Here is a 144,179-nt window from a genome sequence, read left to right as displayed (position 1 = left end):
GCAGTAGCCCATGCAAGTGTTCGCAAACAGTTGGAATGGTTGTATGCCAGATTCCGCCATGTATTAAAGGAATTGTTTCAAAAGGCATGTAAGAACCGAAACCTAGCTAGATATGTGTTTCGAGACATATAAGTGTAGGTATAGTTTACCCGACAGTATATAGTTTCTCAAAGACTCTAAATTAGTGCCATCTTAGTGTTGAATGGAAACATGTTTTGTTGGGATTCTTTGTCCGCCTGATTTATAGTGGCGCCTTAATAACAAGCTATGTGTCGTTTTAACAGTATTCAACTACAGCAAATTAAACTACGTGCAAACATTTGTGTCAACTCTGCGGATCATCGAAATTAAAACAAACCCACTAGATTTGGCCAAGGAATAGTAATCTTCATGTTTGATTGCGAGTTTGGTAAGTGACATTTTTCAGAAGAACCTGAAACATTTAATTGGACATGTTAGTTGGGGAACACGGGATGTCTCAGTTACTACTTGGTTTTTGTTTTTTCATAAGATAGTGCTTCTCCTCAACTTCAAATAATGGACCAGGGGCTTCATGGCGTTTATTACCAAGAAAGGAATTGATACAAAAAGACAAGGAGGGAACCACAGTCTTCAAGGTGATGAGCAAAGTCTTAAACAGCCTCCCACAACGGAAGCAGTGATATATACCATTCAGAAAGGTAGGGGATATTCCATTTTGCGACCATACCACTAGTAATGCCAAAGCATATGAGAACAAACTTATATATATGTACAAATGAAATATTTCCAAAGAAATGAAATAAATGAGCACAATTCCCTTAATTTCTCTTCATAATATGTATCCTCCTTGGCGTCACCATTTGCATTGTATCAAAATTGTAAATACAATATCCTCAATGTTTAATGGTATATATATCCACATACCCTGCTGTCTGTCACATTTCCTAATGCTACCCTATTCAATGACATCGATGGTGGAAGACACGTGGCGAAAGGCTTCAACCCATCTTTGTGACTGGCTGGGCAAGTTCATCTTCATAAAACAAACATTTGGTACAGTGACTGTTTAGCATGTAGACATCTTTGATACAGTTGGAATTGCAGAATGAGTTCTCATTCTTATGGATATTGTGATTTTATTTTGATTTAAACATATTTTATTCACAAATATGAACGGGATTGGGACAAGTTACCCAACTCAAAATACCCGCTCCCTAATATTTACATATGTACATTTTTAATTGCATACATCTTAGAAAACAATAGAGAGAAGAGATAGGAAAATGGAAGAGAGGAAGGAACGCAATTCATGTAATATGGTATTGTGGCATTTTCTTCGCAAATGAAATACAGGTTGGTGTTCAGCGGCTGTCGCTGTATTTGCACAGGACATACTGGACATGTGTTGTCCAAGCAATTATTTCAATTGGAAGACTGGTGTTGTTATCTAACGTGGGCCAGATTGTGGCTTGAGAGAAATCAATAAAGTCAGTTAAAAACTTCATTAACGGCATAGGCGTCTATAACGTATAAACCTTCTATACAAGATGTCACGTAGATAGTTAATAGAAATAACAAACACTTGTGGATTTCAGCTCTCTTAACTTGAACATGTGTAGCATAACGTTTGAAAAAAGAAAATATTATTAAGACGGTGTTCACCCACAAACTTTCGCAAAAATATCCCCCAAAATATCCACCCCAACATCTGGTATATTTTCTACGTGCTGCGAATGAGGACATACGTCCAGACGACAACGAAGCGGGGATCGTAGGGGACAAAGAACCCAGTGAGCAGTTCTCAGAGTTAATGATGGCTTGACTGATATGTTCCTGTCGCTGTTGAATACAGCCAGGTGACAACTGAACGTGTAATATGATACAATCTGTTCTGAAGATGGATACTTTGACACATATGTATACGTATATGTGTTGTAAATATATTCTTGCGAGACTGCAAATATTTTAAACTGCCGGCCCGATGCAATAACAACCGGCGTTGGGCCTCGGGTCGGCGATTATTTCTAACGCTGATGTGAACAAGGATGTGTTTAATATTAACACAAATTCAAACAAACAAAAAAATAGTCAGCATTCACTTCAGAGAGTCTAGTTTTTCTAATATAGTTCCGTCAGCATATTGCATGCATCTACGTCGTAAATTGATTATCTGTTAACTTAGTGTATTGCTTGAAACAGCTGTTCCGAGAATCGATTAAACGGTACGGCTGGAAAAGTTCAAATCTTCTGTTGGTAAATACAAAATGGGCATGCATGATACCATCTGATTCGAAAAAAGTATTTGTTAGCAATTTATTCAAAATATTTAAAGGAACCTTGACAGATGCGTTTGTGTATATACTGCAAAGCCAAACAGTGTTCATAATTGATCTGGTATGGTATGCCCTTGAAATCGTGACGTTAATAATCACAATGATTGATTGTTCCATCGAACATATACCTATACGCACTGCGTATCGAACTATATGCCTTGTGACGCACATGGTTAGCGGAAGCACCTGCTTTAAACATATTTGTATTTCTAAAGAAATCTGGATCAATATACAAGCAAAAACTTGCTTATGTAAATACCTCTTCAGGTAATGACTAAACAGCTGATTAAAACTTTATGTTTTTCATGTGGGTGTTTTGGTCTTTGATGCCAGTACTGTCAACTATTGTCTGTGGGTGATAAAAAGCTGCACCCGTGAGGATCCGGGTGAGAATGGAACTTCGGTAGCCCACGTTTGCCGTAAGAGGCCACTATCGGACTCGGATGGTCAGGCTTGCTGACTTCTTTGACATGAGGCATCGAAAACCAGCTGCGTAGAGCGATGCTCAGCACATGCTGTTGATCACTAGTTTGTCTGGACCACAGTCGATTACCGCCATATAGCTGGAATATAGCTGGAATATTGCTGAGTGTAAAACAAAAGTCCCTCACTCACTCTTCAATGCAGTATGATGCGTCAATTACACCTCGTTTACACAAAAACTTGTTACTGTGTAAGTCGCTGAGGTCGTTCTAGTCGAGCCAGAGACGGCAGTGAACAGAATCTAAACAATATTATTCCTTCAAAGAGTTGAGGATATGTGTTAACCTGAAGATGGAGAGTAACAAAGATTGTTAGTTCCACAGTTGTTTCAAATATGACAACAGTAGTCGAAGTTGATCAAATGTGATACATTCGAACTTACTCATTGTTCGTCAGTACTTGAATTCCCTTGTGTAGTGTCATTCGAATATTCGACATAGTTCATGACTAATTAAGTAGGTGATATTTAGCTCTCCACGCTGATATCCTTGGATAGATTCTCACATAGTTACAAGGTGAAGCCCATTTTGTGAGTGCCCAGCTGTGATATTATCTTGGAATATTGTTACATACGGCGTAAAATCTATCTCACTAACCATTCATCAACCTCATATTCTTCGACGTGTGTCTGTGACGAAGTTTTATTATCCAAATGACATTGATCAATTTCATAATGAATAATTTGCACTGACAATGGAGCCTTTGAATGGCTTCTAACTATGCATCTGTTTACTGTATGAGCTCATATAAACTCCAATTTGTACTAAGGTTTGTCCAACGTATTACAACACAGATAAGTTGGGAGATAGTGGAATAATCCTAATGAAATTTCATCACCATTGGAAACATGAAAGTAGATAATCCTATAGCTTGGATCTCAGATCCCAAGGAGACACACCAGGCATGTGGTACCTTTTATGTCGATTAATTTCAAACTGATTTAAGACTGATCACATAGAAGTAACCTATTCTGTTTTCTATAACCATTGGGAGATGATTCATTTTATGATCATCCACTGAAAACATCTGGCATATAAGAACGTCTTTGCATATGCCTATATCTTTTCTCACAGGTGATGTCGCCAATGGACTCAGAGTGCAACAATTCAAAACTTTATTTTAAGCAGCAGGTCACAAGTGTAATGACACTGTTAAATTTTATGACGTTGCAATTCAAACCATTGTGTAGGTATACGATTTCTCTTTGCACACAATACAATGGAAGATATGTTGTTTCGGAAGGTGTTAATATCTACACGCATTTTTCATAACGCGTGTTACGGACACGTTAACCGAAGGGTCTACAGTGGCGATCTTAAATAGTATCAAACCAAAGACAAGGGGACAGTATTGCCGTGGTCAATACCGATCCTTGAAACGCTGTTGTTGTAAGTTCACGCAAGGGTTACTCTTGTTCGTAGTTCCACAAAATAGACGGAAGTCTAGTTTCAGCGAATGCTGTCATGTAACGAAGGCAGTGTGTTCACACAGGGTACCTAACAGCGCTGCATCGCAGACTTAAGGTAGTGCCAGTATAAAAGAGATGACCCTCTGTAATGAACCAGTAGAGACAATAGCGTGTGTTCGGGTGAGGTTCATCAGATTTCTGGACATGACAGCCTCTGTCTTCCACGTCCTGAAGACTTCTGGCAATCATCCTAGACCCACTTCAGCAATGAGACGCCTCTAACGCCATCTCTGCTGGCACAAAGCCACAGTCAACGTCTGTGACTATGCACGCGTGGTCAGTGATGTACCAGAAACTATGCTTATCACGATAATGAGGTTTGACAAAGTGGCATCGTCGACCTCTTGGGAGAGCGGTTAATTTAGGGCTTGAATGATAACACGGTCAAAATGCTTCTAATGGTTGACGATGGTCTGTCATGAAATTACAGAATTCTGCTTCCTCTTTGGACCGGATGTTTTAATTCGTTACCGAGTCATCAACAAAGACATCAGTTATTAATTAGAACACATCTTGTGATCTTCCAAACCGTTTAGTTTCAGATACAAGTGTGCAGGTGGAAGTCATTGGACGATCTCCAAAATAACTCACATCCTGAACATGTGGCACTAGGACGTCTGAACAAAGTGTGACGAATTAGCTGCCAAGTCATGCTACCGTAACGTTTGCTGCTGCAGCATGAACGACAACACCGACTGCAGAAATGACGACGCCATATTATGGTTGCATGAATGTCTTAAAATTAGGGACATTGAGAAGCCTAGTGATTAAAGCTTTCGCTCGGCATGGGTACAATGTGTGAAGCCCATTTCCGGTCTCCACCGCCATCATATTGCTGGAATATTGCTAAAAGAGGCGTATTCAGTCAGTCATTCACTCACTGTTTATTGAGTTATGGGAATTATGTTGAGGACACTAGTGAAAGTATCACATCTACTTCATATTTAGATATATGCATAAATAAGAAGCTGGCCACAGCTTGCGACGTAAGAACTCAGATAAATCGAAGATCACTTCAACTAACGTATCTGTATGAACTAGAAAGTAAAGAAAGCATTAAACCTGCTTGTCCCTTCATATTAAGATGCGGACAAACAGCGCCAGAGTGACTCAAATACCCCAAAGACGGATGAGTTCAACCTTTCAGGTGCATCTGATAATACAAGAGCTCCGATCGTACTTGTAATATTGTGATCATGACATCGTATATTGGTTTCTTTCACTGTTGATGCCTGCTTCAGAGAACGCCGTTGGACTTATCGGTGGTAACAGCTACAGCTTTTTCAGCTTGGCCTAATCAAGTGAGTACTTATGCATTGCGAGACAGCGACGCAAGTGTTTGGAGCTGTTATTGTGAAGGGGTGCACCTATGTCCAGAGATCCTCAACAATGTCCTATCTCTCTTTTGAAAGAATCTACAGATGGTTTACTATTTCCGATTCATGCTTTTAGACACGGAGCAGCAGCAGCAGCAACTGGTGTTTTCAGTGACAATTAAACAAAATGTAGTGAGTCCTAGCGAGAGTGAATCGGATTGTGAAAGTAAGTGACGTCAGTACGTTGTAAAACTAGTAAACCAGAATAGGTGGCATGTGAATGTATAAACAACACAGTTAAAACAAGCTTCACACGAAAACAACATTAATAATATTCTCTGCTACCCTATCTAATGAAATTACTCGACCTGCCGTTTGTGTCATTTGACCTCCCAGGTCATGCACATGAAGAGTAGCTCAGGCACGCACCCTACATAAAATACTAGATAAATATAATGTATATTTATAACGAGAAACAGGTGTGCCGACAATGGACAGTTTTAAACTGTGTTTCAAAGTGAGTGACCAAGTGAGTGATGTTAGCCACTTTCTACAACATTATAATCTCGGCGTGGAAAATGCCTTCAAACATAGTACCCATGTTCGGAATAGAACACGGGAACGCTTCAACATAAAGAAAGGTTCCGTACATATCCCATCCACCGATGCGAATGAAATATATGTAATGTGAAGTTTCCTTTTGAGCGTGAATAGTAACTTGTCCTGGACGGCAGAACAAGACGTTGTTAGTAGTTACTTATAACTTCGTACACTTTCTAGACTGGAACTACAACTCTACTTAGGATTATGAAAAACTGCGATAATGCAGAGAACTGGAAACACGATTGTGATTAGTAAAAGCACGAAACGACCTTGTCTCTCAAGCAGTTACACGTTGGGAAATGAACCCTAGGCGGAAACCGCTCAGTCGGTAAGAACAGGCTGAAGTATAGCCTGCTGAATGCAATTTGTAATCCAGGACGAGACATGAAGCGATTACATTCACAGATGCAGAGTTAGAGTGAGTTCAGTATGCTTTGATTTAGCAATATCCACGCAACATCACGGGGTGCACCAGAAATGGGCTTCACTCCATGTACCTATGTGGGAAACGAACCCGAGTGTTGGGAACAGTGTTCGGCTAACACTTTAACCACGAGGCTCCCCCTCCGCTCCTTCCGGGTCAGAGATGAAAGTATTTAGCTTCACCGCCAACAAATGAATAGTGGTCGCAGTGAGGTGCATAATAAAGTGTCGGCGTTGTGAAACTGTAAAGTGGGTGGTGACTTGATTTACATTTTTGAGCCCTGACAAAAACATTATTTTCAAAAAGACAAATTAAACAGTGATTAAAAATATTTTCAGAAAGAAAATTAGAACAAAATATATTTCACTGGTTTGTCCGAATAGCCTGATGCATAATTATTTTGTTCAGGTTTTGCCTGGGACAATATTTTGTCGATAATATCCAAGCCACACAACATCACACATGGTCCAGATGCTACTTCATTAGTCAAACTAGGAAACGATTCTCCTCCGTTTTCTTTTCAGATCTTCTTCAGTTTCCAAGAAGCATATCACCTCCCAATCAATAATCTTCAAAGACATGATGTTTTGGGTTTGTACATAGACTTGTTATTGTCACTCAAGCAACGAAGAACACTGAAACATTCATGAGACCAAATGTCACAGTGTACACACTATTCCTTTGAGCAAGGGAAATGTATACGCAGGTTGCTGTGAGAAAAAAACAGCAAATCTATTGAGTAAGAATGTAAAAATGTTATTAAGTATCTAAAGCAAAGACGTAACACAATCATCATATGTGCAATGATTTCTCAAGGGGCGGTTTTAACAGAAAATGGACACAGGATATGTTAAAAGTGAAAGATATCTCCGTGAAAAGCACTATAAAGAACGTTATCTGGCGATAGTTTCCTCCGGGAAAGCGGTCTTTCAGCATGCAAATCAATTTAACCCAAATTCCGTCGCTTGCATGATCCCTGTTTTTGTCAATCACATGTCCCCAAACGGATGCCACCAATTCATGTCTGCATGGTTTCATCCAAAAATATCTGAAAGACTGATGAAAGAGGACACGACAGGCAAGAAAGCCACATTGTCGCTATTGTATGTTTGCATATCTCAAGGCAAGAACACAGGTTATTATGCACAGCAGGTGTACAAGAAGGACTGATACCGTTTTCTAGAAGCGTTCGGACAGTCATCGATTTCCTTACGCAAGCGCGTCGACTCTCTGGGAAAAGACAAGGCGCACTCTCGTGTATTATCCCGATGATTAAGATGATGTCACACACACACGCACAGTCAATACCAGAGGTTTGCGCCCTGAACCACAGAGCGTTCATAACTTACGATCTGTCGTAACGCTGTAGTGGTTGGTTTGTCGTGGACACTGTAGTCAGCAATAACATTCCAACTGTGTGGCGGTGGTCTCCCAATAATCGAATCTGCACCAGTGATCAACAGCATGTCCATCGATCTACGCAATCGGGCCTGTAAGTAGGTCACGGCACTTCGCGAGACCTTGGTACTTCCCGTGACAAACAATGTTTTACACCTTTTCCAAAGGTATCATGGTCATCAATAATCCCTGCATTAATAACAAATACAAATTTCCGATCTAATGAGTCAACTTTTCCGACTGTCAACAGCTGTGACAGTCAAGCGTGGTTTGTACATTTGGTCAGGTCCTGTAAAGTCATACTTGGCCGAACCAGAACTAGAAGTTGACTATACGTTAGTCACCGGAAATCTGGTAGTGGAAGTAAACTGGGCCCCGTCTCGTATACCTCAAAATTGCCGCGTACAGTGTGAGCCGGGAACCTGCTTGGTACGGGAAGTAGCGCCTTATTGGGATACGATGTCATGTGAGAACAATATCAGAGAGGCTAACAACCCGATGCCGTTGGTCGCCTCTACCGACAAACATGAGGTACTGACTCTGATCTTAAGGGACTGCTGATGCTGACTGTGTAGAACGGTAAGACGTAAGTCGTGTGGAAATATTCATGCTCTATCTTATTTAAATCACATCCTTAAATAGGGAAGACCATTTAGCAGGAAACAGCTACTGCGATAGTGAAAGTCTGTTGCAACATACTATTGCGATTGACTATTGCGATTGACTATTGCAATGTTATTGAACTATCCTATCTGAAGTTATTTCCCAAATAAATGTATGGTTCGTGTGAAATATAAACAAGCTGAAGTAGTGTCAGTGTCTTTCAATAACAGTCAAGAAACTTGAGGTAAAAGATGAGAATAAACGACGAAAGGGAATAAGTCTGGTACTTCCATCGATGCATCAATAGTTTTTCGTTTCTACCATACATTAATTGTTATACAGTAAGAGTATGCTATACCAGAGATAATGAAATAGTGTCGGTCGCCATTCTTTAATGTCCTATTCTGACACCACCATGGGTAAATAGCATTCTGTTAAGTCGTCAAATCAGAAGGTTCCGAGTACGCAAATTTCTTTGTGGGTGTATGGATCTCAATTTGTGAATGGTTTGGGAGTCGATCGAGTTGAATAAAATGCTTGGCTATTACACACTATGTCTTGAACTACCATGTTGCCTTCTCCCACCCCGACACTTGCTCCAAGGCTGTACTGAATGCCCCAAAACTGTGCTAAAGTCCATAGATGGGTAGTAGTTCTATCGTTTAAAGATGCATATCTAGATAAGACTGGAGTGAGTGAGTGAGTAGTTTTACGCCGCATTCAGCAATATTACAACCATATGGCGGCGGTCTGTAAATAATTGAGTCTGGACCAGACAGTCCAGTGATCAACAACATGAGCATCGATCTGCGTAATTGGGAACCGATGACATGTGTAAACCAAGTCAGAGAACCTGACCACCCGATCCCGTTAGTCGCCTCTTACGACAAGCATAGTCGCCTTTTATGGCAAGCATGGGTTGCTGAAGGCCTGTTCTACCCCGGGACCGTAAGGGCTCCAGTCGGTTACGATATTTTTAGAAATTATGATAATAATTTTTAACTCAGATACTTGTGCAGTTCTATAACACTCCCAGCTCGTCAACGTGATCATATATTTCAGTATATTAATGTATTCAGTTTGGGGGGAGAGGGGAGTTGACACTAATTGGCATATATTGGAAAAGACTGCAGATGATTATGAATTTGAAAATTTTAGATTATCAGTCTGCATATATCCCTGACAGGAAATTCGAATGCTTTCGAGTAACAGTTGTATAATATTCGTGTATTCGAATATTGGGATGAAGAGAAATAACATATCAAGGAAACACACCAATTTTAACGCATGGGGCGGAGAGGTAGCCCAGAGGTTAAAGCGTTCGCTCGTCACGCTGAAAACCTAGGTTCCATTGCCCACATTAGTGCAATGTGTATAGCCCAGTGGTATTGATGGAATATTGCTAAAGCGGCGCGAAACTAAACGCACTCACTCCCTGTAAACACTTGTGCGGACATACAAAGCGTCTTGTGCCAATCGAGTATTGGTCATATTATCACTTGACGGTAGACAATGTTGTTGCCATCGGGATTATGAATGGCTACTGACATTTGACATTTTATGTATATTTTCAACTGACTGTTTAATCTTCAATCCCAATTGCTTCGTTTCACCAGGAAATTGAAACCACTCTTTACTTATGCAAGATTGTTATTTTCTTACTGTGGCACGCGGTACAAGCCAGTGGCACCGTGAAACGTTTACCAAGACAAGTAACGAATCTAAATAGTTTTGCTGGTTTAAAATATTTATGAATTTTATTCACATTAGTAATATCATAATGTTTTCAGCACAAACACCTGAAACTTCTATTCATTTGGATACAAGGTAACAAGAACGTTGCAAAATATAGTTTTGTCGCCATAAAACGTACCATATAATTTGCTGCCTGTGAATATGCTTAATACGTCACTTCCTGTTATATTTTTATGCAAATGGCCATATAGGTGTCGCCGGATTACTCTTGATGAAGTAAGTTTTGATTCATTCCACCATTCGTAACTACACGTGTCATCCCGACAAGCCGGATAGCGAATCGTACCCTCTCGTGGCCATGTTAAAGGCTGGACCTTGCCTAAGCACAAACGGGCACGGAGATGAAAATAGTCTAGTACTATTGCCAAGGAAAGATAAGTCTGAATTTCTAAACACGGCTCCTAGAATATGCCACATCCCGTGGGCAAAACGGAATGCGGTCACATGCCCCATGCAGATGTGTTTCACTGTTAAAAGTTGTAGATCCTTGTGCTCAAAGTCTATGTTTAAATTGTGCTTTGCATAGTTTAGCGAAATTTCAAAGGCCAACGGCTCCGCCATTTTTGTTTCGAAATGCATTTTACTACGCGCGATCTGATTGGTTTGCCACGATTCTTGGCAATAATGGCGTAAAAGAGGGGTGCGAGTCTTCTCGTAGGTCACGGAAAGAGAGGTGTAGTTACGAATGTCATTCTACATGTAATGGCAGTAGGGGTCATACTAGTTTCAAAATATTCCTTGATTTACTTTAAAGATGAATTCCTAAATATTGCTACAATTAGGCATGACAATCCAATCAAACAAATGACTTTTTCAAGAGTGCCGATCTTATTTCACGTACTTTCCACATATAAATAGTCATTGCGGGACGTGGTGTTTCTGCTTTCCTGATGTTTTCACATGCCGCGATAATAGAGAATTTCAGTATACCCGCGTTCCTTCTGGTTTTGTGTTAGATAACAAATGGTTCATGACTCGAGTCGGGACATTATTCAGTGTTTTCTTTCCATTAATCATCGTGCTCGGCATGTATCTAACTACTGGCGCGTTCACTATTGGACGGTTGAAATATGCATGGTTGGTCTGTCAAATAATTATTTTTAAAAGGAAAATGAATTATCAAATTGGATACACAGTAGTTCAGTGTTTCTGAAAACATTGCATTCAACAACACTCACAACACATTGTGTGTGAGCGAACTTTTCATTAACAGACACTGTCATGTGTTCGACTTTGTAGTTTTCATGGTTTGACTATCATCCCAGAAGTGGAGACTCTATAACGAAACGTACAACTTTGTGGATGACAACTTCACTGGCCACGAGGGGGCTATGGGCTCGAGGAACATTAAGGAACCTCGAAGGTACATGAGCCCATGGACCCCGAGGGACCAGCGAACAACGTATTTACCTTACCGAACACCTATGTTTTGATTTTGAACTGTTTGAAGCACTTCTGTTGAATGCGAGGCGAATTGCCATTTTGCAGACGACAGAGGGTAAACAGATTTAGAGCTACCTCCCCTCCATCGATTTTCAATCGCAAAACATCGGTAATTTCCGTGTTTCATGCGTAATTCAATGTTATTCGAGGCATAGAATTATTGCCATGAAGCACCAGAATAGTTCGGAATTCAATGCAGTGTACATTGAAAATAATATACATATGGAAATTAATTAAGCAACACCAAATTCAAAGACACATAAAAACTTAACAAAGTTTAACGAAGTAATTTTGATGATTGATTATTCAATTTTGATGTATTGACATACAGCATGAGCTTTTCATGGGTTGATATGACGCGCGTGAAGCTTGCACAGCGCACGTGCATTGCTTTAACCTCAACTTTCGAAAAATGCACTTTTTCCCTGGGGTGTTTACAAGCGCAGGTTGTCGATTGCATTCGGTTTTTCATTCATTTCAATGTCATGGCACGTAGGAAATTATCAGAGGCCACTCGTTGGCAAATAATCGGCATGAGGAATGCTGGTATGTCTCTAAGACAAATCGGGACTCAAATCGGACGACATCATTCCATAATTTCAAAACTTTTGAAAAAATACCGGGCCACTAATGAAGTTAAAGACCTGCCTAGACCAGGAAGACCCAGGAAGACCACAGTCCGGGAGGACAGAGCTTTACTGAGACTTGTACGGCGCAGGTCCTTCGACTCGAGCTCTCGGTTGAGACAGGAGTGGCTTCCAGGGAGACCCATCTCGAACAGGACTGTTCGGAATCGTCTGAAAGCTGCAGGATACCGGGCAAGGAGGCCAATCAAGCGACCCAGACTGTCTCCAGGCCATAAGGCAGCCCGACTGGCCTGGTGTAATGACCGTTTGCACTGGAACATTGCCTCTTGGAGGAAGGTCCATTTCTCAGATGAGAGCCGGTTCTTGCTGCACATGGTGGACGGTCGTACTCGGGTCTGGAGGCAGAGGAACACAGCAATGGCTCCACGGAACATCCAGGAGACTGTGGCCTTTGGGGGAGGTTCCGTTATGGTATGGGGGTGCATTTCCATGAACTGCAAGTTGGATATCATTACCATCCGTGGCAACCTTAACGGTGTTCGTTACCAACAGGAGGTTCTTGACAGGGCTGTGGTACCTCATTTTGAGAACCATCCTCTGGCAACGAGACCCATATTTATGGACGACAATGCTAGACCTCACAGGGCGCATGCTGTAATGCAATTGACAGAATTCCATGGCCTGCCATGAGCCCTGACCTCAACCCCATTGAACATTTGTGGGACTTTATTGGCCGTCGTGTGAGGCAGAGAGACCCACCAGTCCATAATCTCAACGAATTGACGGCTGCCCTGCATGAGGAGTGGAACAGGATCCCCCAGAATCAGATCCGGAGACTCATCCAAGGAATGAGGAGGCGTCTGGAATCGGTGGTGCGTGCGCAGGGAGGACACACTAGATATTGATGAAAGTCGGTGTGCAGACTCTCAGATGACTGTTCTTTCTTTCCATGTGACATTTGTGTTAATACACCTGACAACAACGTCTGTGGATGAATAGTAAATTGTGTCCATTTTTTCATGAATTTAAGACAGTTTTAAGAATTTGGATTTCGTTGCAATAAAGCAAAGTCTTGATACTTTTTCCCTTTAAGTTGTTTGTCAGAGATCGTCTGTTGAATAAAAAAGTGTCAAACTATATCAACCCGGCATATTTTGATTGTCAGAACACTTCAAAGTTGCTCCAATAGAAAAAATTGGGGTGTTGCTTGATTAATTTCCAGGTGTATATATTACCTGTAAGCGGGGTACATTGAAAATAATAGAATAGCGCTTAGCCAATCAGAAAGCGACATTCATGTGTGAGGTAAGCTAATATTTATTGCATATTGATCAACAGAGACCAGGGATACTGCATACCATTAGCCTTTGAAGAATTACTCAAACAATAGACACTGCAAAGCACCCAATCAGCTTATTATTACAAATTAATCCCCTTGTTTACTGGTTTCATCGCCAGTCTCATTTGTTGCTCCTAGTCTCCCACTGGCCTCTCTCTGTAACGTATGAGACCGGTAGTTCTTGTAAATGTTAATCAGCTGTTTGTCGAAACAGCAATGTATATATGCCTCTCATCAACTGGTTGCATTCATGTTTCGGTTGATAACATCTCTCTATGCAATAAATAAGAAGCTGCCATCCATATGAAGTTATATGTTTCATTTTATGTAGTTCTCAGTTCTGCAAATATAATGCGATATTGGCCTTTCCAATACCAGGGTCTCATTTTTCTCTTTTGTCTCCGCTAATATCGTGAGCATGTGTTTATGATTACCTGTCAAACAGTGCTGATAGCGGGTGCTTACGAAATGAATGAATGAGTTTAGTTTGACGCCGCACTCAATATCACAGCTATTTAGCGGAGGTAAATATTCCAGTCTGGACCAGACCGTGAACAATTAGCATGAATATACATCTACGCGGTTGCAATGCGAGAACGTGTGTGCGAGTCTGACACCCGATCCCGTTAGTCGTCTCTTTCGACACGCATGGGCTACTGAAGATCAATTCTAACCCGGATCCTCACGGCTGTACAAAATGACCGTATCAGAATTTACCTTGGTATATTTCCTGGCCACGAGCTTACCTGAACCCAACATCTAAACAGCTCTTAAGTATCGATTGTCAGTGTAACATAAAGCACATTTCTCGTGGTTAAAGCATTCGCTCGACACACCGAAGGCCCGGGTTCGATTTCCCACACGGTTGCAAGGTGTGAAGTCCATTTCTGGTTCCCCTGTCGTGATCTTGGTGGAATATTGCTAAAAGCGGCGTACAACACAGTCACTCACTCACTCACTCACTCACTCGCCCCTTGCCGCACAGTCTGCATTCGACTCTCCATACATATCACAGCCGAACGGGAATGCAAACAACAATCTGATCACTTCATGAAGGCAGTTACTGGTTCCCCTCGTCCCTGGAAACTTCGAAAAGCAAAGCTGACCAACTCCCAAACTGATTTAAGAGAAAGAGTCTAAATAGACACGTTCGCCCATATCATACCTGGTGACTTGCAATAACCAGTGCATCAGTCACCATTCACTGAACGCTTGGGTGAACTCCAAATCAGTTTAGTTATCATCCAAGACTTTAAACATACGTGTAATACAATCACACTCCATAAACCCCGATCCATATCACATTTACCAAGACATTCTCAATATAAATGCATCGGTCAACACCTCGAGCTGTCTGAAGACAGGAACAAGGTCTCTACAAAAGGAGATGCGAGTTACAATTGATTTTCTCAACCCCTCGTGTTACGAAGGCTTACGATTCCTACTTTAGAGTCAAGGCATCGCTAATTTGAGAAGAAACGATACAGAATTCAGTCACAACTGAAACAATAACATGATGGTTCTGTTTCTACGCGACCAGGAGGTGAGAAGAAATCATTTCATTTTGTTGGAAGACATTGGATTGTTATGTGACAAGTGCATGCTATCAAGGGTTGTATATAACACTGCGTTTTTCACCAATATGACGTAATTTACTGATGTTTCGTATATCTAAATCGAAAGCAAATGTTCACGTCTGTTAATATTATGTAGGTTTGCGAAGGGTGTATACGCTGAGGCTGAGGCTGAGGCTGAGGCTGAGGCTGAGCCTTCTCGCCTTTTCGAGAACACCTGGGATTATCACAATTTGAGTGAATGAGTTCAGTTTTTCCGCTGCTTTTAGCAGTACTCCAGCAATATCACGGCCGGAGGAACCAGAAATAGGATTTGCACATTATACCCATGCGTGAAATCGAACCCAGGTCTTCGGCGTGACGAGCGAACGAACGCTTTAACCACTGGGCTACCTCAACGCCCCACAACTTACATACATCTCTCCACAGTAATACATGCAAACATCTATGAGCACACACTCAAGGCAGAAAAGACTATAGATATTACCAGATGGTTTGAGGTAAGTGTGCTTGGTTAGGGGGAAGTGTGCTTGGTTTGAGTAGCATGCTATGTACACGTTATAACAATCAATTTCAAATCATTTCGTCTTTGCTAGAACAATGAACGGACTCAAAAAATGTTTGACTAACATTTGCGGTTTCCAAGCAATTTCCAAAACGTACAGAAGTGTGTTATTTCCAGAGAATTAATTTCAATGTTACTTCAGCCGTGTGAAATATGTATTTCGACCTACTCTCAGTGTGCCCACATGACATTTTCCAGCACGGCACCTACTCAGCATTGCTACACTAGAAGAACTCATTTGAATATCATGTGACTGACAATTTATCAAGAGTTTAAAATCATGGCAAATCGTCCTAATGGAAGCCTTTTAGTGTGATTTACAGATTGTTTTGTTACATCATCACAATATGTCACGAAAACTGCAGTGTATCAGTTAGAAATCAAAGTGCATGGCTTAGCCTACATATGTACATTTATTACTCACCCGTTTAAGATATCACTGTTTAATATATCGGCAATGTTATTACACATTGTATTATGACATATCGCGTGCCGTCACATGACCGAGTGTAAGCGTAATACAGCTGCGCGGGCATAATACACTGAGTTTCTCTGAATTCTTAGGAAAGGAGTCAGCTGGTTTTCGCTAGGTTGCGTGTCATTTGATCCCTTTTCATATCCGTTGTTTATTTTCTTAAAAATGAAATCAAACAGACAAATGTTCGCAATCTAAATGAAATGTATTCATAAACGTACATGTGACCCTATCACAACGGAGTAGTGTAATTCTGACGTATTATTTTGCTAATGTTGTGTGAGTAATAAATATAAATTAAATGCTAGATCTATATCCTGTAGAATATCAATACCATATTGATGAAACTCGTGAATATAACTGTTATCTAACAAGCGAAACCAAACCATTCACTCGTTCCATAAATGTTGTCTTACACGACACATCGTTTCGTATCCTGTACTTGGCGCTCTTGTGTCTGTGCATGGAACTCAACCAGCATTGTATACACCGGATACATACATAAGAACATATGAGTTACATTCATCTAAACAGTATTCAAAATTGAAATTAATTTAAAAGCATCTGTAATTCGTTAAATTGACTGTGAAAAGGGAAGAGACTGACATGAAAATGTCTATTGGCTTTTACTATATCAAAACACTTTGAAGGTAAATACCTTTCGGTGAAACGCATGAATAAAGAATACATACTGTTATCATTCTGCCTCAGAGATGACTTTAATACTATCACTGTGAAAAATTGTAATATGTACCTGTGTAAAGAGTGATACATTAACCCCACACTGGGAATCGAACCCGAAGCTTTGGCTTGACGAGCAAACACTGTGACCACCGGTTTATATACTACAGTCCATATCGTAAATGAAACAGTATAGATGTATGTAGATGCGGTCGAAACAAATCTAATTCTCACAAAAGGATCCCGAAAACGAGCCAACAAAACCCTCAAGGGACGACGACGAGTACCTTCAGTAATAGATATATATATTTCTGACACTTTTATACTTTCCATATGCAGACGGAAAGTCTGGTGAAGCTCACTAAACTTGAACATTTTCACGCAGCAATACATGGTCTGACAGCATTGCAGATATCAAACTCCACTCAATTATTTACCTCATAATTCGACGTCAGTTTTGGCGTATGGCAATATTGAGGAGCAATATTTGTAGTAACACGAGGCAACAGTCCTCATGCATCGTGTCTTCTTGTTCTAGTTGACCATATGACAGGGTGTTTTGCATGGAATCTCTGGGACGTGCACGGTATCTATGGGGCGTGCGTGATGTCTTACGGGCTCGGCACTGGGTTTGCATGTTATCTCGAGGCGTGTATGATATTTGTGAAGCTCGCATGGTTTCTGCGGACCGCACATGGTATCTGTGGGCTTGTGTGGTATCTCATGGGCTCAAGTGGTATTTCAGATGCCTGCATGGTATCATAGGGACTCGCATGGTATCTCAAAGGTTCGCTTGGTATATTTGGGACTCGCATGATATCTGTGTGATTCGCATGGTATCCCTGGGGTTCGCATGGTATTTCAGAGGATTGCATATTTGCGTGTGTTTGCATGGTATCTCTTGGACTCGCATGGTATCTCAGAGCATTTTATAGTATCTATGGGGTTTGCATGGTATGTCTGGGATTTGCATGATATCGCTGAGGATTCCATAGTGTCTATGGAGTTTGCATGGTATCTCTGAGATTTGCATGGTATCTCTGAGGATTCCATAGTGTCCATGGGGTTTGCATGGTATCTCTGGTACTCGCATGGTATCTCTTGGTCTTGCCTGGTATCTATTCGGCTCTCAAGATATCTCAGAGGCTCACATGGTATCTCAGGGTTCGCATGGTACCTATTGGTCTCGAAAGGAAGGTGCCTCCGGTCTCACATGGCGTCTGTTGGGCTCGCATGATATCACCTGGGCTCATATGGTATCTCAGAGGCTATGTGGGGCACACATGGCCATTTTTCTTCTAGGTGAACTGTGGCAATTTAAATAAATTCATTCATGTGTGAGACCACATCGTTGTGGGGCAAGACAGAAGTCACAGTCAAGCTGCCATACGGTCAGCCATCCAAGACTCTCCGTGCCCATTGTTGCTAAACTACACTTGATCAGTGACCAGAGTACTGTGAACAGAAGCATGCACCACCAGTGATCTAACATAACTTAGAACATGAAACGACCAGGCTATTGTCAAAACAATATACATAAAAATTACATCGCACTCGAGACCCACTACCTGCCGATGACGTGAAAAGGTTACTGTATCAAGACGGTTCAGTTGTATGTGTGAATGGGGACACGGCGAGATTAACTGAAGTTATTACATCACATCTACATACGTCGTCCTGTACGCCTCGGCAGCAATATCGTTTTCATTGTAGCCCGTCATTCATAAATGAATGTTTCTTTTACGAGAACACAAACTGAAGTGCGCATGTGCAATATTAATGAACTGTACACACCTCCATGACTCAGCAATAGACCAGCCAAAACATGTCGATCGGTATTTATTTTTTTTCATGATTTATGGATAGAACTAAATGTATTTGTCAGCAAGTTTGGCATATTTATACCCATTACCAATTAGGTCATGTGATACTCGTGCATTACATTTTTCATCATTAAAACTGATTTTCAGTTAAAATACTCAAAATATTGGAATTCGAAATTTGGTATAGTTTCCTTTGCTCGTCAGTTTATTTCCGAATACATGCATGTATAACCCACAGTCAGTATTCCAAGACCATAAACAAGAACATTACTTCAACTGACATGCCGGGATTAACCGCAGAACAGCGCGAGAGGGCGATTGGTATGCTCGAACTTGTGGCTAGGCATGCTCATGAGACAAGCATCTCTGTTTGCACTCGAACAACAATAACAAAGCTGCAGACAAGACTGAGGCAAACAGGTAGCGTTGCTGACACGCCAAGGAGCGGCAGATCTGGAGTTACCACCGATAATGAAGACAGGTGCCTGCGTTTATTGCATCTTCGTACTTACTTCACCACTGTGACGTCATCATCAGCAACATCGATCGTTCAATCATGTAGCCAGAACAGCACCCTGCTGCATTCAAGAGACAATTCCTTTTGGCGGTGGGAGCGTTATGGTCTGGGGCGGCATATGCAGAGATATGACGACACAGCCGGTAGTTTTCGATGCAAACTAAACAGCCCAGCGTTACAAGTTTTGCGACCTGATGTGCTGTCATTCTTACAGCAACCTTGGTGTGTCATATTTCAGCAAGATAACGCCAGGTCATATACTGCAAGGATTGTACAGGACTTTCTCCAGCATAATATCGTGAGTGTTCTGCTATGGTATGGTCAGTTCCATCCCCAGACCTATCGCCGATTGAATACTTGTGGGATCAACTAGAAAAACAAATTCGTTCACGTAACCCACTACCTGCAAATTGTCAAGACTTGGTAAATGCATTGATAGTGGAGTGGCAGGCTATTGGAAACAACGTTATTCGACGATCGATTAACACTGATAGACGTGGTCAAGCATGGATCGATGCATATGGAGGACATACCCGCTACTGACACTGAATTGTGTCTGATAATGACTCCTCTGATCTGATCTGATCATTTCAACAAGCTGCAGTAAGTCTCTAAACAAACTGCAAAGTTACAAAGTTACACCTTCTTCATTTAAACTTCAGTACATTTCTAATGTCAGTCCCAAATGCTGTAAATTTTATGAATATCCATTGACAAATGAGTGGTTGAAGAATGAATTACATAACTTTTGACATTATTTCTTGCAATATTTTCCCTGAGAAAAAAATGTATTGGTATGGTTTCTTTTGCGCGTCAGTTTAGTATAGATGTAGTTTTCACCAACTGAAAACTGAGATGGGAAGATATTCAATTGTCCTGAGATAAAAAGATTTTGTGATGTTTGTACAAAAACTATGTCGAAGTTGAGTACTACTTCTTTTTAGTAGGGTATCATGATACAGGTGCCACACCATACGACATGTATTTCAATACGGAGGTTACACTACGATACGTGTCGCGATACGGCATTTCGACATGTAGTACATAACAAGCAGCCATTACTTTGATGGGAGATTGTCTAATGTTGAGACCATAGTTCACTGAATACCTCTTAACAGATAATCCGTGTCATTTCTGTTCGACATTTGGGTTAGACTCCCAATGACGCTTTACCCCGCCCAGCCCCCACCCCCAACCCCCGGAAGCATGACGACGCGCCCCCCAGAAGACCTTGTGACATGTTCCAGCATTTCAATCAACGTCAGCGTATAGGTACTTTGGGATCTTAGGATCTAGGGATCTTTTCTGTTCCAGATTCCCAACGGGGAAGCAGTCAAGACGTCTGTGGGCTTTACATGCACCTGAATCTAATCCAAAAAGTTTCTTGGCCAGGCAAACAGACGTGGAAGTTACTGTTAAGGAAATCTGCCAATCAAGCCTTCCCAATCGGTCAATATTGGCTTGAAACGGAGATCATACTTCTTTTTTAAACCGGCTCATAATTTCTCCCGTTCCCTCAATTTAATTTCGTGTCGTTTATTGGGTGTCGTGCGACAACATCAAAGGTCAATTATCCTTTGAGAACGATCACTTTTCCTGCTTGCATCTATCAACTGTGCGACAGCTTTCTCACTTAATAAAATGAACATTACAGGGAGAAACGTAATAGAAAAGTAAGACATCTGATTTGAAAAAAGAAAACATTAATTTTGTTTTATCTTGAAGCCTTCTTGAATCGGCGACATTCCTTGATTACGAGATGGCAGATGTACAGCGATCGCATCCTTGGTACAGTGACTGACTGAGGAGTGAAAGGCAGACTTCAATACAGTTCCCCCGTCGTACCTAAACTTGGTACTTGTTGTCAAACGTGCCTGCACTCGCGAGTAACAGGATAAAATAATAGCTGGGGTCGGATTCGGTAATGCTGTGAAACATCCCTTTTGAAATACATTTTGTATCAATAAGCTAGCACTATAACCAGCAATAGTTGGACACACACGCACACAAGCACGCACAACACGCAGGCACTCAACCACACACACACATGTACGCACACGCATAAGCACACGCACGGACGCAAAGCCGTTTTAGCAATATTATAGCAACATCGTTTCGGATGACTCAAAAATATGCATCAGCCATTGCACTTCTGAGTGGAACAGAACGCATGCAGTCGAAGTGACAAGCGATCGCATCAGCTGCTCTACTACTATACTGTCAGCCTTCAGCCTTATCCAACTGAACATAAACAGCAGGTGTTGCAATGATGCAATTCCTGAAAAGAATGAAAGTTCTCATGTATAAATAATTTCATAAATATTATAGGCATTACATTACTAAGTATGCACAGCATGACATGATTTAAGCGACAACCAGTACCAATACTATTTTAAATTACAGGAATTTGACGGCAAGCGAACTTCCGAGCAGTACCAAGTATGGGTGTCATGATACAGGAGCCTCACCATACGATACTTATCTCGACACTAACGTCACGAAACGATTATGTATCGCGATACGGCACTTTCGACATTTTTTGCATTACAAGAAAGCCATTACCTTAATCAGACGTTGTCTGATGTTGAAACCATAGCTCACTGAAGACCTCTTAACAAATAACCCATGTCATATCTGTTGTAGGTAGGGACTAAAAGTAACCACCACTCGCTCAGCAAGTCATATTTGCTGTTTTGTATAAAAAATACAAGAGACAAAATTAATGTGTTAGGGCTCGAAATGTTTAGCGAATTCTGTAAAACATGCAGTGTGATACATTACTTGTGTGTGCTTTCGACCGGAGTCTAACCGATGTCAAAAGATTACTCTAAAGACTACCATTCAAAACCTTCATTACATGTCATTTCCCATCACACTGGTAGAAATAACGTCTGTGTGATCCCATCACAGTGGTAGAAATAACATCCGTGTGATCCCATCGCACTGGTAGAAATAATATTTGTGTGATCCCATGACATTTGTGTGATCTCATCACACTGGTAGAAATAATATTTGTGTGATCCCATCACACTGGTAGAAATAATATCTGAATGACCCCATCACACTGGTAGAAATAACATCTGTGTGATTCCATCACACACCAGCATTCTTGTTTCAGGTTTCAGGTTCAGAATCAGACATGCTTACCATAGTATGTATTGTTAAAAAAACTACACATTTCAGTTGTTTACAGTGACCAGTTAACCACAAGCATGGCGAGTAATATCTAGAATACTAGGTTATGATACACTAAGACAGAAATACGTAAACATAACATTGCCATTACATATGTGAAGCCAGTTGGTTTATCTGCATCATCCTCAGGGCTTGCAGGTCCGATTGGTAAGCTTGAGTTCAAATTATGATCCTTCACCTGTAAATAACGTACACAAATATAGACATCTGATTTGAAAATAATGAGAAACCCTGTTGGACTGCTGAAACATTTGTGAGGCTAAAGTTTAACACAGTGTCCTTGCCTTGATATTATCAACGTGATTATCATATTGCAAAAATCACATGGCTGATTTGATTCAGTGACACAACTTGCACGTATCTAAGGTGCAATTACTCTGATAGGTGATATGTCATTTGGTGCAGGCAATAGTCGAACACACACGCAAACACGCATGCACAACACGTAAGCACGCACACGCAGGCATTCAATCACACACAAACGTGTATGCACACGCATAGGCACACACGCACACGAAGTCGTTTTAGCAGTATTACAGCAACATCGTTTCGGATGACACAAACATATGCATCAACCACTGCATTTATGAGTGGAATAGAACGCAGGTAGTTGAAGTGACGAGCGGCCGCACTATACTGTCAGCCTTCAGCTGATTCATTCTGTGCATTAACCGTGCAGACATAGACACTTATCACTGGTGCCATAGACATGTGATTTGAAATGAGAAACATTGTTTAAATATTATGTTTCAATTTATCAAAGCATGACCGGCAGTAATTAATGCATGTACTTCAGTGCATGCACATTTATATTTAATATGTTTATAATTACTGGCCACTCTGTGACAGTCGTTACTTTTTCTACAACCAAGCGATTGATATTGATTACTTCGTTGGATCATACTTGAAAGAGAATTGGAAAGTACGTGTACATATATATCAATGGCATCAAGTCAAACATCAAACAATATCATCTCATTACTAGGTTGAATAGTGGTTTAGGGTCGTTTTGAATATTTTAATATTTCTGTAAATGGGAGAGCAAACACGTGGCGATACAAGATTTAGCTGATTTCACGCTACGGTAATAGTTGATATCATATATTGGCAGTCTACCGTAATAGTTGATATCATATACTGGCAGCGTGTAAAATAGTTTCTAAATGTCGAGCTATCTATGTCTGAAAGTTATTACCCCCCAAAATAATGCACTTGCCGAAATTTGAAATCAGACACGTGTTTCACCGTTAAGCTGCTAATATTGTGTCATGACGTAGCAAATCTGATGCAGTGATATCTTCACAAAATGGCAACCACTGAAATCCACTAGCCAGACGGATCAGTGACTGTGGAGATTTATCGAAGTTGGGAAGGAGAGGAGAGTAGAGGAGAGGAGAGAGCGCGATCACAAACTACAAGTCACCCACACCACGTGAGAGAGAGGGGGAGACTTAATTAACATTGTAATTTTTCTCCCGTTTTTTCCGACACTTATAAACGTATTGTTCAGCACAAATTGTCCGTACCATAATTGTCCATTATTTCTGACTGTGTGAACATGCACGATTTGTGCTTTGCTTATGTTCCAGTCTGATGCTCAGTTGATATTGATTCAGAAAAAAATACAATTGCACGCTCCAAATACGGTTGTTGTCAGGAATTGTGTTCAACATGAACCAAATGATCAATTTATACATGGAGTGATTATATACTGAACAGCAAAAGAAACGCAAGTTTCGAAAATTAGATTTTCATAAAAATAAGCGTTCATGTTTATGTCTTCTATGTAAAATCTAGACTTGCTTTTCCTTTACTGTTCAGCATCTATTAAAACGTTTTCTTCACAGGACTGGTCTGTTTATGAATCATTCCTTAAATTGCTTTTCTAATAATTACACATTTAAGGTAGCTTTTTATGATGAATAGAGAATCTGAATCAGATTGTGAGTGAGTGGACATTGTTTAGACATGCTTTCAACAGTATTCAAGCAAATGCGCGCTAGTTTCATGTTGGAAAGTTGGTTGTAACTAATAACAGGTTTGGTTTGTGCAACTATAACATATTTTGCACGGCCACAGAGAATAATGTGTTGACCATTACAGCATCAGTAAATTTCGCAACAGGCGACGATCTAAAATGAGGGATGCCGAGTAAACGACTATGAAGCACGAGTAAGTGAGTTTAGTTTTACGCCGTTTGTGGGTGAGGCAGCCGTTTACCACTCTATTCTAAGGGGATAAGATGAAAGAGCTGAAATGGTCACTGTGCCGTCCCCGATGGTAAGTGGGCAAGTTCGGTTGTAAATACGAAAATACGTTTGATTATATATATTTTTATCACGCCTCATCATATATATGATATACATGTTGTTTCTATGTATGATTTGTTATTTTTTATACTGCTTAAAATAGTCATTTGTGCTTCAGTTGATGAATTTGTTAGATATTCGCCTCTTGTTCATTCAAATCGAACAAAACCCATGCTAATCTTGTCTTCTCAATAATCCTTGCTCGACAATCACTCTGTACAATAACTGGGTTGATTAATCAGGCAATGTAAACAATGCCTGGACATTTTAGCCAATGTACACAATGACCGAGTGAATCAGGCAATGTATACACTGATTGGTTATTTCAGTCATTGTACACATTGCGTGATTGTTGACATAATATATATATTAGAGACAGACAGACAGACAGATAGATAGATAGAATTAAAGGCACCTACTCACTACTTTTGTTAATACACAACGCTTCGTACACATGGGCGTCTCGTATTGGTGTCGAACATGTAGGTGATACGGTTTTCATACCACGTGTGTGTATGGATTTGCTATATAGTGGATGTTGGTCAACTTGCCTCTAGTAATATCGGAAGGAACAATATGGCATTTGACATGACCGTGCATGTACATGTATCCAATCATGCGTGTTTCAGTCATCAAGCTTGCTACCTACAGATGTTTGAGAGTGAGTGAGTGAGTGAGTAGGTATGGTTCCACGCAGCTCTAAGCGACAATACCTCCAGGTCTCCACTTCAGAAATGGGTTTCACACATTGTACCCAGGTGGAGAATCGAACCCGGGTTTTTGGTGTGACGAACAAACGCTTTACCACTATTCCATTTGCTAACTCGGTGGTAAGCTAGTATACATCTGAAATAAAGCTAGCTTACTCAGCCACGTAATTCTATATGTGTATACGAGGTACAGTTTCTTTCTGAGGACACTCATTCACTCGGCTGAACTCTGAATAAATGTTTCACTTCTTAATAATGAGCTTGTAATTTACATTTATTTTGGTGACAGCTGTTTGACGAACAGTATTTTATCAAGTTATCCGTTTAACGTTACATCATGCATACAAACACACACACACACATTGCTATCTAGCAATGTTGACAAACTGTTATTTAACATTGCTTATTTAAATATTTTTAGCATGTCAAGCATTAAAATATTTAAAATGATATCTAGCAACACATGAATGCTTCAATAATTATCTCATTAGAGCTTCTACCGCCATTGTAAAAGAACCGATGTTGTAACTTCCTATTTCAGTTACTACGTGCATTTTCAAACAATCTCTACTGGTACCAGGAAAGAAGCGACAATATTTAGTTCAATTGCTCTGGGACGTGCACGTTCATTTTTTGTGCTATCTTGTTGTTCTGATGGTAGAGTAGACTCGTGAAGACCCGGGGTAGAATATGTCTTTAGCTACCCATGCGTGCCACAAAAAGCAACTATACTTGTCGTAGGAGGCGACTAACGGGATCGGGTGGTCCGGCTCGCTTCCTTGGTTGACACATGTCATCGGTTTCCATCTGCGCAGATAGATGCTCATGCTCTTTGTCACTGGATTGTCTGGTCTGTATTATTTACAGACTGGAGACAGTCAGGGGTTGCTGACCGCAGTTGTAATATGGTTGTAATATTGCTGAGTGCGCCGTATTGCTGAACTCTGATCACTCCATGCAGTGAGCCTCCTCTTACAACTAGCATGATCATGAGTTGCTGGTATCTAGTAACGAGAACGAGATGGAGACTTCATCAGTGGTACGTACTGGTACATTACTTATCTGCTTAAAAATGCACACATATGCATGCGTTTTCAATTGATGATGCCATACCTGAGAGTTCATTAACATCTTCAAGCCATAAAATCAAGACATCTCCCATGGGGTCCAAAATAATCATTTTTTATCAGCGCCAAGTAATTTACCTTCACGTTATACCCAAATATTTATGAAACAGCTGCTCTGTTGGGGTTGATATCTTCTGTTTTTTATCGATATTAATGGCGTAAGATATTTTCAGATTTTTATCGTAAAGTTCAAAGGGAGACTTTGTACGAACTCCTGTTATCACGGTTCCACAGCTGATAGGTGATCCTTGAAATGAGATTTTAATTAAGCTGATAGCTACATGTAAACATTAATTGCAACCCATTGCAACAATTGCCTGGCAATACATACCGTTCTGTCTCAATGGACGGAATATACCGAAGGAGACTGTTTTACATTTTTGACTCTACCCACTCCAAGTACTGCAAGTGGTCGTACAGCAGGACGATTCCACTTTCTAGATAAATGGTAAATGGTGATCTAAATAAGCATTTACCAGCAGCAAGAATAAGTGCATCTAAATGTGCATTTATCAACCCTGCATTTAAACGTGCATTTACTATGCTTAATATGTCCACATCCCCTATAACGCACCAGTACACAGTACACATTTCATTATTGTCTTATCTCCATGATCTTATCTCCTAGGTTACACGTTTGAAGATCTGAGATAAGGTATCTACATTTCCATTTTACCCTAATCCGGCTTGACAAATGCACATCCAAAGTACCCTGCCAGTTACACATGCCTGTACTGTTTTATGTTGTTGTTGTTTGTTTCTAGTGTGTATAATAACATAGAGTCTTTCAGGAAGTGTTCATTCATCCATTCAACTACTCTTAACAGTATGGTACTTTAGGCGAAGCTAGAATCATTCATGAGATGAACATTCACCAAACCAACTTCTCTCAGCCCCACCTGATTTTTTCCTTTAAGCAAAACTAGAATCATTCATGAGATGGACATTCACCTATCCAACGTCTCTCAGGCCAACCTGACTTTTTACCCTGGGCGAAACTAGAATAGTTCATGAGATGGACATTCACCCATCTAACGTCTCTCAGCCCAACCTGATGTTGTTCTTAAAGCAAAACTAGAACCATTCATGAGATTGACATTCGCAAGTCAAACTTCTATCGGCCTCGCCTGATTTTGAACTCTGGGCGAAGCTAGAACTATTCATAAGATCCGTCCACTTTTTCTTGACCCCATCTAACAGGATCGGGTGGACCTAACGGGACTAACGGGATCGTGTAGTTAGGCTCACTGACGTTGTTGACACGTCACCTTATCCCATTTGCGTAGATCAATGTTCATGTTGTTTATCACTGGATTGTCTGGTCGATCATTTAGAGACCGTCGCCATATAGTTGGAATAGTGACGAGCGCGGCGTAAAACTAAACTCCTCACTCATGCGTCATACTCATGGACTCCTCATCCTTCTAGTTAGACTTGACCGTCGCTTGTGACGAAAGGTGATGAGGCTGTAATGGTCGACAAATTATTCTCTGTAACTGGACACAGTGTATATAGTAGTGTGTGAACAGAATGGCAGTTAGAATGGACAGAACAATCACGTGTCAAAATCAACTACTACAATGATAGCGTCTATTGAAGGGGATGGTACTATCTGACTGCATGCACGTTTCCCATGTCCCCATTAAACTTCCGTACGTTCGACATAAGTCCAGCTCAGACAATTGCTAATGACACACACAGCTGGAATCATATCAAAACAACCACACTGTCCTCATCAGCAACAGTGTAGTTTTTTCAGTTAATTACAATAATATCTTTGTTAAAAAAATCTAAAGTGACTCTCCTAACGATTTTAACACCTCTCTTGAACGACTGCAATGGCATGAACTGACAGGTCTCACACCATATTTGGGAAAACCATGAAACTAAACAGGAATGGTATCCAAGACTTAGAGATCCTGTCAAAGGGTAGAGACTGGCGAATTGGGAGCGTCACCGATCGCGACTGCTGGGCTGCCGGATTCAGAAATCATTCCTGATCTGTTGAAGTTTTATTCCATATATATATATCTGTTAGTCATTTTGGTGAAACGCGGGTCAGCCATTTCGCGTCATTTTGTGTAAAAACATGCTTACCCGTGAAGTAAGTGTGGACCACTCCGCACTGTTATTCACCATAGTACTCATCATTGCTAAATGCATGCTAGAAACAGTTCCATAAACTGTCAGTCCAGCGTTAAGACGGTGAATATATTTAGCATAGCGCACTTGAACCTGACCAAGCATCTGTCAGTGCCACTAGCAAGGTATCACATCATAAACGATATGCCAAATTTCAGATCTTTATCTTGCTTATTGTTCTGTTTTGTAATTCTGGACAAAACAAAATATAAAATCGTTCTGAAGTGGTTTTTTATGAAAATTACACAATACCACAATGGCCAAATGTAATACAAATACGAACCTTAGTGTGACTCCCGGGAAGACTGTCGATACAACGTCTTAACTTAATATTCAGTGGTAAGGAATCAATCTAGTCGGCGCTTATTACAGAGCGAAACCTTACAATCAAGTGACACATTAGCTTGTAACACTTGTGGCTTAACTGTAACACTCTGCCACTTGTAGTCACCAGTCCCTTATAACTGGGCCCTTTAAGTAACTGACGGCTATGATACTCAAACGGTTGGTGTATGTTACCATATCGGCTTTTATAAGACAGTTTCCTGCTTCACTGACGCTGTTCAATGTTCCACTCACACCGACTCTAAATACCCTACCATTTACCACTGTGAGCGAGTGAACACGATGATGTCTTTCCCCGCGCACTGTAACTGGTGAACCTGTCTGTCTGGAGAACATAATTGATTGTGGACACTATGCGCGCATACTTTACACGTTATTTCCGCCATGTGTTGTTCACTGCGTTGTACATGGAGTAAGCTCCCCAGGTGACACAACAACCTCCAACGACTGTTATTTACACACAAGGACAGCGAGCGACTCGCGCATACCTTAGTGCAGACCACTGGCGCATCGGCAGAGCGATACTTGTTTCTGTTGGACATCGGCAAAGCTGGCAGTTGCTCCGAGTGATGCTCTGAAATCCGCCTATAGACCACCGGCTGTCATTCAATAAACCAGCTCGGTATCCCAACGTTATCTGGCTGGAAGCTTCTGATCTAGTTGTTCTATTCAATAAAAGAACACTGCCTCACATTGCGATGCTAGAGAAGCATCAGAGAAGCTGCCGTGTATGACACTTACGGTGTGAGTGTTGTCGTTGCGGGAAAAAAAACTATACCGGAGGATACAGAAGACTGTTTCGAAAGTTGCGCCAGCTGGACTTTGGAGTACTTAAAATATTTTCTTCGTGACATTCTCATGTCCCCGAAAGACATAATGTGTAATTCTCGAAGGATAAGGTGGGAGTTTGCACATTGACGAAGCCCGAAAGCAACTGTCTCAGCAATTTGAAGACATTCGTGATAATTTCAGTGGATACATGTAAACGACACCAGACAGACTGCATTTGAGTTTGAAGATTATATGCCCCTTTTATGAAAGGCAAGCGCTGAGAGCAGACTGATAGATCTCACTTCTTCGTCCATCTATGGTTCACACCTATCAGGCTCAGACAGTTGTGAAAGGAAGACCTTTTATATCTCCCTTCTTAAACATTGTGGCCAGCGCAAGTTTGAAGGTAAGAGAAATGCCTTTGGAGGTTTCTGTCAAAATGCTGTTATTTCATTTCAGAATGATCCTTATTGCATATCACATATTGCCTCTTTATTTCACAGATAGCTCAGGTTCCGCTGAATTTAGATCAAATGCAAACCAGGACCCATCGTTTTCTTCAGATCCTTTCACAAGCTTTGTGAAAACAATATTTCATGGATGAAGAAACATCCCATTCTTGAAACCCAAGCAGGTGGTATTTCATTGGAAATTAGATAATGAGTCGCTTTCAAGCCTCTAGCTATCTGTCGTGCAGAGGTATGGGCTAGTTTGATGTCCAATGAATAATACAACATTGCTTGTCGGAATTCCTGCTCGGTAGAATTGTTCTTTAAACTACGATGCTTAAGAATTCAGCCTCTAAAGTAAGTAGGCTTGTTTCACGTAGCTTTCTGTAGTAATGCCTCAATCCTTTAAGAGAGAAAACCCCATGGCGATCACATGCAAGATTACATCATTGATGGGCTGTTTTCGTCTCTTCTGCATTTGTTAAAGAACTTACGAGAAACAACAAATGTTCTGAATATATTATTGCCCCAGCTGCAAGAAGCTAAGCAAAGGAGTGATGAACTTGCCAAGAAAGTTTGACAAAATGTTTTATAAGAACTTCAAGCCTTAAGATACGAAAATGTTTTACCACAGCATTCGAGGATGCAATAGCTCGGGTCTATCTATACTTCACAATCAGGCAATACGTCTGATGAGATTGAGCAAGGCAGTCTAATGCCCTGTCTGTCTTCTGTAAATGGAAATTTAAAAGTATCGACTGAAAACAAATTCAATTAAATAATGCTCTTTGGTTGTGTGAAGGTGATTACAAACTCCGCAAGGAGCGAACAGAAACGCCCCATTGCAGTGTTAAAGATTAGCAGGGTTATTTCATATCTTTTTATAGCATTTTATGTTCTTGATACAGTCATGCCCTGGTAGCCTTAGACTGACTTACTCGTCAAGATAACTTGAGGAAAGAAGTGAATCAAATATTCATACTGACAAAGGGTATGAATTATTGATTGAATTTCAGCAATACTTATTGCACCTTATCAAACTTGCATTACAGTTATCATATTATTATTTGGCAGCGATGCTTCCCTTGAGCTGGAGGATCGCCGTAGTGTTATTAATATCTCTGTGATCGATGTCAATGATTATTGTACTGCTGAATGGAAGTTGTTTGGATCGAAGTATTAAGCAGGTAATTCACACAGACACTATAAAGGATAATTACAGAAGGTTCGATTGTAGATGGAATGTATTGACCCGGACAAAACATTATAAGGGATAGCGTATAGAAATGTATACTGTATGTCCATGTCGTTGTACAATACATGTGCAAGCAAAGAGGTCACACAAAAGTATTCGGATAACTTGTGTTTACTTCGGTGTGAAAAGACTTTTCCAGAAAGTTTCCAACCATAACGTTTATGGCAGCAACATCTTTCTTACCCTTCACAGAACTACATATAAGCCAGTTTGGAAAGGGCTTCTGCAAACCGCAAACACTTTGAATAAGATCTTTATTCCATTGTGGCAATGAAACCTGATGGTTACATTGTGTATTATGATATAAGTTTTTTTTATGTAACAAAGTTAGAAGTGCAGTAAAGTAATAAATCCATAATTTTTACACTTGGCATATACCTTGCAATTCATATGCATAAAAGTTTCTTACTATTGGACAAATGGTGGATCGTTCTTTCAATATTATGTAATAGCACAAATAGTAGATGCTAAAAGAGTATAGCAATATCAAATATTTATCGAAGTGCACTAAATGGAACTGAATTTACAGTCAAAACGGATACGGCTCTAAGTGATGCTTCCTCAAACACCTTTCTTTCCTTGGGGAGGCATACGTTTGAGAACTGGCTTTGGAAATAGGTTGAGACTGGTTTATGTCTTCACACATAGTGATTAGAAATATATTTATCGAAAATAAACCGACAGCGTTCTCTTCGTTTACGCGATAAAGGTAGAAACTCTAGCTAGGTTCTTGTCAGAAGGACACATTGATTTTCAAAGGCGTCACATGTATGGTTCCTTTGAAAATTGCATTAATTTCAAAATAAACGGACTAAAACAATATGAAGTATTTATGAGCTAAAGAGACGTTTTCTGCACAGCATGCAGTTGACCTTTTCTAGAATAGTATCACGAACGGGTTATCAGATTATCTCGCCAGTTATAGGGTTTCCAAAGATTCAGCATGTGACAGTGCTAAACATAGACCAGAATGCGGGGAAAATATGTATTATTGTTGAAAATGTGACCTATAAAGAAATTGGCTGTCGACATTATCCTTTTCATCATGAAGAAATTCAAAGAGTTTCCGGGGGTTCTACTGTTTCCAATACTTAACGTGCAAACCATTTTGAAACTATTCAGTGTGATCTGGATATGTTGTTAGTTTGGTTCAGCAAGATTGTGGTCACATTATGGGTAAATTCCGTGGATCTTGTTGAAAATTTTGGAATTCTTTGTTTTATTGGTGTATATGGTGAAGCATCATATATAGTATTACCCGTGGAGATCCGAGATGGAATTGGAATTCATCAGCCCATGCTTTTCTTAAGATATCTAATGTGATCGGGTGGTCAGGCTCGTTGGCTGGTGTCGTCGTATCAAAACTGCGTAGGTACTCGTGCTGTTGATCATTGGATTATCTGGTCCAGACTCGGATTATCTACATACCACACCATAGAACAGGAATATTTCTGAACAACAGACCAACGATATATATAAATAATATTCGAATTCGTCAAGTCCTTGACCTAAGCTATATTACCAATCAGGATATAGAGCTGTTCGCATTATACTATCATTTTCTGCTCCTTAGGGATAATACAATTTAAGCAGTCCGTCCGGGTGAAACGTTATATTAACCCTATTCTACCGGGTACCCATTTACTGCTATTTGATCAAAATCAGTGATATTCATATTCCTCATGAAACGCCACGGGCTGGACGTGCCCTTAAGTAATAGACGACATCAACCGGTTGTTAGCCTCCACGGTACATCGGCAGGGAATACAGAGAGTGAATGTGGTTTTACGCCGCTTTTAGCAATAGTCCAACAATATAACACCAGGATTGGGCGTCACATATTCTGCCCATGATGGGAATCGAACTTGGGCATTCGGCGTGTCGACCGAACGCTTTAACCACTAGGCTGCCCCACCGGCCTTACATTTTTAAGCATCTCTGTCACGGTAGGTACATATTCAAGCATTCATATGTTAAACTCAAAACACTGTTACATCATCTCGCGTAGATGCTCCGTGGGGACACCGCAACTGTTCTATAATGTATATATTACAGCATCGCTATGCCCTATTCTCAACCGTCTGGCGATCCCCGATGTGGAAAAATTTAATGGATCCCCGTTATCGATTTGTTACATGACAAAAGGCTTCTATACGCTTCTTTAGTCTTTCCAACATATCTATGATTCGTGGTATGTAAACCTTCATAAGAAATAATCACTAAAAGCAGACTATGTGAAAAGAATATTTTTGTGATTTTCAATTAGTTATGAAATTATTTGTTTGAGAACAGATGCATGTAACCTGCCCCACCAGTTTGGCTGAGGTCGTAGCATACATTTTGAAAGGCACGTACAATTAGAGTAAGAGAGTTGGATTTTAAGCCGCTTTCAGCGATATTTCAACAATATATCAGCGATATGACTACGGCGGACACCAGAAATCAGCTTCTCACTTTGTATACACGGGGAGAATCCAGCCCAGGCCTTCGTTGTGACAAACGAGTACATCAGTGAGTGTGTTGTGTTTTACGCCACTTTTAGCAATATTCCAGCAATATCACGACGGGTACATCAAGCATTACCTTCCTACATTGTGTGGGGAATCGCACACGGATCTTCGACGTGACGGGCGGACGCTTCAATCACTAGGTCACCCTGCCGTCCCCGCTTATGTAGATATTTACTAATAATATGAATGCATTCACATTTACACATGTATATTAGTAGTGTTAAAATGAATCATTAAAATAAGTAGGTCCGAAATTCAAGCCCAACTTCAGGGGACGACACCAGGTGTTTATTTAACTGGTACATATGGAAGTGACGGTCGAGTTTACATTAGCTCTTAAGTTCGTCTCACTGTTTTGGTATACCTATCCCATCAGCGTTTTTGCCGAAATGAAAAGAAAGGTTGAATTATTGTAATTTCGCGCTCCTTTTAAAAAAATCAATTTAGATCACGGACACAAAGAATATACTTCAGAAAATGCTCAGGAGAGGAATCAAAAACAAAATGGTTGACGTGTCTCTTGCCAGTTGCACCACAGTTGCATTCTGAATTCGTTTAATTCAGAGTGTGGACGTGATTTCTTGTTTCATAACCTCTTTACAGCACTAATTTACTCTACTACTTTGTCAAACTTTAATAGTCTTATAGAGAAATGTGCGTTCGGGAAATCAAATGATAATATTGAAAAGTTGGCAAAGGTAATATGTTCGAGAAAAATGTTTCACAGCAGCAAAATGGTGCCTTATCCATTTTCATTCGTCATTCGTAGCAGATAAATTCAAAATTAACTTTTTTTAATTCCCCATCGCCGGTATAAACACACGTTGAGCTTGTTTGGATTATGTTCAGAAAAACGTTTGAAACGGCTGCTGCTTTGAAAGGCTGAATTAGTTGGTCTTTGATGTAAACAATAAAGTCTTCAATCTTCTTTGTCCCATGAGAAATGTTATCGATAACCAGTGCAATGTACAACATGACCTTTTTGTTATCGCTGATTGTGATCTTTATTATATTAGTTAAAATGGCACAGCACAGCAACAACCTTCTTCAGCAGTTTTCGAGACTACTACAAATATCGCCGTCAAAATATGGATTATTGACTTTCTTGTGGCGCCGATGCTGTTGCCTGTATTGTTAAGCGCCTTTAAACCTTCATGCTGTACAATGATTGTGAATAGACGACAGAGGAGTTTCAGGAACAGGTTCAGTCTGTTTAGGATATATTGGGGCGGTGGCGGTAGCCTAGTGGTTAAAGCGTTCGTCCCTCGCGCCGAAGATCCGGGTTCGACTCCTTACAGGAGTACAATGCATGAAGCTCGTCATATTGCTGGAATATTGCTAAATAAAACTCATCCACTCTCTTTTTAGGATATGTCAGAGTGAGTGAAAGAGTTTTGGGTCTGAATTTCACCTCTCTGGGTAGTAGGGAAAGGACTTTGGGTTCAAAGCTGCTTTAGACAAATTTTGAATATTTACACAGCGACACAGCCATGCAACTAGTACAAACTAGGACATTCCCTCGGTCATTGGATTTGAATCTCAACGGCACATCGGATTATCAATCTCATGTCACCGGGGATCATACATCTCTTTCAACCATCCTTACGAGTTACCCATTCACGGTTTGGTGGATTGGGACACATTGTAACACTAATTTTTCTGTACGTTGCTGTACCCGCAACCAAGTGCTTCCAGGTAGTCTGGACACCATCGGGTCATATACCGACGGATTTGTGGGTTCTTTGGTGCATATGGTTGTGTAATGTACAATATGGTTGTGTAATGTACAATATGGTTGTGTAATGTACACTATGGTTGTGTAATGTACACTATGGTTGTGTAATGTACACTATGGTTGTGTAATGTACAATATGGGTTGTGACAACAATAAAAGAGACTGCACATAAAGTTTAGCACCCGGTCACAGGTGGGCTAGATCCGTACACCTCCAGCTCGCTGAATCACTAGCCCGGTGCCTTAGGCAGCTCGCTCACCATGATTCTGGTGTATGTGCGACGTCTCATTATGTTGATCATCATGATTGTTGTTGACTCAGTTACGAGATGGTATGTCCTCTGTTAGGTTATCCATCACGAATACACAGTGCAGCAGACCCTAACGTATAACGTATTGTGGTGGTGTGTGATCCTGTGCATAGACCTCCGATAAGTAATCGGTTACGTTGGACGAGGAGATTCCTTGGATGGGTGACGCTGTGTGACAGATTGCATTGACTCATGACAGCTTGTCGGACTTCTCTCCTGCCCCAGAACGAAGCACATATGATACAACTTATATCAGTATAGCATACCATGGCATATAACGTATACCAATATGAATATTATGAATATTGTGTATGAAATGTGTACTCAAGATGGTTATTATATGTTTTCGTCCTTATTGATATTGTAACATTTTCAAAACAAGAACTCGCATACACAAAAAATTTGTTATTCTAATGTTATAATAAACAGACCTCAAGACATTCATTTCAGACATTTATGCATAAATTCTTTCTTTTTAGTGATTGAGACGTCTCAGCTTCAGTCAAATCTTCGAACAAATTTAATGGCTGTGAAATAGATCACGGAAGCGTAGACTACAAACTGTTATATGAATATAAACGCATCGTGCACAGAGCACTATTCTTTCAACATACTGGCAAAACACCACAAAGACGCATTTCTGGGCCTTTATTAGGATTGTGGCTCCGATGAAAAGGTCAGTCATTGATTTTTATGGTAGCCGAGTCAATTATGAAATTAGAATTCACCACAGTTGCCTATTTTTGTGTCATCTGGATCAAGAATAATATGCAGGTGACAAAAAGATAGCCCTGACGAACATAAATTAGGAGTTATTGTATAGACGTATTGCTAATCTGATTACTTGCTGGCACATATCACTTGTGACCGTTACAGCGGACACACAAAAGACACTAGAAGGGTACATTGACATATATATATATATAGATGACGGATGTACAGGGATTGAGACCTGGCCTAGATATATTGCTTTGTGAGGGATTATTTTCGCGTTGTTTTTGTAAATCCCATTTTGTTCAATCCAACCAACATGGAGGATTGTTTTGTCAATTTTATGTACAGTGGAATCAACTAAGGGACGCAACTCAACCCATCCAGTTCTGATGACTTCTTTTAATGTAACAGTTGCATTTTGAAGCTGGTATGATGAAGAGGAATCCTTTTTTTATGGATAGACAACTTCTTTATTGCAGTGAATGCGGTGCAGATCCTAACATGACGATTTGCTTGATAACGGTGTTAGGATCTACACCGAACCGTCGCATCCACTGCACCGAAGGAGTCCTCTACACATAAAAGCGGTTCCTCTTCAGTTCGGATTTGATGAGTTATACAACATGTCACCAATGCAAGACACATACATGTTACAAGTAATCCTTGACGATTAAGTGGAAACGCGTAGGAGAAAAATTGTGTTGTGTCATTAAAATGTGTATTTCCTTAAATTACATTAATGTATGTGTGTGTGTGTGTGTGTGTGTGCGAGCGCCTGTGTGTAGATGGGTAGGGAGGTGTGCGTGCGTGCGTGCGTGCGTGCGTGCGTGCGTGCATTTCCGCTCTGTACCATTCAACTGACGTTGGTCTAAAAAGTATCTCCGAAACGTTGTATAACCAAAAAAAATGAAGTCCATGTCCCCTAAAAACGTTACCTCATGTCCGTCACTTGTACATGGCCTACTAAGGCCCCAGCAACACCAACAACGACAACTACAGCAATAACAGTTGATGCCAGACGATTATTCATTATGCTACGTACATGTACATACATTTGTACACAGGTGCATATGTAACAGACTAACACGGCGCCCTCTCGTGTACGGTGAAGGATGTGTTGTTCGGCATGAACTCACAAAAACAAGTTCCGACAGCAGAATGAAGTTCATTATGTGCAGATTAGTCGGTTTCCAGTTTTGACTTAGAGCTGCTTAGTGTTGAAGATTACTTGATGGCGAGCGATAGACTGTTCCAGAAAACATATGGGAAGGAAAACATGTGTTGTTAAACGTAGTTAAATACAGTTAAGGCTATGATTAGCATTTAGCTGTTGGCTAACCTGAAGCATCTAGATAGTACATTCTCGCTAAACTTGAATATCTTAAACACATTGCTAGATGATTTTCAAGTTCATCTCTTTGACCCTCGCCAAGAACGGTAATCAGTGGAGGCGAATGAAAGAGAACATAACGTGGAAGGGTTGATCATTTTGCTGATTATTGGGCAGCTGTATTGGGTACTGACCTTGATCTGCTATCAAATCATATGGCATACAAATGTATTTCCGAGTACACAATACAGAAGTCAAGTCGGGACAGCACAATTGATCTAATTGCTTTTGTAACCTCCGATGTCAACAGGTGGCGTTGCTCCTCGCATAAAAGGAGCCTGTTCTGCATCTTTATTTGGTTTTAAATGAAAGGCTGAAAACTACAGTACTCATACTATAGCACTGAGAGATATGATGACAGAGCTTACATTAAGATTAATTCTATCTACAAATGAATTCTTCACTTGGTTATTCGTTTTTAATTTGTTTATTATGATCCAGTGGAATGTTGAGGACTGACTGGTATAACGATTACTGAAAAAGGATATCATCAGGATCGCTGTGGTAATTTGCTGCATAATGGCTGATTGACCCAGCCAACACAGACCTATTGTCTTTACGGTAAACAACATTGGACCAAGAACAGATCTTTGGGGAAATCACATACAACTTTCTTTAAACCTGATATTACATCATTTATAAGAAGCAATTGAGTTCCTGTTGCTCAAGCCTGTACCAAGTTAATACTTTGTCGTCCTGACCAAATCCTATTTCGAAGCTGCTCGCGATAATAGCCCTATGGATATCGAAAGACGGGGACAAAATAAAGAGAATAGTTGTAGCCGAGAAAAGTTGCCCTCGGAGCTCGAGTTAAATCGGTGACAGTTATAGCAGCCTGCCGTCTGTGAGTTTCTGGGGTGTCGGCCCAGTCCCACACTGAAGCTTGTGACGCACACGTGAAACACACGGTACTGTCGCGACAGTCAAACCTAGCAGCGAAAGGGAACCCGGTGCGATGGGATGGTAACTTAGGATGACATTAATCGTTTTTACAGTCTACAATCAGCTTAGGTTGCACAATTAATATGCTTCTGTGTGTTCTTTTTACAAGCTGTGTCTCGTCAAGTGAAGTGACCTTGTTCGAAATCTACATCTGTTAACGTTACAGAAAAGGGTACCAGGTACGATAGTAAATTAATTAAATTGTGTGTACAAGCAGCTCCGGTTTTATGTTCTTTTATGTCCTATTTAAAGGCAGCACATATGGTGCCACCTTGTTCGAGTGTATTTGTTCAATCTATTCCTCTGTTAAGATAAAATGGCAGCGAAAGGGTACCCGGTACGGCGAGGTAGTAAATTAATCTAACGATTTACAAGCAGCTCAAGTTAACTACTCCCCACGCAGCGCGGAGAATAAAAATCGAATTTGCACTGATTCATTGAACGAGATGACAAATTTAGCCATCACTGGTGATTGGAATTAAGCACACAATAAATGGATTTGATAAATGAATGGCGCTTATTATTTAAGGGTAATCATGTAACAAACAAAGCTGTGAATGTTGTTCATTTACACGCGGCGCACTTCATACAGAGTATTACATAGGGCAGGTTAACAGGGTGTTTCAAAGGAAAACATGGTTCTGTTTTCTCTCTGTAGTGAAAGAAACCAGATCTTTAGAATAATTGGTGTGTTCCCTTAATCTTGGCAATGAAAGAAAATCTCCAAAGTCATTATACAGTATTGCGTCCGGTATGGTTGAATTGCAGTTCCCAGTATATTTGTTTCTATTTTTTAATCAGCAACATATTCGTGTATGGAGGAGTTATCAATGTCGAAGACCACTTCTGGCTTCCCTCTGAGGCTGTGATGAAGTCGAAATGCGGTTCCAAGAAGAGTTTCACAAATCCTGACCTGTCTTTTCAGTCACATTTCCAACACACATTGGAGATAAAAAAAAGCATTATGGATGCATATTTTGTTCTTTACAGTGCTGGGATTATTCCCTTTTATTATGGCGTCATTAGACAAAAATCACCTTTAAGTGAGTGAGTTCGTTTTATCCCGCATTTGGCAGTATTCCGGCAATATCACGACAGGGGGACACCAGAAATGGACTTCATGAATTACACTCATGTAGGGAAACGAACCCGGGTCTTCAGTCGAACGAACGAACGTTTTAGCCACAAGGCCACCTCACCACCCTTCATCTTTAAGAGTCGTGTACATTTAATTTGGTTTTGAAATTCTGTGCAGACAGTCGCCTGTCAGAAAAGTATGTTCACTCTGTAATTATGATGTGAGTCATTGTTATATATGCCCCCAACTCCCTACCCCACCCCTTTCCATGACTGTACCAATACATAGGGATTAGACGCACAACAGAATGTAGTTAATGATGGTCAGGCATTACTAAATCACGCCCGTGCGTTAGCATCTGTCAGCTAAGCAGGTCAACGTGTCCGCGCGGTTCGTCTTTGTGTCGTGAATACAAATCAATGAGAAAAATTGACGTTTCTCTTGTGAATGTTTTCTTGTGCCACCTGTGCCAGGTGTAACATGACTGATTATTGTTTCGTGAATATTCATCGAAATATATCCAGAGTCACATTTCCACAGATTTGCGATACAAGTATCAGTGCAGTCATCGTCAACAGACCCTATATTTCTTACATCTCAGAGTATTGTCACTGTTGACTGTCACTGTTAACGGTCATAAAATAGCCAAAATAGATGGGATGGGATTAGGTAGAAATTGAATAGATACAACCATCTTTCAAGTATCTGCAGAAACGTCTCAACGATCTAGGCTGCCTTGTTCATGTAAACAACAGCGCAAAAAATCAATGTTCCTACAGAAAAACATCTGGAAATCTCTTCACAGTACGTCGTCTGCTGTTCAAATCTTGCGCTGAAAGCCGTTGATATTTTGGCAGCTGTTTAATTATTTGCTGTCATTAAGAATGTATTCTGTACAAACTTATCTACAGTTTCTGCAACGAATATTACTGACGCATTTACCAAAAATGTGCTTCATTAATGCTACGGATTTGGGGAAGCGTCCGTCCTAAAGATGAACGGCACGTCTCGTACCGATTCTACTTACCGTAATATATCATGTGCATTTCACCTTTTACCAACTTTGGAACTGAGAGTGTTTTCAGCACAAGTAATAAGCCAATACAATGTACAGTGTTACGATTTGTCGTGCGGATGAAGCGTTCACGCGAATAATTTAATCTGAATACATCCTGAACGCCCTTAAACAATGCAAGATAATAGAAAGCAAACCTTTTAACCACTGGGTTACTCATCGTCCTATGGGTAAAGGGTTCGCTCGTCAGGCCGAAGACGGGGGTTCGATCCCCATACCGGTACAAGGTATGGTGTCCATCTGTGGTTTTGATCGCTGTTTGTTGCAGCAATATTGCTGAAAACGGCCCAAAAGCACTCTAACACAAGTACTGGACCGTACATTACCCATGCAGTTCCACGTAAGATTACTTTTTCAATGCTAAAAATGAAATGAGAAGAATACACTCTTCAAAAAAGAAACGCAAAACCCAAATATCAATGAAAATTTGGTGTTATTCAAGGACATGTAGATCAGCGGAAAACAAAGATACATGAATGAGATTTTGTAGGGCAATGCATTGCTATCTTGTCCATCTTGTCCATATGAGAATATGGACAAGTCATCACAGTCATTACGGCTGTTCACCGGGTGGTGTTGAAGTCAGTACCCCGTGTGACCACCCCAGCTGCTTCCACTGCCTGACACCTCCTGGGTACAGATCGAATCAGTCGTTGGATGTTTTGTTGTGGAATCCTTCTCCATTCCTCCTGCAGCATGTGGGGCAGCTGTTGAAGATTCTGTGGTGGATTATGACGTCGACGTACCAGACTATCGATCTGATCCCAAAGGTGTTCGATTGGGTTTAGATCCTGGAATCTGGAGGACCAGGGGAGGGTATTAATGTTGTTATTGGCCAGGTAGTCCACGGTGGTACGTGCTATGTGGGGCCTGGCGTTGTACTGTTGGCAGAGCTGCCTTTGAGCGTCAACAAGATGACGGAAGTTCGGGGTGTGTGTGTTGGGGGGAGGGGGGGGGCAGAATCTGGTCGATGTATCGATTGGCCGTCAGACTGCCTTGGACATGCACAAGTCCCTATCTGCGAGTGTTTGAGATATCACCCCACACCATAACACTCTCTTCACTAAATCTGTCCACCTATCTGATGCTGTTCGGAGCAAAACGTTCATGACGTCGTCTGTAGACACGGTCTCTACCATCACGTCACCGAAGCAGATAACGACATTCATCGCTAAACCATATGCTCCTCCAGTTTGCCATGTTCGACGTTGATGTCCTCGTGTCAAGGAGGCTGAAACTTTTGGACGTTTGGCACATATTCCTACTTTTTGGAGACGGTTCCTGATTGTCTGATGGGACACCCTTCGGGCTCCAAACTGTCCTTGTGCTGTGTCCCGGGTGGTACGATGGCGGTCGCGTAGGTGGGTCACCCGGATGTACCGATCTTGGGCAGGTGTGGTGACTCTAGGTCTTCCTGATCTTCGACGGCCATTTGTTTGGTTGACGAAATCGATCCCACAATAGTTATTGTGCTGGGATGAACATTGAAGATCCTTGCCACCTCACTCTTTGATTCGCCAGCTTGCTGTCGTCCAATTGCCTGATTTCGGTCAGCAGCCTTGAGACGTCCCTTTTTAGTACAGTACTTGCAAAGATCGTGGATGAAATTGTGAGATTAATTTGAGTCTTATATGGTCACATACTGTACTCATGCTTTGCACGTGAGAAACAGTCATTGTGCCTGATATTCGTGCCGCATGACATCCACGCATATCCTGACAATCCTGTTTGATAAAATCGTTCAAAATCATTTTTGGTTGCGTTTGGTCAAGCATGATCTTCTAAAACATTCCAAAAACAACGTGCAGCCGTGAAAAATGTTTGAGTTTACATATGTGTACAAAATTGTAAGTATCATTTTTTAATTTCATTTTGCTCTTCTTTTTTTTTTGGAGAGTGTATTTTGCTGCGCCATACATTGTTTCCCGATAAAGAAAAGATGGAATTAACGATACAATATATTTGTTCGCATGACTAATAGAGTCGAACTGACACACGAGGATGCTCTTGCGTGATGTTGGCTGGTTTTAACGGTAACACCTGTTTCAAGAATATTAATAACACATGAAACATTTGTATTTCTAATACACATGATTAAAGAAAATATAAACCTACTGTATATCCCTTCCAACCGCAATGATAGCGTACTATATCATTTAGTACTTGTACTTTTTTAAATGTACGGCTTTTAACCTATAGTGTTATCAATTCAACACTGGTTTGTGTGCACTAACATCACTGTTGTTTAAAATGAAGCCCTATTTTACCGAAAATGGGGGCTAATTTCAAGTTTGAGTTGGAATAAGCATCTTGCTAGTGCTTCACTACAGGCCATAAAAAGTTTTATTCTGTGTAATGTTAAATCAATACATCATCAAGTATTTTTAAAGATATTTGACCCAAAGGTTGTGCCCATCCTTTATAGGAAGTATGGGAATTAAATAATATTAAGGAAACAGAATCTGTTCATTTATTGGTTTTGTTATATCCGTGAAGTCCAAAGTGTAGCTTTCCCTGCATCCTTCTGGCAGAATTTGAATCTAGATTAAATTGAATGTGATTATATTCTGAGTTCAAGACAGCTTTTATTGTAGAAACTTATTTAATATCACTAAACCTTGACAAGTTTAAAAGGGCTTTGGCACGTTCGCGTTGTATTTCTCATTCTTTAAGCATCGAATCGGAAGGTATTATAATATTCCAAGAAATCAAATGGTCTGTAAACTCTGTAACAATGCTAATATCGAAAATATATTTCATTTTCTACTTGTATGTAACGCTTACAGTACTGTTAGAAAACAGTTTATACCACATAGCTATTTCGTAAAACAGTTCATAAGTTTAACCTCCTTTTGCCCAATGCTAATGCTGAAATGATGAAACGCGCTGCAAGGTTTTACTAGGTGCGAGCAAATATTAAGCTCTGTCGTCTATGATGGCCTATACTAATACTGTACCATGGCCTATACTAATGTTGAAATTATGAAAAGTACTGCAATGTTTGTGCTATTTTCGGGCAAATACTGAAACTCTGTTGATCAGTGTTGTATGTTTACTAATGTTGTTTACTAATTATGAATTGTGTTGCGACTAAACTGTGGACACACGATCAATGTACCTTGGGCCGATGGCCTCCATGTGCCCTTTACCGATAAAATAGGACGGATGTGCAGATTTGTCGACTAAAGATTCATGCACACAACCGTTGTACTTTATGCTAACTTATATCATCAACGACAACTTCACGTTAGACGAGGCGTTTGTTCTATATGTTACTCATATCTTTTAGCTGATGTGCTATTATCTCAAATAATGTCCACCATGGGACTGCGGGGTAGCCTAGTGGTTAAAGCGTCCGCTCGTTACGCCCGAGACCTTGGTCCCATTTCCCACATGGGTTAAGGTGTGGAGCTCATTTCCGGTGTGCCCAACAGTGATATTTGCTGGAATAGAGGCCATACCGATACTAGGTATTGCTGGTCCAGTTACATTATCTGACAACTAAAGCCACAGGTGGGGCGAGATACGACCACCTTGTCGTGAGTAGTTGCTACACTCATTATTGGACAATGGTGATTCATCAGCACATCCTCACAGAATTATAGAATCATGAGTGATGCTTTCAGGAGATATTTCTTTAAGTTGTGTTTGCAGAAAGAAATAGAAAGTGTTAAGTGAACGGAACGAAAGGGACAAAGTAACACAGGTGTATAATCGTGTATGTAAACGACATTACAGAGTCACATGGACTCAACAATGGTAAGAACGGTGGCTGAGAGGGTTAGAGCGCTGACGTAACGTTCTGGCGATTAGACTTCCAAGGATTATATAGCCTAACGGACTAAACTCTGTATTTTAGGAGGAAATGTAATTTCAGATATTGCATGTGTTTCTACTTCAGCATCAATGTTCCAATCATACTGAGGATCTTTATATACCTAAAGTCACTCATAGTGTCTAGCCACGTTATTTCTGTTACATTGTAAGATTGTTTAGCTTTTGTCTCAAGTCTTGTGTAACTAACAACTCAACACAGATACACTTCCGAGGAATAGGAACTATGGAATACTGTTCATGCCCTTCGTGCGTGTGTGCGTGCGTGCGTTTGTCAATTTGGTGCTTCTTTCAATTTATTGATAGTACGGCCGTCGACCCAAGTGAGTTTAGTTTTTTGGCCGGACTCAGCAATATTCCAGCTATATGGCGCTGGTCTGTAAGTAATTGAGCCTGGACAAACCGGCCAATGATCAACACCATGAGCATCGACCTATGCAATTGGGATAAAATGACATTTGTCAACCAAGTCAACAAGCCTGACCACCAGACCCCGTCAGTCGCCTCTAACAACAACCAGTTTGCTGGAGATAAATTCTATTGAGTCCAGAGATAAATGTATCTTACTTACATTTATGGTACAGACAAACCAAGGCACAAAAGGAGGGCCGGGACTCTAACCAACTATGATAGATTCTTGCGTGCCCAAGGGGCATAATTCTCATTTGCAAATTGTATCGCAGTTCATTGTGTCTTATTTTGCACTGTTGAAAGCCCTTTGAATGTCTGACACAACATTAAAGCAAATCCCAGTATGTATCATTTCTTGACATTTTCAACATTCCAAACCTGTCACCAAGTGATGATACACAAAATAATTCACACGGATTCCGGGGTTCGAACCCAAGGTCAGCAAATCACGGCATCGTCTAGGCACGCACATCTACATAAGACAGCGAGTTCTTGCTCTTTGGACTCGGGGGCCAAGATTCATCAGTGGAAATAGTCTGCTAAAGTCAAACATGAAAATGTCATCTTCTGAAAACATCTTATAATAGTTCTCCGACTGACGTATTCAACGTCTCCGATCGAAAATACACTGGAAGCGCAATGATCTTCCCCAGAGATGAATGAACATCATCTCCATGGACAGGTCCGACTGACAACACGTTTCATCAGTGTCTCCAACTCATGCTGTGCGTAAATATTGACACAGTAATGACATTTTCCCTCTTCTCAGGGGAGCACATCTCAAACAAATGCCAGCGATGATCAGCGGGAAAATAACCTGTAAAACGTTTAGCATGAAATGTCCAGACACCATCCATGGATTTACATCTTCCTACTCGATGACTCGTCAGGCTTAACAACCAAGGCTCACGCTTGTCCAAGAGGTTTAAATGATGTTTTATGCAAGTGTGGACGTCTAACGCAAACGCATTTAAGTATGGTTTTAGTTGGAACCCTTTTGGTGTGATGCCCAACAACCAGCACCAGACAGTCATCTAGTGCAAGGCTTGTCATGGACAGTGACATTTCCCTAACGTGAATATTTGTGAAAAAATCTAGTTTGTATTCCAAATAGACACGATGCTGAGATCAACTCATTGAAATCGATAGATACAAATGATTGTCTTGAAAGACGATTCAGGGAACCCCCTGAAAATGAAAACGCAACACAGGGGGAGTATTCAGCAAGTATCGGCAGAGAGAGTCTGTGACCGGAGTCTGTAAGGTGAGTGTATACAGGCCATGCACTCCCTTGCTGTCTGTATTAACAGTACTGGTTACATCTGGAAAACCTCTTAGTTTACAGACGCTGTACCTGTTCTGACGGTAACATACTGACTGTAACATACTGACTGTAACATCCCAGCGTTCTATCCAAAAACAAATAGACTTGGAATGTTGATCTGTGCGATCAACAAAAACATTGTTCCTGACACGACGATTGAGTTCGATGTTGAACAGATCGGACAGCCTTTCCCTAAAAAAAAAACATTTCACAAGGTTACCTCAATAAATATCAATCTTTTTTTACGTTTCAACGATACTATTATCAGAAACGAGTGAAGTGTAATTATGCGTGTGTATGTTTTATAATAGTTTTAAATCACAGTTACAATCATATACAAGAAGAAAACTCTCTGTTATCAGTAAACGCATTCTTAGTGTAAATATACAGAGCGTCCACCCAGAAAGGGTCATTCCATAACATGGCAGTTGTTGGACCCTGTCTGGCGCTCAGCATTGAATGGACTGGTCATACTGAAATGAGAGAGAGAGAAAGAGAGAGAGAGAGAGAAAGAGAGAGAGAGAGAGAGAAAGTGGGAAAGAGAGAGAGAGAAAGTGGGAAAGAGAGAAAGAGGGAGAGATGAGGACGGTTACGTTCTCAGACTTCATTCCCACAATGCAATAGTGGAATGTCGCTTGACTAGTCAGCTTCATCTAGACGTTCTGATCAAAAGTTACGTTAGTACAAGAAATGCGACGTACATATTGCCCCATGTCGTTTACGTTAACACTGATTAACTACAATAACGTAAACTACTCGGGCGCAAGCATCCTCGTGTTTTTACGATAAGAGTTCAGGGCGAAAGTGTGATTTATCACACTATACTATATCACACTATACACTATACTGTCTTTCTTAAGTACGACGTTAAACCACAGTTCACCTCACCACCTATGTTATGAGCAATCGTCCAAAAGTGTTTACTGTGTGCGTAATTAGAATGTCTCTTAAATCACCAACTAACAGTCCATAGTTATTGTCCACATAATTGTCCACCTCATTGTCCGCGCCAATGTCCTTGAAATTGCCGCCGTTAATGTAAACATCATTGCCAAACATCCTTCTGCAATTCAGCACATTTAGTTGCGGTGGATGAAACCACTGAACCCTCTGCCCAACTGTATAGGTTTAGTAGAGGTCACGAGAGGTTGCACAATTAATTAATTAACAGGTCAGCGAAGGCGTCTTTCTACAGACGCATTGAACAGGAACTGAACCTTTGGCGAAGAATCATCCTGAATGCATCTGTCTAAATGTCCCCGTATCATTGTAACTGTCACGCACAACACGCCTCTGATGTAAGTCACCACGCTGTGGTGGTACATGAAACACGCCTCAATATTGTTAACCATGTCTGTCAGAGTATATTTATCCGCATTACTGAGATTTGCCATGGCTGTTGAACCCCATGTCAGGGACACAGGCCTTATTGCGGATCTGTTCTGTGTAGTGAGGTGGGCTGTTTTCGGTAACTACATTCCATGGAATCTCATCAATTTAGGAACAATCGTCAGCATCCCCAGCGACCCAACCGTGACCTGATGAATCAGCATCTTAACTCGATGTGTAACTATCTCGTACAATGCCAAGGTTGCTGGCGAAAAAGATGGCATTGTTTTTCTGGCATCGATTATTAGAGCCTTTGATCTTTGCAAATCCTGAACGCATGCGTCGTACATGACACATCTTGGTTAATATGATCACTACATTCGCAAGGTTGGTTAGTTTATCTGTTTACATGGTCCGCTACGTGACAGCAGGTTCTAATGTGAGTGAAAACCCGCAGCTGTCGAGTTATGACGGCATGCAATCAACTATGTTACTAATCCTGGCCATCTAATCCATCTAATCCATCTAATCGCCATTATCGACCAGTCTCTGTTACTGGGAACCTATTTACTGAAACCAAGAATCCTTACTAGGATCCCGTCTTACACCAATATTTGTTGCTGGGGAACAGGAGTTACTCGGGACCTATCCTAGTACGGAATGCTCAATGAGGTCGCTTCTTACGACAGCTTCTGTTACCTATCCTAATCTGGAATCCTTATGGAGAACGCCTCTTAAAACCAGCATCTGTGGCTTATCCTTATCCGGAATCCTAAAGAAGGTCGCTTCTTTCCACCGGCATCTGTTGTTGGGGGCCAGTCTTAATTAACCCGCAGTCCCCAAGGGGGTCTCCTCTTAGGACCAGCATCTGTAACTAATCTCACCCTGGAACCCTCAAGGGTGGTCGCCTCTGCTGCACCCACTGCTGGAACCTGGCCTTTCCGGAATCCTCTTACAACCGACAACTTTCGCCCAGAATCCTCAAGGAGGTCGCCTCTTCCGACCAGCATCTGTTGCCTATCAATATGCGGAATCCTAAAGGATGTCGTCCCTTATAACACCATCTGTTACCTGCCCTAATCCGGAATCCTCAAGCAGGTGGCCTCTTATCACCAGTACCTGTTACTGGGGACCACTCTTAATTAACCCGCAGCACCCAAGGGGGGTGTCCTTTTAGGATCAGCATCTGTTACTAATCTCAACCTGGAACCCTCAAGTGGGTTGCCTTTGCTACACCTGCTGCTGGAGATCTGCTGCTGCTAATTTTTCCAGAATCTTCCTACGACCGACATATATTACTTGAGACCTATTCTAACCCAGAATCCTCATGTAATTGCCTCTTACAGCCAGCATCTGTTATTAGGGATTCATCCTAACCCTTAATCACCAAGAAGATCGAATCTTGCCAATAATGGACGTTGCTGAGAGCCCATCCTACCCATTAATCCTAACGAAGATAGCAGTGAACGACCAATACGTGTTACTGGTTACCCATCCTAACCCTAAGCCTTACGAAGATCGCATTTAACGACCAAGACACGTTGCTGAGGACTCGTATTAACCAGGAGGATCCTCTCGTGTCATACTCGGGGAAAATAGAGTGGATTCTTTTCAAAGTTATTTCATATCAGTATCGAAAGTGGTTTATGTCTTTTATGCAGTAGTAGATGAACTGCAATTGGTTTCATGGATCAGGATCGGTTATGCCATGAAACACGTCTCAAGAGTTTAAATCCCAGATTGGCAACGACAATGGCCAGAGAGACCAGTACTTCTGCTCGTTGCTTCCACTAAAATAGTGGTCATGTACGATCTGTTCGGGTCTTCATGGTGAGCTGAATTGCCGCGATATGAAATAAATGCTGTTCGGGTATATTGATTAAAATCTTTTAGACAGAAACTGGAGTATGAACCTTTGAACTGCATGTCGCTATTAATCAAAGCCAGAAATACCTCTGTGGTGCGGTGGAAAAAGTGGAAGGTCGGCGGTTCGATGCCCTGACGCGTCATCACAAAAGACTCTCGGCATTAAGTGTGCGGAAACTACTCCTCTTTGAAATCAGCATTATGAATATGAGTAGGGTGCCATTGTTGTTTGGTATCTCAGTGGGCTAGCACAACGAACCCGCCAAGAAACAGAACCGATACAAATACATACACATGGATGGTAGCTAATTTTTAATTGCTATAATCTTGATCGCGCTGTTAAACCCAATTTAATATCAACTGCAACGGTACGACTGGTGGGCGTTCGATGTCGGTGTACAATCCGATTATAAATTTCCTTTTATGTCTTGGTGGAAGTTCAGTCAATTCAAATGATCGTTTTTACGACTATTACATGCATGTTTGACCTTCCGAGCACATTAAGCGCATATCTGTCGCAACTCTAGCATTTATGAATATTTATCTTATTAAATGTCCAATATTATTTCACGGTACTGACATTCATTGAATTAGAATTACATTGATTTCGCTTTCTTGATTTGCGACAGTGAGTTATTTCATGATTAGCTTCACTCGTGGACATCTGTATGGACACAACGGGGTGTCAGTAAATAACCTTCTTGTCACTTCCTTGTTTTTTAAAATCTACCCGTGAAGACCCGAGTTAAGACCCGAGTTGGCAGCAACCCATGCTTGTCGTAAGATGCGACTATCAGGTGATCAGGCTCGCTGACATGGTTGACACATGTCATCGGTTCCAAGTTGCGTAGTTTGATGCTCGTGCTGTTCATCACTTGATGATCTGGTCCATACTCCAGATCATATATATACACACCATCGCCATATAGTTAGAATAATGTAGATCGCGGCGTTAAACAACAAGCCGACCAACCAATCGTTTAAAATGATATTAAGTATATCCGAGATTTCATAGAAATTCCTGTTCATATATTATATTTTAGGTAATTTTCAACCATCACACGTGGTTGATCTAAACCAGCCAATTCAGTTTATGAATGTGAATAATAAATATGTGTATAAAGTCGGCCACATAAAATTGTTTATTGTTCAAGATCGCAGCCTTCAATAAACTAGAGGAAGTAAATAATCTTCCTTGCTCAGACAATCCTGTATTTGACACCAGTGAGCAGCAATGCAATTGAGATGCGGTGACATGCATGGACCAGCTTTGCGAGTGAGACAAGATGATAATCTACAGCCAATAATAAGCATGATTGGTGAAGACTATTTCCAACCCGGATTTCCAAGGGTCTGCCTCGCGGTGTAAACTGTCTAATAGACGCTCAGACCTGATCAGTGTTGGATGTTTGAGTTTTGGCTAAATTATATATATATAGCCATCACCAGACAGAGATAATAGTTTGCTGTATCTCTGCATTATATAAATCGTTATATATATAACATATAACATATATGCATTATGTGTTTTTTCAACAATCTGAACAAATTCAAATTCTTTTCCAAGTGTTTTTTTTTCAGGATAATGTATTATCAGTCTCATTCACCCTTGCTTTTATTATCACACTCAAACCTTCATTCATTCTTACACTATCGCACATTCACGTATGCTTCTTCAAGCAGAGAAAACACACAACATGACGCCCGTTTCACCGTCGATTCCAACGAGTACAGTTTATAACACTGGTAAAATGTCATGTTAATCGGGTATTACTCAAGAATTCTAGATCGTAAAAGGTCACAGGAGGAGTTTTATCTTAGTGACTAGACCATACAACACCCACAATTAAGTGTCTCTGAAGGATTATAATCATGTCCTACTCAAGAAATCGACATAGTCAAACGTCACAGGATTAACTTTGTTTCATTGACTAGACTACCCAGCACCACGAGATAACTGTCCGTGTAATGATGATAGTAAGGTATTATTTTTTAAAAAATCTACATCGTAAAACGTAACAAGATGGGATCTATTTGAACGTCTAGACTATTTTTTGTTCCACCGAATGGCGATTTCAACCAGGTAATAATCATCTGGTACACTCAAACACTGTGTTTGTAAGCAGTTAGTCGGGTCCTCACGGAACCAGTATACCAATCCCATGCGGCCGTTTTTCATTTAATATGTTTCATCTGTCAGAACAATTTCAGTCTCCGATAATGCTTTGAGATAATACCGTGACAAGTAGCCATTTCTACAAGACTTCAATAATTGTCCCTGTGTTTACACTGCTGGTGATTCCATGGCAAGACGACATCGGCTTCCTGTTCCGACAAGCTAAGTATCTGAATCACTGGCAGCTAATATATCTCATGTGAGGAGGCAGTAGCTGATTAGTTGTGTGTGTATATCGCCTCATCACTGTCTCCTGCTTGAATTATTAAGGGTTTGAAAACACCTTATTATACACGATGTGTCATGGTGTAAGTGTCGGGTCAAGAAGTTGTGTATCAAAGGTTGTTTCTGATCATGGTGCTGGTATTCATCCATACGTCCTGTCTTATTCAAATGCTATTAAGGATCTGTTGAATAAACAAATGCTTTAACATTGCGTTAGTTTGACAATGTGGTTCACACTTGCTGAAAGGTGAAGATATAGAACTTGACCAGACACAGCGTTACAGTTTGATACTGTATCGGAACAGAGTTTTGCAACTGATACTGAAGATACAAGTATCGGATGAAGCAGTGACTGGTTTCTCCTGATATTGGTTTCTAGTCGCAGATTTAATATACGTATTTTCCGAACCTGTCAGTACAAGAATTTTCAGTGATCTATCACGCTATTAAAAAATTATGTCACGTGGTTCCGTAATGTCGTCATGACGACTTAATCGGATTTTTTTGCGTGTTTGTTGTTCAATGCCGTACTCGACAGTATTCCAGCGATTTGAAAGTAATCGAGCTTTGACAAGAAACTCCAGAGATCAACATCATGAGCATCGATTTATGCAATTGGTATGACATCATGTGTCAACCAAGTCACCGAACCTGATCATCCGATCCCGTTAGGCGCCTCCAAGGACAAGCATTGACTGTTGGAGACCAGTTCTAAACCGGATCTTAAAGAGTCTTGACTTGGTACTTTTGGATCTCGAAAGTGAACCACGTACATTTTGACACTGCTTTATGTTATGTAATATCAGAGACAACTGATAAATGGGAACTCTCAAACACTTAACAGCATGGGCATTTAAAAAAGACAGGCGTTCTTATTTAAGTTGTGGTGAAAAACAGATCGAAACAATGACGGAATTTCTATTTAATTGACATTTTTTAATCAGACTGGTATTTTATACCGGAACATCTTCCTCAATTTCGCAAATACATTGCAATGGAAATAATCTTTTTATCGAACGTATTCATACTTTGAGCAAACGGAGACAGCGTGTTCCGGATAAATAGTTTTGTAGCGTGACTGTGAAATAGCACTCAATCCATTACGAGATCTGTTATTGGATGGTTCAACGTTCCTGGTGATAAAAAAAATCTTCAAAAACTAAAACTAACTACAGATCGCCTGTAGTCTACTACAGATGCTGTTACGTTACTACAGATGCTGTTACGTGTTTAAATGGAATTGGAAACAAACGAATAGCGTAATGGTTCAGATGTTTACTGCAACGAGTTAAATGCACGGATAAGCCTACCTCTCCAGAGTATGTTTATCTTCGTTTTTCCACGATGAGGTAAAGCACGACTGAATTCAAAAGGGTCTGCGAAGTTATTGAATTAAACTATTTGGAAATAGTTCCAAGTTGTCAATATAAATTAAGGACATATTATCCTTAAGACAGAGAGACGCTTTACATCTGTATCTTCAAACATTACGTTTTACATTATTTCACTTTAGAATGAGGGAGTGAAGATTTTAGATAACTCCGGGCTAGAGCTGATCTCCCGTAACCCATGTCAGTGGCGACTAAACGGATTATGTATCCAGGCAGTTCATTGTGTATTCAGACATGATATGTTTAAAACATGTCACCGTATTCGAACTATCCGACTGAATGCTTCGAATGTATTTATGATTCACTATCAAATAGGGTTGAAGTCAGGTATTGACGAAAGCGTAAGCGTGTCGTGACCACCCGGTGTCAGCTGTATTGTCCTGTATACAGAACGTTTTACACAGCGAATACATGTACACATATGTTGTCTAGGTTGTTACTTTGTTTTATGCGAAGTGCCGACTTAGATCGAATCTTTAAAGCATCACTTTTCCGTATTTTGTGAGATTATCAGGGCCTGTTGATTATTGGTTTTAATTCGAGATTCGTTCTGATTATCATCAGTTTGCAACCATGTTCGAGTTCAGCCACAGATAAGTGTCTACAACTAACGTCATGTTCATCTAACACCTACGTTGATTTGGCACGATGAGATTAGCTGCTCCAGTCTCCACATTTGAAATACTTTTCAAGTCACCCAATTAGTTTTTTAATAACCCCTAACTGTTTGAAAAATAATCTTCCGGTGACAGCTCTTATAAAATTGACGCAACACACTTTGCTGACTTCCGTTTACCAGTTGCTGCATGGGCCTGTCAATATTTACTCTCTGCCACGGAACCCATCAGTATCAAAGATAATCTAATTCGTAAAAACTAGTTCCGCGTATAGCCTTACACGCTTTTATGCATCATCACCATGCCGGTGATTAATCATGTCACGGTACCAACATTGTAGTGATAAAGGAAAATCTGCATTGATGGATTTTGAAATCATCGATATATTATCGTTTGAATATTCTAATAGTTCTTTGAAATCCTAGCTACGTAATTAAATAACGAACAACTGAACTGGACATTCCTTCATCAAGGAATTTTAGGTTCAGATGTTTGAACGTCAGCAGACGTCCGTTAACGTCATATGATCGTTATGAAAAGTCGTAATCGTTATAAAAATGAATGTCGTCGGACCTCAGTCCTCTGATTACATTTGAATGGCTTATGTAATCGGAGAAACAATTATTAACAAGCACACGGGATCTGGACAGATATGGCATTGTTTTAAAGATGACATTATTTACTTGTTAGGTGATCTCTTTGTTTGACAGATGACGTTATTGTTTGTCTGATGACGTCATTGTTTGACTGATAACGGCATTACTTGTCAGATGACGGCATTATTTGTCACACAACGTCATTGTTTGTGACATCACGTTATTTAGATTATGTCATTGTTTGTTAGATAAAGTCACTGTTACCACATGAGGTTATTGCTTGTGAGATGACGTTATAGTTTATCAGGTAATGTCATTGTTTGTCAGGTAACGTTATAGTTGGTCAGCTGACGTTATTGATTATCAGATAATGTCAATGTTTCTCAGATAGCGTCGTTTATGTCAAATGATGTCATTATTTGTCAAATGACGTCATTGTTTGGGTATATCAGATTGCTCCTGAATGTATGTTAATAATCACGTCATGAATGGTCAAAATGAGCTCGGAGATGTTGTCCTCAAATGGTTTATGTTCCTTTTGTGCATGATAGTCATAACCGAATCGTTACTCTCTGGCATTGGATGTGTAGACTTGTTCATATGGTATGTTTACAGGTCCACATCGTATGGCACGGGAAATGTTTGCATATTTTAGGCAAGTTGTGTGAGAGATATTGTGAGTGAGTTTAGTTTTACACCGCCTTTAGCGATATTGAAGCAGTATCACGTGGTCTTCACGTATTATACCCATGTGGGGAATCGAACCCGGTTCTTTAGCGTGACGAGCAAACGCTTAAACCACCAGGCTTCTATAGACCTTAGAGTATTACGTTTGCGATACTTATCACACGCGTCTAAACCAATATATTCTATCTGTTGGAATCTGCATGAGAAATGAAACACATGATGCAGTCAGCGTCAGCAGATTACCTGCTGAGGACAGCCTGATGCATCTCAGTAGTATGCATGACAATGAGATATTAGCTGGATTGTGTGTCATGTGCCAACGTGTAGAGTATTCTCGCCATTATATTTTCATAAAACATTCATTTCTATCAATAGCTGTTTATAGTTTATTATTAACTCATTAACACTCCAATAAAAACAGTCATTACAAACGTGTTGAAATATTGATACATTTTGAGTAATTCAATGAAGCCAGCGATATGTGTCTAAACCAAACGACATGATAATAAATGAACCATTGTTACAAAGCACAATTAGGATGGCGAACAGATGGAAACTCAGTGAGGCGATGTGATATATGTTCGTCACGATATATTTGTTCGTCACATCGTTTTTTGTCTTCATATGTCTCATTCTACCCCCATTCATCATTTCAAACATTCAATATATTTTCATACCCTCTTTTTATACATTTCATTATGCATTTATTGTGTACTTCCATAACGTCATATCATACATTTATTATATCCTTTAAAAAACATATGCACATACTCATGTAAACGAACACGAAAACACATGAAAGTACTTTTCCAGGTTTCTCCACAAGGTATATATTGCACTGTGGGTGAAATTTTGGAAATAAATAGGAACTCTTGTACTTTCATGAGTTCCCTTGTTCGTTTCGAAGAGCAAAACCTTCATTTACTCATTAATTACACCTTTTCATGTCTTTATGACTGTTCTTTATTGATACACTTCATCGGTTAAACCATTTCTGAACTTCGTTATGCTAATTACTGATACATACCTACCTTAGGTCATGTAACTACCTTCATCATACAATGCAAGGAATCACATTCCAAGCTTTTAAGTTATTTTACTATTTTTCGAATATTATTCGGATCTATTCACATATATGTAACTTTCTTTTTTCCATCAACCTTGGACCCATGAAAATCCGGGAGAAAGTAGCCCTTCAGCAACCAATGCATGCCGTAAAGGCGATTATGCTTGTCGTAAGAGATGACTAACGTGGTCGAGTGGTCAGGCTCGCTGACTTGGTTGATACATGTCATCGGTTCCCAGTTGCGCAGATTGATGTTCATGCTGTTGATCATCGGATTGTCTGGTCCAAACTCGATTATTTACAGACAGCCGCACGAAAGTTAAAATATTGTTGAGTCTGGTGTACAACTAAACTCACCCACCCTCTCACTCATCAAACATACCTGCAAGATGAACCATCACATCTTTTTGATGTTTTTACATGTTCATGACATCCTTTAGTGAAGTTGAGTTATTTTGTTATTTTGTATGTAATCCTCAAACGTCTAGGACTGAAACTTCTCTGTGTAATTTATGAGTGAACGAGTGTGGTTTTACGTCGCTTTCAGCAATATTGCAGCAATATCACGATATCAGAAATGGGCTTCACACATTGCGCCCATGTGAGGAATCGAACCCGTGTCTTCGGCGCGTCGAGCAAATGCTTTAACCACTAGGCTAACCCCAACGCCACAGACCCATGAAGGTCCCGGGGTAGAATAGGCCTTCTGCAACCCGTGCTTGCCATAAAAGGCGATTGTGTTTGTCGTAATAGGCGATTAACGGGATCGGGTTGTCAGGCTCGCTCACTCGGTTGACACATGTCATCGGTTCCCAATTGCGCAGATCGATGCTCATGTTGTTGATCACCGGATTGTCTGGTCCAGACACGATTATTTACAGACCGTCTCCATATAGCTTGAATATTGCTGAGTGTGGCGTAAAACTAAACTCAATCACTCATCACTCACCCTCCGCCCCACTTCTCTTTGTAAGATCATCAGCTGCTTGAGGATGTAGCTGTACCGTCGTCGTGTGTGGTCCGTTAACCGTTAAAGATATCTCCGAAACCACTCAACCCGTGGGTAACACTTCACAGTCGCTTTCAAATTATGTTTTCACCCTTAAAATTGCGTTTCCTCCAGAAAAATCACATTCCAGATAATATTGCAATCCGTCCTTATGTCCCACCAAAGACAATAGCTTGTCCAAGTGGTACGAATTCCGTTTGAGAATACTGTTAGCTGGCGCATCTATACCTTAACTTACTCTGACAGAAGGTTATTGTTTCATGCAGAATCAAAGAGCCCATCCCATACAACGTAAGCCCTAAAGTACCACATAGTCCGCCCGGAGAGCTGAAGGTCACGGGTTCAATTCCCGGCCAAAAGAAGTTAAAATACGGTACTTGTTTGTTCCAATCTGGAACTCGGCACTAATGGATACAACAAAGACTGGTCAGCTGGGAGTACAATGTGTGTGAGTGAGGTATTCATGCTTAACTCTCTGAGCTGGCACTAGTGAGCTGGCACTGTAAAATGGGATGGCACAAGCGGCCATACATACGCACGCATGCACGTGGTCACATGCGCGAAATATTCTTAAATATGACGTTAAAACACAATTTCATCTCACCTTTCTCTTCCAAACACCCAGTCCTACTTTTTGTTTTACCTTTAGTTTCATAATAACCCTTTACAACAGGAACAGATGTAGGTTCCACAAAACTCTTCCTCTGTAATGGCCAGCATCCTTAATCAGTACATACCAAACTATGAGTTATTTTAAGCAAGCGTTGCCAACGGTAATGGCAGCTTGTGAAACTGATGATAACGAGATTTTGTCACGGTCCAGTTCGCAAGCAAAATAAATCATCACGTGCTCACTGTAACCGATTACTCTATGACGGGCAAGTATCGCACTGAGTGCTTAGAGATACAATGTTCTAGTTTCACACTGCTGTGATCTATCCTGCTGTACCTCAGTATAAAACTTGGATCTGTGCACAATCGTTGGCAGATCCAGATGCATTTTTTCTGTGAGTTCCCGGTAGTGAAATGACTTTCATGCCGCTCTTAGCAATATTCCTGCAATATCGCGGCGGGGAAACGGACTTCACAATCAGTCAATCAATCAATCAATCAATCATTTAATTTAATGTAAAGTCCACTGGTCTACGCATAATACATTTTTAACATATTTCCTTCTGATATTTTGATACATTTAAATGAATTTATTTTTCAAGCTTAATTTTCTTCACACATTGTACCCATGTGGGAAGCGAACCCGGGTCTTCGGTACACGAGCCAACACTTTGAACACTGAGCTACCCCACCCACTAAAATCTCGGCGGATGGGCGAGGGCTATGTACTAACGGTCCTAACGTTCGCTCATCACGCAGAAAATCCGATTCTGTCGGTCGGGGAATCTAATACATGACATTGATGTATCACGCCACATCGGCGAGGGATACCAGAAATGGCCTTCACGTGTTGCATGTGGGCAATGGAAGCCGGGTCTTGTTAACGACGAGCGAACGCTTCCAGTGGGAAACCACCCTACAACCCACAAGGTCCTCGAGGGGTGACATGTCAAAGAGTCAGACATTGGTTCGTTTTCCACAAGCGTGGGCAGCTGAGAAATATTTCTTTGACGAAATTCCCTTTGGGCTCTGGTCATCTACATCGAGTTGTGCTTTATGTTTCATTGAATATTTCAGCAATAATACGGCGTGTTAGCTTCATGTTGAAATAAAACCCCAAATGGCGGGGTCACAAACGTAGATACTTGTTTAGCGATGTGTGCGTGTGCGTACGTGCGAGCGTGCGAGCGTGCGAGCGTGCGTGTGTGAGTGCCTGTGAATACTCGTACTCATCACAGTTTAACAGTATCTCAGTATACTGACTCCGAGCCCACCAGTCTGGTCTCATTCACTCTAGCCAATGACCAGGCAGGGTAACATCATGCATCATGTTTTTCACGTGTTTAACATAGTCCGAACTCAAACCACCTATTACGATCGCTTTGTGAAACGGGACCCTGGTCAAAGATTTTCGAAGCTCTCTTAGCGCTTAGATAGTCGTAAGTGCCATATATTAACATAAAGTTACGACTAGCTTAGCGCTAAGCGAACTTAGAAAATCTAGCCTCTGGTTCGCAGAGTAATCTTGTAAAATACGAGATAGCCAAAGGAATTACTCAATTCCACAGCGTGGCTCCATGTGGTTTATAAATGTAGCCAGAGCCCAAAGTGTTACATGGGTTTCATTGTACCAGACAGGGAATCAAACCTTAGGAACAGGATATATTTCGCTGAACTGACTGAAATGGCATGACTGAACTGAACCTGACACTACATTTGAAACATCTACTCGTAATTACTCACACTCATCGGATGTACGAAGATATATTTTTTCCAGCTGATCCGATGGTCGAACCCAGTACCCCTTCTCCAAAGCACCACCCTTGAAGTTTAGGAAAACAACAAATCTTCCGAAAGAGATCAAGATATGAAGAATGATGGGTAACAGTGCACACATCAATTCTCACCTCAACGCAATCCTTAACTGAGGCAACACACGCAATACAACATCGTCTAGCAACATTTTTCATCGTTACACCAGAACCAAAAGAAACAAATTTGTTTCTGTGAGTTATACGTAATTCCGCACATGGCCACCTACGGAAAAGACAAAACCACAAAATATATTGCAGGCTGCAGGAGAGGGGATCCTTGGTTCAGATATTTCTTTGATCAAGTGTTACCCGCCGTTCAATAAATGCCAATATATCACTATTAAACCTCAGTAAGTAACTTCTCATTAACCTTTTCGGTGTTAGCTGTCGATCATTTGGGACTGCGGATGGCCTAAACATGCTTCGATGCTTTTGATGTCGTGGTAATAGCTAATGGATTTGTAGTTTTATTATCACACCTTACTCCATGTCAGACCTTTACAAATACAGATTCTGGAACAGTTGACTCCAGATTCAAGCATAAAAGTGAGTGAGTGAGTGAGTTACGTTTTACGCCGCTTTTAGCAATATTCCAGAAATATCAGGGCGGGGGACACCAGAAAATGGGCTTCACACGTTGTACCCATGTGGGGAATCGAACCCGGGTCTTCGGCGTGACGAGCGAACGCCTTAACCACTACACTACCCCACCGCCCCTCAAGCATAAAAGACGAGGACTGGTCACTTGATATGGTCGTCGGAGTTGGTATGAAGTCTTTTCTGATCATGGAAGTTGAAAATGAATAAGGTGAAAAGTGCTTCAGCTTTATTTCAGTGATAGTCTTCGCTCTTTACGTTAAAGATCCGAGTTCGATTCCCCACATGAGTAAATACGTGAAGTTCATTTCAGGTTCATTTCAGAAAGGCAGATGTAACATATGTTACACATCCCATCTGGGTTTCGAACCCTCACCCTCAGAGTCAGGCACCTAATCGCCAGCACAGGTGGGTGACTGTGTGTCTCAGATGGGACTAAACTCAAAATGTACTAGAATTTGTGCTTTACAAACAAAGTGTCATCCCAAATGTCCTACATTTGATATGTTACATATCTTTGTCAGACACAGCCTCGATTATTTACAGACATTCTTATTTCGGGGATAAGACGAATAACTTTTAACTGCTGTACTGGACAAAATTGTTAGGGATATTTATAAATTTTGAAATTATGAATAATGATGTATTTATTCATTGACACAGTGATAAGTTCAGTGACTCACAGACGGCTTGGTAATAATACACGCTGTTGAACAGCTTCGAGTAGGACACCAGGCGTCATATGACATGATAACTTTGGTATTCCACAACAGGAGATATAGATGGGATTCTACAACAAGAGATAACATGTGCACTCTATAACCAGCTAGGAGAAGGGATTCAGCAAGAATAGATTAGATACTGACGTCAGTCTACAATATGAGATAGTGGCGGTATTCTGCAACAGGAGATAATGTTGGATTTCTACAACAGGAGATATTGATGGGATTCTACAACAAGAGTTAATGGTATGATTCTACAAACATGCCATGAAGCTGAGCCATTGCAACAAGACATAATGTTGGGATTCTGCAATAGGAAATAATTAGAGGAGTCTGCAACAGGCGATACAGTTGAGATTCTGCAACGTAAGTTAATGGTATGGTTCTACAACAGGAGGTAACGGTGGGATTGTAGAACATAAGATAATGTTGGGATTCTACAACGGACCATATTGCAACACAAGATATTGATGGGGTTCTACAACAGACCATATTGCAACAAAAGATAATGATGGGATTATGCAACACGACAAACTGATGAGGTGAGACAGACAAGGTGTAATATAAGATAATTCTGGGATTCCATTTCATGAACCATTCCTGGGTTTCTACTGCAATAAATAATCTGAGCTACTGCAATAGAAGACATTGGCGATAAGCAGTACGATTCCACAATGGAATTCTTCAAACATGTTTTCGACATAAACTACATTGTAAGTGAAAAGCGTTAAGTATTCATCCACATTCAGTCACGTCCGTGATGCCAACTTACACAGTTCACGCCAGAACATATTAACCTCTAGATCTTCTGACATCTGTTTATCAATGACCTTATACTTGGCGAAGACTGGCCATTCTATATATCAAATTGATCGGAAATGCGTTTTATGTAGCAGAATGCCAAGACTGTTCAACCTTTAGGTTCTTGGTTGCCTGACACAGCGCATTCTAGGCGAAATTACATTACCGATATATCATTGGATATGACTTAGAAAACGACAACATGTCTTTGTATATATGACACACAAAGATGTCTGTGTGCCATTGGTCAAGGTGATCGGGCAATAGGATGGGCAGCGTGCGATAGATGTAAAGAATCCGTTAATGGCAAATGTATTAAAATAATTCCAGTACATGTGTACGGTAAACCGTGCTTGTGCCGAATTCAAGCTGGATGGTACTGAGATTGCACGGTTGTACCGAGTTCGTTTTAAGTGCGGTTCATTATATGCATTTTGACTGAAATACACAATGTATTTAGAGCAAGTGGCTGCGGAAAAATATTTGGTTCCATATATAAGTTCGTTTTAAATGTGTTTGTTATACGCGTTGCTTACTGAAGTGTAATTCTAATTGTTGGTAATTGAAGTTAATGTCAGTGTCACAGCTGGGGCTTATCATTTCATTAATGGTGTCGTCCTCCTGAGCTGCTGATATCTATCTTTTCTGCTCTTATCATGAATAATTGATTTGTTATATAACCTGAAACAAACTGAATTACCAACACGGACGTTCCGAACGTTACGGGCGTTATTAGCCGATTCGCTTGCTTCACTCAATATGTTGAAGACAGTTGTGGAATTCTGAACGTATATTAGTAGATTATATTGAATAAGGGTTTTATAAACGAAGTTATCAATGTAGCCTTGGATTTATGTTGCGATACAGCAAACAAGTATCTATCACGCATTGTTGCTTGAAGTGAGTGAGTTTAGTTTGACGCCGCTCTTAGCAATACTCCAGAAGTATAATTGTATCCATGTGGGGAATCGATCCTGGGTCCTCGGACTGATCAGCGACCGCTTGAATCATAAGGCTACCCCCATTACATTTCGAGTCGGGGATGATCTCAAAGATATTATTATGTTTTGATCTGTAATCCTCGCAAAGACATGAGGGCTGTGGATCCATCACAAAACATCCTGAACAAAACAGACTAAATAATCGTGGATCGTCGAATAGTTCCACAAACGTCAACATCAGAGACTGGTCGGTCTCAACCGCCTGAAAAACTGGGGATCAAGTAATTCTGTGTTAAGATGGTGTTGATGTTTCTTCGTAAACATCATGGAGGGGTAGCCAAGTAGTTAAAGTTCTCACGATTCCCCAAATAGGTACAATGTGTGAAGCCCATTTCTGGTATCCTCCGCCGTGATATTCCTGGAATATTGCTAAGTACCATACTCACTCAGTCTCCCACCCCTCTTCGTAAAATCAGCAGGTTATGTCTGGCCGTGGTGCTTACAACTGCAAAGGACCTCGCTTTAACGTTTGGGGAACTGAGCGCCGTCTTGGAGTGTTAAGTATTTCACCTATGTCTCTCCTCAAACGAGTCGATTGGGCCAGAATCAAGTTCAAAATGCTATTCCACACTTCCCAATGCCTCAAGACAGACTCTGTACCTTCTTATCGCAAAACCTTTGTTCAGCCTCACACACCTAAGCGGACACACATAACGGCGTTCCCAAGACAATGACCTTTTCCAAAAGCCTCATTGAGAAACAACTTTGGAAGAACGGAGTTTCGGATATCCAGCATCATCGATATGGAGGTCACATGACGTTACCAGAAACGCCATCAACATTTACTTACAAACCCGTTCTTGTATGTGCTGTGTTCTATAAATGGAAGCGACAGCCAACCCTGAACCTTCTGCAAAATGACACAAGAGATGTAGGTTTTAGAGCATTTCTACTTTAGTGAAAGCCGTAGGTATTAGTGCTGACAAATTTGGAAATTATCAGAGCGACTATCAGAGGGAATTGGGGATCGGTATCCACGGCAACATGGCTAGGTTAGATCTTTCTCATGGGGGGAACGACCACGAGCATTTTCCTTTTGTGTAAGCCGTAGGTATTTGTGCTGACAAACTTATGAGAGCGAGTATCAGAGCGGTATTGGTCTCTACGGCCACAAGTCTCCGGAACACTCAACAAATGCGGGGGCGGAGGGGTAGCCTAGTGATTTAGGCTCTCTCTCATCATCTTGAGCTGGGTTCGACTATTCACTTGGATATAATGTGTGAAGCCCATTTCTGGCGACCCCTCCCCTCCTATTGCTGCAATACGGCTAAACCGCAAATCACTCACTCATGTTAAGGATGCAAATATGCTTAGTGAGTTAGACAAGATCTAACGCGGCAAGGTCATTCTCGGCATCCAGAAACTGCATGAACGATAGGCAATGTTATCAACAACGATGGAAACTTGCGGCAATATCATGTCAGCAGTGCAAAATGAGATCTGAATGTACTAATGCTCTCTGCTACAGCTGAGCATGACAGGTTCAAAAGGTCCATGTTTTCAAATTCTTTGACCTAATTACAAACGACGGCAAATTAGTACTGTGCGATTTTACTTCGATTTCTGTGACGAAGTTCTATCAGTCACTACCTCGAAACACATTCGGCAGCTTATAGGTCAAGGTTCGAAAACAAATGTTCCCATTTTCAACGTGTGACTCTAATGCCTCGTATCTGAGGGATTCGACGTGTCATTAATCGTATTGTCATCCCGGGAGACACATTATCGGTGTCTACATATCGATCAAGTATACGTGATTTAATGTACATTTAAATACATCTTAACATGTTTCGAAAGTTGTGAATAAATGTTTTCTTTTGCAACAGGTTACATTACACAACTGCAATAGCTGATTGGGATGATGGTTTCTTGTCGAGAATGTTAACCACAAGAGTAATATAATATCGCTGAAAATTTGAATGATTTAACGGGCTAGTTATTTTGTAGTGGTGAAATAGTCGTGCTGAATTAGTCCATTGTTACCATCACAAGGCGTTATGTTAGGGTAGTCTAGTAGTTAAATCATTCGCTTGCCCAAGACCCGGGTTTGATTTCCCACATGGGCACAGTGCATGAAGCCCATTTCTGGTGTCCACGGCGATGTTGCAGGAACATTGCTTGACCTTGCATGAAACCATAGTCATTCACTCACTCACTTACTCGTGATCCTAGTATCTGATACGGATATGCTGAGGCACGTGATCTTTCGGTAAAAAGGTACTGACCTCATTTTTAAATTAACACACCCAGTATCCACACTCAAGTTAAATATCAAACGGAAGACTCACAAAAGGAACGATTAGATGAAACCGTTGGACAAAGGAATATTTGGTGATTTCAAATTGAGTGTTCGTGCACACGCATTATATATTGCTCAAGAAGCCTTAACCAATATGGTCGGATATTGTTGATCTGTCCAACGTCAATAAATATGTAACTTGGTTTGTTTCCATTCCATTTCAACTAGCATCATCTAGAGGGGTTCTGTTGTCGACCACAATACCGTATCACAATTCGATCCAGAACAACGCATTCGGGCAATAGGTGGCAGGAAGGCAATACCATTATTAAATACCATACGATGAATAATGCACATAACAAAAGGGTCAGTGAGTCAAAAGGAACCTGGGTATCTTCTGCAGTGTCATTTTAAAACATATTGCATTGACACACTAGGAAGCGTCGCGGCGTAAACGTTGATTACATCGACACTAAGTCGCATAACATTTGTTCCCACGAGTTGATAAAAATGTCAAACTTCGACGTATATTAACTTACCATTCCCAAATCAATTTAAACATTAATCTGCGTCTCCACCATCTCAGACGTTTCGTACATTATTCATTGCCCATCGGAGGGATTCCGTCAGGGATTTGAAGGATTTCGCAGCTCCGATAGGGAAATTGTTCTACGGTTTGAAAACACCAAGTAAAGGATTTGTGACGCATACCAGGGTATTTATAGGAATTTGTTCCTACATGTTCTAAAAGTGCCAGTAGGAACCATACAGAAGGGAGGAGATGGCCTTTTCAGCGTGGTTCCCAATTACTCTTTTGCAATTACCTTGAACATTTCACAAAGATGTATCAAGTAGGTCGTCTCGTCCAATGATTTTGAACAACTTCTGTTGAAATATGTGTGTGATCTGAGTCCCTGGGTATTTATCCTTAGCCGTCAATAGGCAATCTCTGGAGGTATCCTTACTAAAACCTAGTGCCTTCTATTCAGTGGCATATCAGGCGTGTTTATGTTCGCTAATTTTTTTAACGCGAAAGTGTTAACCGTTTACGTCGCTTACCACATAGGCCAGGTTATGACTGCAAGAAATGTCGACCTGTTTTGGTAATGCCAATGTAGCGTGAAATGAAACGAATTGGTTTAAACCACCCACTGGAATAATTGATGAGTTTAAGCATTAGTCTCAAATTACTCACTATATTCTCACTTAATGTTGGCCAGTTGGCCATCCTCTCGGTGATTACTTTTCATCGTGTGACGAAATTACTGCTTGGTTAATAAGAACCAAGAACTTCTTTTATTTGCTGTCAATTTGTCGAGACACACTAACAGCGCCAGACGTTTACACATCGACTTCTGCTGTCTAAAGATGAGTATATTCTTATCCGTGACAGCCTGTCAAATACTGGCGACGTAGAAATAAGTGAAATAGTTATATGCCCTTGACTGATAACAGGAAGATATGGATGAATCTTCTTAATTCCCGCTTCTTTTTGCCACCAGACGACAACGTTGTCGGACCGGAAGGACAGCTGCAGACGCGAGGATGTCAGCTCTCCTGAAGCAAATGATCCGTTGATTCGAACAGTTTCGCTTCTTCGGTGAGTAATGTTTGAAACTTTCTTTTGAGGCGTGTTATCCCAATGCGATCCAATGAAGACCTACGGCATTGCAATCGATTGTTTGAGGTGATAAACAAATTCAATTTATTTTAGTTTTTCTCACTGACTGTTCCACGAATAAGCAAGTAACGAAACGTAATTACCCGAAGATAATATTCACTTGTCCGGGGACGGGATAAGGATGCCAAAACAATTGCAACTGTGAACTAATAATTCCAAATGTTTGTTGGAGGAAAACAGCAAAAAAAGGAAATATGACTTGCTCATTTCAATAGAAAACAGTCAATCCTTGAACATAGTGGCTGCAATGTCAACTAGATTCATTTTCGTCTATTGTCGTATCAATTCAAAAGTTGTCCCCATGAAATCGATATGCACGAGCCAGACCGTTTTCTCGTGGACAGAGGACTGGACTTTCAAATGAGTGATAAGGCCATCTCAGTGGCATTCAGCATCGTCTGGGACAGTATGTCTTTGTCAGAAGACCCTCTTATGAATCACAATTAGAGATATTATAATTGCAAACTTACCTCTGGCATAAGGCACATGACAACTGGCGGTTTGTTGGGATTCTCTGTGTGTACTGTGTGCTGGACAGTTACGACCACCCCCATCATCATTATCAGTAGCAGCAATAGCACCACCACCACCACCAGCATCAGCATCAACACCACCACCACCACCATCATCACCAGCAGCAGCACCACCACCATCATCATCGACAGTACCACCACCACTACCACCACTACCACCACCACCACCACATCGTCATCGTCATCGTCGTCGTCGTCGTCGTCGTTCTCGTGTCGTCATCATCATCGTCACCACCACGTCATCATCATCATCGTCGTCGTCGTCGTCGTCGTTCTCGTGTCGTCATCATCATCGTCACCACCACGTCATCATCTTCATTAACATGATCACCATCATCTCATTAGCAAAATATGAAACCTATCGTTTCCAGCCCCGATGTGTCAAGTTAATACAACTTGTATCATGATGGCAAATAAGCTCAACTTGTAACATGTTCATTGTGCACTGATGTTCACATCAAATTTGAATAAATACCGGAGCTAATTATACAGGTTACAGGCAGTGAACCATGCATTTAGCTAAATTAGATTTACTTGACATCCTCGAAATAATGTTGGTATTGTTTATTTTACAAATAACGGCATTCATGAACGTCCATGACACAGTGATATTGTTACGTAATCTACTCAGACTACTCGTTCATACGATTTGTGAAGATGTCGAAACGTGGCTGCTTTGCATTGGAAAGCATGTCCGTGAAATAAGTTTCGTTCTTTTTGCTGTTAATGTACATTCCCAAACGCTAGTAGAGGAACGCACCAAAGGTATTGTATCAAACTTAAAAGTCGGATGTATGTTTTTAAGTGAAGACACTTAAACATACTGTTGGGTTCTTTTCATTTTCCAAACATCCTCAAAAGAAGATCTCTTTTAAGTCCAGCAGTTAAGCTAAATGCTTCCATTAAAGGTTTCCAAGATGGGTATTTGAGTGTAAAGACCGTTTTACTGTCGTCCATGAAAACCTCTGTTGTTAAGAAAGTATGCTTCGATCAATATACACTTTTTATCGGATCGTGACCGAAGTACTTGTAAACACGACAGTAAACACACGGTAGTTCCACATCCAGCTACCAACCTCTGTCGAATGTCCAACGTCATGTAACATTAGCTGAAGAAGGAGTCCTTACCGAAGCCTCCGTACGCTGAAAACATAACCTGGCTTTCTTAGCTGTTCTCTATCGTGATACACCAATCTCACGTGAAAATCGATAAGAACAAGCTCAAGGACCTCTTTATCATCACGAAAGTGTTGTGTTTGTGTACTGGGTGAAGTTAGTATATCAGATACAATACACCGTATTGTCATCAACGGATACCAGACTTCCTGAGGGAGAAGTCTTTAGTCACAGTATGCATTGAACGTGAATTCAAAACGCATTTTACATTGAACGTGAATTCAGTAAATCGACGCCAGAGAACAATTAGCCTGAAACAGATTCAGTAGGGCGTAAAACAAAAAGCGATGAAAATAATACGAATGGATTACTTGTAAAGAGAGTTCGAAAATACATAAAGTTCATTGTCCGAAGCATATTCATGCATGAGCACAATTGTTACATGATCATAGCATTATATTAGCATAGGATTATATTAACTCACTGTGGCCGCAAAAATGTTAAGGTACTTATACTGTGTGACGATAAATAGAAAACGTCAATGACTCAGAATAACCAGTCTCGATTATCCGTAGAAACAGATACTACTGCGGTGAAAACCATAACGAAAAGCCACTGACAGTCAGTGAGTGAGGTTTACGCCGCGGTATTCCAGCTAATGGCGGTGGTCTATCAATAGTCATGTATGGACCAGACAATCCAGTGATCAAAGTCATGAACATCGTTATACGCAATTGGAATACGATGACATGTGTCAACCATGTCAACGAGTATTACCACTCGATCCCGTTGGTCGCCTTCTACGACAAGCATGGGTTACTAAAGACCAACTCTAACCCGGATCTTCACGGGTCCTGAAAATCAGTGATGACACCAGGTGTTCATAAATATGATAAGCATGTGTAACCGTCCCATACATATGCTTGGGCTTTGGTATTTTAAACAGATTTTACTTTTTTGTGTACTTTGTTTCCTCTTCTGTAGAATCGTGGAAAACAGGAACTCCAATCTTGGAATCATCTTTCCTTTCTTCAAAAGATTATAAGTACTAAGGCTAGCAAGATGTTTTATGGATGACACCTTCTCTACTGCATGTGATGTTTCTGTATATACTGAGTGAAAATAGTAAGGGATCACATGAAAGGACAATTTTTCCTATATTTGTTCCAGGTCTCCTCACAAGCCTGGGAATAAACCTTGGAAAAAATAAATGATCACTTGTGCTTTCACGTCATCTCTGATTTTTTTCCCAGTTTATAATCACATACTGTTGACTCATACTTTGACACTCATATGTGAAAACTCAGTGAGAATCTAAGAGAAACCTCTCGTCATAATTATGTTATAAAGAACGTTGACTTAATTCACAACACACTGATATTAAACGCGAACACAAGAACATAGTTTTATTGGTAACGCAGATTTCAAAACACAGCTGAAACTCAAAACGTACGTCGTTGTCATGAAGAACTGCATGGTATTGGATGAATAATTTCGGTTTCCGTCCCGGTTTTCAGTATGAGTTTCTACATCTGCCGAAATAAAACCAAACCAATTGTGTCCATCACAATTTTCAGGATAAAATATATGTCTTGAGAAAAAGCTGTTTTATATGGAAATCCAAATTCCTGGTGTTCAATTTTCCAAAGACCACATTCACAAGTAGCCTGACATTACAGTAGCAGACAAACAACTCTTGTTTCGAATATCCCTCTAAAGAAAATGACTGTTCCAATGACTTTTCTTGATAATGCATTCCATTAAAGGTTATTCAGCTGTACATGTCGCTAGATAGTGGTGGTGTGTATTCCTCTGCATAGAGCTCAGATCACAAGAAGATGAAGTTGAACGTTGAGGGCGGAGAGTCCTTGGGTGGATGACCGTGTGTGACAGCTCGACTCCTGAGAGTTTCTAGTCCTGCCCCACAATTAAACGCACCTTGTGCAGATGAGTATGTTCAAAATTGCCTAATTTCACCCAGCACAAAATGGGTACCCGGTCGTGAGAGTATTAATCTTCTGGCGCATAAGAGGCAGCTTCGGATATCCGGACTAATAATGATCAGATCGTGTGCTTTGTGTTATCTGGGTACGGCGCGGCATTGATATTCTTATTATTATAGTTCTGCGAAACAGTCAGTCTGCAGCAATACTACAGATCCGGGTTAGAATTGGCCGTCAATAACACATGCATGCCGTAAGAAGGGACTAACGGGATCGGGTGATCAGGTTCGCTGACTTAGTTGACACATGTCATCGTATTCCAGTTGCGTTGATCGATGCTCATGCTGTTGATCACTGGAATGTCTGGTCCACACATGATTATTTACAGACCACCGCCATATAGCTGGAATAATGATGAGTGTGGCGTAAGACTAAACTCACTCACTACAACCAAGGAGTGACAAACATGATTTGTTCTCGCACCGGGGAGTGATGGGTTAGCCTACTAGTCAAAGAATTCGTTCTTCACGCAAAATACCTGGTTCGATTATTACAAAGGTACAATATATGGAACCCACTTCTGGTGACCCTGCTGTTACATTAATTGATTGCTGATGAAAACGCGGTATAAGCCCACACTCACTCACTCACTCACTCACTTACGTATTGGTGCCTCATGGAATTCAAGATGTTGAAACCCTTCTGTTTTGTTAAAGTCGACAGACGAAGTGCAAACACTGAAAAATACCATAAACAGAATTAGCAACGTGTGCAGTTTCGATCAGCTCAAAATATCTTATTGGAATGAAATGTGACTCTAAATGTCAGCGATACCGCAGATTCTTTCCCATCAAATCTATAATATTTGCAAGACGAGCTCACTGAAGATACGTGAAAGTTCTGTATGAAAAGATGACGGATTTGCCTTTTGTAGACCCTCAGGACTTACTGCGCCGAAACGAAGCCCATTAGCAAACACATTTTTATTTCAAGAAAATCCTATTATTCCAGAAGAAGAATGTGTATTGGTAATACCCAATTGAATTTCTTTGAACTGTTTGTTTCCTTTTCGTTGCGCTGTTTGGCAGAAAGTATATTTCAAAGCACATTGATGGACGTTGCGGAAAGGAGTAATTCGTGAAAAGCTTTGGAAAATGTTGATTAGTTTCACGAGAAGTGATGTGTAAATCATGTAGTTTACGAATAATGTCCAATAACGATGACAGTCGTCAAAGTGGAGTACGATAAACGTTGATCATTGCCCTCGTCGATCAGAATTCTTCGATTTTTTTATATATTTATTTTGTTGTAGAAATAAGAAAATTGTAAAAATTCACACAAATCGACAATGTGAACACTACATCTAGCAATTCATAAAACTGTTTGCTTTTATTGTGGATACTTCACTGGTGTTTGCATAAATACGATAATATATGACAATTTTCACTGTAGGGAAATGAAAATTTCTTCCATGAATTCTTCCGATGGCAAGAAACCCCGTTTTTAATGCGGAGCTGGTTCAGTTTTTAATCATTGTTGTGCGTGTGTTCATGTAATTAACACTTAGACAGTAACATCCGGCCTCTGTTTCACCACTTGGGCAGAATCACCTGGTACTATCACAATTTGACATGGTTCATTTGCGTCTGCTTGTGATAACGTCGGAAAAAAGATTAAACTGCTTTCTGTGGAAAATATTTAGAATTATGGAATTTTTGTTGTACGTGTCTGTTTACAATCCGTAGCCATAACATATCTAACATATTAGTGAAAAACAACATGCATCTAAACACATGGAACAGGTGCATGGAACAGTGACCGGTGCAGGATACCGCCATTCACTGTGCAGAATACCACCATTCACTGTGCAGAATACCGCCATTCACTGTGCAGAATACCGCCATTCATTGTGCAGAATACCGCCATTCACTGTGCAGAATACCACCATTCACTGTGCAGAATACCACCATTCACTGTGCAGAATACCGCCATTCACTGTGCAGAATACCGCCATTCATTGTGCAGAATACCGCCATTCACTGTGCAGAATACCGCCATTCACTGTGCAGAATACCGCCATTCATTGTGCAGAATACCGCCAGACACAAAAATGACAAATTTATGTCTGATGCAATTCCCTATTTATTTTTTTGTTCCACAGGTTCCCGAATTCTTTTGTGGGAACAATTGACGAACCTTTGCATGTGTTTATGACAGGTGCAACTGGTGCGGAAAGACACGTTCACCTTTTCGCGAAAACTTGGGATCATCGCGATTGATAGTGGGTGAGTGATTTGTGTCCTACGCCGCGTTTCGCAATATCCCAGCAATATCACGGCGGGAGACACCAGAAATGGGTTTCACATACTGTACCCATGTGATAAATCGAACCCGGGTCTTCGGCGCGACGAGCGAACGCTTTAACCACTAGGCTACCAAACCGTTCCTGTAAAGATAAACAAGCACATGCTCCAAATTTGAAATTGTTGCATTCGTGTGAATGTTGAAAGTATTTTTATGCTAATAAATTCTAGTAAATCTGTTAATACCATGTATATAGCCATACCATGGACTGGTCATTTAGGCATTCTACATCAATCTATACAAAAGAGCACTGACGTCATCTGAGCGGTTTTCGTGTATGATGAAACCCAAAAAGCAATATGTTCTGCAATTTCGTCCTATGAAGCATGCTTGGGCGATTATCGGGATCTGAGCCCCCGCTCTGAGCAACCAGGGTGATCAATCAGGCTATGATCATTTCATTGATCAAATAAACATCTTATCCCGAAGGATTGGAATGAAGTGTAGTGATGATGTCAATATTTTCCTTCATGATCCTCGAGGCAATAGGAAGTGGCAGATATAGGCACTTATGACTAAATATGATACAGCGCTTACCAAGGGTTCTCCATTCGGATCAGAGAGTGGGGTTCGTTTAACACCATATCAAAGATGTAAAGAACCACGTGAAAGATAAATACTACGACTAATATTAATAGTTCATTTATCATGCTCATATCTCCACGCATAATGCATGCTCAAGCGCCCAAACAATATGATTATTATTACGAAGCTGCCGGTGTGGCGCTAGAAGTTTAATAGTCACATAACCCATACCCCAACCGGGCACCACTTTTACTGTTGGATGAACAGTCAGTCTGGAACAAACTTACCTGCCTGAGTAAGGTGAGCCCACGTGCATCACACGGCCATCGCTGTGGGGCAGGATTGAAGTCCAACAAACTCTCAGGAATCAAGCTTCGCAACACCGTCACCCATCCAAGGACTATCCGTGCTCAGCATTGCTTAAATTCAACTGATTTGTGAAGAGGACCACATGCCGCCAAATGTAGGACGAAATAAAATTAACACTCTTTCCAAACATACAATATTTGTTTATTGTTCGATTCTGAAGGACACGTTTATTAGTTACTGTCAATTTTTTATGACACCAGATGGACGTGAAAAAGTGGATGTACCTGAAACACATTGTGTGTCAAGGGTTCACCCGAAAAACAAGCTGGGTACCAGTCGAAATATGAATTTCGACGGTCATCATTTGGTCATAGTAGCTCAATAGGTCACTTTTCTCAACACGCTTTATTGTGACCTTGACTCCCGTTAACGTAATCAAAGAATGCTTTTCAACGACCCATCAAAGATGCTCTGAATTCCATTGAAAGAAAATTCCTCGATCAAACCTCATTAATTGAAATATGTAAATACCAAAGACGATCGAAGCTGGAATTTTGCTCTGAAAGTTAATAGTTATCCGCAGACGTTTAGAGTTTCTGGCGCTAAGGAACAGAGAAACATCAGGATCTTTGGATTCTGGCCTGTCCACAGACTCGTGACTTAGCTGCAAACTCAATTTTGTTAAAACGTCTGTTAGTCCAGACGTAAGTGGTTCAATGAACTATATTCATGATGTTGTCTTTCTAACCCGTTCGTTATTCTAGACAATTAAATCCAAACCCGCGCTATTGGATTAACAAGACGTCACCAACAAACACTCTGTGGGTTCTGCTTTTAACTTGACATGATCTTAAACCGTTTATACCTGCCCAGCAGTATCCTAACACCGAACCTTTATCACGTTCACGGAACGCCACGATAGGACACAAAGCGATATATTGCAACATGACCTGATTATAACGAAGAGTATTACCATACATTACGAAAAGCCGTTCAGACACACCGAGATAGTACCCACACCACTTGGCGGCATGACAATGTCATCGCGAAACATAAAATAAGCCACCCTACAATGATGTACTTCAAAGAGTATGGCCACCTTGTAATCGAGATTTAACGGGTGATTATGGTGTGACACGAGTGTCCATTAATAGGCGTATTGACCGGGCAGTTTTCATCGTGCTCTAACAATAGACTTCCGGGTGTCGAATCCGATATTGCTATCACAATCATAAAGCTTGGCATGGAAATACTCGTTTAAGCAAATTCGTTTCAGAACCTGGTGAAGGTGATTTTCTGTCTCAATGGTAACTACTGGAAGACCCTTTGTAATCGCGAAGACGGTATACAAAGAAACGGTATTAATAAGGTAATGTGGGCACGTTTAGGCAGCACCATGTTTAGCATCACGATAACGGTTTAACATTAGGACGAGGTCAACCACCATACTTCAGCAAAGCAATTGGGACAACCATTCACGGATAGGCACATTGTGTGGTATCTCCACCGCCTTTTAGAAAGACGCTCTTTCTTACTTTGGCAATAACATGTGAAAACACGCTCGTTTTGAATTGTAATTTTATTTGGCAAAATACGTGGGTTTTTTTACACAAAAAGTGACAATTTGTCATGGTGTTTGTTGGTTGTTAATTGTTTTTCTAGGTTTTTCATTGGTCAGTATGTTGTTCGTATTAAGTTAGATCCCAAATAAGAAACGTTGCCTGTCCTGGTAAAATGTTATTCATGAAATTTAACGTTTGGTGAACACTTGAGAAACATTTTACACTCAGATAACCTCCATAACGACCATTTACTACCGGTCTAGAAATAGTTTTGGGTGTTTCTTTCTGTGTTTTTATCCTTGTAAAAATGTTACTCGAGAAACATTTGAACGTCATTTATCCAATGATATGTTGTACTCTTAGACAACATGTGTTTAACATCACCAATTACTACCCGTCAAGGAGTAAGTTGTTATTTTTCTTGGCAGGAATGGTACTCGAGAAACGTATGGACTTCATTTTATCTAATGGCATGTCATTAGCATGACCACTGATCATCGGTCTAGGAATACGTACTCTCCTGTAACTGCAAACGAAATGCTATTAAATGGTATACACGCGGAATGAGTAAAGAAACTGCAAGTATCAGATTAACACTGATCTTGACAAGTGATTACCCCCTAAAACGTGTTCCAGCCTAAGACAGAGAAATGTCGTTGTACGTTCATTGATTTGGTCTAATTATTTGAAAAGTATCCCTTTACAAAGACGTGTAGGCTATCCCATGCATCTTCTACGATTACCGTGCCTCAGAAGTGGTTGGAAATGGCAATGCCATGTATTTACAGCATGTGCTGCCAACTGGTTCATTTAAGGTGTCTTTCCGGGCAACGGTAGCAAGAATGTCCAAAATGTGTAGAATATATTGACATCATCAACGAAATCTGTGATTATGACATAAATCGACCAAACCCGATTCAAGATCATGACACACGTCTGCTAAAACATACTTCATTGTACGTTTCCGGTTTTGTGACGATTGTACATGAACACGAAAAGTATGATTCCGACAAAAACACAGGAGAAGTAAACTTTAAGTCAATTGTGTCATTACGGAGATAATGAAAACACGGATCTATAACTCCAGCAGGAAATGGTCCACAGGATGATTTATGAATAAATGTAATTCATTGCGAAAACTCTTCAATGAAACTTGATTAACTCCTAACTCCATCAAACATAAATCACCAGAATTAAAGCGGTATAAACCTGTTTCTATCTTCAGTGTGACAGCAACTTCATAGAACATATTTACTTTATTGTGCAATATGCCTTCCTTAAACCACGAAAGTAGCTATATATAAAACGAAATGTTAATTTCTACAAATATGGTAATAATGTGATGTAATTATGGCGCCATAAAACCTGAAAGATTAAAAGATTTGCAAAATGTATGACTCACTAATAGTGCCAAACTTAAAATCTCATACTCAGATCTCATAAAGTAATCAATTTTATATTTCAACTCGTACGATATGAATGAGGCAGTTATCTTATTTAAATGTAATGGTTTGAAATACATCACGGAATAAAATGATCACACGTTGCCGCCGTTAATGTATTAGGGAACCATTTCCATGAGCAACTTATGTCTTATGAAGACTTCGACCCTGTAATCCCTTGTTTCTTTCAGGGAAGGAGAATAATACAGTACCTTCTCATTGTTAACATAATTATTCAAGTGAACTTTTTGTGGTAGTCATCATCCTGGATAGTGATCTTTCATATCGAGTCGAAAAAGGAAATCACGACTGTGAATGTGATTCATTATAAAATAGGGATAGTGGCTGTCTACTCGAAAAGGTGAATAGCATCCCATCAAAGTTTTTTTAGCAAACAAGAGCAAAACCAAGTCAAATTTCAAGTTGAAAAAAAACTAGAAACTTTATATATCGTTCAAAAGAAATAACTGCATGGAGAATCATAATACCAAATGTGGAAACTTTGCTGAAGCTTTCATTGTTGAACACGTTTGACACTCTTAAAATCCTCGTAGAAAGAACATGCTAACTGTAGTTAAAAAGTTATTAAATGTAAATACCCAAAGCTGATACTGTCAGAATAATACTCAAAGTGTACATTCGAAAACCGGATGGTTCATTTATACCTATTGTTCTTGTACGTGCAATACAGTAATTATTGTGTTGCTTCTCTGGTATGATGTGTGATGCAGGCTGATGTCCAGACTATGTGACAGATATACCAAATTCCTCCTGCTCTCATACACGTCTGGTTAAGGTAGATCCCAAGCTTTCCCTTAAAGTAAGATGCACTTGCTGGAAGCAGTTTACAACCGTCGCAAGTTTAATTGAGGGATATGAAACGCCACTCTACATGTCTGTGATGACAAATGCTGTTAATCAACGGAACAGCTAATGCTTATCCCAGTTACACAAGGATTAAGTGTCCCTTCACATAAATCACTTACGTCGTCTAGACCTTGGATTTACTATGGGCTCTGTGGAGTCCAGAGAACAGTTGTAGGCGACTTTGGCACGGTGTTGGAGGTGATGAATACCACTTCCATGAGCGACCTCAAGAGATCAAATCTCACTGGTGACTTCAATACTAACATTGTATATAGCTCAATCATCCTTTCACTTTTGCAACCAGACATGTTGGTGTGCAGCCAGACGTGCAAGTGTGCAACCAGACGTGCAGGGAGTAATGGTACTGCGTGGATTAGTTACATGGAGACGGGGAGGTCTTTTCCTCCTGATAATTTGAGTTTTTCAACTAGCATATACTTTCTTCAATATGTATTCTATACCCAACAGGAAAAGGCGGTTTTGTTTTTTGTTTATATATATATATTAACCTCTCTTATCCCAGCAATCAATGGGTGCCTGGTAGGATTAGGTAATATGCGAATATGGACTGATGGAATCCGTTCCTCAAAGCGACTTCAACAGTAAGGTGGTCGTAACAATCATTCTTTAAGACAGACTTGTGGTAGTAACCACTATAGAATCTATGAAACCGACCCCTGAAGATTTGGGGAAAAGTAGGTCTTCAACAACCCATGCTTGCCATAAAGGGCGACTATGCTTGTCGTAAGAGGCGACTAACGGGATCAGGTAGTGAGGCTCCCTGACTTGGTTGATACATAACATCGGTTCCCAATTGCGCAGATCGATGCTGATACTTTCGATCACTGGATTATCTGGTCCAGACTTGATTATTTACAGACCAATGCCACATAGCTGGGAATATTGTTGAGTGCGGCGTAAAACTAAACTCACTCACTCAATAAGACGGTAACTTACCAACTGTTTATATATATTCTGACAACAAACCCTGCTTCTTTAGGGTTATTGTCCACTGAACACACAAACACGGATATATATCCACGTTCACAATCCACAAACTCCAAAGGTTTTATGATCCCTGACCCGTTTGTTCATAAAAAGGCCTGAAGACTACATATATCAGAACCGTGAATGTACTGCTCAGCGACCCTTGAGTATTGAATGCTTGTTCAAAATCAATGTTAGGAATGTCTACAGAGATACGTTGGGTGTTCAAGTCATCACTTAATTAGATATCTTGGTGATAAAAGCGGAGGTCTTGGCAACAGATCTTCACGCCATGGTTAATACATGACAGTGACGGCTTCTGATTGTGGTAGGTGCTTGAAGATACGTAACCACGTCTCGAGGATTTGGATTATTCAAAAGATGGTCACGGTTGTCGGTTGTCTTCACAACTTCTGCCACTTCTAATAAAGCGGACTCTGTCAAGTGACTTTCTGAAGCTCAGATGCATTGATCACCACCCATCAATACTGAATGTAGGTTTCACTTCTCACATCAAAAATATGATCGGGAAAATGTGGGCTAGTGGGGTCAACGTTGTCAGTTTTGTTAAAAAGTTCGCAATGACCATTTGCGTGCGTAATACCCGATGTGTAAACATTCGCCACAGTGCTCGTTGACTCCCACCGGAAACCTTTCTTGCCAACTGCATATATACAAATAACAGTGGCGTGTTAATACATTCGATTTCCGTATTACTGGGTTTGATACTAATTGATGTCAATGTTAGTTAAGGTTATTAGGACCGTTATTCTTGTCGTGTCAAATACAGAACGTCAGAACTCATCGCAGCTACCAATGCTAATTCAGGTATGATAATTTAATAGACGTTCTGACTGTTCATGGGTGTCCTTCACTGAAAGTTCCTAAGTCTGGACGTCATTATTCGTGAACCTATTTGGTAATGGTGTGTGGTCCTATATAGAGAGTTCAGGTCACAAATGAGCAGCGCTGTACTCTCCGGAGAGTCCATGGTTCGGTGACTGTGTTTGGTAGCTTGCCCTTGAGTGTTTCTAGGACTTCAGTCCTGTCCCACAACGAAGTACATGTGATGCATGTGGTCTCATCTTAGGCAAGTGAGTTTGTTCGAAATTGCATTTGTTCACCCAGCAGTAAAATGGGTAGGCGGTGGAATAAGGCGTGTGGTTATTTACCCTCCAGCGATTCATATGCAGCTTGGGTTATCCTGGGTAATAATAAGCTAACTTCTTGTGTGCTAATCATTTCTTCTACGTAATGGCTTGGATCTGCTGATTCAGGAAGTAGCCCGGGCGAGCACCTTTGGGTTAACTGCAGTAAAAGCTCTTATTTTGAACCTCGTTTGTCCGGACGTCAGTCTAATCGGAACATCTCTATTTCTTCTAAGTGATGGAGCAGTCAGTCGCATCTGTGAATCTTGAAACAGATCTGAATCAACAGGTCGCCAAGGGCCCGTTTATTATTCTCCCTGAATCTAGAGAACCGAGAGATTTCTCTGGCTTTATGTAAAACCACTTCACGGATGGTGTATATTTTCTATATAATTTCTTATTATGACTATAGTCGCTTCTGTTTTTGCAAAAAGCAACGCATATTCAGAATGCGTGAATGCAAGAACATGAACGCATACCAGCGATCATACGTTTTCAAATAGTGCTGGTAATCCTGGTCAGATCGTCTGTTTTCATCCGGATGAAACCCAAGTTTCATTTAACAAGGGCTGTAGAAGTTGGTGGGTTTTTTTATTAGCTTAACAACATAGTGGGTGTGTGAGTTTACTTTTACGCCGCCTTTGAGAGTATCCCCGAAAATGGACTTAACCTGAATCGAGCCCGGGTCTTCGTTGTGACGAGCATACGTTTTAAACCACTAGGCTACTCCATCGCCCCACATAAGAATGAAAACGCACCATCGGGCCTCATGAGTTATTAACTCGACACGTACGTGAAGTCAGCATCTTTTTCAGACATATTCTTACAGCAGCAGGTTTGTTTTTCTTCCTGGTGACGGTGATGCTCTCTTGCGCCACGTTGACAAAGTTCAAATGCATCACGAGACGCGACAAATGTAGGTAGTGAACACCTAACCTTTATAATGGTAATACATTATGAACGAAACGTGGGCGCCTGAGTTTAAGACGAAGTTGGAGGCGGGGAGTACCCCAGTGGTTAAAGTTCGTCACAACGAAGACCTGAGTTTGAGTCCCCACATGGTACATTCCTGGTGTCTCTTGCCGCGATGTTGCTGGAATTCTTCATTGCCCGTGAGGGAATTTGTCTTACACCTGGGGGTGCATAAATACGTGTATATGAAATAAATACATAAAACCATTATCTTAATTTCATATACATATAAAAAGCACGACAATGGAGAACATTGACGGTTATCCAACAGAGAAATTGATAATGGCTCAAAAGAAACTTTATAACGCATGAATTTGCACGTTGGCGCATTACACCTACGGTCAGAGGGGCATGTAAGACATGGGAAAAATCAGTAGTAACTTTTTATGCTAAATTTAGAGCTTTTCCTCGTCGAGGGTCATCTCTTCTCTTGAATTTCCTCTCCTTGTTTTGTAATTCTTCTGTGAAGTTAGAGGATCCATGGTTTTCTGATATCATTCGCTGTTTCCTCGTATTACTTGTCGTTTCGGTGTATGACACGTAACTTATTGATATTGTTCGTTGTACTCCTAATGATCTGATCCAGGTTTTCCGATATTATTCTTGACTTTGTATCGTACTCTATGCTATTGACGTTTCCCCAGATCAGCTGAAAGGTCTTAATACCCTTCATTGCAGCGTTAAACACATCTCACTCACGCAGTCGAAACTGATCAAATATCCTGAATACATCATTGATTACAAATGGTATATTCCTTTGCTCCCAGAACGTTCCGTATACGTCAGTTTTAGTGAGTGAGTGAGTTTAGTTTTACGCCGCACACAGCAATATTCAAGCTATATGGCGGCGGTCTGTAAATTGTCGAGGCTGGACCAGACAATCCAGTGAACATCAACATTAGCATCGATCTGCGATGTCACCCAAGTCAGCAAGCCTGACCACCCGATCCCGTTAGTCGCCTCTTACGACAAGCATAGTCGCCTTTTATGGCAAGCATGGGTTGCTGAAGGCCTATTCTACCACGGATCCTTCACGGGTCACGTCAGCTATAGTCATCATCATATCACGTATAGCTGTCATTAACGATTCCTCATTTTCTCTACAACCTTCTTCGTAACATAAACACGGGGACATGCAGTGCACACATTTATCAAGGCCATTGTCTTCGAGTGTAACCAACTAGCCAAGTGATGGGACTTCAGTGTAACCAGAGAGCGCTTAGATATAGAATAAAAGTGACATGGAGCCTCTGGATAAAACAGAAAGCTGATAAAATGCTTATTACTCTTTTACTTATCAGGATGATCTGTGCACTCTTGGCGGTCTTCACAGGGGGTCTAATTGAAACCTAGTTCTTGTACTCATACCTTTTTGCCGTCTAGGAGATCGTTTCACCCTGAGCAGGCTCAATTTGGGTGATAAAATTGCATTTTATTACCTCCGTTCGTTCGGTATTTTCAGCAACAACTGTCGCAAATGAGCTTTTAGCGCATTCTTGGGAAGTTCCCTGTCAGTACTTGATTGCTGATGATGCTTCGCCTCGGGAGAGTAAATTTTTTACAGTCTATTATTGAAGAGTTTAACGCCTGATGAAGTCAAGAAACCGTTCACCTCATGTGATCGAATCATAATTCAAATCTCATCAAAATCCCTTCCTTGCTGTTTAGTGCATATTTTTATTAAGTAGTTCTTAATTCAAATTCTCTCGCACCATCGTATTCTCTTAAATGGCATCACAGGTCTCGTGGATCCAGTTCGGAAGTGACGAATTTTGTTTCGGTGACATTGGTGATTAATCTTCTCTGCTGATTCAAGACTCCCCCGAAGGCTTCTGTTGAGTATGTCGTGCCGATTTGCATCAGAAAGGCACGATTTCAGGTCACTCATGTTACAGCTCAGGGCAAAATATTTGCTGTTTCTTTGGCATGAGTGTTGACACGTCCTCGAGCAAGCTATGGGGCAAATGCTTTAGTTTTCCCCAAAGGGTGGCGTGAAAATAACAGGAGAGCCTGGAGGTCAGCCACCCATTGATGATGCCGTTATTCTGAGCCATCACTGGACACATTAAGAGCATTCTGTACATCCACATTGACCTATTGCAGATCGTATTTCAGAAAAAGATTGCGTGACTTTTTTATGTGTTCCAGGAAAACTGACATGTTACCTTTTCCAGATATGTGGGAAATCTATTTATATTGATTGTGGGTGGATAGTTCCCTACATTTCAAGTGAAATTTGTGATGATAATGGCAAGTCAGAGGCTGAGTGGTTGGGGGTTGAGAACAAATGCCTCGGAGATGTTTTCACACAAACATTTGGATTAACTTCCCGTTGAATAACAAAAATAGCAACCTTATTAATACTCCCATGAACAATACCCGACATTAGTTCTTCAGCTGGCGTGCCAGGTAAGTGACATCTCATTCACGTTTATATTCAGGCATTATTTCATATTGCAAGATAAAGGTTCAGATCAGACCATTCTATTTCAGTATTAAGGCCCCAGTCCCACTCACAAAATGTTCACTGAACGTTTTACGGATGCTTGTATGGTGTTAAATTATCACCATTTCAATAATTCAGTCGGGATTGACTTGTTCCTTGATAAACACTGAAAGATTATTAATGAGAGTTACATCAGTTGCAAGGGGGAAATGAATCAGATTTCATTTACAATCCATGAACAAGGAAGTCATTGGACATATGGATACAAAAAGAATTTCATTTTCAACCTGTTTGGACAGGCATAATGAACAAAAGCAAAACGTACCAATATCAATTCTTCCTCCTGTGTTCCGCGGTTCTTTTCAAAGTAACCATTGTTCCATTCTCTTTTGATGCAACATTGAACAGAGACGGTTCAAATGTTAAAGATGTCTTACATGGAGAATATAAAGGATCTGAATGGTAATGGTACGTAAATGGCCACTTACTGTTCTAGCAAAGGTTAAGCAGATGTCGTGGCTTACCTTTTATTATTTTATCGTTCCCTAAATGAATATTCATTGAATATAATCTGCAGATCAAACAGGGTAGCTTGAGAACATTGTTCGGAGTCAGCAGGATGTCTGTTGTGGGAAGCCTTGGTTGCCATACGTTATATTATCCATTGACATCATATCCATTGCTAAGGCTACATATCCTACATGTCTCAATCACTGTTTCCTCTCTACACTTACATACAACTAAAACCTCCTTCAGCCAGACAAGACGGCGTCATTCAATGATTTCGATTTTTTCAAACCTGATATAATATTTACGTGATATTCAATAAATTCATTTGTTTTCTGGAAATGCCTTTGAAAAAAATGGCACATATCATCAGGATAACATAATGAAAGTCAACACTTTCCGTCCTATTTCCAAATAGTTCAAAATAGGCATTCCAATGCAATTTGAACAACCAACCACTGGAAATGTGTTTGCGAATGAAGTCATTCAACTCTAAAGCAACAACTGGAAGCATTTGAACATGACGATCATTGAAACGAGAAAGTAACGATTCTTTTACCAGCTCGTAAACAATCCTGTCTCCTTCCAGGAGCATCTTGTACAATGATGTCTTCGGCCAGATACAATAGTGTTCTGTGTTTGTTTAACTGTGTGGGTGTTTGTTCGGCTCTAATACAAACGAACAATAGCTTCGTCAAGGAACCTAATGGGATCTACGCGTGAACCATGTGCTAACTCTGTTCAAGTCGATAATGCTGCTTCTCCGTCTGCATGTTGCTTCGAGTAGTTGATGTCGTTCTGCCTCAGCATCTTCATCGGTATGTTTATCAAGCCCAAGTATCCGTATCATTGGAGTGGTATCTTTGTAAATGGTTCTTAACACTTTAGTCGGTACTGTTACTTCTACATCTCTTGGGATTTGGATAAATCCGGTCAAACAAAGCAGAGGTGGCCCTGAGGCTCCTCCATCATGGAGTGTTGACAAACGGTCAGTCCACTGTAAACACGCGACCAAAGGCAAATCTGCTGCTGTACCAACAATAGACAGTAATGATGTATTGGAAACTCGACGTTTATACTTCAATTGATAAAAGTTAATTTCAAAGAATCAATACATGGAATCATCGCGTGTGCAATATTGTCAACATTCCTTTGCAAGGATCCTTCCAAATTGTAATTGCTTCGGTTTGTTTGTTTGGGTTTTTTTTTCTTTGTTTGTTCTGCAAAACCGCACTCAGCAATATTCCACCTGAATGACTGCGGTCTGTAAACAATTGAGTATGAGCCATACAGTCAGGTGATTGTGATACGACATACTTCACGTATGGAGGAAGTCAGGGAACTTGACCACCCTAATCCCTCAAGATGACAAGCATGGCTTTCTGAAGATCAGTTCTAGACTGATTTTTTACAGGAGGAACTGCTTTGTGTTGACATGCAATCTTCACTTGTTTTGTTTTGTTTTTCTTTTCTTTTTTTTTTATGGTTTTTTTTTCACTATTTATTATCAAATTATGATATTCAAAGAAATACAGTGGAAGCTGTCACAACCGGCACTAAATGGGACTGAAGAAATAATCCGGCTTTGACAATGTGCCGGATTGCAGAGCTGATGACAAATGTACATGTACAAGCCACAGACCGGACTGAGATTTTATGCCAGTGTTGACAACTTGAAGGATTGGACAGACGCCGGTTTTGACAGCTTCCACTTTATGTTATTTCTGGTTTCGAAATTTCATGATTAACAGTGTTAGACAGTTACAAATAACCGCAATATTTTTTTTCTTCAGCGTGGATCTACCATGCCATGTGTTTGTGCTTAAAGAACGTGAATTAAAATATGGGGTGTACCGGTTGTTTGCTAGTTCGTCGAAGCTGAGGCACCATTGTGTTATAAATGCAGGAATATTCAGATAAATGTTGCCATTTCTTACAAACGAGTGCACCCCACCAACTCACTCTTGCCTTAGAAATATCCAGCTACGTTCCAAGGTCAGTACAGGTCAAGGTATTGCTCGGAGAATCCTATGGGAAATCGAGACATTGTTCGAATGAAACTAGTGTCATCGTCCATTGTCGAGCTAATGTTGATGGTAACCCTCAGAAGAGACAAGTTTGAAGGATCTGATTTAAACATGTCATTGCACTTCCAACTTACTGCCCGTCAGTCTCTAATCTTTCTTTCTCATTATTGAGTTATTTTCATGGGTTTGCTTTTCTACCAGTAAACATTTACAAGGTTTGACCAAATGTTCATGCGTGCCTCAGATGGGACACAACAAATAGGCATCTCGCATTGTAGTAAAAGGAATTTGGAACCAACTGTTTGCGTGAAGGGTGAGTTACTGAATTTTTGTCTTACGAAGCATTTTTAGCAATATTCCCCAAACATCACGGCGATGATCAACACCAACTTTGGCTTTAACAACTAGGCTACATGATGCCTAGTTGCGTGAAGAACATGCAATTTGACTTGTACGAGGGGCCCCACCGCCCTTTGTCATGTTGATGCAATACGGTTTCGTCTATCACTTCTGAACGATCCCTTCACTGGTGGTACTGGAACGATGTTGACGGCGCTTAAAATCGTGTATGGACTGAATGGCAATTATCTTTCCCGAAATTCCAGTGTGTCAGTTAGGTCATAGTCGCAGGTGACATCCCGCAATGATCCCGCTAATCTCACATTATTATATGCCACAAACGGCGACTATGCCTGTCTTATGACGCGACTATAGGGATCGGGTGGTCAGGCTTGCTGACTTGGTTGACACATGTCATCTGTACTCAACTGCGCAGATCGATGCTCACGCTGTTGACCACTGGATTGTCTGGTCCAGACTCGATGATTTACATACCACAGTCATACAGCTGGAATTCTATTCCAGTATTATATAGGAATTGGACACCATGGCGAGTGGTATGCGTTGGACCCATTTGACGAAATCAATTAAAAAACCCTAATGTAATTGATTCCTTTGTTTACATTAAAAAAATCAACGTTAATGTCAGCATATGTGCCATACGTGAATGCTTTTAAATATTAAAATTATCTAGAGGCAATATTTTTATTTTCATATCAAATGGTATAGTCTCAAAACTTATAATTATATCGTTGCCTTTTTCAATTTCGTAAGAAATCTCTGCTAAAAGCAGAGTCGAGTGTACAATTCTTATTATCATGAGTATGTGTCTGTTTGATGGTGCACTTAGCAGTTTTGTATCTGTAGGATGCAGTTAGTAAACAAACCATTCTGGACCAGACAATCCTGGGACTGACATTATGAAATATGATGACAAAAATGTATCCATTAAATAGTGATGATATCAGGTATTCGCAATAAAATGAGCGGAAGCTTCCGTCATTAACATATCAAATTCTAGTCAAGTGTTCACCTTAAAAACGTTCGGGAACGTATGATACAAGTCTTATAAGGGAATAGCATGAGTCATGATAAGGGAATAGCATCGTCATGAGTTTTCCACTGTTGCGTTTAACTGTAAACGCACTTAGCAATCCAGGTTTAGAATGTCCACCTCATGTCCGTCACAAAACTTTTAGAAAGCTTTAAATAAACCTTGAATGTTGTATCCTTGATCACGAACATCGCCAATGGTGAGAGAGCAGTGTTAAATATACGAAGAATCGTCTTTCGTTTCATCTACACTAGTTCTCAATAATGCTATCTTATTTAGCGGTAGGCTTTTAGTTTACGGAGGAGAGTGACCTCTCTTCACAATCTCGGCCTGAAAACACAAACACAACGCCGTGTTCCAACACGATACAAACAAGATGAAATGTATAAAACCATACGAAATATCCAGTTGGAATATATAATGAACTCAAGCACCGGCATTAATGTTTTGTTTTCTAACGAGCTAGCAGCTCCAAGGCACGACCTTGAACCTTGGTAGCAAGGTCGACAAAAAGGTGATTGCGGTTTTCTGAATATGTTTACATCTCACTGAGCAGGGAAAGGGATGGATTTCGTCTTTACGACGGAAGCCGTTTGTGATGGGCTGTTGATATATTCCGTAGCTTAGTATCAACTGCACTAACAAGCCTTCAATCAGACATAAGACCGTTGCCAATTAACATCCCGCACCTGGGGCTGTTTAACGTACAATGGCAGTCTCAGTCTGAAGAAGGCCGGAGGAGAAGCTTGGCACTAAACAAGGGCAAAATAGCAATTAGGATTTGGTGAAATTGGACCTTGGACGGACAATTAAGCTTATCTTATCACAGCATCGTGTATTTTCCACAACACAAAATCCACGCGAGACGTTGTGTATGGAGATGACGTTCAGACAAATACTCGGTTCTTGTACGCACCAGGGTGTCATTGTACAAATCGAGACACTAAGTCCAAATATTGTCCTCACACATTGACTCAGAACCCGTTTTGACAACCATGTGTAGTTGTGTAGTTTATCGCCATGATTCGCGAAGATATTCCGTTAGTGCTGCACGAGATTAGTATGCAGACATACCAATGCAGACTTCACGATCTCCACAATTTCCACCACTATTTCGGCATGTATTGGCAACATTTCACTGCTCTGCCGTTTTTAATGTAATCTGTTCATGATATCATTCTGTTGTGCCAATTTATTCTATAACACTAATTGCAGTTCTCCATAAATGTACGCAATTATTTCACATTCATGGGTAGGTGACTAACATCAGTGACTACACATTCTTAACCATGACGTTGAATAGAATAAATCAGTTAGTGAGGAAACAGATATTAGTGACATTGACCTCTTTTAGATAATCCATTAAAATGTGAGGTTTGATTGTTTGCATGGGAAATATTCAAGCTATTTGACAGTTGTAAATAATCGTGTCTGGACCAGAGAATCCAGTGATCAGTGAACATCAATCTGCGTTTGCAGATACCAGCCATCGACCAACTCACACCATCTTACTAATCGTCTCTTGAAGACAATATTCTTGAGGCGCAATGGAAGCGACAAACCCGTAAACATCATGGTTACAATTGGTCTTTAGCCACCCATATCGCAAGAGACGACTAACGGGATCGGGTGGACAGGCTTGTATTCCAATTGCGTAGAACGATGCTCATGCTGTTGACCAAAGGATTTTCTGGTCCAGACTTGGTTATTTACAGACAGCCGCAGTATAATTTGGGCATGGCTAAACAGCAAAACAAATAAGCAAAAAGAAGTGACAGTCACATATTGTGTGTACAAGAACACATTCCTACATCGGTGACTCTGAAACATCGCACAGTGATGATAAAAAACATTCTCAGAATGCAAATCCTTGTCGTATCCCATGTAATGGGGATTTGAGATACACAAATTCTTATAACTGCAGCCTCGGTACCACGCTGAACAACAAGCGTGGTGAGTTCGATTTTCCGCTGATGAATTTTCCCTTCACGTTGAGCAAAACACCATAAGCCCCAGCCTACGGCATCTCAATTTTCCAGTTACTGTAGTATTTACGAGCACGTGTCGTTTATTCAAATTTCCCGAAACGACACATTTTGCCATCACCTCAGCTTCCTTTCAATCAAACATTCATCATCAAAGGACCGGTTAACCTATTCCATATATTTATTAGCAGACATTCAGAGCAATTTACTTAATGTAACATGTCTCCTTTCAATATGATGAGGACGCTATTCCCTTCTATGACGATCTAACTTTAATTCCTCATGAAACATTGAGTGGGGATGTCACCACTAGAGCAATACATGAGCAACGTGGGGTCATAACTGCTGTTCATCATTTCGTGCACTTTTCAACACTATTTAGCTTTGTATGCACCATGGAATATGTTACGGCAGACATTCCGGAGTTATAATTCCCATATTCTTGTTCCAGCTTTCGTATATTGTACCCTTTGGGTATGAAGCCGCTAATGCAAACGGCCGATAACAAACCATTAACTACATTGTACGTGAAGGTTAACGACATGAATAGTTCGTAATGACATAACAACCACGAAAACACAGACCAAGACAGATATCGATTATTGACAACAGTGCTTAATACATTAAATACGGTATTTGTCAGTTGGTTTCATATGGATACTCAAAATGCGGCGGTAGCTCCACACAACACAGTCTATGGTGATCAGGATAGCATCCCATTGGTCGACATTGTCATGTATGAATAGACATTGATTTCATTGCAATGCTATCTGGTGGTTGCTTTGTGCACTTTAGTTACAGCTTTTTGTCCAATGATAATGAGAGAGAGCGACTTGTTAGTCTGAGATATGTATCGATTTATCTGAAACGGTAATTACTACGAGAATATTTCATTAATAAGATACGATAAATTTCTGGAGCTAATCAGGCTGTGTCGGTAATTGGCTTATCTCATAATCAGTGTTTGTGTTTACAGAAATATGTCATTTATTTTTAATATTTAATGCAATCGCATTCATATTTAACTGTACATCACATATTTATTTAACAGAAGTGTTTGAACACGAAGAGAAATAAATAATAATTTGTTCCTTCAAGAAATCGAATACACATCTTCTAACTCGATGACTACGAAATGATGACTCTTTTATCCCTCAGGGGGCTGGATATACGGATCGCAGTTTTGTTGGTGCGAGTCCCCTGAGATATGGCACCACAGTTTAACATGGCAAAAACCGCTCAGTTATGTGTATCGATTAATTGTTTTCAATACCTGATCTAGTTTATTGAATGAATTATTAGGGTGATGTATGCAAGTCAGTTTGTAATTTTGTATTTATTTATTTATTTATTTGTTTGTTTGTTTGTTTGTTTGTTTGTTTGTTTGTTTGTTTATTATTTGTTTGTTTGTTTGTTTGTTTGTTTGTTTATGATGGTGAAGGGGAGGGGGGGGGCGCTTACCCTTCTCGTAACACCGATCATTAGGCATGTTAACAGGTTTATCTTTTTGACGTGCTTAACCAAGTCCCAATCTTCGTTTCTCAGTGCAGACACTCGATTTTCAAGAGTGAGTGAGTATGATTTTACGTTGCCTTTGCCAATATCACGACGGGGGACACCATAAATTGACTTCAAACTGTACTCTAGACTAACGCTTAGTCTTTATAATAACTTTGATATCAACAAAACAAACCTATTTAAATTGAAATGGAGACCCCTGGAGACCACAGATTCATGAACCTGGTAAAATCGAGACTTGCTTCATTTAGGGCTTTAGCACTGCAGAGATGACTAGGCAATAGGGAAAATACTGTGGTTCAGGGATTTTGAGACAGACTAATTGTACCCATGTGTGGGATTAACCTGGGTCTCCTGCATTACCACTAAATGTCGAAGCTACAAGGTTACCCCTAACCGACCCAGTGCCACGAACACGTTGTCTTAACCCGTAGAACAATAGCGTAGCAAAATCTACTGTGTTTGTAAAGTTGAAATTTACCAGAAAACGTATAAACCAACAGAGAAAAATCAAATCCAAGTGATGGAGATTTAAGAATGCTTCACATACATCAGCCTTCGTTGCCCAATTTAATTTTCTCCCTGAGGCATTTGGGTCTCACAACTTATAATCTGACATGTAGGATGAGATTTGATCAACTCCATTCGCTAGCTTATTCCCAGTTCTCGCGTAAATCTTAATGTGAAAAATTATGAATACGAATTTCTCATACAACGCCAAATCTGACGTTTGATAAAAATGTGTGATGATGAACCCTGATACAGTCAATCCTTGTTACCAAGTTAAGATTCGATAAACCTAGTCATGATCATTGGTGCAAGCCTCCAGATATTCTGATAGACGGGTCAATACACACTACAAACTTGGATTTTCTGGAAAGTTTCCATCACTTAAAATACAGGGGTTCGAGGTTAGAATGACATCAAGAGCCAAATATACTGGCCATCCAGTGATAAAAATTAATATATAATTATTTATAGTGATATTGTCCATAATGCAATGTACTATTATGAACTCCTGTCACAGTAAACGGTAACGTGCGTGTATGCATGCGTGCGTGCCTTCGTGCGTGAGTGAGTGAGGTATCATACAAGTTGAAACAATACTTAAGCTACTGGCAAACAAGGATAAGTTGGACCGGCGCAGAGAACGCATTTACGAGAAGTGGGTGATGCACGACATTGAGTACACCTATTAGGTTTGTGTTAGGTAGAGCAGATGGAGGCAAGTGAACGTACAGTACATGACGATGAAATTGCTTTCGCACGTAGCTGCACACGCATCGCTTGAAAGATTCTCACGTCCCGCAGCGCTTGATCGCGGGACCCCCTTCGCTCACAATGGCAAGCGCCAGTGGGCGGCACTCATACACGCTAAAACGTATCCTTGTTTGCCAGTATCATGGCTTGTCGAATTGGTGTAGTGGGAAAGTGAGAAGGATTCAGGTCTAAGTCGTTTCAAATTTTGGTAAAACCCACGAGCTCGGGTTCAATTAGGACACACCTAGAATCAGAACTGACCAATGCGACAGTATGTAACATTCCCTCATTCTGTTTCTAAAAGAAGTTTAAAGTTTGAGGCATGTTTGTCAACAACATCAAATCATTCCGTGGCTGGAACGTCCGCCCACTCACATAGGCAGTGAGTGAGAATGGTTATGGTATCCAGATCAACTAGGCATCCTCATGTATTACGTGTAAATACAACGACTTTAAGTATCCAAAGCTTAAACGTTTCACCTACTGAGTGAAAAAAATAAACGAACAAACACTTTGCCATATGGTCATAGCTCTGTGAAATGTTATAGACTTTCCGTCTTTGAAAGTCTGAAACAGAGCTGACTCGTGAAGGTCACGGGGTAGAATAGGCCTTCAGCAACCCATGCTTGCCATAAAAGGCGACTATGCCTGTCGTAAGAGGCGACTAACGGGATCGGGTGGTCAGGCTTGCTGACTTGGTTGGGACATGTCATCGGTTCCCAGATGCGCAGATCGATGCTCATGCTGTTGATCACTGGATTATCTAGTCCAGACTCGATTATTTACAGACCACCGCCATATAGCTTGACTATTGCTGAGTGCGGCGTAAAACTAAACTCACTCACTGAAACAGAGCTCGACACATTGCTGCCAACATATTCGCTGGATCGCCATTCGGCAAACAAACGTTTTAAAAAGCATCAAAGGGACTCAAATGTCAATAAAATATTCCATTAATGACGCATGGTTCTGAATAAAGCATGGCTTGTCAGGCCTTTGATATGAAAAATGACTGCATTGCTCTGTGATACATTAACAATGAAAGGCGATATCCAATCACAATCACGAGAACATCAAGCCAAGGTTAAAGTTTCTCAACAAAAGAATATTTGAAATCTTTCCACGATCTCTTTTCCCTTATGTGCGATAATTAACCTTTTGTTTTATTTCAAGCAGTAGTTAATGGCCTGACGTTTTATCATCCTCATCTTTGACCAATAAACCGCATTCTTCAACGTCGATTCTACCCAACGTCACTGACGTCGAATCTGTTTTCACGTTGAACATACTGCTCAATACCGGTTACTGGAGTTGTTTATGAGAATCTGTCAGCTCCGGTACAAGTCCTTACGCCTTCGGTGAAGATTAGTTCGTCGTGACTACTGGGAGCTTGTGTCACCAAGCGCGTGTGTTGTGAAATAGGAAAACGCCACATATTGTTCATTAACCCTCAGTTAAAAGCATAACAAAATTGACATTGAATTGATATTAAGTGATTCCTCCACGTCAGTGAGTCTACATTTGAAAGTAATGAGTTAGCAATTGAAATAGAAAGTTGTGTATTATTCAGTGTCACTGTTTTTGTCGCGCTTAAATGTATTTGTGTGACGTCATGTAAGCTTTGCTGTTTTCTAACATACATATCATGGTTGTGTCTCGTCTAAACTGTCCAGGCATAAGTGTTCAGACAAGGTCTCCGGAAAGTGATACCCATTATTGATTATATACGTAACGGCTGTCTCTATAAGAGATTATTCAAAGCTTAAGTTTTTCAATAACACATCGTGGGTAAGCTTGGGGCTACATAAATGTTAACAGACTCTGATGGCCTTGACCGTAAGATCAGATAAAGAATTTGATCATATACTAAGGTATTTTAGCACCAGAGGAAGGATTACACACATTCTCTAGGGGTCAAACCAAGGTTACCATATGATGAACGCCTGCTTGTCTGTCTTAAGAAACTAGTTACTGAAAAAGTTTGAAGATAGATAACTTCTTACTACTATGTAGACTTTCTGTTTCCTAATTCTGTCGGGTTTGTTTGTGAAGATATTTGTTCAGCATGATTTACAGGAGGTTGAATGCGAAATTATATTTCAGGATTTTTTAAACTAATCAATAATGGCAATGTTATCGGAGTCAATGAAGCAGACTGTATCAGGCACAGGTGCCTTTGACGATAACACCAGCAGCAGTAAAGATGTCTCTGGCGGCACACTCTTCAGATATTCCAAACGTATCTCAGCGATCCTCCACCAGGCAAACCAGGAAAGTAGGAGCACCATGGCGTAGAGTCGGTGCAGTCTACCCGATCGTAATAAACATAGGTCGGTGGGGTAGCCTAGTGGTTAAAGCGCTTGCTAGTTACGACGAAGACCCGGGTGCGATTCCTATGTGTGAAGCCCATTTGTGGTGTCCCCCGTCGTGATATTGCTGGAAAATTGCTAAATGCAGACTAAAACCATACACACGGACCCATCCACTCGGCAATGCCAGACCCGTAAATAAAGCAATTCCAGGATTTCTCTGAATTCCCCATCTCACTGGGGCTCGATTTTCAGAAAGGAGATATCTTTGTCTAAAATTATATATATTCAGAGACTAAGAGATAATCCACGTAAACGACATTAATGAACCTGGAAATACTGAAAAATAGAGATGGAGTTTTTGCTTCAAATGAAACCGTTAATCGTTGTCCGTCCCTGTTGTTGTAGTGGGTGAGTAGAGTTGAACGCCACTTTTAGCAGTATTCCAGCAATATCATGGCAGGGACACCAGAAGTGGGCTTTGTATATTGTATCCATATGGGGAATCAAACCCGGTCCTCGGCGTGATAAACTACCCTGCCATCCCCTCTGTTGTTGTAACACCCCAACTGGACTATCTCAGTTTCTAGGCGTTATCTGGAAACGTTAAAAAAACACACTCTCTTGGTTTTCACTGTTACGTTCCCTGTACCTGTTTCAAATATCTCACTTTGATCAATTCGACATCACCAAAACCTCTTGCTAAAAGTGTTCAGGGGATTCTGTAACATGACGTAAACACGAACTGGGTTTATAATGATTTGTACAGCCTCTAAACATATGTATTTATTGCGATTTTTCTAATTCCGTATGCGTATCGTATTTTGCCAACAACAAATTTCTTCAGAAGAAAAAATACTTGATAGAATATCAAGAGTTGTCTCACACTCACGCTTACACTCGCACTCAAGCTCAAACTGAGTCATAATTGAACACGTTCTTGCGCCTCGCTTGGTCGACAGTTTCAGGTGTGTTAAATAGTGCATCAGCTCAACTTGCGAGGAGAACGACCAGTCCAACCCGGAAGAAGAAAAGGGAAGATCACGTGACATCTCCCCTAGGTCACGTGTAAGACGGTAAGAAATGATTGGACCTTTTTACATGTGACTTAGGGAGGCTGTTACGGTACTTCAACACGAAGAAAACGACGGACACGTACGAAGAAGCCAGATTACGCAAGATCTTGAAGTGTCGTAAAAGTAAATAAAATGTGTTGGCTTAACATTGTGAGTGGGTGTTGTATGTCGCAAAAGTCAGTGAGTTTACAATGAGGTTCAAATAGACGAGTGACTGATGGTATGAGCACCGGTAGCCGACTTGCTGCGGCCTCTCGATCCTCATTCGACAGCTCAGATGCCAGCTATGCAGTGACTTCGAAATATCCTGTCTCCGCCCACCGCAAGCAATTGATTGTGAGAGTATAATAGGATCGCGCTGAATCTTTAACGGGATCAACGCTTGTGTCCATGTGGGAAATGCCCCTTTCTTAAAGCTTGTGGTAAGCCCGTAGTAGAAAAAAGGATTACATGGACGCGTTGTAAATAGCTTACTGTGTGTTTCTGAATCTCACCCGGGGATGTGGGGTACAATCAGTAACTCATTTCTCTTGTTCATTTACGACACTGCGGCATAACATAACGTGTTTTCGTTAGCTTAAGGCAGGGTGAAATTAGGACAATGGCTTCGTTTCTGTTACTGTATCTCACCGTGGGACGTCTTGTACTACCTATAACCGGTTTGCCCTTTTCAGCAACGACATTACGGCATTGAACAGCATGTTTTCGTTAACAAAGACTGAATGACTTCTAGACAGATTGACGTTTAATGTGTGACAAATGTCGTCCATTAATTTAATTGATTTCAATGTTTAGGACGCGCGCATTTACCAATTGCAATAGAGTAATAACTGTTGGCAATAATTGTACAAACGTGTTCTCTAAATGTAACATATGGTATAAGTTAATTAAAATATATGGACCGAGAATAGAAATTCACTCGATCGCGGAATATGACTATGACAAAATCAGTTGTTAATGTCGTTGACATGTCGCTAATCAATGTCAATTGTAATGGACACTGAGAGTGGGAGAGTGACTTTTGTTTTACGCCGTGTTTAATATGAACCCGGGTCTTAGGCGAGACAAGCGGAGGCTTTAACAAGTAGGCTACCCTCCGTGTAATGTACACAAAATGTATGCTGTGAAAGCTTACTTTTGTTCTGCCTTTCGTCATTTTGTATGTACACTCCAATATGTGGTTTTTCAAAACAGCAGATTTCCAAGAGCAATTGTGTGTGGTACTACTGTTTTTAAAAGAAATGCTTCATGCGAGTGTTTTTACGTATCGTATGCGTTACGATAAATCTCCAACATACCCTGGATGCATCTAGGACTCTGACCGATAAAATTATTACCTCCCTTTGGTAGCTCCGCATTCTCACAGTAACCAGTCCACTAAGCGCCGTTACAACCGAGCTTGCCAGTGCCATCATCGATAGCGGCCACATCCGCCAAGGTTTGTTCGCATTGATTAACGCATGAACAGGTGGTTTATACGTCACATAAAACAGTGAGCGAAAAACGCGTGTCACGTCCATCGATGGTATTTATCAAAAACACATGCAAAGGCATTTCACAAGTTCACCTGAATATGTTTAATTCCTTGTTTAAGGATAACGATGAACCAATCAGTATGTTTATCCATGCCCAGTTCAGTCCAGATATTCGAGACTGACTACTGTTTGGTGTCGACAATTCCATTTACATGTCACACAGTGGTCACATATGTGAGTGAGTGAGTGACTTTATTTACTCAGTATTCCAGTAATATGAGGGCTGGGGACACCAGAATTGAGCTTCACATTGTACCAATATGGGGAATGGAACCCTGGTCTTCGGCATTACGAGCGAACCCTTAACACTGGGGGCTAGCCCAAGGCTCCTCCACATACTGGAGAGTTCATATTGGTTCAAAGAGAAACAAAAAAATACGACATTGCAATAAACATTTTTATCACTCAAGATAGCATCTCAGATTTCTTTGCTCCCGATGAAGCGGAATTTATATCTCTTACAACTTACAACTGAAAGTAGACTTAATTTACATTTCGGAAGATGCTATTTGTTAACCATAAAGAATTCTGGATTTCGTCTTAATTTCCAGAATAGAAGAAGTCGAAATCCAGAATTTATTTCTTATTTCTTTAATGTTTAGCTGAAAGTAGCTCAACATCTCCTTTGAAGATCACTTTTTTTCATTAAATGTGAAAACTTCTTTCTTCAGGCTCCTTAATCCAACACAACTACTAATATTTCATTTACTTTTTCAATTATTTCAGCTACGTATCGTGTTTTGTTTGTTTTTCGGGTGGTTAATACTGGTTTATTTGAGTTTTTCATCGTAACAACATGATCCTCTACAAACAGAAGAAGAAATATCTGCATGTTTTTACACGATGTGCACAGCCTAATTCCGATGTTCTTGTATTTAAGCAGTCACGATCCAGGTTATTTTCAAACATGAACGAGTGTTTATCTTCATCTCCCTTATTGACAAAGTGAGTTGATCGTTACCTGTAGTGCTTCCGTTTATTGAATCCTACAGATTAAGATACTCTTATATAACCAACACGTCCTTATCCGTACGTAATGGCCAGATGGTTGACATTTTGACCCCTTGAAACAGACCATCGATTCCTGCAGAGGAAACGCAGGTTTTGCAGGTTTAGACAACAGGAAAGAGCTATCACTGATAACCCATCTAACAAGGGAGCAATGTCTCAAACAAAGGTCTGTCGTTGACACCTTTCTTAATTTGATCACCGTGAGGAAATCTTCCCGGTTGTAATGTCTTCAGGATGGGGTGAACGTTGTGCTATCTTGTCACACTCTCTTGGGAGATACAAAGGGGATGACCTCATTAAAGGCACCGGATTGCAAATGAACAGAAGGCGATATTCATAGGTGAGGCAGTGTATGGAATAGCGACTAGTCCGCTAGCCAGTGAGAGATACAATCTTTGTAGTCAAGGCCCGGCTGGCTAGTCTATGTTTATTGAGTCGTTTTGTACATATATCACTCCCTCTGACTTATTAAGTTATAATACACTTTTAAATCATGCAGGATTACGGCCTGATAAGTAAGTTATATTAGGAGTTTAATGATGAAACCCATGTCATGCCGACAATACTTTAATGATGAAACCCATGTCATGCCGACAATACTTTAATGATGAAACCCATGTCATGCCGACAATACTTTAATGATGAAACCCATGTCATGCCGACAATACTTTAATGATGAAACCCGTGTCACGGCGACTATATTTTAATGATGAAACCCATGTCATGCCGACAATACTTTAATGATGAAACCTATGTCATGCCGATAATACTTTAATGATGAAACCCGTGTCACGGCGACAATACTTTAATGATGAAACCCATGTCATGCCGACAATACTTTAATGATGAAACCCATGTCATGCCGACAAAACTTTAATGATGAAGCCCATGTCATGCCGATAATACAGACAGACAGACAGACAGACATTTTATTCAGTAATAGGCCAGTGGCCCAAAATACAAACATAGGTATAATTAGAATTTACATGCGTTTATCTAAATACATCAGAATCTCTTATTTTCCCAACATTATATAAAAATAGGCATAAGTTTTTTATAACATCTATATTTTTTGAGGTCATAATGTTTATAAAACTGTGTTGTGATATAGGGTGTTTCAAATATTTATCCAGAAACTTTTTTCTTATGTCTAGGTAGGCTTTACAATAAAGTAAAACATGTATTTCATCTTCAATTACATACAAATTCTTTTGATAGCAAAAGTGACAGAATCTTGAATCATAAGGGATATTGTTGTATCTGCCAGTCTCAGAACAAAGTTTATATTTGCCGCATCTAAATTTTGTTAAAGAATTTCTCAAATATGGGGCAATATCTATAGAGAGATAAGATTCGACATTCAAGGTGGACTTAAAGAGTATATAATTAGAACACTTGGTTGTATTATGTAGCGATGAGAACCAGTCTTGTGAAAGATTATCAGATAGTCTTTGTTTAAAAACAGACATGAATACATCAATATTACCAATATCCTGTGCAATCCAGACAAAGCCAAACCCAAGTCTGTATAATATATTCTTGATATGAGATGCCCAAGTCGTTCGTCCAGATTCATCTAGTGACTTTAGCATTAAATAACACTGGTGGGGCAACCTACAACTTGGGAGAGTTAAAAGTCTACACCAATATTTAACTGCCTTTGACATATAAGTAAGCTGAAGAGGGAATCTGCCACATTCACCTAGTGCCATGTTGTTGCAAGTATTTTTACCAACTTTTAAGAAATATTTACATGTTTTTATCTGTATTTGTTCGATGATTTTACAGTGGGTAACACCCCAAATTTCTGAACCGTAGCAGAGAATCGGTTTTACCATAGCATCAAATATTCTAAAAAGATCTGCACATGACAGAAAACCTACACGTTTTTGGAATCTAAAGATAGCCATAACGGCTTTATTGGCTTGTGATGCAAGAGTAGTGTGAGCTTTAGTCCACACTAACCTAGGAGTAAACACGATACCCAAATACCTGTAGTATGAAACAACTTCCAGCTTTTGCCCTAAAAGAAACCACTTTTCATACTGTCTAAGGGGCCCACTATTTCTGAACACAATAACCTTAGTCTTATCAATATTGACCTTCATACCAGTGACTCGACAAAAATTCTCAAGGCCATGAATCTTCTTCTGTAGCTGGAATGCTGTATCTGAGACTGAGGAAACATCATCCGCAAACATTAGAGCATATAGGTTATTAACGTTAGGCGAAATAAATACACCACGGCCGCCAAATTGCTCCATACTTTGCATGAGCTGATTAATGAAGATAATAAACAGTTGGGGACTGAGGATGCAGCCCTGCCTAGTACCTATACTACAATCAAAATAGCTTGACAGACCTTTAGATGTTCTAACACAGGCTGACAACCTATCATACATTGATACCAAGATGTTATAGAATTTACCACCCACACCAACTCTTTTCAGACTTGACAGAAGAATTTTGTGATTAACTGTATCAAAGGCCTTAGAGAAATCAATAAACAGACAGTAGAACCTTCCTTTTTTCTTAACTGAGTATTTCTGAACCATAGCTTGAAGTGAGAAAATGTGGTCAGTGGTAGAATAATTGCTCCTAAATCCTGCCTGTGCTTCATGAATAATATTCTTCTCCTCACACCAAACCTGTAATCTACTGTTAAGAATGGAAGTGAATATTTTACACACTGAATCAATAAGAGAAATACCTCTGTAATTATTAGGGTTACTTTTGCCACCAGATTTATAGAAAGGACAAATAATGCTTCTGCCCCAGTGCACAGGAAAAATACTTTCCTGGAAAATCTTATTAAACAGCACTGTTAAGTAATTACTGATAAATGTCTTAGAAGCTTTAATGAAGTCAATTGCAATACCATCTGGTCCAGGGGACTTGTTTTTTGCCAGTTTATCAATGTGAAATAAGACTTCATTTTCGGTAATGTCACAGTTTAATGTTACAAGCTCTTCATCCTTGTAGACCTCTGAATTGATATCTCTGTCATGCACATTACCAGAACACTCAGTAAGAAGCCCTGAAAAGTGATTGTACCAGTTTTCACAACTTATATCGTATGTTTTGTCAGGTGTTGATATTGAACCTGATTGCTTTAGTGTTCTCCAGAATTCTCTTGGGTTGTTTCTCGCTGCCATAAGTTTTTCTTTTTGAATATCAAAGTAAGCTGTTCGTTTGTAGTTGAAAGTCTTCTTGAATGATTTACGTAGGGTTTTATAAATCAATATATCTAAGTTATTATCTCTATGGTCTCTCAGTGCTTTATATTTCAAATGTTTTAATTGTTCAAGTTCTTCGTCCCACCATGGGGGCTGAGGTTTGGAATTAATGTCATGGAAACCTGAAAATACCTTCCTATTGTGTTCTGCAGCTCTTTGGTACAGCTCAGTAAAAACATTTAATGAATCTTCAATATTAATGTCTATATAGTGATATAATTCTCTATGTAGTTTTCCATACAGGCTTTGGAACTTAGAGATAAACATATCACAGAGCTCTTCATTCCACACGTATTTAGTCCATACTGTTGTTGAATTACTCTCTATGCAATTGCTAGTTGGAGGATCTGTTGCTACAGGTGACTCGAGCACACCAGTAATGTTGGGTGGCTGGATATTCAGAGAACAGTAAATAGGAAAATGATCAGACACATCACATGTACCAACACCAAAATTAGCAACTCTAGGAAACACAGATGTTGATGCAATCATGTAGTCTACTAGACTAGAACCATTATGTGTAACACAAGTAAACTGTCCTTGTTTATCCTCATATAGTCTACCATTCATGATATGGATTCCAAATGCACAGCACAGTTCCATCAGTTTTTTACCAAAGTTGTTATGATGTATGTTGTCTTTACTTGATCTGGACATTTCAAAATCATCTGAGGGATAATCATCAACATCTCTTACAATAAAATCAATATTATCATTAGGAATGAAGTCTAAAAAGTCTTTAGTCCTAGCATTTAGGTCACCAGCTAGAAATAGTTGCTTGTCCGGGTGATCAGCAGCTATAATATTTAAGTAATGTTCAAGCATGGCAATTCCATCACTGTCACTAGCATCATACACTGGAGAGCCCTCTGGCGAGATATAAGTAAATATAAGCAGAGTGTCTCTATCCCAATGCAAGCACTTAGTTGAGAAAAGTAAAACAACAGTGTTTTGAAAATGATCATAAAGTCTTGTAATTATATCATCCTGTAGCCATTTCTCCTTTATCAACACGGTGACTCCGCCACTGTGGCGGCCTAACTGTTTCATTTTATCTCTCACAGCGTTGACTGCTCGAAAACCGGACAAAAGGCGGAAAATTCGTTATGAGCCTTTACAAATGATTCACAAAAACATACTATATCGAAATTATGACACAAAGGTTTCACCTGGGAATATTCATTGTCATGTTTATGTAGACCGCCGATATTCCACGTCAGAATGTTGAAAATAAGGCCATGGCCATCGCATCATTCGTCGGTTTGTTTATCTTCCGACTGTGTCCGTCCTTCACCTTCCTTGTCTATTTCATTTCCGGGTCCAAACAAACTGGCCCACGTGGTTGTGTTATTGTTTGAGTATGGCGGTTCTTTGTGCGATCCTTTCTCTTTCACGATGTTTTGGGAATTCCTATCATACACAAACACTTGACCATTTACAATAAGCTTATTTTGCCTCATCTTCGGGTTGTTTCCTGCATTCCTTGCCTTCACAAACCAAGGTGAAAGTGCTCGTCTGTCCTCTCGTATTTTCTGGGGGAAGTCCTCTGTCACACGCTTGTGTTGTGATCCCTCAGTCCTGTCCGCACGTGATGCCTTGAAGATGTCGCTCTTATCTTTAGATGTCAGAAATTTCGCAATGATTGGAGAACCTGGCTTCCGCTGATTTAGCCGATGTGCTCGTATTATCACCATCTCGTAGGCGTTGCCCATATGTAAATCTTCAGATAGAAACTGACGCACCTTACTCTCCGATTGTTCCCACGTCTCGCCTTTATCGCCGGGAATCCCATGGAAAATTAGATTTTCTCTTCGGTTCCTAGATTCGAAGTCAGTAATCTTATCTTCCATCGCTGATAGTTTTGACTTTAGCTCTTTGTTTTCTTGTTGTAGATGATGAAGTTGGCTGCTGAAATCTGTCGCCATCTTGTCGACCTTGTCACTGAGGTTTACAAAGTTTTTGTTCATAGATTTGATATCAGTTTTCATTTCAAGGAGTATGGTCAATATATCAGTGCTGTCCTTTTCACTCACGTTTATGCCAAGTGCACCCGATTCGTCCACAGCCAGGGTTTGTTGTCGTGTAGTGGGTCCAGGGTTTGACTCGACATCGCCACATGTGATAAGTAGGACACTCATCAGACAAATTAAACGCACTCCTAGCGAGAGGTAACACCTCTCAAGTTTTAGTCCATGCATACTTAGGCCTTTTATCTTGTTTGGTTGGCAAAATGTGCCTATTTTGGCTCTGTATTGGGCTAAAGAAATGCCCATTTTTCAGAGCTCGTAACTGACACGTCCACACACGAGCTCACGCATGCGCAATCCTCAATAATATAATACTTTAATGATGAAACCCATGTCATGCCGACAATACTTTAATGATGAAACCCATGTCATGCCGACAATACTTTAATGATGAAACCCATGTCATGCCGACAATACTTTAATGATCCTCATCTATGTTTGCAATTGTTTGCTTCATTTCTACCTTCAAATTTTGGACCAGTGAATTATTTTGTAGGCTGATAACTTTCAGCCATAGCTAGTCCGATTGGCTATCAAGCTTTGGAAACTATTTCAAGCACTGAGGTGAGGTGAAATGTGGTTTAACGTCGTACTCAAGAACATTTAGCTCATATGACGTCATGCTTGGTATGACTTATTACTAAGATACACAGAAATGTGACTGGTAAAGGAGATGAGAATAATTTTTTAATTCTCATTTTCAAAAAATGCCTATAAACATGCGTTATTTCACGAGAATGCATTACTATTGAAAAATTATTTGGAGATATATTGTTATGAAAGCGAATGAGAAATCAAATCGCAGACGAGCTGATGCAAAGTTACGCTGGGAAACACGGGAAAACAATAAAGTCACCGCTTGGGAGCCGACCAGAGTAAGGGCTTCAAACGTACACTAAACTGTTCTTCCAGCAAAAGGATATTATTTCTAAGACTATGCGTCTTCTGTGCAACACAGATATCGTTAATACAATTCCTACAGACACAGCAATGTAAAATGATATGCACTAATATTCCTTTGTCATTTACAAACATGCCTCTGAAATTCAATTTCTTTCACGCCAACGCTCAGTTGCTAAGATCAAAGATGGAATCCTTGGGATTGTAGGAAGAAAACGTGTTTCTTTTTCAGTTGGCATTTAATCATATCTGTTTTTGAGTCTCCGAGCTGATCCAGTTTTTTTTCAATTTCCAAATAAAAGGAAAAAAACTTGACATGAAGTTTGCTTAGAAAGCTTAGAAATCCGGCGTCTCCCACTAAAATCGCAAACACAGATATATTTTTTTCTCTCTTTCACGATTTTCTAACTCGTCAAGCACAGCCGAACAAGACAGAATTGATGACAGAACTCTAATTTTTGTGATATGACATCACACCTACAGAAATATGCTCCTGCATTTTGCATCAAATTTTGGAACATTAATGTTGCCAATATATGGCATTATTTTTGCAGAGTTTTTACTGCCTGTCTTCCTTAACTTCTTTGAGAGGCATTTAGAAGTTGGAGCAGTATGGACGAATGACAATATATGGATGAACAACTTCTTTATTGCTATGAGAGCGCTGCAGGTCGTAATACTTGTCAAGCAAGTGATGAACAGTATGATGAAGGGGAGCATATATACAGGTTAGAGGATATGTTTGTACAGTTTGATTGGGGTAGGAAGCCAGACACGGGTTTGATAGGGGCTTGATAAACGAAGCCTGCAAACAATAAAAGGGGTAGTGAAGGCTGTGGTATACATACTCTCTTCCTTGCCCAACCATGTATTCAAAAAGGCTTATGATTACGAGCTCAAAAACTGACAGAATTATTTTTACAGACAGCCTGTACTGGACACATCGAATCAATACATGTTCATTTATCAATCACTGCATAAATCACTCGCCAAAAACCCCGTGGAGATCGGGGTTAGAATCGATCATCAGTAACCTCGCCGGATCAAGCTCGCTGAACACATGCTATCGTATCCCACTTACGTATATCGATGTTCATGATGTTGATCACTGGATTGACTGGTCCAGATTCGGTTATTTACAGACCGTCGCCATAAAGCTGGAATATTGCTGAGTGCGACGTGAAACTAAACCCGATCGATCGATCGATCGATCGATCACTCGCTCATTCATCGAGCAGACTCACTATCGTGTGACAGTCTCCATGAGACAAAGCTTCGGTTGCCCACGACAATGTGTCAGTGTTCAGTCATGTATTTATGAAAATAAAACGCCGTCTGCCTGTTGGAATCTTTGCATTCATATACGAGGGGATAACAAAAAGTAGTGAAAGTCACCACGTCATTGATATAAATGCAGCTGTTTTATGTTTTATTTTTCTACATAATATTTGTCAACCTCAAGTAAACTGGTTTGCTATGTACCAGCATCACGGTCCCCATTTTGTTTGACCTTTAACTTGTTATCCCTCAAAACGCAAAATCTGCATACAAACTTCAGGAAACAAAATATGCAAGAAATATGAGGTAGGTAGAGGTAGATAGAAGTCTTCTAAAAGCACACAGGTTTATGTAAAAGTGCATGGAAAAGCAATTTCAATCTACAATCGCTTGCTAAAGTGGCTCTCTCATGTTTAGTAAAAGAGCTTGTTTTGGAGACACTACTCACCCCCTTCCAGATGAGTTCATCATAAGGACATAACTCATTATACTGTTTTCATAATTCACACATGTTGCCAAGGGTTTAAACTAAATACTGAATGGCCAAACAATGTGTCAGCTCCTAGTACATTATAAACAGCGCCAGCTTGAATATCTGGACACAATGTTAGTGAAAGATCAAAGTAAACACAGCCTCTGTCAAAATCTAAATCAAGCAATCCAAATCTTTGGCTGTTGATTATGACAGGAATACATTCGAGACCATTCTGAAGATATATACCACTATCCAAGAGGGACCAAATGGCATATCGTTTCCATTTTCTGCAATTATTTTACAAATATTATACCCAAGTGTGTTGTGATGATTCATATCTCGTGAACCACATTACCCAAATGTGTTAAACTTTGGATATGGCTTTGTTAATGATCCCTTCACAATAAAATGGAAACATTGGGCATTGAGAATATTGCTATGCTCATTATTTTTTTATAACCCCTCGTAATCGCCGCCTCTATCGAATACCTATCTGGGACTTGACCAAAGTAGGCCAGATCAAAACCAGTCATCGTTCTGAGACTCTATCCGTGTTATCACTTGAGTTTCTCTGCTAACTGAAACGTCAAATACATGACACATTTCTGTGAATTGTGAATGAAGAGTGTGTTTTGTGTTTTTTGTTCCAACTGGTGATATTATTGAGATACAACCTATATTCGAGAATGTGTTGTGACATCCACGGCTGTTGAATGGTTAGCATAACATCATGTAACGAAGTACGTTGATCATTCTGACACCTATCGGCATTATTATTTTTACGGTGAGAGTTAATTCCTTTTCAAGTCATTACCCATGTATGTCATGACTTAGCGCCTAAGGAGTGTGTTGGTAAAATTAGTGAGCAGTCAAAAATATTCCAGCTATATGACGGCGGTCTGTAACTGATCGAGACAAGACAATCCAGTGATCAACGGCATAATTGGGATACGATATGGTTGCTCAACCAAGTCAGCGAGTCTGACCACCCTATTCCATTAGTCGCCTCTTGCAACACGCATGGGTCACTGAAGATCAATTTTAATCTAGATCTTCACGGGTCTTCTATATTAGAATATATTATGACTTTTGATGACACAAGCAATATTTGGTTTCATGGTCGTACTTGTGATGGAACACTCGGGTTCCTCGTGAAAATACAAAACCAAGTCATGATTTGAAAGTTTCGTCTAGCGAAATGACTTGTTTAGCCAGGTTCTGAAAAATCGACGAGGCCTTTCCACACGAAGTCACTACTGACTTTGTCCGATTTTGACTGTATCATGGGCAATGCTTGTAAGTCACTATCCCACAATGAAGGGACCAGGTGCCTGCATCAGGTGTTTATGAAAGGCGATCGTGTCCGGGTTCACCATAAAATCCCATCTTGTGGAGATAACAGGAACCTGGTTTATTATTGTTGATTATTGATTTATTGATTCAACCTCTGATGTGCATGAACTTGTATCACTCGCATCCTAATCTACGGTCATTTTTGAAAAGAAACATACATACTGCTGGTTTTCGGTGACCAAGACAATCGTTGTCTTTTAGCGGCACTATAATTACTATAGATGACCAAGATATTTTGTGGATTGAAGCTTTTATATTCTTGTCCACACAATGTTACGGGGTCATTCCAGATCATTACCTTCCACGTTGGAAGGATCTGTAGTGATCCCGGAACGTTGTGTTGAAAAGAATAGAGCTGCTTAAATCCATAAAATATCTTGGTGAAGACAATTGTTGTTGATCATTTACGTTTAGCGTCTCGACGGCACCATCGGCCAATGATTTCACAATGCTAAGAGCGACAAACACACTTCCAAACGATTTCTCTGCTAACATTCGCCTGCGATCAACCGGAGATGTAAAAGGCGGTATTATTGCAGCTATTCCTTTTGAACGTGTCCCGTTTGCTTTGAAAAAGCGACTAATGCTTTGACTCCTCGTGTCAAAAATACCTTGTAACATCGAGCGATGTGTTATACGGTGGCGAGACCTTCTTAAAACCGCACAAACTCAACAAAGGACAATATCGCGTATCATTCAAAACGCCTGTTTTCCCTTTGATTTCTAACAAACTGCCTCAGAGAATGGTAATCAGGAATGCGTATGGCTTCCCTGACTGTTGTTCTCGTTTGAGAATGGTCATAATGGGATCCAAACACGTTGATGACATCAGTAACTTTCATGTCATATGGCAATGCGCTTACCTCTTTCTCTTGGCGTACGATATGCAATTAAATGCCATAAACACATTGTCATAATCAGAAGAAGATGTTTTAACAATGTTCCAGACACATCAAGAAATGGGGCCTGGCAGCGGAATATATGGGTCCATACGTTATAAACTTGGAGTTGAACACGGCCCTTCAGCGTGACAATCGAACGGTCTTTCTTACATCCTACACGTACAAGTAAATGGATCGGGTACGGTTACAATGTGAATGTCATACAGCAGTCACGTTCGTTCTTGGCACTACAGTTACATATGCTAACTGGCTTGAATCTTTAATAGTTTTGTGTTTAATCTGACAATGTAAAGACCACCCGATCCATTATTATTATTACGATATTTACTTTGTCATATTAAAAACTATCCCACACTTTCGTATTACTATATTTAGTATCTCAAGGTAAAGACCATACCATTTTCCAAAGCCAGATTTGTGAAGTTAATTGAAGTCATGGGATAGGGATTTGATATCATAATTATCATATGTGTACACGAGAAGGCAAACAGGGGCCGTGGGGTAGCTTTGTGAGTCAGCCGTTCGCTGGTCAAACTCAAGGGTCGGGTTTGAATCTCCACATGGGTACGTGCGAAGCATATTTCTGGTGTCCTCAGTCATGATTTTCCTTGAATACTGCAAGGTAGCGTAAACCCATAGTCACACGCTGAAAGAATGTAGCTTAATAAACCTTGTATCTCCGAATGCAATCTCAGCATAATGACTGCGAGTTGATGCTATTAATTAGTGGTGGAGTGACTGAGTGATTTCAGTTTCAGTTTTACACCGATTTAGCTATATTCCAGCAGTATCACGGCGAGGGACACCGGAAATGAGATTTACACTGTTTAGGGAATACAACTCGTCCCCCTTATTAAACGAGTGTGGGGTCGGGCGTTTTAGTACAAGATCACTTGTTGGTCGCGGAATGGAATACAGCCTTAACTCGAAATCATCTGATATAATAAATTACACACCGTGTTACACACGATTCTCATCAAGAACAAACGTTCGCTTCATGTGTACTCTAAATCCCTTTTTGTGGATTGCAATCTGAAAAGTTATTTGACATAGGATTCAATTTCAATTTGCATTCTTTAATTCGAGATCTCAACGATTGTGTTGCTACCCAGCCATTTAAATTGGTGGACTTAAAAGGTAACTCGATGGAACAAATTCACTGATGTTAAACTACGCACTTAGCCTTTGTCCAATCAAGTAACATGTGGGTTTTGTAGCTGATAATGACAACGCTAAAGAAATGAGTTTGAAGACATTGGTAGTAATGCTTTTTCCAATCCTTAATAGCACTGCGAGGCTGGGCATCGTTATTTTTAGGGGCTCTTTAAATGTAAGGCGCATTTAAAGAACGAGAGAGGATATTTATGGTTTTGGTACAGCCACTCCAGCTAAAATATTCTTCAGCTGTTCAAAGACTCTGACGCAAACGAAAATGTTCATGGGTGATGGGTACTTTGATACATGTGTAATAAGAGTTTTATTTTTAGAGGTTACAATTTCCTGACATGTGAATTCATACTAAATATTAATAGTGAATGTATGGGGTTTCTTTTTACTAATTGGCGGTGGGATAGTCTAGTGGTTAAAGCGTTCGCTCGTCACGCCGAAGACCCAGGTTCGATTCCCCAGAAAATCGAATAATTCAACGATCTTGCACATGACATGGGTTGATTGCTCTGTAAAATGTTAATTGAGGGTTCATTGGTCAATGTACATGGAATATGTGTCGGTAGTGGGGATTCCTGGAGAGAACACTTGGTTAATTTGGGTGCAATGTGTGTAGCCCATTGCTGATGTCCCCCGCTGTGATATTGCTTGAATAGCTAAAATCGCCGTAAAACCAAAGACATTTGCTCACCTGTTTCACATTGCCTTATTTAAATCGAATATACCTCGCAATTTGTTTCGACGCAGTGAAAAATTTGTTTCGACACTTCGACGCAGTGAAAAACTTAAGATGAAATTTATCAATTGTTTTACTCTCTAACATAGGGGAAAGATATTTCTCGCACTCTTCACACTTGAACTTTCATTTCAAGCAGTCTAGACACCATCACCTTCGTAATGGCTATCTACCTGCAAAGATTCGGGTCAGAGTTGATCTGCAGCGCTCCATGTTTGTCGTAAGAGGCCACTGACCCTCTCCGTGGTGTTGTGGCTGGGCATTCACCCGGAGAAAGGAAGTGGCGGGTTCATATCGAAAAACGTTAAAATGCAGTACTTTATTCCTGTCAGACGCTCGCCATTAATGGGTACAACAAGGACTGATCGGTCCGAAGTCAGTATAATTATATATAATGTATTGGAGTAGGGTATTCGCGCTTCACAGCGGCATTGTATATAAATGTGCTAGCACTATAAAACCAGTTTAAGCCTGGGCAAGTACAAGCAGCCACACATACATATGAGCGAAATATTCATCCTAAGTACGACATTATACCCCACCTCACTACATCTCACCTTACCTCACCTTAACTCACCTCACCCTTAAAAGACACTAATTGGATCGTGTGGTCAGACTCGCGTGGTTGCCACTTGTCATCTTATCCCAAACGTGGAGATCGATGCTCATGCTGTTGATAACTGGATTTTCCAGTCAGACTTTATTGTTTACAGACGACCGCATACAGCTGGACTATTTCTGACTGTGGTGTTAAACTGCAAACGAAACATGATGAACAGCATATGTGACGCTCTTAGTTTAAAGCCGCAGGTATTGAAATTCAGTGTGTAATTAATTTCTATGGTTGTCTTCTCAGCAATGTGTTTCCCAGATCACAGATGATGCCATTCAACTCTACTTTGATGGCCTGACTGAGCATCCAGAATACACGGTATTCAGTGATACTTCAGATTGAGTGACATTTGAACATGACAGGTATCAGTTTCAAATGATATGGGGCCATATGAGTCACGTTTTGTAGGGACGTATATTACACAGGAACATCTGTCGTGGTCTCTCTAGTTTCGTAGAATTAATAGGAAGACATTGGTGCATTGTGCGACTGACGTGCAACACGCCTCAAAGCGTTCCATCTTCATCTGTTTCATGCAATCTTGCCTTACGAAATGAAATGTAGGATGACACCGGTATTTGAAAAAGCGGCATCTGTTGGAGTCTACTGTGTAAAGGTACACGCACGCATATATATCATCATTCAACAAAGTCATTTAATGATTTGGAAACGTAAACAGAGAGTTATTCACACTGACAGATTGCGTGTTCATCGAAGCAGTTTCTCAACAGTCGTTACTGATGTATTTTCAATCCTGGAGAATTCATGATTGAAAACTCACAGTTGTCAGTTTATTTGTTTTGGGTTCATACAGGGCACGTGGAATACCATGTCTGACCCGTCACATTCTTTTTCCGGCGTGGAAGAATTCCAGATCTTGAATCTAAGAATATTGGGATCGTGGGTTCAAATGCCAGAATGTTGTGATCGTGGGTTCGAATCCAAGAGTAATGTGACTGTGAGCTAGAACCCCAAGGGCATCTGTAATATTACGACAGTGTACCCGAACCGAACAGATACCGGTTTACATTTTTCCAGACCATACATTCGTTCAAGATTGTCAAGACCCGAGATTAGCATTATTTGACTTCCCTGACATCTCAATGAAAAATAATAAAAACATCGTTATACCCAACACATTAATATTCATGAATCGTGGATTTTAGATCAGTCAACTGTTTGTCAAAATCATTTGCAGTTTGCGCCCGGTTCTAAAACCCTGGTGCCTTCTCTCGAACAAACCAGTTTAAACAGAGTGAGTGCGTGAGTTGAGTTTACGCCGCTTTTAGCAATATTCCAGCAACATCACAATGGAGGACACCAGAAATGGGCTTCACGTTTTGTACTCGAACAATGGTCTTCGGCGTAACCACCGAACATTTTAACCACAAGTCTATCCCACTACCCCTCAAACACAGCGAGGCACCTGACTACAAAAATGATCTCGTAATTAAGTATAATCCAGCTAAAATCACGCAACTAGGCGCTGAACTGGACCAGTACTGGCAAAATACAGTACAGTACACCATAGTAACGGTTGCAAATAGTACAGTTTGGCTTGATCTGTCCCAGTTAAGTGTAATAAATTTCTACTATTTAAACAAGCTGACACCAAAACAAACTCTGAAAGGAAAAAAAGTACAAAACAAAGCACATGTTTATCCATATGAGTCTAATTCATCAAACTAGATGAAAACATGATGTGTCATTCCTTCATTGATTCATAGTTCATTGTCTTCCTGGATTAGCTTTTACGACAGAAGTTGAACACAGTTCAATTCACCTGATACAGTCTCTTTTTACGTATTTTCAAATTTACTATTCAAACTTTCGACGTTATGTCCAGTATGACAGGATTATCAGACAATAATCCAGGACGTATGCAAACGTTATGCTTCTATGCTTGTGAACAGGTTTTCCATGTTCTAAAAACATGGCATACTAAACGTTTAATGCTACCGTTGTTCCTGTGGAAATAATACTGTTATAGTTCAAAGGTTTCTCAATACTTGACATTCGTTGAAAAAGTAGTCTTTTACGTGGGTCACACCATATATCGTTACTTTTCAGGGCCAGACTAAGTCACATTGCACTCAGACATGTGGAAAATGTCACACTCTGTCATTTGGCCACCTCTCTCAAACAGACGACATGGTCCGGAGATGATCCCCCACAATTCACCATGCAGGAACTTCACTGTTTATACTGGGCCAGTGTTGGGCTGGTACAGTATTGCGTTGCAGTATTTACGGTAACCTCCCACATGTGGCCCAGTTCCCATATGTGACCAAGTAACGGACAACTAACGGAAAAACAAGCATTGGTCAAGTACTGTCTCTATACTGGCGTACGTTGTTCCAGTACCAACGGTACAGAGAAAAAAATGCCAACACTGGCCCACTAGGTGTGAGAGTATCAAGGATTGTAGGATCAGATATTCATCAACAGTACCAGCCTCTAATTCAGACCCCAAAACATTCGTTTATGCAGAACATGACCAATTCGCTGTCCTTGTACAGAAAGAAATATCCATCCTTGATATTTATACGACGGCACCAAATTTGCTTTCAAAACTCATCTTTTCAACTGACTTCATGCTTCATCCTTAACTCCCTAGATGCCGCTGCGACAAACATGTCCTCGCCATTCAGTCGAATTAAAGTCGAACTACATCACGTATGGAAAAAAACGCTCTTTAAAATTGTGCAGAAAATTAGCTTTTCTGCAATTTCTGAAAAGGATGATTATTGTAAATGGCCTCAGAAAATGTTCGCCGTAAAAATCGCTAATTTTTGTAGATATTGCCAGGTTACCATTCACGCAGTTCTTTTGCCAGTGTTTTGACGTGGACTTAGATATAAGTCAAGTGGTTTTTTTGTATCAATGGTGTCTGTGGTTTATCAAATCAAGAATGATTGTTCTAGAACGTTATCGTTAACGCTAGAATTGTTGGGTAGATTTCAGAAAATAAATAGACACGCTGGTATGTGGTAAAATTTGTCCAGTAAGGCCGGAATCAAGACGCCAATTAATTCACTCGTTTTTTTTCAAAATCAGATATAAATGTCAAATTGTCTTTATCAGGAATGCAAATAGTCATGATTAAATCGAGTGAAATAAATATGGAACCAAAGGCTGTGGTCTGAAAACCCCACTTCTTTGAAACCAGAAACAATATCCAGATTGAGCACGTTCAAGGAGAAACCAAACAGAATCCATACCTCGTAGCATTTTCAGTCATTCTGAAAGATCCTAATCGTTTTCCATTACCTGCACCTTGCAGGGTAAGCAATTACAGAACGATTTAGGGAAAAGGAAAAGTAGATACATTACAGTTAGTTTTTATTCTAGCGGGGAAGCAGTTGTTCTTGGTTACCATCGAGACATAAAAAAGACTTCATGTATGAATCTCTTCTACCCAGAAGCCGTAATTCAAAATTGTCGTCTGATTTTTTTGGTCCATCGATCACCTAATGTTCAGGTTTGTTCTGGCCAGACCGTCGTCCCATGACAGAAGTGCGGTATCGTAAGGCGGAAAATACTTTCTATCAGTGGCAAATTGCGTACTAAATATTTTTTTCGTGGACACCTGGTTCTGCAAAGGTCGCACAATGGTCCTCCCCAAAACTGAGACTTGAGTGATTTCAACAACTTCGTTCGTTCGGAGAAAGGGATGGTGGGAGTGCAAGGATCAACGTCTTGCACAAAAAATGATTTTGGAAGAGGTAAAAACATCACCGCAACCTCCACATGTGGTGGATTGACTTCATACATTCGATTCTGTCGTATGGATGGATTCTGAAGTCATTGCGACTGCTTGATTTACTCAAGTCTTTAATGAGTTGTTGGTCAACTCAGCTTGCGATAACATGAAATGCCAACAATACAGACTCTCCAACACCTTGTCAATGGACGCCCTTCCCTGGCACAAACAGCATACCTTAAAAGACATGATGGCATGACTCGCTGTTTCTACAACCGTCTTTGCCATGCCTGTGGCTTCGACTACGAAGTCCATCCATGGTACGACCCTGAACGTGTCCAGGACGTCATGGAAAATTATGCTTTTAAACTTCTTTAGAATCGGCCCATATACGGCCTCAGAAGAATTCCTGCTAAAAAACCCGATCTTGTCCTTTTGTCATTGAATGTTCTGTCCCCTTTGACAGCAATATGATTTGCAAGATTCAGGAAACACATTTGGATCTCACCTTTGAAATGCGTCGCTTGCTTCCAAAGAACACTGACTCCACATTGTTCTCGGTGCCACTTGGTTTGGTACCTCCTGATTTCGTGGCTCCTGACTTCTCCACCGGGAGCACAGCCCTTCCGACACTCCGGATAATGCAGACGGCTGCAGTGTTGGGGAGTCTACATATTCTCGGGAAGGGTTTTGGGTTCGACAAGGCAGCGATTTCCTGGAAGAAGTCCCATTCGCTGTCTGGGCTGCGTGTATATGGGGCGAGGGCCCTGAGCTGATGATCAGCCGTACCAGCTTGACTGTGGCAGGATCACCCGAACACTCTCTGCTGCATACAATGTTTAATCTGTAAAAAATAATAGTAATAATAATAAGAGCACTCATAATGCGCTGAAATCAATTCACAAGGTGGATGCTCATAGCGATAACTGATTATTGATACCTACCTAGTGAGGCGCTATGTTATTAGTCACATGGTGCATCCCACCGGGTACCTGATGTCAACCCTGACTTTCACTGTCAGATTCTCTTTTGTAACAGAAAATCCCATTACACCTATCTTTTAGGATATTAGAGCCTGGGACCGTTGGGCAATACACGTTTCATAGTCCGCATGTGGTCCATCTCTGCAAGTTTTTTTACGAACCCATTTACGATCTTACTGCAAATACAAAATTAGACTAATTCGACCCGAGAGGATCCAAAAAAGGCGACTGTGTTTGTCGTGAAAGGCGACTGACGGGATCGGGTGATTAGGGTTGCTGACATGGCTGACACATGTCATCAGTTCCCAATTGCGCAGTCCGATGCTCATGATGTTGAACACTGGATTGTCTGGTCCAGACAATGGAATATTGCTGATTGAATGCTCTTTGCAGTTTTCTCTGAAAGATCATGGAAGATTGTGCCTCAAAGGTTCACAAACTACACCAAAGACAGGAGCTGCTGGTACATTGTTTGACATAAGGGAACTCTGACCGATGATGTCATCATTCTTGTAACAAAGTATGTTGAAATGTGTGTTTTCCAATCGGAATTCTCATGTATGATCAAACGATGAAATTGATGACGTGATTCACTTGTCTCTTTCATTTCTAGTTCAGGTGGGTGAATCAGTGAAAAGGGAGATGCCTAATTTGTCCATTACCTAACGACATCGGGTCATCTGTATGCCTGAAGTTTAAGTTGGCATCAGTCACCTTGTTTGGATCTTATCAAACCCAGCTTGAATTTCTTGAACATCAGCAAGGACGGTTCACAGATGGCGCCCATGATGATGTCTTCGTTTGACTAAGTGTCCAGTCACATACATGCTACCCTATTTACATCATATTACTTTGTTCCTCGGAAACAATTCAAATATCCTGAGATCCACACTACGCATACTGGGGTTATGTCCCTTTTCAGACATGCGTATTCCACTGTCATCAAGTGGCGTCGAAGACGAATATCGATTTACTTTCTTTACGATCTTCCGTTCATGTCGAGTGTAAAGCATACTATCCACTTGATCTGATTTGGTTCATATATGAGACAGTATTATGTTCAAAAACAGCCTATGGAGCTCCTAAATGGAAAATGTCGACGGTGTAGAATATAAAGTGGAGATATTAACTGTTGGTTTACCTCTAACTAGACATTGCACAACACTTAGTCCCAGCTCAGATAGGAAATATAATATTCTACGTCTCAGCCCATTGGCGAGCGAGCGGTATTGTCATAAAGGGTCTAATTTACAGAACATACATGTGCGTGTCACAAAAATTACAATGTATATTAGATTTTGGACATATTTGACTTAAATATTCATTTGGGGGTAAATGTCATTAGTAAGCGACATTTAATACGATAAGGGTCATTCTGTAAAAAAATGTATAACATAACCTCATTATAAAACAGTCAACGTATGACACCTTATTCATAACACAATCATGTATATATGTTGCTGCAAGGCAGAAATGAGCCATGGATTTGGCTGTATATAGCTATTTATTAAAGACAAAGTTCACCCGCCTTGACATTGTTTAGGCTAGAGGCAATGTTTCTCTCCATTATTTGTTATATACATTACGGAAGCCCGTCTCCCTTACCATCTATTACTTAAAGTTTATGCTATTTTAACCCCTTCCTTAACGAGCCAGACAGCTCACCACCCTGGGCTATGTATCATATTTCATGAAGAAAGCAATCGGGTTGTTATTTTCATTTGTGGGTCTGTTCTGAACGACTGTCGCGAAAAAGACGGAAAATTTCATACAAGGCATCACTAACCTCCCTTTAGTGCATGATTATCCTTGTACTTTAGCGCAAAACGTAAGTGAATAATTTAGGTCAAAACCATTTTTCCAGGTATTGAACATATACTGCTGAAAATTAGTGGATTCTGATTCTGTTCCTAAGTAAATATATTTGGAAAATGACGTCTCCAGGAAGCGAGGTACCTTTGTTGAGGGTACCGCTCTGCGCTTTACCACTAGGCTACTCTATGACATATTGTAACATTACATATTTAGTTATGAATAGGTATGAAGTTTATTACTGATAACAATGAAAATGCTTATGACAAGTAGTAACAAAACCACATTGACACGCATTATACTGTATGTATACATATGCATAGTTTATGGAAATGTGGTTCGGTAGCGTACATTTATTCATCTCCGGAACAGGGCATCCTGACTCTTCTCGAACTAGATCCACTCTACGATACAAATTAAGGCTTCCAATTTTGTGGGAATATTCAGACTTTAAAATTTGGCAAAAGGGTTTCCCAGTCGCCGTTCTTTCATCACATTAATTAATATCGTATTAAGCATAGTGTATAATAATAGGAGGAATTCCAACGAGAGTGAAACATCCTTTAACCATGCTAATTACATGAGGCATTTTAGTGAAGAAGCACTTAATTTGATACATCTGTTGTATTCTGTCAGTCGTAAACAGTTAGAAATGTTCTTTTCTTATGTACGAAATGAAATAAGTTGTGTTGTGGTTTTCTCAGAGCAATGATATATGTACGATATATATGTATATGCAGCATGGAGAAAACATGAAATCCATATTCGTTTCTCAGCCAATCACAATTACCATAAGCAGATGATGGAAACTCTTCAAGCCAATCAAATGTGATGACATTCACGTTGGAGAAAGACATTCTGTTGTGTAGGGGTCTGACATTTCACAGATTGCATAGCACAGTGTCATTTGACGATGTTTAAACTAATCACTTGAAGTTGAAGATCTAAGGCCATTCAGTATCCTCAACTCTGCTACATGTATTTTTCATCAATGCATTAAGTAATGTCGAATTTTCAGACTAAAACGAGCATATGACGCTTGTGTATGGTGGCGTGTGGGCGTTTACGTGTGTACATATGGACTGGACGGCTGTGATACTTTGTAGTGCCAGTCCTTTTAGGTACGATGCCAATGCTTAACACGGATACCTCACAAGGACAGAACACTGAATCCGAATGGACCGGTCTCTGTCTTATTCCGTTAATGACAAACGCCAGCCAGGACATCCTTTGGTTTGACAAGGTTGAGGACCAGTGCGATAGACAAAGATCAGTCTAAAGGATGATACAATATTTATACTTGTATCTTTAATACAATTCACTTTGGAATTACTGAACATATCGCTTGCATTTGCTTGAAGGCACAATTTCATTTATCTACAAGTGCAGGCTCCGCCGCTGAACGATTCACATCTCTCTATGAATTTATGATATACTTGACGGATGGATAGTCAGTTAGCGAAGTCAATTCCATTATTTCCGGAAAGATGATACGTTGATGGAAACTATACATATAACGATAATGCAGAAATAATGACATCACCTTCGAGAACTACATCATTCACTTACGTTGGCTAAGTGAAATTGAGAGATAAAAATAGACAAAGAATATCTTACTGCGCATATACATGTATTGCCCCATTTCAGACGGGGTTTTGGGTTTATTTTATTAAGGTGTGGGTTTGAATTGTTTCTTTGTTTGCTTGTTACGTCACTCGGTAATATTCCAACATTGGTCTGTAATAATCAAGTTATTGACATCTTGAGCATCATTAGGATAAACTTTGGACACAATGACATGCACCAACCATGTCAGCGAGTCTTGCCACTCTGTCCCTCCATTTGATATTTCGAAAAGCATGGGTTGTAGGCAACATGTTCTGACCCGGATCTTCACGTTCGTTTTCACAACCATTGGGGTTGTACAATTGATCATGGTTTTTCTTTTGAAGAGCGTCAAAGGACCCTGGCTAAAAAGTTTGTTCCTCATGTTTACAACAATGAAATCAGTACGCAATGTTTAATGGAAGACAGGCCATCACCAACAATGACGCATCGCTGATCAAAATTATATTCGACGCCATTCCCAATTCTAATTTGTACCATATGTTCCCTTCTTTGTTCAGGTAGACAATTGCCCTTTTCCTCTATGGCGATCACACCTGGTATGTCACACATCTGTGAATCATAAACGTATGATTAAAATATAGTCATAGTAGTACAACTGACTCTGCTTTCAGCAACATGATTATATAAAGTGCTAGTCACCTTTATTCAGTGATATAAGCTTGGCGTAGGGCATAAGATATAACACATTCAGCTTTTACAAGGTATTTCTTATGATCATGTACAGATCATGTCACTGTTGTTTATGAGATAACTAATCTTCTTTTTAGCAGTCGTTTCATATGAATATGTAAAGTGTTAGTCACTTTTATTTGATGTCATAACCTTGGTTCTGCGCATCAATACATATTTATTCCAAAGCCTCCCCTGATAGTGTCAACATCATTTATGTGCCATTACGAAATATAACACGATGACCAATTACAAGAAAACATGACATGGGTTTGTCAAACATTTGACACATTCACCAATATCCAATTTGAACGAAATATCATTGACAGACGAGTGACGCTGATGTGGCACTCAAGGCGTTGCCTTCGCTCATAGAAAAGGAATGAATTTCTCCTTTCCTTCAAATGAAACGGCTGCACGCCCATAGGAAATCTGATTGTTCTTGATTGATGCAATACATTTGTGTAAATGTACTAAGATTACTCGCGACGGCACCACATTCTGTCCTACAGCAGACTGAAAGCCCATTACCTCCTTCTTAAGCAAAACCCAAGCACCACTGATGCCTTGTAAGTGAGGTGCCTTTCGGGATTTTGTGAGTGTCGGGTGTTTTCGTTAATCTTTGTTCCAGATAGCGACAATGATCAACACCGTCCATTTCAGTTTTGCACAATGTACAAGATACAAAGGAACATCTTTAATAACAGAAGAATCGTGATGATATCACGAGACCTGGGCTTTTTCAACATCTGGTCGGTATTCTGGACCATGATGTTGATTAGTTGAGAGACTGCATTAGATTCATAAAATTTATATTTATGGTTGGTTATGTAATAATTTAGATGCCTTCCCATGTATATGAATACGTGATGTATCATCCAAAGGGTAAATTAGGGAGAAAGTGCATCTATTCCCACAACATCAGGAGTTCAAGAGATATATTACCTCCTTTACGCCTGAAGTTTCTGGCACAGAAACTAGATCACCAGGTAATGGTTTGAAATGTTAAATAATGACAAATAATCGAATCATATATTTTAACCACCCAACCTTCCTTAGCGAACAAGCACGGGTATTTATGCCTCAGTTTTCAAATAGACATTGCCCACTGAATCATCTTCTGGCTGATAAGCAATGACAACTGCTTACTGATGACATGTGCTAAAGTTAGTGTCAGCTATGTGCTCTTAAGTAAAGGATTTATCAGATAGATAATAAAAGTAAGAAAGCAAACCATTACTATTTCGCATATTTTCGGATATTATAATTCTGCATCTGAAAAGTACATGTACCAGCTTGATTGATATGATTGATAGGTGTGCATAAACAGCTGGGTGTCAAATGACTCACAATACACGTGGCACCCAAAACCTATAAAACAAAGAGATCAATGCAATTCTGCGTCGTGAGTTTGCCCAAATATACAATAAATGTGCAGAAAATGGTTTTACGTCTCGGTTGCCAGGTTAAACAGTAAGTTGAGTTAACTTAAAATATGTATCAAAATGAATACGGTGTGAAAGTAACAGACAACGAAGAAGTGGGAAATAATTGAGAATTTGTTCGGGTGGCTTTTTAGAAATTGACACGTGAAATATTGAACACTCTTTACCGATAACATCTTGACAACAGTACAAGAATCTATATCGAAACCTCGCACTCACGAAATAAAAAAGTTGTAAATACAGTTTGTTCTGTATAATTACCAACAATTCTGAAACACACTAAGATTACAAATCACCACAAAGGAATTGATGAAACAAATAGAGGAAATAATGACAGTGGTGATGATCTTCATTGACAGCTGCGACAGTGGTCATATTTCGAAAATAGGTCAAGGCTGACTATCCTGGGTGAAATTGATCTTCACATCACCTTCATGAAACGCGGACTGTCATGTGAGCTGAAGAAAAGAAAAGGTCAACCCATTTAAATATATATTAAGCAGTGATCGCATTACAGGAGAAATCTGCGTTTTTCACACACACACAAAATAAAAATATGCAAAATATTTTGAGTGCGTGTTTCGAGCGCATAGATTCTGATCTACTGAATCTGAAAAAGTACCTTAAAACAATTACACATAAAGAACAAATACATTTGAAATGATTCAGGGTTGTGATGAAAATTTCACGCATAAAAGATCTGGACTACACATTTACTATTTCATTTTCTACCCTCGAACACTGTATAAAGGTTTCCAGACGTTTCTGTTCTGTTTCCTGACTTTCTCTAAATCGCTACAGTCAGACTATAGTGATGCTCCAGGTGATTCTGAGTGTTCTGGGCGATTCATGATTGGTCTTATTCCTGTTCTGGACACAGTAACCATCCCACTTTTCTCTACTGATTCTAAACATAAATATTTCCCCTACCATACTATACCATACTACACCATACCATGCTATACTGTTATATACTTGTGTAGATCAAGTTGTGAGGATAACAGATACCTGAACCTTTCCTTCCCGTCAGTACGGTGATAGACCAGAACATCATTTCCTATAGCTAATATCAAATTTCACACACACACAAATGTCTGTAAAACAAATTACATTTTTGAATTCTCGACAAATGACAAACGTGTGGATGAAAGAGTATGAATGCGATGACATTTCAGCAACACGTCTTCTATGCACATTAAAGCAGAGGGTTGTGTCTAATTTGCTTGATAATACAAGTGGTATCAAACGATCGTGAAGGCAGCGTGCATACAACTGTAGACGCGAAGATATCTTTATATATGTTTCTGCTTGACCAGCGGAAGAACAACGGAAATGAAGTTCCAGTTCTGTAACATGGTGAGTGTCAGTTAAATCAATATGTGAGTCTTTACCGCAGCTGGCTGGAGGCTGATCTTGATAAGGGATATGTGCTCAGGAAAAGTCTATCACGGTATCTTAATCTAGTCGGGAGGAGTGAGTGAGTTGAGTTTTACGCTACGAGAAATGGGCTTCACACATTGTTCTCATATTGGCTATCGAACCCGTGTCTTCGATGTCACGCGTGAACGCTTTAACGTCTTGCCTTCCAATACAGGTTACAAAAACAAATTGCAAGATTTAGCCAAAATAACCTCGTGAATTCATATGGACAGAGGCGCCGGCGGAAGGGTCAATCCTGACTGTTTGACAAAGCTTCCTGAAAGATTCTTAGTTGGGAAAATTTGAACAGTTGGCACGTTGATCTTTGAATCTATTTCAGAATTTATATTGACTATTTTAATTCTCAGTATCAACAACTAAACAGGCTTGTTAAACTATTAGTAATATTACCTTGTTATTAAACTAACACGACTTTTGAAAATGTAGTTTAATTTTTATTTATACACTCACTCTGGCGCATTCAGTGAAACTAAAAGCTGAATGTATGACATGTACATTGTACTGTATAACTTAACAAGTCATATAGTACTGATGAATGTAATAATTTGTTATTTTGGAATTCAATACTGTCACTTGAAACAATAATGAATCGTTGGCAATTCATTTTTTTATTTTGATTAAAACATTCGGCCAGATGTATATGATCCTGTTAAAGTTTATAAAACTAGCAGGCATTATTCTGTAATGAAACAAATTCGAAAAAGATCAGTTCTTTATCTAATTTTGGTCATACGCGTGTGTTACATGTATATTGGTGGTCATATCTATTAACATATGTTCTGGCAGATATTGAAAGAAGTATAATACTTTTGGACACATGACACATGCACATTGCACGATGCCCATTTGGCTTGCACACATGATTTGTGCACATGATGCACATATTAGCCCAGTGACACGCGGCTTGTCAACACGATGCACATATTAGCCCAGTGACACGCGGCTTGTCACCACGATGCACATATTAGCCCAGTGACACACGGCTTGTCACCACGATGCACATATTAGCCCAGTGACACGCGGCTTGTCAACACGATGCACATATTAGCCCAATGACACGCGGCTTGTCACCACGATGCACATATTAGCCCAATGGCACACGGCTTGTCAACACGATGCACATATTAGCCCAGTGACACGCGGCTTGTCAACACGATGCACATATTAGCCCAATGACACGCGGCTTGTCAACACGATGCACATATTAGCCCAATGACACGCGGCTTGTCAACACGATGCACATATTAGCCCAGTGACACGCGGCTTGTCAACACGATGCACATATTAGCCCAGTGACACGCGGCTTGTCAACACGATGCACATATTAGCCCAGTGACACGCGGCTTGTCACCACGATGCACTTATTAGCCCAGTGACACGCGGCTTGTCACCACGATGCACATATTAGCCCAGTGACACGCGGCTTGTCACCACGATGCACATATTAGCCCAATGACACGCGGCTTGTCACCACGATGCACATATTAGCCCAATGACACACGGCTTGTCAACACGATGCACATATTAGCCCAATGACACGCGGCTTGTCAACACGATGCACATATTAGCCCAATGACACACGGCTTGTCACCACGATGCACATATTAGCCCAATGACACACGGCTTGTCACCACGATGCACATATTAGGCCAATGACACACAGCTTGTCAACACGATGCACATATTAGCCCAGTGACACGCGGCTTGTCACCACGATGCACATATTAGCCCAATGACACACGGCTTGTCACCACGATGCACATATTAGCCCAATGACACGCGGCTTGTCAACACAATGCAGATAATAGTTCAATGAAGCATGGCTGGTCAACACTATGCAAACACTGTCTCTAGGAATCATGGCTTGCCAACACGATGCAAATACTAACCCATGACACGTAGCGTATCAACATGATGCACTGGCTCTTGAAATCATGGCTTGTCACCACGATGCAAATACTAACTCACGTAAACATGGCTTGTCAACCCTGTGCAATACTAGCTCAAGGAAACACGGCAAGTCAACACGATGGAAACACTAGTACTAGCTCAAGGAAGAATGGTTTGTCAACCCTATGCAATACCAGCTCAAGGAAACATGACTTGTCAACACGATACAAATACTAGCTCAAGGAATCGTGGCTTGTCAACATGATGCAAATACTAGCCCAAGGAAACATGGCTTGTCAACACGATGCAAATACTAGCTCAATGGCACATCTCTTGACAACGCGATGCAAATACTAGCTCAATGGCACATCTCTTGACAACGCGATACACCGACACATTGCTTGTCAATATGATGCAAATACTAGCCCAAGGAAACGCGTCGTGTCAACATGACAAACATACTAGCCGAAGCTATGACTTAGAATTTGGCTAATGATATCGATCATTGGACTTTCTTTGTCAAAGTTTATTGTTCACATATCACCATTGTTTGGTAGAGGTATTGCTGGATGTGATGTTATTAGCATTCTGGGCGTTGATGGTACTACAGGTGTGGCAGGCAACAAAGTTTGATAAATCAAAATAAATTAAGTAAACACTATCAAATTGTGATCACGCCAAGTGAGTCAAAGATCAGAACTGCCGGATATATCCAGAACTACATGTAACCTAATAAATGCTACATTTGAAGTGATACTAGTAGGAGGGTTTATTATGGGGTTTAATTATTTACTTGTTTTTCAAAGTTGGTGATAGTATTTGTATTTGAACTAGTAACGGATATAATGGGGCTGTATGATCTTACTTCAGATTAAAAACACGCAGTGCTGTTAACTGTACTAGCAGTTCCGAAACACGAAGCACTCAAAGAGTCAGTCAGTGAGTATGGTTTTATGCCGCTTTTAGCAATATTCCAGCAATATCAAGGAGAGGGACACCACAAATGGGCTTCAAACATTGTACCCATGTTGGGAATTGAACCCGGGCTTCAGTGCGACGAACGAATGATTTGACCATTAGGCCGCTCCACCAAGCCAGACTCACTCAGAGATGGGACTTACAGCTCGAGCAAATCTAGAATTCCCGAATTATGTGATGGCACTGATGCCAATACTGTTACTGTAAAAACTACTTTACACGTCGTCATCATACAAGAGCGAATGTATTGCTGATCCCCCTCTTGTCACCTTGAAATATACAATCAAATGATTGACATAAACAACGTACGGTACAAAAATATTGACTGGCATACAAACACAGAAACAGGCCGCTTTACAGGTACATAAATATCAAAGCATGTTGCCACAGTCAATAATTCAGTACCTGAAAGTGAAGCATTTTCTAAATGACCTTGACTTGTTCAATTCCTGTTTTTATGCGATAACATGGAACCTTCACTATTGTATGGTAATGGCTATTTAGAACCAAGCATTCAATACAATAGCCTCTACATTTAGTATAGATTTCGTATTTTTATGAAAGGCTAAACCCCGCAATCTGTTCTCCAAATGAATAATGTGACTCATTTCAGCGATATATATACTTACTTATTCCATGTAGAAAATCCCTTATAGAAATCACGCAGTACGGTTTATCTGGACTGTTTCAGTGAGTCCTGTTTAACGATGGTCTGTCGAATTAAGGACATTCTACATATCTTTCAATTTACCTTGTCTCCATGCCTATTAATTTTGCTAATGACATACATTGTAAATATGTTAAAACTCTACACGGCGTGATGTCGGTTCGCCGACAGATCCAAAGCATCTGTTATTGACTGTGTCCCAACGTTTAATTCAAGGACTCTCGCATCCTTTTAGATGTATTTTTTTAGCGCAGATGAAGATGGAGACGTTGCTCTTGAGGTACTTGAAACGAATGGTTTCTTCATGTTCAAGGAATATCGTGACAGCCTTTTCTGTCACGTAAATTGAGCATGTTCTAAGAGCCTTTTAAAAGTAATAAAATTAAAAAATGGAGTTTGAGTGAAATCCATATTTTCAGTGAAAAACAACAGACTCGGAGATGTTTTGCTCCCATTGAATTCAATCAGGCCGTTTCCTTTTGCCTGGCGTGCGAGCGCCTTGAGTTTGTTAAAAAGCATGAAAACACACTTCACACATATATGTTGAACGTTAACTTGCAGATTGAACTGAGAGAGCTGTTTCTACTCGGGATTAGCAGTGTGGTCGAAACTTTCATCTCTCACATTCATGACTTTTAAAATATTTTTTGCTTGTTAAGAATGACTCGGTTCCAGAATATTCTGCCCAGTTCGCTAGATATTCACTTATTCAAGAAAACGTTTAGAGGCACTTCATTCATGACGCTTTATATTCATCATGCTTCATCACATTTGTCGAAATTGTACAATGTGCTCTACATTGTCGCGAAAATGAGTTATGATGGTGATAATGTTGTTATAGGTCCTTTTCTTCTTTTGATGAAGAGTATTACTGTGTAATTAAGAGAATCATTTATTAAATGCGTATCACTGAAAAAAGAAAACATGAATTACACTCTGTGAATTGGTTGGTTTGCTCAGAAAATAATACCAGGTGAATGGAGTCGGCCTGTTAATAGTGGAGTCCGGACCAGACAATGCAGTGATCAGAGGAAATTTCCTTTTCCATTCAGCCAAGCTTTTTTTCTTCTTTTTTTTATATCACAAATTGAACTGCCTTCGCATATGCTTGTAGCCCAGGTGAGGCGGAACTACGAACGCCTCCTAGCACAGTTGGGTAGAGATTCATAAATGCATGTTCATGGGGCAATCGATAAACGTACATGGGCGCTGCTTCAAGCAGATATTTATCTTGAAATATCATTAATATGAATCACATTACCTTTTACTGTTAACGCGTTAGATTAGGGAGGTTAAATAGGTTTTGCACTTCGGCACATCTAACTATGTCAATCTATTGCAGGTATGCCAAGACGATGATTTGACGGCTCAGCAGGTCTAAACTCAGTTGAGGTTCATTCTACTTGCTTTTGATTATTTGCTAGTGAGTGAGTGAGTGAGTTGGAATGGCCTTAGCACGGGGGACATCAGAATCGGTCTCCACACTTTGCATCCAATGTGAAGTGAAAATTCCCAAAGCCCTGCATGGTATCAACGCAAATTTTCTTTGAGTCGCAGCTTCTTAAACCCCATGATAGTTCCATGGAAATCAGAAATATATATTTCCATTGTGGATCTTTCGAGCCAGGATGTTAGGGTTCACGTGTGGGTACTGTATCAAGGCTTCCCAATTGCCAAAGGTTTTAGAATAGTATATGGTGATAGGTGATGTCAAATGAATGCTGTTGAAACTTTGCACCAAATGTGTAGGACTTTGCCCATCATTCCACGCACCCGTTTTCTGACCATGGCTCAAATCATTGTAATATTAATGAGGCATAAAACAGCATATCTTCACTCACTGGATATAGAATGCCTCAGTAATCGACTGGTCTGACGTTGTTGATTCAGTGGAGATGGTTCTGTAGACCTCCCTGAAAGGAAACAGGCAAGAATATTCGGAAGCACCATGCTACAGTGTATGAATTTAAATCACAAAAGCGAGGCTTCGATATATCATGATAAGAAATCAATGTGATCCCTAGGGAGATGAGAATGTAAGTTGAAAGGTCACGGATCCTTAGGCTGTGGCATGTGTATTATTATGTCTTGACATTGAAAATGACCTGTTACATAAATTGACTCATATGATCCAATGTGAAAATCATGCAAACATTATGTTTATCACGCGTTTTGCATTGACGTTGGAGTGAGTGAGCATGGTTTTACGCCGCGTTTAACATTCCAGAAAAAAAATATTGATAAGTAAAATCTCAAGATAAAGTACGACCGACCATGTGATATAAATTTTATCTGGGATAAAGGAACAGCCCCTCGGTTATGACTGAAAAATGAAAGTCTACAGAGAGTTTTCCCCAACTGGTGATATGTGGTTGGAGGAATTAAAAATATATTGAACCAATAAACTCTACACTGCAGCAGTCTGAATCCGACGATCCAGTGATCAACTGCATAAGCATCCATCGACGCAATTGGGATACGGTGACATGTGTCAATCAAATCAATTGCTGAAGATCAGTTCTAGCCCGGATCCTCACTCACTCGTGTTTTTCGTGGAACTCGAGCATTTGGCTGTACTCTTAAAACAGATTTGAGGGCTCTGTGAGGATTAACATTTGCCAGACCAACTTTTCAATGCACTTCGATTGTTCTAGTCTTATCCAGATTCGCCAAAATAGCAACTGAAAATGGCCTCACATTTCATGGTCACACGACTGCTGGAAAACACGATCTATTCTAATTGTTTTGAGATCATTTTGAAAATTGCGCATGCTGTGAAGCATGTATGTGATCATATCTAAAAGTAATCGTAAATCCTTGAAAGGGTTGTTTTGAGTTGCCAAGATATAATCTAATCTATCTGCATAATAGATCAGAACTTTGCTGTACATATATATCAAGGCTGAACAGCGAAATGTTCAATTATTCTCTGATAATGAGACTATGATTGTAACATTCTGACAGATCATGGTCCCAACCTTCCATTATCCGTAGTCATCCCCATTGAATGCATTCACATGACGACTTGTTTTGACAACATGAGTACCTAGGGGATGACTTTTTTCGTCGCGAGCGATGCTATACAGTTACTCTGACATGAAACTAATAATGAAACAAGGATGCCATGTTTGGTACAAAAACGTACTGGACTTCATGCAAACTTTGGAAAGCTGTTTGGAAACATTGTTAACATCTCTATAGTGGCCTCTTGTTTAGTTCTGTGTATTAGCGTAGATACATTAATTGCGTGCTTCCACACAAGACACGGGCCGCACCGTACATGCTCAGAAAGATGTCTGCATTGTTATCGTTTTAAAACTTAAAGTGAGCTTTATTTAATTATCTGCTGACATTTAAACAACGTTTATAGAAAATATACCTGACAATAAAAGAAAGGCAATTTTGTAAAAAATGAAATGTCATAAATGTAAACGTTCATGTTTATGTCTTCTATTTAAAAACTTGACTGAAAGATTCTTCAGCTTCTTTATGGACCATAATTGAAATACATACTTGGAAATTAATTCCACGATCATAGGAGCAGAAACTATCATATGATTCTGCCTTTATCCTGAGGACACATTTAATACTCACTGTCAAGTAGTGAGTATACCAGGTGTTTGCCAAAAGGAGCGTATCCTGCCCCACACGAGTGACCCGTCCCTGTAGGGAAAGTCTCGTATAAGAAAGGGTAATGATGAAAACACTATCGTCTGTCAGAGTCACATTGATTTATCAAATTCCTATTTCTGTCTCAATTAAATATCTCGACCAGTGAGTAGCAGGTACAAAACAGGTTTAATGATATCAGAAACAATTTTTATGAGAGTCCATGCCACGTTTTAGGACCCATCAATCACAAACGACAAGAGGTACCTCTAAAACAATCCTACCCCTACCTTTTGCGGACTGGGCAACGGAATGGCCCATGAAACACACCGTGATTGTCGTCCAAACGTACACAAACAGAATGGTTCGTTGTTCTTGCTATCAACCACTCGTTTGACTGATCTAATCAGGAAAGTCTGGTTTGCTACGACTTAAATACTTTTGAAATGTAACTCACTCACGTACGTACACACGCACGCACTCACCCACCCACCCTTTCACTCACTCACTTCTTGTGCACTGAAAATATGGGTTTCACAGCAAACATACCTCTTCTCGTGCTTAAGGATTAAGAGAAAACGAATAACCGATCTCCACTTTGGAGCCTTAAAACCGTAATCTCTAACCAAATCCTGCCTTCATCAATGGCGTGTCATTTAACTTGCCACGTGACCCGGGGGAAAAGCAGTTGGTTATACTTTTGGATAAATAAAATAAATAGCATTTAAGGTTTTACTGTTCTTAGTTCAGGATCAGCCCTTGAACCCTTCTGGATGGAAGGTAACGGAATGAATTTGACATCAGACATTCAGGTTGACTGATTACATTTCAACACGGGAAAATCGATGCCATTTTCCTAAAATTACAGTTTTTTAATCCATTTCATTCCAGACTTTCTCAACATAACGTCATTTGCAAATGCTCATGGTGATTGATCGAACAGGTTTTATGGGACCTCGACAGCTATTAAATGTGACCTCCTTATGACATGGGGTCCTTATGGTGGTGAATTTCCTCAAACGGACGTAAAGTATCAATATGTCGCGGCTAGGATCTTACGTTCAATATCACATTGTCGCCTTGATGAAGAGCGACTTTTGTGGTTTTACGTTGCACATGTCCATACGTAACTGATTTATTTCAGCAATACATCAGACAATCTGTGGAAATGTCTGATTTGTCCGTGAGTCAGTACTCAGTACTCGGGAGTAAATGTTGAATAAAATAATGATAATTATGCTGCAAATAGTACGAAACTCTAACAATTCGGAAGCATTTACAACACTCTGGAGCATTTACCTTTGTCAAAATATACAGTTCTCCATCACAATGAGTGAGTGACTATCTTACCAGGTCATAACGTCCCTGATTATATGAAAAAAAACCTCATAATACAATATATCTGATAACAGAGACAGAAAGACAACATAATCTTGAGGAGACCCTCCACGAACAAAATTCCATTTCGTTAACGTAGAATTCCTTAATCCGTGTGATCGCACATTTTAATGTCCTTTAATATTCAGTCAATATCATTTCTATGACTTTGACGTCATTTGTTTTACGTCAGTGTCCCTTGAAAAATACTCATAGCAACCTGATTTACTGGGCTATGCTGGTCACCACTAACTAATGAAAGGCCTGATCCACTCCCCTACCATAAGGGATTACCCTTATATAAAGACACTGAGTAGTAGTGCACAACACTTTGTCCTAAATCACTGCTCCATTCATTAATCTGATATTAATACGTTGGATGAGTAGAAGCTGAGGATCAAATTTGTCAACTCCACTTAGTCAATGTTCTCACACTAAAACTTCCTTCTCTTGTATATAGTACAAAGGTCTTGCAGTTACGTACAGAGAAGATGTAGACTGCCATAAACTAATGTAACACTTATTTTCAGAGAACGAGAACTCTTCTGGTGAAAGCTGGTGAAATCACATAAATTTAAAAGTGCTGTTTGATATCAGAGTTGTTGATCAAGTGAAGACGCAAATAAATAACGAACAAAAAAAGAAAACAAATAAAAACACCCGTGCTCAGTATAATGTTTTCTGCTAAAACTGCTTTGAAAATGATGCGCAGATATATGTTGTTGTTTTTACTTTATATTTCCCACGTAACCAAATTTGTTGATCATTATATATTAACTGACATAATTCATGCGGAAATAAATTTACAGCCGTGTTTCCTTCTGTATCATTTTAGAAGCATATCGATAAACAGACTGGAGATGCCAGTGAGCCAAATGAACATGTCAGGAACGTTATTGCCTAGCGACACAGAAGGAAAGCCATTGGTCCACACCAGATTATAACCCATCGCGACTATTTGTCTCAGCAGAAGAAAAAGAGTTATTTCCTTGCCATATGTCGTCGTCTCTGAAATATGTCAGCACAGTCAGGCATAAAATCTAATGAAAACGCCACAAAACCCGAACATTTTTTATCACCAAATTCGACAAGGAAGGAATAGATGATTCCGAAACCAGAACGGCATTACACTTAACATGATAGATACAAGAACTAAGTTGAAAAATACACAATGTTTACATAAGATGTTCATGGTTTTTTTCAACGCAGTTTTTATATCAAACTTCTTTCAAAGATGTCTTGAACCTTTACAAACCTACGTTTCTACAGAATATCAATGTCGCCAACGAAACTTTAATGTCCCCTTTCGATAACCCTTTGAGTTAATTTGACAACAGACGGTCCCGTTGCCGTGCTTCCTGTAGACACGAACGTTAACTGACTGTCTTCTGACACAAAAGAATCGCCAACAAAGGATTTGCCGTTTTCAATTCTACTTCAAATTAACTTAAAGGGACGGGCGCCAGAGCGTCACCCACATATATATTGAGCAAGGCTCCGTGGCAATAATCAATAGGAAAGAAACTTTGAGCACTAGAGAAATCCTTGAAGCAAACTGGAAACCTTAGGAGTTCAAGTAACGTCTGGAAAGGCCAAAGACTGTTGTGTAATAGGTAATTTCACTTGCGTTACTTCATAGACCAGCATCGTTGCTGAAATTCTGACATGTGGTATGTTTGTTTGTCTGCCTATACACTTACGGTCTTTCCCAAACTACACCGTTCGTGGGTATTATTGATTGTGCATGCGTACTGGGCAACTCTGTGGCACGTCATCGCTTTCTTTTATCAAATTCAAGACTGATTGACAAGCAATTTACTCTGCAGAATTTGTTGTCTTCCTTCGATCAGCTAAATAGAAGCTAAATTCACGTGTAAACTCTTATATGTGAGCTTTGTTTATCGGTATCTCTGAAGTTCATGATAAGATTTATATGTGAAGCCGATTTCTGGTGTGACATCGCCGTGATATTGCTGGAATATTGCTAAATGTGGTTTAAAGTGGTAGGACTGCCCCCAAAGTAACACATATCGTATATACCAGTAAATTAAATAGAATAATGTGTCCAAGTGGTGTGCCGACACATAAGAATCAATATCGTTGCCAGCATGGGATTCGAACCCACAGATCAAAAAAGTCCTTGCATCATTCTACTTTAGTACTAGGTGAAAACGACAACATGAAACAAATAGGCGGTCGGTGGTTTTCAGATAACACCTCTTAGTACCACCCTTTGTATATCATGGTGTTTATTGAAGTTTGCATTTTTGGGAATATGTGACAAATGGAGGCATTTTTCATTTCAAAGGGCGACTTCGCCACTGGATAATGAGTCAACTTGTCGTTAAGACTGAAACCATCTTCTAATGACAATTGATAACAAAGACTAAATTATTTACGTCATTTGTCAAGCTGTCTATGCCTTTCCTGTAATTCCGCCAGCTGGATTTGTCAAATCCGTCTAAATGATGACAAAATCAGGTTTTGTAAGAAATGTGTCTACTGCACTGACTGCAACGTATTCATTCTTTGTCCGGAAACCGAATAAGCTGTGAACTAGGCGTAAACCCAGCCTGACTTGATATATGGTAAATAACTAGTGGTGCGTTGTTCTGTTAAAAAGAAATATGATACTGGTACACATCCTGCCTGAACCATTTATTAGACCATCAAGGAAGAGCACAATATGTATTTTGTAAGCATTGAAACTGATATTAATGGAACTGAATCCGAAAACAATGAGGTTTAATTTGTGTGGATTGGTAATGGCTGCTCAGACTGTAACGAGATGTGCTTAAGTTCTTTACATTCACGCCTTTCTGTTCAGTTCTCTCAGAACACATTGAAGACACCCAGTGGGCTGAAAATACCTCCTTTCAGGCTCCGAAGATATGTAGGCCGTCATCTCTCAAGGCTATTTGTTTGCTTTCTTGTTGGTTTGCTTTTCCTAACGGGTCGAAAGAGGTCAAACATTCCTGGCTCTAAGATGCTTTAAATGGAGAGTTTCGTCAATGTTTACATAGCCGTTCTTAAATTTGATCAAGATGCTCATGATGAATCTTCTTGCGAGAGCTGATGTCATCATTAAAGCTTAAGAGCCTTATTCAATTTTGCAGAAGATACTTGCAGTCCTTAATTAAGTAGATAATGAAGTGAAGATGGTTTGGGCAAGACGGGACTGAACCAGAGAATAAATAACATTCTTGGGACAGACTTTGTATCAACAATTGGAACTACTCGTTGACAAATATTCATGTAAATGTTGTTGACATTCTATTCTGATTCCCTTAATGGCACTTACCATAGACCCGGTTATGAATAAGAAAGTATGTACAGGCTGATATGAAGTTTATTTATATCAGAAAGACGTATACACTTGCCAAAGTATGTCTCGGAGAGGTTTGTTCATCGACGTTAGTTGCAAACATTCAGCTTTGGGAACACTTGCAACACCATCGAGTTTGGAAGGCTGTTGAGAAACACTGACACGGCGGAAAGCGGTCTCCGAATAAGCAAACTCATATGAACATAGTTTGGTGTTACATTTGACTTTCGCACCACATCGTCTGAGAGTGAGTGGTTATAATGTTACGCCGTTCTTAACAAAAGTGCAGCAATATAACGGCATGGGATACTCGAAATGCGTTCAGGGATTGTACCCCAGCTTTGACCTGAGACTGAGGCCGTGCATATCATCTGTTATTCATCGACTGAAACGTCTGTTTCATTAAAGTCTCAATCATGCCTCAGTTAGCATTGCTTCAGCTGGCGTGCCATTATCGAATGATTCCCAAATCCCATATGTGATCTGATTATGATCATTGGCCTGTTTATGGGTATTACGTGGTAACCAAGCATTGTAATGGTATTTCCACTGTCCACATGCGTTATCTTGCACAACCACAACAAAGTGAGACACCCAGGGTTCCTCGGAGAAGGAACACCAAGCTGAAGCTTCATCGCTCACACGACATGAAAATGCAGCAATGTACGCATTTGAAATAGCAGTTTAGTTTGTGAGCCAGTATTGTTTTATGACGTTTGTGGCCATATTTCAGTAATATCCCATGTGACTCTAGAAACAAGCCTCACACATTGCACCCATTTGAGAATCCAACCTAGACAGTATACACGACCAGCTATACACTTTAGATTACCACACGCCCTTAAATTGGGATATAACTGGAATAAAATTCACACAACACATCTCGCTGACGCATCCACTCATCGCCCCTTATTTATGTATACCTTTCAGTAACCCTATAGTACATCTGACTCATTTACACACTTTTATTATTCATGTTTTATTATGGATCCATGGAGATCGGGGGTAGAATAGACCTTCATCAACCGATGCTTGTCATACTAGGCGACAGTGCTTGTCGTAAGAGGCGACTAACGGGAACAGGTGGTCAGGCTCGCTGACTTGATTAACACATGTCATCGGTTCCCAATTGCGTAGATCGATGCTCGTGCTCTTGATCACTTGATTGTCTGGTCCAGACTCGATTAATTACAGACCGCCGCCATATAGCTGGAATATTACTGAGTGCGGCGTAAAACTAAACTCGCTCACTCAGTTGTATGAGGAATTAGAGATGAAGGATGGGCATGTCTTGGTATGTGTTTGGTATGGGTAACCTTTTGAGCGTCAGCTCGTAGAGTGAAAGGTCGCAGGTTCGATCACCGACCGCGTCATACCAAAAGACGTTAAAATATGGTACTTGTTGGTCCCTGTATAAATGGGTTACAACAAGGACCGATTGGCTCGGGGTCAGTATAATTTGTCTGAGTGAGGTATTCATGCTTAACAGCGGAGTGGTATCTCAATGAGTTAGCACTATAAAACCAGCTTCAATCTAGGCTAGCCACAAACACGCACGCATGCACGTCGTCATATGAGCGAAATAATCTTTTTCGCATTTTTTATTTTTGTCAAGATAAAAGTCAAGAAATTTGTTCACCTGAAATTAAAGGGCTTCGGGAATATCTAGGTAACATAACCCTCTTATACGTCTGTTTTGATCAAGCAGGTGATTGATACCCAGAGCAAACCCGAAAGGCACCTTATCTAACAAAGAAAACACCCTGTCCCCAGTTCGTGTCTTACAAGTAGTGAAAAAGTACCACCGACTTGATTGGAATCAATCGAAGACCCTGTCCATTTACAACAGTTCCCAATATTGTATTTCGATGAAGTGTAACCTAATGCAAATTATTCCTTATTTTCATCATTAATAACACATGGCGAACAGTGCCATTTTGTATCAGCCTCAGTACATTCACGGAATGGAAAATACACAGTGTTATATTTTTAACCGCTGTGATGAAATTATTCAGCGCACAACGCTGTGTATTCAAACGACGTATCGTCGGATGTGATTGACAAGACCTACTACAGTTGATGCAAATCAGCGCCACGTTATTGATGGATTGGATTAAATTTACAGCCGATTAGCTGCAAAGAAAGTCTCAATTTAGATTTGTTTTCAAAAAACATTTTTCCTGCTCCGGATTTCTTCGCTGTGATACTTGAATGTGAGCAAATATGATGACAGTTCTTTTGATGACATCAATTACTTTCAGCATAGAAATATCAACCACATGAAATTGTGTTTTTAAGGAACAAAATCGACGCCTCCATCTAAGACCAAAGGCGATATTGAACTAATGCGTCTGATAAGCCCACTGTATCGATCCGTTGAAAATTAATAAATATCCCCAGTATTTTATTGGATAGGTCTCGCCGAGATTGATCGTGCGTGTGTTCCCTTCTTTATTCATACATGTTGAGCAGTGTTTGACAGGAACAGGCTCAGGAAGACTTTTAACGAATATATGTCAAACTAATAGCCCTATCGTCGAGAAAGAATGATGAATGATTTATATTTGAAGCGCCAGTGAAATTAAATATGACGTTTGGGCCTCGTCACTCAGTCACTATGGGAACCACAGAATCTAATAACAAGGTATTTTCAATTGATTAATCAATATGGAAATTCTGCTCATCAATTTTACTGAAATCTGAACTATTGAATTTGATCTGCAACATATTTCCTGCTTTCTACCCCGGAATTCCAGAAGGCGGCAGGAGTGAAAATTTATAACGTCACTTTGGACAATATTTTAATTACTCTCTGCCTGTCAATGCGAGGAAGATGGATGGCGCAAAGTGATGTATGTGTTAAACTTGTACAACTTTGAAGAAATCATAAAACTTGGATCTTAAGCTGAAAACCCATAGATCCTCCTCTGGGCGAACTTGGAATTAAAGCCCTAAACCATCGGATCCAGGTTCGCTAAAGGGTTGGAACATGCATATCAGGTTGCGGCGCCGTAAGTGAAAGGTCGCCCATATCCAGTGGGGGTCAAATATGCGCATTCTTGCATACAAGACGACGCATAACTGAATTATTTCCAGTGATCTTGCACCAACGGTAGCTGAACCCTGAGCATTGATTGATGCTGGCGGTATGTTCACAAGCAGCCAAGAAAGGTAGCCACACAGTCACCGTTCACCACCATAGCCTCGGCCATCCCCACTTTGACGGACACTTGATGTCATGATAAAGGATTAAGAGTAACGGCCCACTAGTTTGCCGAACATGTCTGTTTGCAGTGAATAGTCGTCACACACATTTCATTTGGGAACATGCGCGTTTGGCAGACTGATCTCGAACGCACAGGTTAATATTAAGTTCATTTCAAATTCAGGGGCATCTGGTATCAGACCTGGTTGATGCCCCTGGGACTAATTGATATTTATTCATATTTATGTATATTTATGAACCAAAGTATTTATTTATGTATATTTATGAACAAAACTGTTCAACATAGCCAGATCGTAATCAGAACAAAGGACGATATGATTCCCAAGTTGAACTGGGAACATAGAATATGTTCTCTAATACATCTGGCCATTTAATGGAGGGTTCCGTATGCTGCTGTTATAATTTCTCGTTCGGGACACTACATCGTTCATTCCCCGTAAACATTTCCAGGTCGAACCAAAACTGTTGAACCTATTAGCAAGTAAACATATACAGTGAAATGTCCTGCTTTTTCACATTTGTCTCCATCGTTCGCGCATTTCGACAGTCAGAAACATTGTTCATAGACACTTTAAGGTTTCTGTCTCGAAAACACGCATATCATATACTATCCCCGAAAAGAAACTTATGCTAAATTTAGATTTTCTGTTGCTACCTTGAGCACGGAGAGTGGGGGCGCCAACAGACGTCTGAGATATCCTTTCAGAGTCATGTCCCCTAGATAAACAAGGAGGTTGTTGCAGTTACCACAATCTCACTGAAAATGGCCCTAGTTTTGTTAAAATACTACCCTAGGTCAATATCGACATAACATTCAGCTAAAAACGTTTTAGGTTTTTTTTCTTTTCCTTTTGTTTTTCTTTTCTTTTCCTATCTATTTTATTATTTTTTAATTTTTATGTTACTTTTTTGCGGCGGAAAATCCAACTCACTCACTTACTCACTGACTCGTTTGCACTAGCCCTACTTCCACGGACAAGAATCAAGGCAGGTTTGTGACAAGTGTTTACGATGAGACGTGGAGAGAGCTATGAGCAAGCAACTTCATTAGTTGTCACAGTAATTAAATTACTGGCCAGTCTCCTCGCTAGTTAGTGTAACGTCTTTCTTCACGAATCAATACCAGCAATTATTTGGCAAGAGTTCTCCGACATAGATGTAAGACTGGCTTGTTTACAAGGTCCAAATGACGTGGTCTGCTCTGTGATTACGTGAGGTGTTTACCCTGCTGATGAGTACGATATTGAAAACACAATGGGAAATAGATGTCTCCCTCGGATACTTCATATTTGTTGAAGAATTTGGTCAGCAAACTGTCTTTAATCTTTTTGTTGGTTCATTTGACAATGTATATGTATACATAAATATTGAACTGTCTGTCTGTCTACACGATATCACGATCGCCGCGGACTGCACGGGACCTCTGTATGCTCATTATTAGGTGAGTTTTGAAGGAAATTAAGTAAACCCCTGTAGGAAATTAGAAAGACTACATTTAAATCTGACACATGTATTCTGTCAATATCTAATTAATATTGCCAGTATCAGGTTTAGATTACATTAAATCATCACTTGGCCATGAGGCTGATAATATTTAAAAAAAAAAAAAAAAAAAAAGCCGTAATTTTAAGCAGACCACATCACGCACCCTACTATGAAATCCCGAGATGTTTCTTAGCTAACACAAATAATATCGCAAGTGTAATTTAAATTGAAAAAAATTGTCTCCGTAACCGTAAGAAATTTAAGCGAAAAGATTACTTCATCCAACGAATGAAGCGCCATAAAGTCACAGTTTCTGTTCTTGTACATCTGTGTCCGTTCCGTCAATTTTATGCCGCTTCATTTCATATCTGACATGTATATGTATGAAGGACCGGTACTGATTGAACATAATCATACTGATTAAACATAACCTAACATTACAAGGATGGTGCGCGCTGGCACGGTGAGTTGGGCTTCATCTGTGGAGAGTTCTTCTGAAACATGTTGTATTTGTCTGAAACTGGGGCTGAGAGGTAGCCTGACGGTAAAAGCGTCCACTCGTCACGCCAAAGACCCGGATCATTACCCACATTGGTACAATGTGTGAAGCCCGTGCTATCCCCGCCATGATATTGCCGCAATACTGCTAAAACGGCGTAAAACGTAACTCACTCACTGAAGCTGCACAAAACGCTCTACCATGCTATGGGGTAGAACTACATCCTCGATAGGTGACCAGAAATATGGTCTTGACGGAATTCATGATTTAATACCTCCCGATATGACTGTACCTTGTTATCAGCGACAAATCTGTGTTGAGCCCTACCGGGTCTGAAACACACGAGTGCCTCAGAGGGATGCAAGTGCGTATTGGCTGTGTTTCGTCCACGTTGTCTCTCCATCTACTCTGACGCCCTTCATGAGCTAATCACCATGGAGACGAGACACCATCCTTGACCGAACCTATATATATCTATGTTGATGTGAAGTGTCCATGACAAATTGTTGGCACTGTGCGCCATCTCCCTAACATTTGTCTGAAGAAACTTGGTGGCGTTCATCGTGGTAGCATGGTGATAGGTCTGAGGTATTCTGGTTGGGTTTTGTATGCTCACATCAGCCAGAATGAGCAGATATTGTTAGTTTTTCACTTGTAACACACGAGAGAGCACAGAGCTGAAAATGTTAGCTGTACGGTTGCAGCTGTTAATTTCAAAGCGTAATGGGCTTGGGAAAGTTATCATGATAAACATCTTATTTTTGGATTATGTGGGATTTGGAGATAGTTGGATACATACATATATAATAAAGAAAATTATATTTCCTGTAATTTGTACCTTTCTGGACGGCAGACAACTAATCTACTATTCTACGCTATTTTCAACACACACATTTGCTCGTAAATCGTCAGCGATTCCTTCAGTGCAGTGAACTTCCAACTTTCCATAACTTATACAGAAACGTACGGTTAAAACCAACTGAGACTGGATACCTATTTAGTTCGTTATAACAGCATTTTGTTATACGGATTTTGACTGAATCAAGCAGCGATGTGCCATAATTATGTCAGAAAATGGCTGCCATGTTTGTGGTCAAAACGTACCAAGGGTCACAGAAAAAACAAATTAAGCTTACATACCCGCCCAAAAAACTTTGGATGCCTATTACTTTAAGATGTAACATCTATTTATCCTTACAACGTTTTCTTGTAATAAATGAGTATAGTGCCTTTACTTGATGATAATGAACTGGCTGCCATATCATGAGAATCTGCACACAGCCTAATTTTGATCTGCAAGCACAGATTGTGATTGTGATGGCTATGATGTACATTTGTTGCCAAACGTAGTTTTCCAATCTTTATACAACGAGATCCATGGGTAGAGGCGTTGATAACTGGGAAAAGATAATCTGACAATGTGTCTGACAATGTGTCTGACAATGTGTCTGACAATGTGTGTTGTTATCACCAACGTGGACACGTATAAATGCTGTGCGCCCCCCTCCCCTAACGAAAGAAGTTATTTTATCATATCCAGGACTTCGCTCAGCGTTGTGTGCATGTGCTTTTATGACCGAGCACATTGACGTATTGGCGGTAGGGTAGATACGTTCGTTCATTTCTGGTGTACCGCGCCGTTACATCCCTGGATTTTTGCGACGCTATCCTCGCTCAGACTTGATTTATGCATTCATTGACGGGAAAATTGCAAGCTAATTATGGTATCTGAACATGAAATAATTAACCTTTAAATATTTTATTTTGAAAGCTAATTTGTGAGGGAATTTTGTTCAATACAATTAATGTCTTTGATGAGACGTTTAATTTGGTAACATCATGAAACCGTCATTGACGAGCACCACACTGAGAAAGCCATTTTACAGATACACTGCAGATAGCCGAATGATCAAAACTGTCACGACTTTAGGGTTCGAAAAGATAAAAGAGTGAAACCGGAAGACCGTCTGTGCTTCAGGGAAAATATATTATGGAAACGACGGCTGTTAAAAACCACGGAAACTTTGCAAAAAATGTCATTTTTCTGATATGGAATTTTCATATTATTATTGTTATTGATGATGATGATGATGATGATGATGATGATGATGATGACTTTTCTGGGTTTTTTTCAGTTCTCCCTAGGACTACAGTCACCATGTCAAACCTATCATCCGATACCAACACCACGGATACAGGAGAAACAGCGGAGGTGTCCAAAAGCGCCCAGCATGCAGTCATCTGTATCCTCATGGTGTTGTCCGTGTTCGGCTCGATAGGAAATGGCCTTGTCCTCTACGTCTTCTCCAAGAAAGTTGACAAAGTTACATCCACCATCTTCATCCTGGCGCTGGCTGGAGCCGATTTCGTCACATCGCTGGTCATCATGCCATTCACGGCTGTCAATATTCTTTTGGACGAATGGCTGATATACGACTTCATCTGTAAACTGTACCAATTCTTCATCACTTGCAATGTTCCACTGTCTTCATTCCTAATGGTGGCCATAGCTGTTGACCGTTACCTGTGCATCTGCCATCCGTTTGTTCGTGCAATGACCCCGGCCCGAGCAAGAATGTCCATACTGTGCCTTAGTCTCTTTGCCTTCCTCCTAGGCTCAATAACATCTTTGGCTTACGGGGTTGTAAAGCCTCAAGTCGTCAGTACCAGTGCCAGTAATAACACCAACACATCGGAAGTCACAAGTGATGCATTCACCGGAAGTGACGACAACTCTACGACAACGGAAGTAACAGAATATGTGTATACCGGGAAATGTTCTCCAAATATGATCATCCTAAGTCGTGATTTTCTAATGAATTACCAGAAGGTGTACGCCTCGTTTTTCCTTATATCCGTTGTGATTGTGTCCATTTTATATGGTCTCATATACTATTCCGTGACACAAAGGCGGAAATGGCGTTGGAGGCAAAAGTCGTTAAAACCGTCGATGAAGTCAATGACGACGTGTCACACGGACGTCGAAACCGTCGAACTCCACAAAACGGACAAAAATGGCGTCAATGCTGAAGATGACCCCGAGGAAAAACAGCAGCTTAATCATCGGAAGCGTCCGAGTGGTCGAGATAAAAAGGATTATAACCGACTTGCAAACATCCGCACAGCCGCCATGTTGTTTGTAGTCACCACGGTGTTTATAATAGCTTTTCTGCCTGCATGGTTGATGGCTCATAGATTGATAGGCTACAACATTGTTGTGTTTTATATGTACTTTGTCTACAGTGTGGCCAATCCAGTGATTTATGCGTTCATGAATGTTGCCTTTCGAAAGGAACTGAAAGAGGTTTTTACGAAGGGGAGTTCATGCACTCGTTGACCATCCGTAACTGTATTGACTTGTGGTGCACTCTGAAACAAGACTCCATATTGAGATTACGCTTATCTCTCACGCTGATCGTTGTGGTGACGTTTAGTGCACAGGAACCCCATGTGCACCGTTATTTAACCTGTCATGATCTTAAAGATTACACCTGAAGACATGTCCATGGATACGATACCCCTTCCAACATAGGACATGTGGTGCCCGTGCAAAGCAACTGGAAACAATTCGAGTCACCATTTACGAACGATTTCGTAAAATATCAAACGCCTTTGATTGAAGTAATTTATGTTTCATCAGAAATCGCTATCGGAATGGTTTCCTTGGACCAGTGATCCTTGGCAGAGCTGCTTGTACAGCAAATTTGGCATGTATACCTTTTTCATATGTTGCCGTGTCTCTCCCACGCTGCCGACCGTGCTAGCAAACATACATCCACGTCTATATTGCTTTTTATCCTGTACATAGAATAATATTTATGACATATGAAGTCATCACTTCCTGTGACCTCAGCCAATCCAAAACGCTCTCAACTGACCCCACTTCTCGTTGAATTTTGGCTTTTCGACACATATTTCAAATCGAAATTCGGGTTTTGATTGGCCGAGAACACACACGTGTGACTGCGCATGCGTTATCAATAGACAGTATGTGGTTATTGTGAACGCTGCAGTTAGGCTGCCAGAGGCCCTATGCAAATAAGCAATGTACAATAATGTAAATAGCCAATAGTTGTTGCATGTCATATGTCAATTAAACTGTGTCGGTACACGCTGTTTTTGTGTCATATCAAAAGAGGCGGTGGGGGTGACCAAGTGGTTAAGGCGTCCTTTCGTCACGCCGAAGGTGCGATCGGTGCAATGTGAGAAAACAATTTCTGATGTTCGCCGCCGTCATCTTACTGGAGTATTGCTAAAATTGGCGTAAAACCGTGCTCACTCACTCATTCGTCCATCAACAGGTCGACTTAGTTTTGTTTTAGACATAATACCCATTGTCTGAACTGATTCATCGAACTATATTGATTTTGCTGAAATAAAGAGAGTGAGGGGTTCAGGGAAATTGTAAGCCTTTTCTAAAGATATTCCAGTCATAATCAGGGCGAGGAATACTTGTCATCCTACAACGGTCACCTTTTGTTGTATCCATTTCGACA

General features: G+C 40.3%; 1 protein-coding gene across 4 annotated transcripts; it reads left to right on the top strand.

Annotated features, from left to right (window-relative positions):
* Positions 1–29,295: 29,295 nt before the first annotated feature.
* LOC137268111 (cholecystokinin receptor type A-like) lies at positions 29,296–143,794 on the top strand. Of its 4 annotated transcripts, XM_067802633.1 has the most exons (4): positions 29,296–30,374; positions 67,246–67,343; positions 127,505–127,554; positions 141,819–143,794. In XM_067802633.1, exon 4 carries the CDS (start codon positions 141,842–141,844, stop codon positions 143,018–143,020), a length of 1,179 nt encoding a protein of 392 aa, XP_067658734.1. In that variant the 5' UTR covers positions 29,296–30,374; positions 67,246–67,343; positions 127,505–127,554; positions 141,819–141,841; the 3' UTR covers positions 143,021–143,794. The 4 variants fall into 4 exon arrangements, with proteins under 4 accessions (XP_067658734.1, XP_067658733.1, XP_067658736.1 ...); XM_067802632.1 differs by lacking the exon at positions 127,505–127,554 and having other exon boundaries at positions 29,596–30,374; XM_067802635.1 differs by lacking the exons at positions 29,296–30,374; positions 67,246–67,343; positions 127,505–127,554 and adding an exon at positions 113,181–113,197.
* The last annotated feature ends 385 nt before the right edge of the window (positions 143,795–144,179 follow it).

The sequence above is a fragment of the Haliotis asinina genome, chromosome 16 (assembly GCF_037392515.1).
Source record: "Haliotis asinina isolate JCU_RB_2024 chromosome 16, JCU_Hal_asi_v2, whole genome shotgun sequence".
Lineage (NCBI taxonomy): Eukaryota > Metazoa > Mollusca > Gastropoda > Lepetellida > Haliotidae > Haliotis > Haliotis asinina.
This window is presented reverse-complemented; position numbering and strand designations above follow the sequence as displayed.

Bases quoted from the DNA above. Each gene is read 5' to 3' on its own strand.
- LOC137268111 (XM_067802633.1), top strand. From the start codon at position 141,842: ATGTCAAACCTATCATCCGATACCAACACCACGGATACAGGAGAAACA.